We start from the raw sequence: 144,179 nt of genomic DNA on the forward strand, positions 1-144,179 counted from the left end.
TCGTGATATATAATTTATATACAATAAAATGCACAGAATTTCAATGTATAGTGAAAAGAGTTTTATGAATGTACATGTTCATATGAACACCCTCCAACTTTAAAAGATTGAAAATTTTAAAAAGATAGAATATCACTTGGATAAGAAAGTTCTTGTCTTTCCAAGCTACATTATTTAATGTGTAATTTAGAGTGCAAGTATTCTCTGTTTACAGATTAAGTAGAAGTCATGGAGTTCTGTTTCTGTTTTTGTTTTTTTGTTTAAGAATGTTTATTAAAGTTTTTTTTTTATTGGAGTATAGTTGATTTACAGTGTTGTTTTAGTTTTTGCTCTACAGCAAGGTGAATCAGTTATACATATACATATATCCACTCTTTTTTAGATTCTTTTCCCATATAGGTCATTACAGAGAATTGAGTAGAGTCCACTGTGAAATACAGTAGGTTCTTATTAGTTATCTATTTTATATATAGCAGTGTGTATATGTCAACCCCAACCTCCCAATTTATCCCCCCCTTCCCCCCTTGGTAGCCATAAGTTTGTTTTCAACATCTGTGACTGTATTTCTGTTTTGTAAATAAGTTCATTTGTACCATTTTTATAGATTCCACATATAAGCGATATCATGATATTTGTCTTTGTCTGTCTAACATATTTCACTCAGTATGGCAATCTCTAGGTGCATCCATGTTGCTGCAAATGGCATTATTTTGTTCTTTTTTGTGGCTAAGTAATATCGCACTGTATATATGTACCACACCTTCTTTATCCATTCCTCGGTTGGACATCTAGTTTGCTTCCATGTCCTGGCTATTGTAAATAGAGTTGAAATGACCATTGGGGTACATGTTTCTTTTCAAATTATGGTTTTCTCTGGATATATGCCCAGGAATGGGATTGCTGGATCATATGGTAGTTCTATTTTTAGGTTTTTAAGGAACCTCCATACTGTTCTCCATAGTGGCTGTACCAATTTACATTCCCACCAAAAGTGTAGGAGGGTTCCCTTTTCTCCACACCCTCTCCAGCACTTATCGTTTGTAGATTTTTTGATAGCGGCCATTCTGACCAGTGTGAGGTGATACCTCATTGTAGTTTTGATTTGTATTTCTCTAGTTAGTGTTTCTCTAATAGTAAAGATGTTAGAGCATCTTTTCATATGCCTCTTGGCCATCTCTATGTCTTCTTTGGAGAAATGTCTATTTAGATCTTCTGCCCGTTTTTAATTAGGTTGTTTGTTTATTTGATATTGAGCTGCATGAGCTGTTTGTATATTTTGGAGATTAATCCCTTGTCGGTCACTTCATTTGCAAATATTTTCTCCCATTCTGTGTGTTGACTTTTTGTTTTGTTTATGGTTTCCTTTGTCATGGAGATTTAAAGTATTTTTCTTTTTAGAACATTAAAGTATTTTTAAAAAGTAAATATGTATTAGAGCCTGGGGATAAAGGAGCTAAAATAATTTTAATTGTTTTCTTTCAAAAATATTCCAGAGATGAGTGTAATACTCTTTGATTTAGTTCATGTCTGTTTAAAGACAGATTTATCTTGTCCTTATTGCCATATTGACTGATCTAATCATTTTCAATTTATAAAAGAAATATTAGTATTATGCATAGAGTATCTCATTTTACTCTTTGGAAGATATTTCTTTACTGTTCTCATAAGAATAGTTTTTTCTTAAGTGTACGTTAGCGTAACGATAGTGTAGTGGTTTCAAACACAGGAGATTTCTAAGTACATATATGACGTTTACTTAAAATAATCTGATCAAATAAGATAATGATTTTACATGATTTTTTTGAAATATGTAACGACAGCATCTCTTATTCACTTACAGTGATCTAAGTGCCAGGCTTGTCTGCTAACCTTTTTTAACCACCGCGTGCAACAGGAACTTGTATTATTACTATTTTATAGATGAGTAAACTGAAGGTTAGCAAGACTAAGGAAATTACATTAGAGTACACGACAGGGAGGTTAATGGAGGATGTTGCCAAAAAGAATCCAAAATCTAGAGAGCCTGCAGTGCTTTGTTAAGGAATTTAGAATCACTATATAGTGCACTGGATTCCACTTAAGGTTTCTGAGTTGGGAAATCAAAAACAGAGTAGAGACCTTGGAAAATTAATCTGACAACATGGTTCTGTTTGAGCTCTCAAGCTTCCTCCCACTTGAGTTGACAGCAAGATTCCAAGATTTCTGGGTCAAGACTGTTTTAAATCATTTCAGCCTAACAAGGTTGGATTTTACACATTCTCTCCAAGGCTGGTTAGCCAGCACAACTATTTTGTACTGATTTATATATATTCAATTCTAGCCAGTCATAGGTGGGGAATCATAATAGCTACTATTTATTGAGCATCTGCTTTTACCAAACCTTACAGTTCAGAGAGTCAGAAATCACAGCTTAAGCAAAAAAAGTTCTTATTATTTGGTGTTTCTGTGACCCAGCCCAGTACTTGGCCCATGTTGATAATTTTAAGAAATGCCTTTCAGACTGAATAAAATATCTAAATGAGTATATATTAGTAAAGGACAAAAATGCTTTCTCTGTTTACTGAATTAAAGTTAAATAGTTTTATTTTCTACTCAACTGTTCTATTGTTTAAAAGAGTTTTGTAACTAGGTAATAACTATTCATCATCTAATAGTTGCTGTACTGCTCAATCATTTAAAGGTATTTATCGTATAAGTATTATGTGCCAAGTGCTCTGTCAGGCACAGCCCTTCCTCTTTGGAGCTTTCAGTCTAGAGATTCTGTAAGAGCTGATAACTAGTAGCAGATACAAGTGTATTACGTCTCCTTCCATTAATATTTCTATTCTGAATCTATTATTTCCTGCACTGGGAGAGGAAGAGGATGATCAGGTCACATTTTACCTTATCTACCTACCTACAAAATAAAGTCACACATTTTTTGTGTATGGATGGGCGTATGGCACTATGAAATATTTCAAGGTGTTCTTCAAGCAAAAGCTAATGAGGTTAATATGAGTCATTAGGTACAAACAAGGAGCCTAAAATGCTTTCCTGAGCACAAGCTATTGCTGTTCTTTTTGGCTCATAATCTCTGCTTTCTGGTATTGTTATTTATCTTTCCATTTAGGTCCTGTCTTCCCCCTTTGAGTAAAGTTGTTCAGTAACAGTAATGATCTCTTATACCTCATAATCGCTTCTTTCCTTAGCATGTCATCCATTCATTCAAAAGGATGTTTCTATATGCGAGGCATTGTGATAACTCTGGAAAATAGACAGGAACATGATATGGTTCCTGGCACCAAGAAGCTTAAAATCTGAAAGGGAATAAGAGAGTAACATGTGTAACAAAAGGCTGACACAAAATTAAGGAAAAGTAGAGATCAGTGTATTAATACCAAATGTCTCGAATATCAAGAAGACTTCACAACATAGGTATTTTTAAGCAGGATCTTTAAAGAGAGAAAAAATTATGCATATGAAAGTGGAAATAATACGTCCATATAAGAAGTTATGCATATGAGAGTGGAAATAAGATGTCCACCTAGACGAGTACATTTGCAATTTTGGACACTTTCAAAAATAAAGCATTATTAAACAGATGTTGTATTCATTTTTCCTTGGGAGTTTATGAGTCATAATGAATGGGTGAAGGAAGTCAATGGTGCAGGGTTAGGGAGAGTATTGTATGAAACCAATGCTTTTGAAATCTCAAATAGGCACCCAGGCAAGGTGTAGGGATGTCAGATTTTTCATTTGTCATTAGGTGACATAATACATAGTGAATTATCAAGCAAATAGTTGTCCTTTCTAACATTAAAGTTGTTCTTCTGTTCAATCATTCACCTGTTCGTTAATTGAAACAAATAGCCATTCCTAGCTATCTTGTGCCAGGAATTATGGGTATAAATATGTATCAAATAAAGTCCTTGACCTCAAAAAAAAATTCACAATATCCAGGAAGATGGACAAGTAAACACAGTTACAATATAGTATGATAAATGTTACAATCAAGAAAAATAAGAATGAAAAAAAAAAGGAAAAAAAGAAAAATAAGAATGTATCTTACTGGGTTTGGCATTCTTCTTCTTCTACAAGTCCTTACATGAAGAGTCATCTACAATCTTTCCTCAATAGACGAAGAAGGAAGTATAGTGTGGTCTAATGCTTATCAAAGCAAACATGTGTCAGGTTTTTTTGGGGGGAGGGTGGATGTTAATGAACTTCATTAAAGCTTAGTTTCTTCAGCTGTAAAAGAGAAATAGTAGCAACAGAAAAATCTAGTGTGGCTTGCCTCAGTGAGAATCCTGCGCACTGCAAGGAAGAGTAGCCCCTCCTCGCCCCAACTAGAGAAAGCCCTTGTGCAACAACGAAGACCCAATGCAGCCAAAAATAATAAATTAAAAATTAAAAAAAAAAGAAAGAGAGCAGCTTAAAAAAGAAAAGAAAAGAAAAATCTAGTGTGGCTTGCAAAACCAGCTGTTAGAGATTTCAAATTCTATTGGGCTAAATCCTGATAATTAAATGAAATAATTCTATAAAGCATTTAGCAAGTGCCTGCCATGTAGAATGTGCTCATAATATTAATCAGTCATTAATTACTCTTAAAGCTATGTTTTCCCCACTAAACTGTAAGCTTCATGAGGAGAGAACGAATCCTTTCAATAAGATTTGACAGATGTTCATTTGTTCTCTGATTTCTTCAAATGTAGCCCAGCTCACCATAAGGGTATTAATTAAATTGCTAGGTAGTTGTAATATTGTTCAAAACCCTTCTTATATTTAATAAATATAATTTCCCTCAATTATACTCGCATCTGACCTTCAGAACATCTTTATTAACAGATGGTACTTAATAATGTTATTAGATGATCCTATATTTTACAAATGAGAAGATACATTCAAGTAAACCAAAGATGTGACTCTCCAGGGTACAAGGCTTAGACAGGACCAGATCCAAAGCTTAAGTCCAAGTCTTCCGACTCCAAGCCCAGTGTTCCTCCCAATACAAGCAAAGAGCTTAGCAAATGCAGCCCATGCTTAAGGGAGGCAGTACAGTGGTTTAGAGTAAGGCACACTTTGGATTTTGTCTCAGCTTTGTGACTTTGAGTTTTTTATCTCATCGCATTAAATTTCAGTTTTCCTACATGTAAAATGGGAAGGGTGATGGTATCAACCACGAAGGGTACCGATGATTAAACGAGTTGATGTATATAAAGTGGCTCATTTAGAAAGTGCTCAGTAAGTATCATTCTTCCACCATTCCTGGTTAGATTTAACAATAGGAACATTAGGAGACATTTAATAAATATAAGCTATTGTTAGAAAGGGCTGAAGAAACTCCTTCCTTTCCTGTCCTAAGGTATCTAGTAGTTGTCTTGGTTCACTGTTAACATTTTAATTTTCCCCCATCTCTTCACTCAGCTCAGAAATTCTTTATCAAAGTACCCAACATTCTCTATGATGTAGCCCCGTGTCTCCTCGCTCTCTCCCTGTTCGCTCCCTTTCCCAAAGCAAACTGTCTGCCATTCCTTGACTATCCCTCTGGCTCCCAGACCCAAAGTTTCCTCTCATCTCCACTGGTTCAAACTCTGCTGGTACTTCAGGATTGTTTTAAATGCAATGCTTCCATAAAGCACTCCTAGCTAGAGGCCATGCATGCAGTCTCCCTTACAGATTATAAGAACATCGTTGATTTTATAAAGCATGTCGTTATTGTCCTCCTTTAGATATCATTGTTATATTTTTTTAAGAATTTATAACAGGGGTAGATTTATGTGTGATTGACTCTTCAGGTTAACTCAACAAAGACTGATTTCATACCCACAATGTAAGAGAGTGCCAAGGGCAGCTCTGATATAAAAAGACATGTACTCTCTGCCTTCAGCAAATTCCAATAATATTTCTTTAAAAATCGTTGTGCTATGTAAAGGGACGAATAATTCCCTAATAATTCATAAGTATAAATGATCTTCATTAGGAAAAAGAGCACAGTGGTAACTGGCATTGACACCAAAATTCACTCCCTGAATATCCAAAGCAGTGCCAGAACTGGACACCACCGTTTTCTACTTGATTTTACTCCTTTTAGGGCTATAATAGTATTTAATAGGATTTTGGATCTGAAAAAAGTTCTTCAGGAACAGTTTAGTCTACCAACCTGCCTGGAATATGCATTTTCGTAGACAGACAAAAGAGGATCGTTCTATTGAATTACGGGGTACTTAGTGTTCTCTTTGTGAATCGGATTGTGGTCTGGAAGTGGAGAAAGGAGAACAGTTTGTTCTTTGCTTCCTCCTTCCCTTTTTTCCTTCTTTTCCTTTTATTTTAAAATAAGGGCTAGAAATTTTCAAAGTAAACTTTTTTTTAAGCACCCCGCCGAAGGGGCCGGGTTTTCTTCTTCTGGGGACTGATGCTGCCTCTTGCTCTCCGGGATTGGTTGAGAGTAAACTAGAAATACTTTCAGGGGCGGAGAAACTGGGAGTGCCCTGGGAGTTCGAGTGGAATGGGCTGGGAGTGGACTCTAGGCTGCAGAACTGCTAAGAGCGGCCCTCGAAGGAGGAAGCCTTTGCCCCGCCACCCGCGAGGCAGCAGGGTGGCCACCGCAGAGGCACCGGTCCCCGGAGGCCCCGCCGGCCACACGCTGAGATGTGGAATCCCCTGCGCGAAACGGACTCGACCTTTGTCGCCTGGCGCCGCCCACGCTGGCTGTGCGCTGGGGCCCTGGTGCTGGCCGCCTGCCTCTTCGTCCTCGGCTTCCTCTTCGGTACGGGGGCCCTCGCCACGCACAACCCCGAGCCTACCCGGCTGTTCGGCGGTCCGCGGGACTCCCGGGCCAGCTGCTGCGTGGGGCCAGCTGCTGGTCTCCCGGGAGGTGGGGGAAAGTGGGGACGAGCACCCGCGAGTTAGGTGGGAGTTGCTGGGGGCGGTGCACAGCTGGGTCCTGGACGGGCTTCTGTAGGACAGTCACCCAGGGTAAGGAGTAGAACGGAGAGACTCAAACTGAAGTTGAGAAAGTTCCAACTGCTGAGGCCCTGCGAGCAATCGGTACGTTTTAGCAGGAGCGCCGGATCTCTGGGGGCATTTGCTAGGTCGTCCAAGGAGCTTTGCCAGAAACGACTCTTACCTGTTTGGGGTCTTTATCTAGTGCCTGTGCCTGGAGTAGGTAGAACTCAGGGCACTGCTGCGTGGGAGCCCTATTCTCTCATTCTTTGGTCCTTGGGAGTAAATAAAGAGGAACATTTAGGAGTTAACCGGCTGACATTGTCAGTGCTCTGAACAGATCCTTAATAGCAGTTCTTGAGCGTTTTCCCCTGTGTACTGATTTGCAGACTTAACCCAACTCTCCATGAAAACCAGGGGGCAGCACAGATTCGCTGAGACTCTTTTAAATTCTAATTTTAACTCTGCATCTTCTGTGTGGCCTTGAGCGAGTTACCGAGGTCTCTCTGAGCCACAGTTTGTCAACCTGTGTAAGAATACTATCTGTAACTTAGTGGGAATCGTAAACGAAATAGCATCTAAAGCTCCTGGCACAGTACTGGGGTATTGGCACTTTTTCAAAATTCTTTCCTTGTGAGGAGATGCTTCTAACTGGACATTAATGCACAGGACTAGCGTTAAGGTATAGCCTGGTAGTTCGGCCCTACTCTGAATTCTGGGTCCCCTTTCTGGGATTTAGAAGACCAGGGCATAGACCAACTAAGGTGGCTCAAATTCAGCCTCTTCTTGCTTGTTGTGTAACCTTTGAGCCACACTCTGCTCATAACTAGCATGTGGATATTAGGGTTATTGTGGGGCTTAGATAAGTGTGCTCGTTAAGGCCACACTTCTACTCGAGTTTCAGTTTTCTCAGCTGTACAACGTGGGCAACGGTAGCATGAGCATTAAGATCTTCTGCATCTTTTAAAAGCATTTTATTCGTCCCAGTATTGCCCTCAGCCCCATCCTTATATCCACTGCTCAATGGCTGTGGGTTCTTTATTAATATTTGTTAATTTTTTTCCTAGGATTCTCTGCTCCCTGCCTCCCACAGGCCTCCGTCCTCTTTATCCAGCTCATTTTTTAGATCTCGATTCAAGCATTCCATCCTCCGAGTGCCCTTATCCTACAGTCTAATCCAAGTCCCTTTATTTTACATACTGGTGGAACTGTATTTCCATTTGCTGCCAACCATTTATTTCAATAAGCATGTATATATGCATGTGTGTAACGTGTATGTGATTACTAACTGGAAAGCTCCATGAAAGCTAGCTGAATGATTTCGGTAACCATTTTATGCACAGATCATATCATTTATCTAAATAAACTATGTCACGAAGCCAACTACCAGGGCTAATGGCTCTACGCGATCTGGCTAACCATTGCTCTAGTCTCTGTGTTCACTGTGTGTCTTGCAGAGATGTTGGGTGAATTGGAGTTTCACTGTAGCTCTCTGAAGTTGAAGTTTTGAAGCCTACTTCAACTGCAAGCACAAAATATTTAAGCATATTTTGCTTTAGTTTCAGAACCAGAACAAATTACAAGTCTGAATTGCCTTCAACTCTTTGAGATAATTTATGTACTTGAAATATACTCATAATTAATTCATTACAAACATTTACTAAATGCTTATTCTGGGTCAGCAGAGGTGTCGTCACTGGGGATAGAAGCTTTAAGGAGAAAGAAGGTGGATCTCCTTTTTGCCTTCATTTTTCCCATCAGTTGAACCATCTTCAATTTTAGTGCTAATTTCATAAAACATTTATTAGAATAACAGCAATACTTATTGAAATTGGATTTAAAAATATGATGCAACTGATTTGTAATTAAGTCTGTCTGCATGATTTTTTTTCCAATGGAAGTAGGCAAGAGCAATGAAACTTCAGAAAATCTCAGTTAATGCCAGAGGACATTGATAATTTATGTTTTATATATGATAAATACAATAATAAGGAAAGATAGGCCCTGTCTATAAGCTCATATCTCATTCCTATATTTGTTTGTATTTTACAGGATGGTTGATAAAATCCTCCAGTGAAGCTACTAACATTCCACAGCATAATGTGAAGAAAGCATTTTTGGATGAGTTGAAAGCAGAGAACATGAAGACGTTCCTGTAGTAAGCATATACTTAAACGTTTACTATTCTGCTTAGAAGTTTTGATCCAATATTTCATAAACAGAAACTGACTTTTTAAAAAGGTTTTATTACTGAAGATCTTGTATCATGTTTCATCTGGAGAGGATTGTACCTTCAGCTGAACTTTATCATGATAGATGTTTTAAAGCAGGTGTCAGCAGACTTTTTCTGTAAAGGTCCAGCTTTTGTAGGCCAGCTGATCTCTGTCCCACCTACTCAGCTCTGCTATTGTAGCACCAAAAAAGTGATAGTAAATACGTAGTTGAATAAGTGTGACAGTTTCGATACAACTTTATTTGTAGGCAGTGAAATTTAAATTTCATATAAATGATATGTCACAAAATATTATTCCTCTTGATTTTTTTCACCTATTTAAAATGTGATAACCATTCTTAGCTTGTGGGCTGTACAAAGAAAGGAAGTGAGCTGGATTTGGTCAGTGAAACATAGTTTGTTGACTCCTGTTTCAGAGGAAGATAGTATATTTTAGTCAAAAGAATAAATTTTGGACTTCGAAGTCAGACATACGCAAGTTTAAATTCCATCTTCGCCCACTGATATTAAAGTAACTTTGAGTGAATACTTAACCTTCCTGAGCCATCATTTTCAACTCTATAAAATGGGGATAGTGATATTGCTCTGAGGAGCATGAAATTAGAGAGCATATGTGCGACCTAGTGTAAAAACCAGCTCCCTATTTCCTGAAATAGCTATCCCTGGTGTAGGGAAAAAGAGGTAAATGAGTAAATTTTAAAAAGTATTTGCAAGGCAACTAAAAATAAAACACTTTTATTGAATAATTGATTGGAATACTTAGCTTTTTCAAAGTGACATACTTGAAGTCCTGATAACGATTAAAGGACTCCTTAGTGAATACAAGTTATAATTTTATGTAAAAACAGTCAAGTAAATATATATATGTATAGATGTACATACACATAGTCATACAAACACATATGTCTATTTAATTATGATAGAATTAAAACTATGAATAAAATTTGCTAGGGCACCTATCATGTCTTTGGAAGGGCCATTTCAAGTGAGAGACCCAGAAGCTTAAATTTTGTGGAAATCCTTCTGTCTCTTGCACTTCTTTCACTATAATATGTATAATAGGTATAATAAAAGTGGAAGTCTGGCGAGATATAATCTTCACTCCTAGACAGGGGTGCGGCCTCTGCTTCATTTTTCCTTTTCTAACCTGTGAGATGGAGTGACTAGCAAGGAAATAAAATGAATGCCTGCCTCTAGCTCACTTTCTGGGCCGTCAGCTTCTTGCTTATTCTCCGTGGCCTTGACCAAGTTCCTCTAACTGTTTAGAACTTAAGGGTTTTCATCATTAACAAACAAAAGAAAGAGATTAACAGAACCCCCCACTCACCCCTCCAAGAACCACAGAACCTCCAGTAGCCTCCTGGACTCTCCAGAATTCCAATTTGCCATTTGTCCATCAGAGTGCTTTCAGTCTATTTAGACCCTTAGGTTAGGGGTCATTAAAGCCTCAGATCCTCTGTCTTGTTCCCCTTTCTAATCCTTTGCTTTACTACTAAAAATCCTCTACTACTTCTAAGTCACCTGACTCTCAATAGTGGCTGGGGGGAGGTTAAGTAGGGGCTGCCTTTTCAGTCTCCCTAGGGGTGCAAGGTTGTCCTATGTTTTCCCTCTTGTTTTGTAACATCTAGTTAAATTCTGAGATCTGTTCACTATTTTGCATGTCTTTAGAGGGAATTTCCTTCTCCACCCAGTTCTGAAAGACAAGATTATTGCAGAAGAGTGTCTTAGCTTTCACTGATCTACATTTGAATACCAGTTCCATCTTTCACTGGCTGTCTTTAAGTCATCTAACTTCTCCAAGCACTGTGCATTTGTAAGCCAGATGCAATGTATGAAAACAGGAATACCAATAGCTCCCTTTATTAATTGAGATAACATAATGATACTTGGAACATATATAAACTTTTCTAGCCAGACAGAGATGTATGAGCCTATTTGTTTTGTTAATACATGTTGTTGTCCATTTTGCATAATTTGTAAATTATTTTTCTTATTAGAAAATAGCTCGATATTCTAATAGAATCAAGACAGTGTGACACACTTCTCAATTGATGAAAAAAAAAAAGAAACGAACTTCTATTTCTTAGCAGTTGTCTAATTGAGCCTCAGATCTTTGTGAATTAGTGAGGTAGCACTATTCTCCCCATGTATGGATGAGAAATTGAAGACATGGCCAGGATTACACAACAAGTTAGTGGCAAAACCTGTAATACACTGATTTTGTAGCCAATTGATTTATTTATCCTTGGAAACAAATCTTTTCTCCTACTCATCATTTTCAGGATTAACTTTGCTCCAAATGAGTGGGTTCTAAACCTGATCATGGAACACCATTGCATCTTGGTGGGTAATGACAAAAGTTTTACCAGGAACTTCACTCATAATGTTACCTAACCAAACTTGGGTCTGCTAGCCTGCTGTGCAGCAAAGCCAGTCTACTGACACCAGGTTGAGGTGAAGGAGTCCAGCATTTACTGTAGGGTGTCAAATAGGGAGAACAGACAGCTTATGTTCAAAAGACCAGAAATCCCAGGTGGCTTTCAGGGGAGGGTTTTTTTTTTTTTTTAGCAACATATATAATTCCTTCTCTCCTTTATTTATTATTTATTATTATTATTTTTTTTTGCGGTACGTGGGACTCTCACCATTGTGGCCTCTCCCATTGCGGAGCACAGGCTCTGGACGCGCAGGCTCCGCGGCCATAGCTCAAGGGCCCAGCCGCTCCACGGCATGTGGGATCTTCCCGGACAGGGGCACAAACCCGTGTTCCCTGTATCGGCAGGCCGACTCTCAACCACTGTGCCACCAGAGAAGCCCCCACTTTGCTTTTCTAATGTATAACACCTCAAAATATTTTTTAATGTAAATCAGCCTTATTTGGTTGTTGATTTAAGATAAAGTCTGACTAAAAATTTCTAACCACTTTCCATTTTTTTTCAACAGTAATTTTACACGGATACCACATTTAGCTGGAACAGAACAGAACTTTCAGCTTGCAAAGCAAATTCAATCTCAGTGGAAAGAATTTGGCCTAGATTCTGTTGAATTATCCCATTATGATGTCCTGTTGTCCTATCCAAATAAGACTCATCCCAACTACATCTCAATAATTGATGAAGATGGAAATGAGGTAAAAAGAAAGAAAGAAGAAATAAGCCCCCCTGGTCTACTATTTCAAAATACCTTATGTGAAAGAATGCCCTCTACCATGTCCAAATACTGATAGAAATCAATATTGACACTTGTGAATGATGCCTTTTATAATCTTATTACTGGTGCCAACTCTTTCTTATGATGTTTGAATTTATGTGATGTTGGAAAGATTGTGAAAAATTGATGTTTGATGACACTTGCTATTTTCTATTTTTTAGTATTGTACACTAATATAAAATATGATATATCAGTAAACTTCTAAGCAACTAAATTGATACATTTTTGAAAGGTTTGGACTATAAAAGATCATGCACAGATTTGAAGATGCTAGAAAATTCAGAGAAGTGCTGTTTGAGCTAGCAGGTTTTTATTGGTACTTAATGATTAAATCTCATATGATCATGTGTTCAGCTCTGTGCCCAGAAGTTGGGTGTGGTCATTTGGAAGGAGGGGAATTTGGAGAGAAATACTATAGAATTATATCTACACTAAAGAATTTACAATCTTCTTTGCTAGTTAGGGAACTTGGGGAAGAAGATAATACAAGAAATTGAGGTATTTCTTATCACGATATATATTCAATATGAAAGCTCATCAAATATGACTCAATATTCATCCCTATTTGCCTTACAGCTACCATTTTAAAGTAGCCCCTTTTACTCTGGATAGCTTCTTTCAGTCCTTTGGTTAGCTGGGCCTTCTAAATTGCATATAGCTTCAGATATGTCCAGTTTGATCAGTCAACTAAAAATGTCCTGTGATTTAAGTATATATAAATTTTTAATCACCTCCCCTTATTGACTGATGAATCAGCCTCTTCTTAATGATTAATATGTTGTTTTACAGTCAGTGATGTAATCCCATGCTAAATTTCCTAATATGAGTTGAAAGTTTCCATATTCCCTATTTTCAATTATAGTAGTTAATACAGTTTAACTCTTAAAAATATTATCAAACTATTTCAAAATTTAAAAAATATTTTTAAGGTAGGTATGGGGAATACTGATATACTTCCTATGGTCCCATAACCTTTATTAAATAAGCAGGGGCATATCTATATAATTAAGTATTAAGGGGTCTTTAAATGTATATTTAAGAAGATTATTTAATCATGTAATAAAATATTGGTGATGTTAAAAAAATACACATACTTAAACCAAATTTGTTCTATCAAATTTGGCAATTGTGTGCAATGAGGAAAATAGCAAACTTTCAATTCTCTTCTTTTTTCCTTCCTCTTCACTTCCAATTTTGACTGTACCTTTGCTTTTATTTCATTTCATTGTTTCTTTTTGCTATTATAAGCACTTACGAAATTTCTAAAGCCTGTCAGTTAATATAAACCTATCTTGTAGACGTTTCATTTTGGAGATTTTCCTGAATGGTGTTAGCTACCAAAAGCTTATTAACTTTTTTGGAAGTTATATCATTAAATCATTTTTATTTTTACCCAAGTTTTACCTGCACATAAAGAATCACACAGTTCTCCAAAGGGCCCCTCTATATCCCCCTTCCCTGAGGCAATCACTGTTCAACACTGAGTTGATTGTTTTGGTATTTACTTCTGTTTCTTTAAATGACATGCTTGCATTGCTTGTGTTTCAGATTCAGGCATTATCTTTTGACCTTGTGACAGTTCAGCTCTATTCTCACCCCAACTACAAATGCTCTTTTACTGTGTCCCCATCTCCCAGTTTAATTATTGTGACTATTCATAGCCAAGCTATGTGGTAAACTGCAAACTTTTACTTTCCTGCACGACACAGAGGTGTTCCCCTTCCCACAGGCAACAAATATGATTAGCACTTTATAGATTCTGCAAGAAATATTTTTAATACTATATGCATTATTGTATCTTTGTTTATGTAAGGATAACGTGCCATATGGATTTAACTATATATATTGCCTTTTTTATGTCACAAAAAGTAAATAGAAATTTGTAAACCAAAATTATTTTAGTTATACTCAGAATACATAATGTGAGGCTATATTAGTGAATTTTGTATAGTGAGCAGTGCTCACTGGTGTATTGTCTACCTTTGATAAAGTCACCCAAAAGACTCTTTTCCATTACCTTAAGAAACTTTTCCTAGTTGTTGGAATAACTCATAAACTTGATGTAAAATCCACCTGCTCAGTGGTGTTGTAAAATTGAAGATTACCGTAAAGGCAAATCAAGTGAGACGAGCTTGAGTACTTCCTTGGCTGAAAGACTTGCTGATGGGATGACTTTTTCTCTAGATGGATTTTTATTGCACTTTAGTATAGTTTTTCTTATAATCTTTCCCAGTGATTCAGCTGCATTTGTACCCTATGTGGACCACAGAAAAATTATAGGAAAGATGGAAGATATGGGAATTTTTGAAGAGTAGTAGTTGATTTGGTTTCATTTTAGGTTCTATCAGCATCAGAAGTAGGCAACTGGTGCTCTAGTCAGTACAATATGATGTCAGCTCAGAGTCACTCCCCATCTCCCACAACCCTTTGCATTACTGCACGGACCAGGACTTATATTTTAACATGAAAAATGAGTGGTGATAGCAGGTGTCCTTGACTTGAACGTTTTTAATGTTTCACCTTAATTTTGATATTTATGTCAGGTTACGTTAATTCACTTCCTTTCCAAGTTTACTAAGACTTTTTGTCATGGATTTATGTTGAATTTTATCAGGACTTTTTTTCTTTTTTTTGGATATCTTTTGAGATGAGCGTATAATTTTTCTTTTTCACAATGATAATTATATTAAATGATATTCTAATATTAGACTAATCTCACAGTTTTGAAATTTGTAATATTAGTCAGTAGTAGAGTTTTCAACTCATATATCTATATATATTTAGTTTATATTCATAGCATGTTTGGCCTGTATTTCTGCAATTTGCTTATTGGGGCATAATTTCTAGATTAGACTTGCCTTATCAAATGAGCTGAGTTTTAATCTCTGAAAACGTTGTGTTATACTTAAACAATCTTTTACTTTAAATCTCAAAGTAAAACCAGTTGGTTTTGGTACTTTGTTTTGTGGGAGATTTTAAAGTACTGATTCAATTTTTTTTATTGTTATAGGACTATTTAGATTTTAAAAAATGCATCCTTATGTCAGTTTTAATAAATTTTTTAAAATGCATTTTTCCATTTCATCTAAGTTTTCAATTATTGGCATAGTTCTTCCTAGTATTTTCTTATTACCTTTTTGAATCTGTGTGACATCTATAGATATGACTTTTTTTCAACCCTTAATATTATTTATTTGTGCTTACCTTATATTTTTTTCTTATTGACATTGACAGAGATATGTCAATTTTACCTGTATTTTCAAAGAATAAACCTTCAGCTTTGGCAATCGTTTCTTGTATATATGTTTTATGTTTCATTAATTCTGTTCTTACTTAATATAATTTCCTCTTTTAGCTTCCTGGTGTCTATTTTGCTGTTCTTTGTAACATTTTCAGTTGAATACTTAATTTATTGATGTTCAAGCTTTCTTCTTTTCTAATATGAGTATTTAAAACCATAAATTTCCTTCTAAGAGCCACTTGAACTAGATCTCACAAGTTTGGAGAAGTGTTTTAGTTATCATTAATATCTTAATATTTTCTAATTTCTATGTTTTCATCTTTGAGCCTTGGAGCTATTTAGGGGTATTTTTTAAATTCCAAATTTAAAAGTTATTCCACTATCGGTTTGATCTGATTTTTTAACTTAACTACATTGTGATCAGATAATGTGGTTTGTATGACACTAGTCATTTGGCAATTGTTGAGGCTTCCTTTATAGCCTATTATGTGGTCAATTTTTATAAATGTTCTGTGTTTATTTGAAAAAATGTATTGAGTTGTTGAGTTTAATGATCTTATATTTGTTCATTAGTTCAAGTTTGTTAATTGTTTGGCTAAAATCGCCTTTATCCTTGATGTAGTCTTATTTTGTCTGCAATCTTTATTAATTGCTGGGAAAGGAATGTTAGATTATCTCACTATAGTGGTGGATTATTTTTATTTCCCTTTGGAATTCTGTCAGTTTCTTCTTCCTGTAGCTTGGCACTCTCTTTTAGAGGTAGTGGTTTGGAACCTAAAAAAAATTGATTCCTACTTAACAATGACAATGATACACTTGAAAGATTATATTATATTTGGTTCAAAGTGAATTTAACATTTAATTTGCTCCCAAGTAATTATCTTAGCATTTTTATAAGTGACTAAGAATATTGTACGCTGTTATTTTTATTTGGGAATTAAAGTTTTCCTTCTAAATCAAAAGCTAGTGCTTATACATCCTCTAAGGGTCTCTAAGTTTATTCATCTCATGAAATCCTCATAGCCTCTAGCACAGTGCTGGCTCTTTGATCTGTATCTTTAAAATACCAAAGGCTTCATTAACCATCTACTGACAGAAAGAGATAGTACACATTTCCTTGTTTGGTTATAGTAATGAAACTTTACCTGATTTGCCTCTGATTATTATATTTTGTTTCTCTAGATTTTCAACACATCATTATTTGAACCACCTCCTCCAGGATATGAAAATGTTTCAGATGTTGTTCCACCTTTTAGTGCCTTTTCTCCACATGGAATGCCAGAGGTAAAAATGCATGCAATAAAATAGAAATAACAAATAGAACTTCCTTATACATACAGGCAATAATTAAAGGGGTATTAAGGAGGTTTTTGATGTAATCCAAATTCACCTTTTTTAGTATTTAAGAAATAGAATTTCTTAGTAATAAAAAGGAATACATACTATTTTGTGTTCATAGTGTTTTTTAAGATAAAATTTACTACAATGAGATGGAGAAATCCAAAATGTACATTTATGGACTTTTGACAAATGCATACACCTGTGTAATGCAAACCCCATCGACATATAGAATACTACTATCACTTCAGAAAGTACTTTTGAGCCCCTTCTCAATCAACTCCACACACTCTCAAGGCAATCATTCTTCTGATTTTTTTTTTGCCACCTTTGATTAGTTTTGCGTATACTAGAAATTCATATAGATAGAATTGATAGCATGTAATCATTTGTGTCTATTTTCTTTCACTAAGCATAGGGTCTGTGAAATTCACATGTTTTGCATTTATCAGTAGATTTTTCCTTTTTATTGCCAAGTAATTTCCATTGTATGAAAATACTGCATATCTTACTACCACTGTATAACTTGGATTAATTTTCAAAGAACTTGAATGAGAATTTGAAATTGTTGCCATTTTCAATTGAAGAGTACGAATGTCCGTTTTAGAAAATGTTACGTGGTTTACTCAATAAAGCATTGTCGGGGCTTCCCTTGTGGCACAGTGGTTGAGAGTCTGCCTGCCGATGCAGGGGACACGGGTTCGTGCCCCAGTCCGGGAAGATCCCACATGCTGCGGAGCGGCTGGGCCTGCGAGCTATGGCCACTGAGCCTGCGTGTCCGGAGCCTGTGCTCTGCAACAGGAGAGGCCACAACAGTGAGAGGCCCGTGTACCGAAAAAAAAAGAATAAAGCAGTGTGTATAACTATCACTGAGATTTTACAGTAAATCCCCAGATTCTTGCATAGTACTTTGTTTTTTTATAAGAAAGTTAAATTTGAAAGAGTTGAATATAATTTATTAATGTCTTTTAAAATGTTATGTCTCCTACCATAATATTTAACATTAAGTAGCTTCAGTTTTGGACATACTGAGTTTGAGGTGCCTAGGATATATTCCAAGAAGTTGCTAATAGACAATTGGGCCTATTGAAGTGTCACTCAATAGGGAGATAAGGGCTTGACTGTCATCAGAAACATCCTAAGTAAAAAATTTACATTTAGAATTGAATTGACATTTAAAGTTCTATCTTCACCAATTAGTTAAAATTTATTGCAAGAACATAAGGATGATTTAATATTTGGCAATGCCATGTTTTTTAATAAGTAAAGTTAAAAAACACACTATTTTTATTATTTTCTAATGTTTTGAATATTTGATTATCTTATAATTTAAAAACTCTCACAAACTTAGAATAGAATATTTTCTATTGGTTGTATGAAATTTACTTCAAATGAGTAGTTAACATCATAGTTAAGGGAACAGTATTAGAAAAATTCTCCCTAAATATTTGCACATAAATAGAATGCTTATAATCACTATAATTATTTCATAATTGACATGACATAGAAATAAGGTATATAAAAATTGGGAATGAAGAGATAGTATATTTTACAACTCAGGTGTCCTGAGGTCACCTAGACTTATTCCTCAAGGTAAGGCACATTACCATCATGGGTCCATGTAAGATCCCTAATTTAATTTCTTTCCTTTCATCTCTCATCCCTATTTTCAATCTCATTCCTCTTCTCCACTCCACTACACCCTGCCACTGACTCTAATGTATTTATACTTTTAGAAGTGTATGTATTCTTACAAAAATATGGCCTTAATTTTGTGATTGGTGTATTTTAAATGTACGCAAATAATATTATACCTTAGGTCTTACTTGGTCTCTTACTGTTTTTCAATCAACTTTTTTTTTAATCTATTGCTTTATGTCAGAGTAGTTTGTTACTTTTCACTGTTGCATGTTATCCCATGTTATCATGCACACCACATGTAACTTATCCATTCTCTTAGTGGCATAAATTACCACAAACAGTGTTGGAGTGAATATGCTCACGTATGGGCTCTCTGTGTAAACTAAACCAGGTATGGGATTGCTGGTTTGTAGGGAATACTTCATTTCACACTGTCCAGAGTGTAGCAGTTTACTGCTCCCTCCAATACTGTATGAGTGTTCCTTTTTCCTCACATTTTCATCAATGGCTGAAGTTATGTAACTTTCTAAATTTTGCCCATCTAATTGTTTTGTTGTTGTTTTAATTTATTTTGATTCACATTTTTTATTACAAATAAGATTGTACATCTCCAAATATATTTATTAGCTATGCTGTGTTTTTGCTCTGTGAAATGATTAATTATAGTCTTCTTTTCCTGTTGAGTTTCTGGCCTTTTTCTTATTAACTTCAGAGGTTTCTTAAATATTTTAGTTATTCATCTCTTATTGGTTTAGATATTGCAAACAGCTTCTCCTAAGTTTTTACCTATATTTGTTCATGTTATTTATGTTGCTTTTTACTGAAAAGGATTCTTTAATTGTGATATTGTCCAGTGTTCTCTTTATGTTTTCACACTTTGGGTCTTCATTAATTTCCTCATTCATTATTTTTTTAAACATCTTTATTGAAGTATAATTGCTTTACAAGGTTGTGTTAGTTTCTGCTGTATAATAAAGTGAATCAGCTATATGTATACATATATCCCCATATCCCCTCCCTCTTGCACCTAACATAGGCAGAACACTCTATGACATAAATCACAGCAAGATCCTTTTTCACCCATATCCTAGAGAAATGGATATAAAGACAAAAATAAACAAATGAAAAAAATAAAAAAATAAACAAATGAGACCTAATGAAACTTAAAAGCTTTTGCACAGCAAAGGAAATTATAAACAATCATTTAAAACACAGATTATGATTCCCATCACCTGAGTTTTAGTAGGTCTTGGGTGAAGCCTGAGAGTTTGTTTCCAGCAAGTTGCTAGATATTGTTGATTCTGCTAGTTCAAGATCCATGGTTTGAGAACCACTGGTCTCACGTCCCAATTCTGTCTCTATTAACAAGAGCAGGAAGATGGAAGCTTAAAAGAAATGGAAAATTGTAGGCTAACAGTGCAAGATTGTATTTGTTCCCAGTTATAGAACAATGGTACAGTGTAAATTTTACAAGAAGGTCATTGTCTGAAAATAAATATTTTTTTCTAACTAGCAGTGACAACTTGCATTTGCAAAGTGCTGAGAGGGCCTATCTGTCCACGCTTGTTTTCGTTTTCAAAGTTTACTGTCATTTTCAAACTAATATCTTCTCCAATCCCTTCTCCATCATAATTTGCTTTGTGAGGAGTGCAGATTTACTAAAAGATAGCCACAATTTACAGACATTTAAAGAAGTAGTCTTCTCAAAGTTGGTGATATTAAATATGAATAAATTTCAAGTAGAACATTTACACTAAAACAAAATTCACTGAAACCAAATTGGTTAATGGCTTTGTATTCACAGTAGTATAAGAGTGAGCTCCAGAGAAGACTAACAGTTATAAATCAGACATACAGTGCTATCATCAACAGTGCATTAATATTGCATTGGTCTTAGGAGGAAAAGTAATAGCTAAAACTAATCCTTTTACTGAAGCAAAGATTCAGATGTCACCTTCTCAATAGACTTTCTCCCTTTTTTGAAAATTGCACCCAACTGAGTACAGTACAAATTCCCTGTTTGCCTACTGTATTTAAACCTTTTTTTTGAATTTTTCTACAGAACTCATCACCTTTTAATATAATATACAATTTACTTAGTTATTAATTTTATTGTTTATTATCTTATCTCTCTGCTTTCCACATGAATGTAAGTTTCTTCAAGGACAGGGATTTGCTGTATCCCTAATTCCTAGAATGATATGCCCTCAACTAGTTTGTGGAATGAATCCTAAAATCAGCTTGGAAACAACCTTATGTCAATATGTTATAAATTTGTTGTGCACATGTTATGAGATGTAGTTAAAGAGGAAAATAATAACCAAAATAAAATGATAGGATATCAGAAATCGTGTAGGATAGGGACTTCAAACTCTAGGGTATGTGAAGACTTTCCAAAGGCAGACATAGGATCGTTTTAAATAAATCAGTTGCATCATCAATTTCTCAGTGGACTCTTTCATGGAATTGAGAACTAGCCCGTGGTGAGGTCCCGCTAGTACTCTGTCTCCACCTCCCTATTTACAGTTATTTTTCTCTTATTTTATGAATGAGAGACATCACTCATTCATCCTAAAACAAGATGAAGAATATCTCTGAGTAGTAAAAAAAATCTCTGGGGCTCCAAACAAAGAGACAATAGTGAAAGATTCTAATAGCTGGGTAACAAAGATTTGGCAAGTCAAATGGTTTATAGTTGAACAAAATTAAAGATGAGCCTAATTGAGTTTCCAGCTGGTATCATTAGAATTAACTTGGATAAAAGATCAGTGTGAGATTTAGGAGCTGTAACTTGGAAAGAGTTTAAATAATATAGGGAAATTCCATTTTTTATCATCCCCATCCTGAGGTTTCTCAGAACTTGTCTAAAAACAAGAAATGTAAATAAAACAGAGTGAGTCCTGACTCATTCTGGAAGTAATTTATTCATCCGTAGATCCGTGACCTAATGTTTTAACATCCCATAGCACTAAAAGTTGTATTTCAAGTAAAATTTTATGCTTAGGTATGTATTATTTATAAAAGTTTGTAATGATGTTGTTAGGCTCAACTGATACTACTAATAATTATAATAGTAAATTACTCTTGAAGAATTTTCTTAACATGTACAGCTTGTCATAGGAAATAAATATTTTTAAGCACTATACACACACACACACACACACACACACACACATTCTTAATCAAGGCAAGTTTGGCAGTGATTAATAAAAGACTTGCAAATATACCCAGATTCTAGGTAACAGAAACTGAAATGGAATTTAGCATGCTAGATGGTTATTAAGGAATGTTCTCTTGGGATCAGTATCTGTAGCAGGGAGGAGAAGGAAGCTGGAGTAGGCAGAGGGAGAAGCTGCCCCTCAATGCTAGCTCAAGGACAGCCTCAGCTGACCCAATGGGCAGCTCTGGAGTCAGAATAGCCTTTCAGGATTGTCCTGGGCTGGACAAAGATGTCCAGGTATTCATATTCCCACATTGATCAGTCATTGAACATGTGCATCCTAAGAAGGGGCATGACCTTGAACAAGGTGGCTGTCTGTAGCTGATCGTAAGCAAGGGGCTGACTCCTGAAGGCTGCCTGCAGAAAGCCTGCCCTGCAGCAGGAGCAAGAACATCTTCAGTGAAGGGGAATCGACACCAACACACTGGTGTCCAGCACAAATACATTTTACTTTAGAGTAAAATGCTTTAGGGAAAGGGGCAAATACAACTTCAAGGAGAAAAAGCGATGATAAAATTCTGACTGAAGAGTGTGGTTTTAAAGTGGATGATATTGAATAAAAAATCATTACAATATTTAAATTCCTTTGGATATAAATAAAAAGTGAGGCAAGACTGCTTCTAAAAATGTTAATATTTGTAATGTGCTGGAAATTGCATTGTTCACCACAACTTAAAGACATGACAAAAAATTTCAGATGTCAACTTAAAAATAAAGGGGGGGGGGCTTCCCTGGTGGCGCAGTGGTTGAGAGTCTGCCTGCCGATGCAGGGGACATGGGTTCGTGCCCCGGTCCGGGAAGATCCCACATGCCGCGGAGCGGCTGGGCCCTTGAGCCATGGCCGCTGAGCCTGCGCGTCCGGAGCCCGTGCTCCACAACGGGAGAGGCCACAGCAGTGAGAGGCCCGCGTACCACAAAAAATAAACAAATAAAATAAAAAAATAAAGGGGGGGGACCTTCAAGATGGTGGAGGAGTAAGATGTGGAGATCACCTTTTTCCCCAAAAATACATCAGAAATACATCTACATATGGAACAACTCCTACAGAATACCTACTGAATGCTTGCAGAAGACCTGACTTCCCAAAAAGCAAGAAATTCCCCACATACCTGGGTAGGGCAAAAGAAAAAAGAAAAAAACAGACAAAAGAATAGGCATGGGACCTGCACCACTGGGAGGGAGCTGTGAAGGAGGAAAAGTTTCCACACACTAGGAAGCCCCTTCACTGGTGGAGACAGGGGGGTGGGCACGGGGCGGGAAGCTTCAGAGCCATGGAGGAGAGCGCAGCAACAGAGATGCAGAGGGCAAAGTGGAGAGATTCCTGAACAGAGGATCGGTGCCGACCAGCACTCACCAGGCCAAGAGGCCTGTCTGCTCACCTGCCAGGGCAGGTGGGGCTGGGAGCTGAGGCTCAGGCTTCGGAGGTCAGACCCCAGGGAGAGGACTGGGGTTGGCTGCATGAACACAGCCTGAAAGGGGCTAATGTGCCACAGCTAGCTGGGAGGGAGTCCAGGAAAATGTTTGGAACTGCCAAAGAGTCAAAAGACCTCAGGGTGTGTGAGGAGAGGGGATTCACAGCACCGCCTAAATGAGTTCCAGAGATGGGCACAAGCCTAGGACACCAGAGACAGGCATGAAATGCTAAGGCTGTTACTGCAGCCACCAAGAATCCTGTGTGTCATAAACAGAAATACAGATCAATGGAACAGGATAGAAAGCCCACAGATAAACCCATGCACATATGGACAACTTATCTTTGATAAAGGAGGCAAGAATATACAGTGGAGAAAAGACAGCCTCTTCAATAAGTGGTGCTGGGAAAACTGGACAGCTACATTTAAAAGAATGAAATTAGAACACTCCCTAACACCATACACAAAAATAAACTCAAAATGGATTAAAGAGCTAAATGTAAGGCCAGACATTATCAAACTCTTAGAGGAAAACATAGGCAGAACACTCTGTGACATAAGTCACAGCAAGATCCTTTTTGACCCACCTCCTAGAGAAATGGAAATAAAAACAAAAATAAACAAATGGGACCTAATGAAACTTCAAAGCTTTTGCACAGTAAAGGAAACCATAAACAAGACCAAAAGACAACCCTCAGAATGGGAAAAATATTTGCAAATGAAGCAACTGACAAAGGATTAATCTCCAAAATTTACAAGCAGCTCATGCAGCTCAGTAACAAAAAAAGAAAAACCCACTCCAAAAACGGGCAGAAGACCTAAGTAGACATTTCTTCAAAGAAGATATACAGATTGCCAACAAACACATGAAAGAATGCTCAACATCATTAATCATTAGAGAAATGCAAATCAAAACTACAATGAGATATCATCTCACACCAGTCAGAATGGCCATCAACAAAAAATCTAGAAACAATAAATGTTGGAGAGGGTGTGGAGAAAAGGGAACCCTCTTGCACTGTTGGTGGGAATGCAAATTGATACAGACACTATGGAGAACAGTATGGACGTTCCTTAAAAAACTAAAAATAGACCTACCATATGACACAGCAATCCAACTACTGGGCATATACCCTGAGAAAACCATAATTCAAAAACAGTCATGTACCAAAATGTTCATTGCAGCTCTATTTACAATATCCAGGACATGGAAGAAACCTAAGTGTCCATCAACAGTTGAATGGATAAAGAAGATGTGGCACATATATACGATGGAATATTACTCAGCCATAATAAGAAATGAAACTGAGTTATTTGTAGTGAGGTAGATGGACCTAGAGTCTGTCATACAGAGTGAAGTAAGTCAGAAAGAGAAAAACAAATACCGTATGCTAACACATATATATGGAATCTAAGAAAGAAAAAAAAAGGTCATGAAGAACCTAGGGGTAAGATGGGAATAAAGACACAGACCTACTAGAGGATGGACTTGAGGGTATGGGGAGGGAGAAGGGTAAGCTGTGACAAAGTGAGAGAGTGGCATGGACATATATACACTACCAAATGTAAAACAGATAGCTAGTGGGAAGCAGCCACATAGCACAGGGAGATCAGCTTGGTAGTTTGTGACCACCTCTAGGGATGGGATAGGGAGGGTGGGAGGGATGGAGATGCAAGAGGGAAGAGATATGGGAACATATGTATATGTATAACTGATTCACTTTGTTATCAAGCAGAAACTAACACACCATTGTAAAGCAATTATACTCCAATAAAGATGTTAAAAAAAAAAAAAAAGAATCCTGTGTGCAAGCACAGGTCACTATCCACACCTCCCCTCCCAGGAGCCAGTGCAGTCCGTCACTGCCAGGGTCCTGTGACCCAGGGACAACTTCCCCGGGAGAGCACACGATGCCCTCAAGCTGTTGCAATGTCATGCTGGCCTCTGCCATTGCAGGCTCACCCCACGTTCTGTACCCCTCTGGCCTGAGTGAGCCAGAGCCCCCAAATCAGCCGCTACTTTAACCCCCTCCTGTCTGGGTGAAGAACAGACACCAGAGGGTGACCTACATGCAGATGCGGGGTCAAAAGCAAAGCTGAATCCCAGGAGCTGTGTGAACAAAGAAGAGAAGGGGAAACCTCTCTGTGCAGCCTCAGGAGCAGTGGATTAAATCTCCACAATCAATTTGATGTGCCCTGCATCTGGGGAATAACTCAATAGACAATGAGTCATCCCAAAACTGAGGCAGTGGACTTTGGGAGCAACTGTAGACTTGGGGTTTGCTTTCTGCATCTAATTTGTTTCTAGTTTTATGTTTATCATAGTTTAGTATTTAGAGCTTATTATCATAAGTAGCTTTGTTTATTGATTTGGTTGCTCTCTTCCTTTTTAAAATATATATATATATTTTGTTTGTTTGTTTCTTTGTTTTCCTTTTTCTCTTTTTGTGAGTGTGTATCTGTATGCTTCTTTGTGTGATATTGTCTGTATAGGTTTGCTTTTACCATTTGTCCTAGTGTTCTGTCTGTCCATTTTTTTTTCTTTAGTATAGTTTTTAGCACTTGTTATCATTGATGGATGTGTTTATTGGTTTGGTTGCTCTTTTTTTAAATTACTTTTTAATTTTAATAATTAATTTTAATTTTTTATTTTAATAACTTTATTTTATTATTTTCTTTTCTGTTTTTCTTTCCTCCCCTTTCTTCTGAGCTGTGTCGCTGACAGTGTCTTGGTGCTCTGTCTAGGTGTTAGGCCTGAGCCTCTTGAGGTGGGAGAGCTGAATTCAGGACTTTGGCCCACCAGAGACCTCCCAGCCCCTTGTAATATTAATTGGCGAGAACTCTCCCAGAGATCTCCATCTCAACACTAGGGCCCAGCTCCACTCAACGACCAGCAAGCTCCATTGCTGGACACCCCATGCCAAACAACTAGCAAGACAGGATCACAACCCCATCCATTAACAGAGAGGCTGCCTAAAATCATACTAAGTTCACAGACACCCCAAAACACACCAACAGATGCGGTCCTGCCCACCAGAAAGACAAGATCCAGCCTCATCCACCAGAACACAGGCCGCAATTCCCTCCACCAGGAAGCCTACACAACCCACTGAACCAACATTACCCACTGGAGGCAGACACCAAAAACAATGGGAACTATGAACCTGCAGGCTGCAAAAAGGAGACCCTAAACACAGTAAGTTAAGCAAAATGAGAAAACAGGAAAATACACAGCAGATGAAGGGCAAGGTTAAAACCCACCAGGCCAAAAAATGAAGAGGAAATAGACAGTCTACCTGAAAAAGAATTCAGAGTAATGATAGTAAAGATGATCCAAAACCATGGAAATAGAATGGAGAAAATACAAGAAACGTTTAACAAGGACCTAAAAGAACTAAAGAGCAAACAATGATGAACAATACAATAAATGAAATTAAAAATTCTCTAGAGGAAACAATAGCAGAATAAATGAGGCTGAAGAATGGAAAAGTGACCTGGAAGATAAAATAGTGATAAAAACTACCACAGAGCAGAAAAAAGAAAAAAGGAAAAAAAAGAATTAAGGACAGTCTCAGAGACCTCTGGGACAGCATTAAACGCATGAACATTCAAATTATAGGGGTCCTAGAAGAAGAAGAGAAAAAGAAAGGGACTGCCAAAATATTAGATTATAGTTGAAGAGATTATAGTTGAAAACTTCCCTAATATGGGAAAGGAAATAGTCAATCAAGACCAGGAAGTGCAGAGAGCCCCATACAGTATAAATCCAAGGAGAAACATGCCAGGACACATATTAATCATACTATCAAAAATTAAATACAAAGAAAAAATACTAAAAGCACCAAGAGAAAAGCAACAAATATCATACAAGGGAATCCCCATAAGGTTAACAGCTGATTTTTCAGCAGAAATTCTGAAAGCCAGAAGGGACTGGAAGGACATATTGAAAGTGATGAAAGGGAAAAACATACAACCAAGATTACTCTACCCAACAAGGATCTCATTCAGATTTGACAGAGAAATTAAAACCTTTACAGACAACAAAAACCAAGAGAATTCAGCAACACCAAACCAGCTTTACAGCAAATGCTAAAGGAACTTCTCTAGGCAGAAATACAAGAGAAGGAAAAGACCTACAGTAATAAACATAAAACAATTAAGAAAATGGTAATACAAACATACATATTGATAATTACCTTAAATGTAAATGGACTAAATGCTCGAACCAAAACACATAGACTGGCTGAACGGGTACAAAAACAAGACGCATATATATGCTGTCTACAAGAGACCCACTTCAGACCTAGGCACACATACAGACTGAAAGTGAGGGGTTGGAAAAAGATATTCCATGCAAAAGGAAATCAAAAGAAAGCTGGATTTGCAGTTCTCATATCAGAAAAAAATAGACTTTAAAATAAAGACTGTTACAAGAGACAAAGAAGGACACTACATAATGACCAAGGGATCAATCCAAAAAGATATTACAATTGTAAATATTTATGCACCAAACATAGGAGCAGTTCAATACATAAGGCAAATGCTAACAGCCATAAAAGGGGAAATCAACAGTAACACAGTAATAGTAAGGGACTTTAACACCCCACGTTCACCAATGGACAGATCATCCAAAATGAAAATAAATAAGGAAACACAAACTTTAAATGACACATTAAACAAGATGGACTTAATTGATATTTATAGGACATTCCATCTGAAAACAATGGAATACACTTTCTTCTCAAGTGCTCATGGAACATTCTCCAGGGTAGATCACATCTTGGGTCACAAATCAAGCCTCAGTAAATTTAAGAAAATTGAAATCATATCAAGCATCTTTTCTGACCACAACGCTATGGTATTAGAAATAAAGTACAGGGAAAGAAATGTAAAAAGCACAAACACATGGAGGATAAACAATATGTTGCTAAATAACCAAGACATCACTGAAGAAATCAAAGAGGAAATAAAAAAACACCTAGAGGCAAATGACAATGAAAACACAATGATCCAAAATCTATGGGATGCAGCAAAAGCAGTTCTAAGAGGGAAGTTTATAGGAATACAATGCTACCTCAAGAAACAAGAAACATCTCAAATAAACAACCTAAACTTACACCTAAAGAAATTAGAGAAAGAACAAAAAAACCCCAGAGTTATCAGAAGGAAAGAAATCATAAAGATCAGATCAGAAATAAGTGAAAAAAAATGAAGGAAACAATAGCAAAGAGCAATAAAACTAAAAGCTGGTTCTTTGAGAAGACAAAAAAAATTGATGAACCATTAGCCAGACTCATCAGAAAAAAAAGGGAAAAGGCTCAAATCAATAGAATTAGAAATGAAAAGGAGAAGTAAGAACTGACACTGCAGAAATACAAAGGATCATGAGAGATTAGTACAAGCAACTCTGCCAATATAATGGACAACCTGGAAGAAATGGACAAATTGTTAGAAAAGCACAACCGTCTGAGACTGAACTAGGAAGAAACAGAAAATATCAACAGACCAATCACAAGCACTGAAATTGAAACTGATTAAAAATCTTCCAACAAACAAAAGCCCAGGACCAGATGGCTTCACAGGCAAATTCTATCAAACATTTAGAGAAGAGCTAATACCTATCCTTCTCAAACTCTTACATAATATAGCAAAGGGAGGAACACTCCCAAACTCATTCTATGAGGCCACAACCGCCTGATACAAAAACCAAAGATGTCACAAAAAAAGAAAAGTACAGGCCAATATCACTGATGTACATAGATGTAAACCTCCTCAACAAAATACTAGCAAACAGAATCTAACAGCACATTTAAAGGATCATACACCATGATCAAGTGGGATTTATCCCAGGAATGCAAGGATTCTTCAATGTATGCAAATCAATCAATGTGATAAACCGTATTAACAAATTGAAGGAGACAAACCATATGATCATCTTGATAGATGCAGAAAAAGCTTTGGAAAAAATTCAACACCCATTTATGAAAAAACCCCTCCAGAAAGTGGGCATAGAGAGAACTTATCTCAACATAATAAAGGCCATATATGACAAATCCACAGCCAACATTGTTCTCAATGTTGGTGAAAAACTGAAACCATTTCCACTAAGATCAGGAACAAGACAAGGTTGCCCTCTCTCACCACTATTATTCAACATAGTTTTGGAAGTTTTAGCCACAGCAACCATAGAAGAAAAAGAAATAAAACGAATCCAAATCAGAAAAGCAAAAGTAAAACTGTCACTGATTGCACATGACATGATACTATACATAGAGACTCCTAAAGATGCTACCAGATAACCAATAGAGCTAATCAATGAATTTGGTAAAGTAGCAGGATACAAAATTAATGCACAGAAATCTCTTGCATTCCTATACACTAATGATGAAAAATTTGAAAGAGAAATTAAGGAAACACTCCCATTTACCATTGCAACAAAAAGCATAAAATACCTAGGAATCAACCTACCTAAGGAGACAAAAGACCTGTATGCAGAAAACTATAAGACACTGATGAAAGAAGTTACAAATGACACAAACAGATGGAGAGGTATACCATGTTCTTGGATTGGAACAATCAACATTGTGAAAATGACTCTACTACCCAAAGCAATCTACAGATTCAATGCAATCCCTATCAAACTACCAATGGCATTTTTCATGGAACTAGAACACAAGATTTCACAATTTGTATGGAAACACAAAAGACCCCGAATAGCCAAAGCAATCTTGAGAAAGAAAAAGAGAGCTGGAGGAATCAGGCTCCCTGACTTCAGACTATACTACAAAGCTACAGTAATCAAGAGAGTATGGTACTGGAACAAAAATAGAAATATAGATCAATGGAGCAGGATAGAAAGCCCAGAGATAAACCCATGTATCTATGGTTACCTTATCTTTGATAAAGGAGGCAAGAATATACAATGGAGAAAAGACAGCCTCTTCAATAAGTGGTGCTGGGAAAACTGGACAGCCACATGTAAAAGAATGAAATTGGAAAACTCCCTAACACCATACACACAAAAAAACCCTCAAAATGGATTAAAGAACTGAATGTAAGGCCAGACAGTATAAAACTCTCAGAGGAAAACATAGGCAGAACACTCTATGATATAAATCACAGCAAGATCACAGCAAGATCCCTTTTGACCCACCTCCTAGAGAAAGGGAAATAAAAACAAAAATAAACAACTGGGACCTAATGAAGCTTAAAAGATTTTGCACAGCAAGGAAACCATAAACAAGACAAAAAGACAACCCTCAGAATGGGAGAAAATATTTGCAAATGAAGCAACTGACAAAGGATTAGTCTCCAAAATATAGAAGAAGCTCATGCAGCTCAATATCAAAATCAAGCAACCCAATCCAAAAATGGGTAAAAGACTAAACAGACATTTCTTCAGAGAGGATATACAGATTGCCCACAAAGACATGAAAGGATGCTCAACATCACTAATCATTAGAGAAATGCAAATCAAAAGTACAATTTGGTATTACCTCATACCAGTCAGAATGGCCATCATCAAAAAGTCTACAAACAATAAATGCTGGAGAGGGTGTAGAGGAAAGGGAACCCTCTTGCACTGTTGGTGGGAATGTAAATTGATACAGCCACTATGGAGGTTCCTTAAAAAATTTGAAAAGAACTACCATACATACGACCCAGCAATCCCACTACTGGGCATATATACCCTGAGAAAACCATAATTCAAAAATAGACATGTATCACAATGTTCACTGCAGCACTGTTTATAATAGCCAGGACATGGAAGCAAACTAAGTGTCCATCATAAGATGAATGGGTGAAGAAGATATGGCACATATATACAATATAATATTAGCCATAAAAAGAAATGAAATTGAGTTATTTGTAGTGAGGTGGATGGACCTAGAATCTGTCATACAGAGTGAAGTAAGTCAGAAAGAGAAAAACAAATACTGTATGCTAACACATATATATGGAATCTAAAAATTTTTTTTAAAAGTGGTTTTGAAGAACCTAGGGGTAGGACAGGAATAAAGACAAAGATGTAGAGAATGGACTTGAGGACACAGGAAGGAGGAAGGGTAACCTGGGACGACGTGAGAGAGTGGCATGGACATATATACACTACCAAAGGTAAAATAGATGGCTAGTGGGAAGCAGCCGCATAGCACAGGGAGATCAGCTCAGTGCTTTGTGACCACCTAGAGGGTTGGGATAGGGAGGGTGGGAGGGAGATGCAAGAGGGAGGGGATATGGGGATGTATGTATACCTATAGCTGATTCGCTTTGTTATACAGCAGAAACTAACACACCATTGTAAAGCAATTATACTCCAATAAAGATGTTTAAAAAAATCCAAAAAATAATAATAAAAAATAAAGGAGGGATACATTTCTCTTCAAAAATAATCTAGGGAGTAGGTGAGCAAAAAAAATGTGTGAAGAACACTGATCTAATCTAACAGGCCATTTTACAAATGATAATGTTGATACTCCGAGATGTTAGAATACTCTCACCTAATCCTGAAGCCAGACCTGTAAAGCAGTATTACCTGACATTTCTTTTTTACCTGGTGGTGTGAAGACCTATTGTGAATATACTTCAAAGAGAATACAGCTTTCATCTAGGGCTTTTTCACCTCGGATATCTGACCCCTGCCAAATTGCAGTGTGTATATTTATGTGCATTTTTCTGATGAACGCTTCTATAGTTTTATGGTCACTTTACAGGAGACATCAACATAAACAGAACTTAATAGTTAACTCATAAGTCTCTACCCAGGTAATTGCCTTCTTAATTCAAGTTCATTTCTCTGTTGAATCTCTTACCTGAGGCTCATGCTTTTCTGACCCTCTTGCATACTCTTGTCTCTTACCTCTTTCAAAGATGTGAAACAGTCTTCACGCAGAAAAACCTCTTTTATTAAATCTTACTTGTAGTAAGTCATCCGTGATCTCAACAGGGTGACCTAGTCTATGTTAACTACGCACGAACTGAAGACTTCTTTAAACTAGAGCGGGACATGAAAATTAATTGCTCTGGGAAGATTCTGATTGCCAGATATGGGAAAATTTTCAGAGGAAATAAGGTAAAAAAATAATTTTTTTTTCTTTTCCACAAAAATAAAAAGTTATATTGTATCTTACATGGGTAGAACCACATCCTTAAAACTTTTGGAGGACTGTGATCTTCTCATACTCTGTACCAGCCCATCTAATAGGGAAGATACATTTTCTAGCTTATATACAGGGGTTTTAAACTGGGTCATTTGAATTCGGCCAGGGTAGAAGTTCAGGGAAACAGAACAGGTTTTTTCCATACCTACACATTATGCCTGTGGTCTACAAAGAAGCATGCATTTGATTTGTTGTTAACCTTCAGTATCTTTGTTTTAAATGTTACCTTTGAAAATATTTACTAAATTAAATTTTAGTATTAATTCTTATTATAGGTAATGAGAGAAACCAATTTATACACAGCAGTTTTGAAAGTTACTATCACTTAATTTGGCTTGATTTGCTAATATTTTTTCCTCTTTTGTGGGAAGCTAAATTTCAGAAATAAAAGTAGACTGTGGAGTCTACTTGCTTATTGTGCTTCTAGACTAGAGGAAGGAAGTAGCACATACTCACTACCACTAATATGTACATTTTTAAAATCTGCTGGTCTGAGGGCTGATTCAGCCCTGGAAACTCATTTTTAGAGCTTGCAGTAGGAAAAAGAAAAAGCCAACTCTCTGTGAGATGTCCCTTGTTTTAAGTCTAAGGATAAAAGATTGAAGATAAGGTTTAGCTACTTATTTAAGCGTAATTTTGAGTTACCAACCTAAAATAAGAAAGGCTGTCTATTCCAGGTTAAAAATGCCCAGCTGGCTGGGGCCAAAGGGATCATTTTGTACTCAGATCCTGCTGATTACTTTGCTCCCGGGGTGGAGTCCTATCCAGGTGGTTGGAATCTTCCTGGAGGTGGTGTTCAGCGTGGAAATATCTTAAATCTTAATGGTGCAGGGGACCCTCTCACACCTGGCTACCCGGCAAATGGTGAGTGACCAGGCCTTAATCATCACAAAAACCTTAACATTGTAAAGTGATTTTACCAAAGGATTTCCTTTGACACATGGATAAAGTATGTCTTTTTCTCGTTCTCTTTGTATCTAAGAATAAAGGAATTTGAACTCAGAAAATTGTTGGTTCGGGTCCCTTATCCCTTATTTGGAATCCTTGGGTCTGATAGGTTTTGAAATGCAGACATTTTCAGATATTTAAAAGTAATATGGTGCATATACCATTTCTGGCATAACATTCACATAGGAGGCTGGAGCATAAAATGGGAAGCAAGCATGTAAATATTTTTGCAGTAAAATGTATGAATAATCATATTAAGCAGAGGAATGTAAATAATATAAATAGTCTGTCTGCTCAGGTCAGATCTTGCTTCCAAATTAGTTTACATCAGATCACGTTTTGTTGACAAGTAAATTCCCCCCAATTAATGGACTTCACAGTTTTTAAAATTTCTAGTTGTAGATAAGGGATAGTAGAACAAAAGAAGTTCTATAAATCCCTGAAATGACATTTAGAATTTAGAACCTAGAAAATGCTTATTGTATCATTGCTGTATAAAGATAATAGTGATCACTTTCAAGGAGTATTTCCTAAATGCTAGCTCTTACATGCATTAACAACCCTATAAGCTTCGTTGTGTTATTATCTCTACTTGACAGAGGAGGGAAGAGAGACTAGAAGTAAGCAAACTCTGCCCTAGACCATCACACCACTAAATGAGGAGTGGGGATTCAAATTCAGATGGTCTGGCTCCGGAGTCCACATGTTTGTCTTATGCTGAAATGCTCTGCTGTAAAACAGTAGATCATTAACAAAGGGAGCTAATTTATTTTGAATGTACTCAGCTAGTTGATGACATTTACAAAAATCTGTGATCACTTAATTTGTGTGGTTTAAAACTAACTATGGTGTGTACCTTGGATAAAATAGGTTACCAAGTATCCATGGCATTTCCATATTTATATTTCATCTGGTTTTTCTATCAAATTGTAAACTCCTTTAAAGTTTATGCATTTTTTCTTCGTAAATCTTCTTGGAATATAGTACATTATCATAGATTTTTTTTAAGCAATACATATTATCCTATAATAAAATCACATAAGTCTACCTGAACTTTACTTACTTAGCCTTTTTATTCCCAAGTTTTGAAAAATGCAACTTCTCCCAAGCTCTATTGGTTATATAAAGTTAAAATTGTACCTCCTGCTGATGCAGGGGACACAGGTTCGTGCCCCGGCCCGGGAAGATCCCACATGCCACGGAGTGGCTGGGCCCGTGAGCCATGGCCGCTGAGCCTGCGCATCCGGTGCCTGTTCTCCGCAATGGGAGAGGCCACAGCAGTGAGAGGCCCGCATACCACAAAAAAAACCCACAAAAAAATATGAACATAAAATAAGATTAACTGGACTATTTCTGTTTATTATCCTCAAATTTAAAAGATGACATTGTAGAAAGAAAAATCATGTTATCCCTGTGAGGCTTGCATTTGTTGAATTCCCTTTTGTGCCCTATTTTTTTTCTTTTCCTTTTAATTTTAGTTTTTATTATGGAATAGTTCTAACATACAAAAAAATAGAGAAAATTATCACCACTTTGTCAATCTTATTTTATCTCTTCATCTTTCCTTTTGCATTATTACCCTAAAGAATTTTAAAACAAATCCCATGCAACATATTATTATGTCATTTTACTATAAAAAGAATAGCTTTTATAATCCCCTAAAGCTCTTATAATTTAAAATTTTGAAGAAAAAAATGGAAAAATAGCTCTTATTTTTCTTAAATCTGAAGAAATGACAGAAAATGTGTTTTTATTTTGAGGTGGAGTTTACATGTAACAAAACACACAGGTCTTGAGTTAATTCAATAATTTTTAAAAATTGCATGTATCTATATCACTCAAAATAAGATATAGGACATTTCTATGACTCCAGAAAGTTCTCTGGTGCCCCTTTCTGGTCAATTTTTACCATATCCCCCTAGAAGCAACCACTTCCTGATATCTGTCATCATTGATTAGTTTGGTTTTGAGCTTCATATAAATGGAATCAGATAGTAACTATTCTTTTGTGTGTTGGTGGAAAATCAAATAACAGTCAAGCTAAGAAGAAAGAAAAGAGAATTTTATTTGAGTCAAACTGAGGATTATAACCCAGGGAACAGATTTGCAGAAGCTCTGAGAACTGTTCCATTGGTCAGGAGTTAGAGATGCAATTTTATTTTATTTTATTTTATTTTTGAGATACAATTTTATACATTTCTGAGACAAAGAATTTCTGTGTTATATTGACAGGTTAGCATTCTACATAAAGTTGATCAAAGATGTTTTGGTCAATACAGCTCCCTGTATGGGATGAAAAAGAAATTAAAATAACCTGAAAATTACAACATTGGTGTCTGAATAAAGCAACCATTTTTCTTAAAGGTTGATTACATCCTCCTGTTTGAGGAGGCCTGGTTAATGTACAATACAGGTGCACATTGCACATTGGGAAAGGCCTACCACAAAGCGGGCATATTATTTTTTTCCTTTCTTAGTTTGATTTTCCGGTCATAGAAAAATTTATGATTTTCCCTCATCATTTGCCTTGCTGCTCTCAGTCAGGACAACGATTAGAGATTAGTCGTGTTATTGTGTGTGTTAATAGTTTCTTCCCTTTACTTGCTGAGTAGAATTCTATTATGGGACTGTTCTACAAATTGCTTATTCATTCTGCTATTTACAAACAGCTGGACTGTGTCCCATATGGGCTACCTAGATTCAGCTGCTATGAGCAATTCTGTGCAGGTCTTTTTGTGGACATATGTTTCCATCTTTCTTGGGTAAATACCTAGGAGTGTAATTGTTCTGCCATAGGGCATAATTCTGTATAACATTACTTTTCAAAGAAGTTATTTAAAGTGACTCTCTAATTATACACTCTTACAAGAATGTATGAGAGTTTCAGTTGCTCCACATTATCGCTAACATTTGAAACTGTCTTTCTAATTGTAACAGTTCTAGCAGATGCAATTTAAGAATGTGTTTAATCTGATTTACAGAGAACATTTTGAAAGGGACTCCATTTTTATTAGAAGTATGTTCAACTTTTTTTCAGAATATGCTTATAGACGTGAAATCGCAGAGGCTGTTGGTCTTCCAAGTATTCCTGTTCATCCAATTGGATACTATGATGCACAGAAGCTCCTAGAGTAAGTTTGTAAGAAACAAACAGATGGCTATTTGGGTAATTCTCTTTACTGGCAATCTTCAACTTTCATGCTTTTATCTCCATTATTTGATACTGAAGTTTTCTGTGCTCAATTTTTACCATACCCCCCTAGAAACAACCACTTTCTGATATCTGTAATCATTGATTAGTTTGGTTTTGAACTTGATATAAATGGAATCAGATAGTGTCTATTCTTTTGTGTGTTGGCAGAAAATCAAATAAGCATACAATTTTATCACCATTTTATAGAACAGTGGTTCTAACCTGGGATTTGCTTTAAATACTGGTATCCAGTGTGTGACAGCCATGAAAGTGAGTCTTTCAGATCATCAACTGTGGGGAGTGTCATTGATAAGGTGCTCCACTGTGTTTTGAAATCCATCACCCTGTTTGTATCAAGGCCATGTTTCCCATAGATGCTCCCAGTCAGTAACTAAATGCAGCAAGGGTACTAAATGAGGCCCATTACTGGGAGGCATGGGACTCCTCTTTTGGGAGACTCTGGCTCAGGACTCCCTGACAGCCTTGCTATCAAGGGATTCTGCCACCAGCACTCTTCTTTCTTCGTTTTCTCTTTTACCCCATTTCTGACCTGCATTGCAGTCTGATGGCTTTCTCAGCCTCTCTTAGCTCCCTTGCTATTTCCTTCACACATCTTTCCTGTAATAAATCTCTTACTTATTGAAACCTCTTATTGTCTACTTCTTGGTGGACCTGGAATAATGCCCTTTGAAAGCATCTTCCATTGATTTTCATCTTTATCCATTCCACTTCTTCCTCGGCTTTCACTATTGAAGGTTCTCCAAAGTTGTTATTGTTTAACCTGACATTGGAGCTCTTTCCTCTTTCCTGTCCTGCTTTCCCCCATCTGCATGTCCCTTCGTCTCCATTATCCTTGAGGAGGGGAGAGAGCACTGACTTCTCTGAAAGTAGAATCACTGGAGACCAAAGCGTCCGGCCAGTTAGTCCCTTTTCTTCTTTGAGTTTAAGGCATTCTTAATCATTTTATTCTAGAATGTATAAGAAAACTTATTTATGACCTAGTTCAGTGCCCTCATTTTTACAGGTGAGGAGGCTGTCATCAGAGAATTGGAGGTGTCTGTCCAATTTAAGGGCAGATTAAGGAATAGCAAGCACCCTGGTCTTTTTTTCTTTTGAGCTCTTAGCTTTACCACATGGGTTAAGATTCAGGATGGGGCACAACTTTTGAGGGCACCACGGACTATGTGTTTGTGTAAATATAAAGTCTAAATATTCATTATATTTAAAAGATGAACGTGATTGTAGCTTTACCTGTGATAGTGGAAAATTGTAAACAATACAAATCTTCAATAATTGATAAGTAGTTAAATATATTACTGTCTATGACAGTACATGAAGCCATTAAAATATATGTTGTACAAGAGTATTTAACAATGTGGGTACATGCTTATGCTATACTATTAAATAGAAAAAGTAGATTTCAAATATATATATATATATATATATAAAATAATCCCTAAATTATAAGTTTTAAAAAGTGAACCTGTATTATCTTTGTAGTTAGAAAAAGAGTGCATGGAAGGAAAGAAGGAAGGATTATACAGAATTGGACGTGAGGTTTATTTAACCATGTCTACCATTTGACTGCTCTGGTAAACTAGTTGAATTTGGCTATGCCCTAACTGGGTAGTAGAATTATTAATACTTGATCAAAAAAATTACCAAATGTAAGTCAGCTTTAGTAAGTCATTTTGTAAATGCAATCATCATTAAATAACATAAATTCTATGGAAGTATATTTTGCATTCAAAACACCATGATTAAAAATGAATTTTGGTAGTACAGAAATGTATTAAAAATGTATTTGGAAGGAGAAGATGATCTGTGTATACTAAAAGCAATAAGATAATTTCTGTTTTACCATCCATACCTTCTAAGGTATAGTGAAATGTTCTAGACTGGAATTTAGTCATAAAACATTTTAAGAACATGTAATTTGTTTATGAATTTAATTGGGAGTATTTACTCCCTCTGCATAATTATCTAGGGAGTGTGCTACGTATCCATTATAGTCAGTTCTCATATTCCCACAAATGGTTAGCAGTGTAACATTATGTATTAATTAGACTAGACAGTATTTTACAAATTGGATATATCATAAAATGAAAGTTTCTTAACAAGTATTTGAGAAGAAGAGGAGAGACATAAAGTTATATAATGGCCCAGGTATGCCGAGAACTTTAATAAAAAGTTGATGAAATGTGAATTATAGAAAAAAGAAAATTGTGTTTACCTAGGTGGGAGAAAAGGGGAACAGGGTGTATGTTCTTTCTTATTCTTTTTTGCATCTGTACTGAAGGGAATGTGGTTACATGGTTTCTTTTTGTCTCTCTGAGTAACTATCAGGATTATAATGACAACAACGACAATAATAATAAAGACAATGATAATAACATCTAACATGCATAGAGTGCTAATTATATTTTAGCACTTACTTTTTGCTAAATGATTACATACTGTTTATCAATTAGCCCATAAAACAACTACATGAGTTAGTATTGTGATAACTAATTTTACAAATAAAGAAATCAAATTTCAGAGAGTATGTGATAGATCTGGGACCCAAATTCATGTCTGATGTAAAAGACAGCTTTGTTGAGCATCACTTATTCTCTATTCAACAGCACAAGCATTTAGGAGGCATCTCTTTGTCAAGGCACTGTCTCATTCTTGTGTCTCTGCTCAGAAGACCTTTAATGGCTTCCTACAGCCTGTCCACTCGAGGTACACTTATGGAATGGCCTCTTTTTGTCAAGCACTGTCATAAAAGTATGACTTATATATAGACTTTTTCTCAGGGCCTTCAAAATATAGTATAGAAGCTCACAGCTACATAGAGGCTACATGACAAACCACGAAATTCTAGCACATCATTTTCTGCCCATCTAGCTTGGTCCTAATTTTTAAGAATTAAACTCATTATTTTGAGATAATTGTGATTCACATGCAACTGTAAGTAGTACTAAAGAGTCCCTCTAGGCCATTTATCCAGCATTCCCCAATGGTAACATCTTGCAAAGTATAGTACAATATCACAACCAAGATACTGATATATTTCTTTTTATACTCATGACACAAAACATTTCCATCATCACCAGGATCCCTCATGTGGCCCTTTTAGCCACACCCACTCCTTTCCTGTCCCCCTCCATCCATACCCTCTGACCTTAACTCCTAGCAACTACTAATCTGTTCACCATTTCTATAATTTCATCATCTCAAGAATGTTATATAAATGTATATCCTCGTGGGATTTTTCTTCACTCAGCATAATTCTCTGGAGATTTGTTCAGGTTGTTGTATATATAGTTATTTTTCTTTTTAATACTGAGGAGCATTCCATTGTATTTGGCATCACAGTTTGTTTCACCATTCAAAGAACAACTAGTTTGTAGCTATTATGAATAAAGCTGCTACAGATAATCATGTACAGATTTGTGTGTCAACGTAAGTTTTCATTTCTCTGGAGTGCAATTGCCGGGTCATATGATAATAGCATGTTTACTTTTTTAAGAATCTGACAAACCTTTTCCATAGTGGTTGTATCCTTTTACATCCTACCAGCAATATAAAAAAAATACAGTTCTTCCAATCCTTTTATAAGCACTTGTATTCTGACGTCACAAAATATTTCAGGTTTGTCTTGTATTTTCTTTCAATATTTCTAGTTTTCTGATAATTTTCATCATGAATGGATGTTGAATTTTCCCCAGTCTTTTATTGTTGCTGTGGTTGTTTGTTTTCTGCATCAATTTTTCTGATCATGTGGTTTTTCTTTAGCCTGTTAATGTGGTATATTACACTTTTTGATTTTTGTATGTGGTATCAGTCTTGCATTCATGGAATAAATCTCACTCGGTCATGGTGTATAAGCCTTTCAAAATGCTGTTGAATTTGGTTTTCTAGTATTTTATTAATGATTTTTGTGTCAATATTCATATTTATCTTTAGTTTCCCTGTGATTTCTTTATCTGATTTTGGTGTCATGGTAATGTTTGTCGCATAGGGTAACTTTAGAAATGTTCCTTCTGTTTTTCTAAAGAGCATGTGAAGGATTGGTGTTTATTCTTTACTGATTGCTAGCATTCAGCAGTGAAGCCATATGGGCTTCTCTTTCAGAGAAGTTTTTTTTGTTTTGTTTTGTTTTTTTGTGGTAGGCGGGCCTCTCACTGTTGTGGCCTCTCCCGTTGTGGAGCACAGGCTCCGGACGCGCAGGCTCAGCAGCCATGGCTCACTGCTGAATGGCTCACTACCTGTGGGATCTTCCCGGACTGGGGCACGAACCCGTGTCCCCTGCATCGGCAGGCAGACTCTCAACCACTGCGCCACCAGGGAAACCCTCTGAGAAGTTTTGATTACTTGTTATAGCCTACTTACATTTTCTCTTTCTTCAGTTTTGGTAGTTTATATCTTTCCAGGAATTCATTTCATTGAGGTTAATTTGTTGGTATATAACTGTTTATAGTGTTCCCTTATAATCCTTTTTATTTCTGTAAAGTCAATAGTAGTATCCCTCTTTTGTTCCTGATTTTCAGTCTTCTCCCCTTTTTTTCTTGGTCAGTCTAGCTAATGATTTGTCAATTTTGTTGATCTTTTCAAAGAACCAACTTTTGCTTTCATTCATTTTTCTTTATCTTTTTTTCTAGATTCTATTTTGTTATTTTTGCTCCAGTCTTTATTATTGCCTTTCTTATGCTTATATGAATTTAGCTTTCTTTTCATTGTTGAGTTTCTTTGGGTGGAAGATTAGTTTATTGATTTGATAGCTTTCTACTTTTTTAATATAGGTGTTTACAGCTATATATTTCCTTCTAAACACTGTTTTAACTGCATCTCATAACTTTTGGTGTCTTATGTCTTCATATTTATTCATCTCAAAGTTTTTTTGTGTGTGTGTGGTACACGGGCCTCTCACTGTGTGGCCTCTCCCGTTGCGGAGCACAGGCTCTGGATGTGCAGGCTCAGTGGCCATGGCTCACGGGCCCAGCCACTCCGCGGCATGTGGGATCTTCCCAGACTGGGGCATGAACCTGTGTCCCCTGCATCGGCAGGCGGACTCTCAACCACTGCGCCACCAGCGAAGCCCCCATCTCAAAGTATTTTCTATTTACTCTTGTGATTTTTTTCTATGAGCCATTGGTTATTTAGGGTCAGTTGTTTAATTTTCATATATTTGCAAATTTTCCCAATTTTTTTCTGTTATTTTTTTTCCTCAGAAGTTTATTTTAGTTGCCTAGCAACACATTATCATAAATTACTCTCAAATTAATTATTTGACTTCAGTGCAGAATCATTTATTAATGATGGTGGCAGTCAGCATCCATACATGGTTATTCTTAGAACACTGCTGTCTTTTCTTCTTTGTCTCTCTTTTTTTTTAAATTGGAGTATAATTGCTTTACAATGTTGTGTTAGTTTCTGCTGTACAGCAAAGTGAATCAGCTATATGTATATGTATATCCCCATATCCCTTCCCTCTTGGACCTCCCTCCCACCATCCCCCCATCCCCACCCATCTAGGTCATCACAGAGCACTGAGCTGAGCTTCCTGTGCTGTACAGCAGGTTCCCACTAGCAGTCTATTTTACACATTGTACTGTATATATGTCAATCCTAATCTCCCAGTTCATCCCACCCTCCCCTTCCCCCAATGTGTCCACCGCCAATTCTCTATGTCACCCTCTCTATTGCTGCCCTGCAAATGGGTTCATTGGTACCATTTTTCTGGATTCCACATATATGCATTAATATATGATATTTGTCTTTCTCTTTCTGACTTACTTCACTCTGTATGACAGACTCTAGGTCCATGCACATCTCTACAAATGACCCATTTTCATTCCTTTTTACAGCTGAGTAATATTCCATTGTATATATGTACCACATCTTCTTTATCCATTCATCTGTTGATAGACATTTAGGTTGCTTCCATGTCCTGGCAGTTGTAAATAGTGCTGCAATAAACATTGGGGTGTTTCCCTGGTGGCGCAGTGGTTAAGAGTCCGCCTACTGATGCAGGGGACACCGGTTCATGCCCTGGTCCGGGAAGATCCCACACGCCGTGGAGCGGCTGGGCCCGTGAGCCATGGCCACTGAGCCTGCACATCCGGAGCCTGTGCTCCACAACGGGAGAGGCCACAACAATGAGAGGCCCACATACCACAAAAAAAAAAAAGAAAAGAAAAGAAAAAAAGAATAAACATTGGGGTGTATGTGTTTTTTGGAATTATGGTTTTCTCAGCGTATGTGTCTAGTAGTGGGATTGCTGGGTCATATGGTAGTTCTAATTTTAGTTTTTTAAGGAACCTCCATACTGTTCTCCATAGTGGCTGTATCAATTTACATTCCCACCAGCAGTGCAAGAGGGTTCCCTTTTCTCCACACCCTCTTCAGCATTTATCATTTGTAGACTTTTCGATGATGGCCATTCTGACAAGTGTGAGGTGATATCTCATTGTAGTTTTGATTTGCATTTCTCTAATGATTAGTGATGTTGAGAGTCTTTTCATGTGTTTGTTGGCAATCTGTATATCTTCTTTGGAGAAATGTCTACTTAGGTCTTCCGTGCATTTTTGGATTGGGTTGTTTGTTTTTTTGAAATTGAGCTGCGTGAGCTGTTTGTATATTTTGGAGATTAATCCTTTGTCAGTTGCTTCATTTGCAAATATTTTCTCCGATTCTGAGGGTTGTCTTTTGGTCTTGTTTATGATTTCCTTTGCTGTGCAAAAGCTTTTAAGTGCAATTCGGTCCCATTTGTTTATTTTTGTTTTTATTTTCATTACTCTAGGAAGTGGGTGCTGTGATTTATGTTTTTCCTGTGTTTTCCCCTGAGAGTTTTATAGTGTCCTGTCTTACACTTAGGTCTTTAATTCATTTTGAGTTTATTTTTGTGTATGGTGTTAAGGAGTGTTCTAATTTCATTCTTTTACATGTGGCTGTCCAGTTTTCCCAGCACCACTTATTGAAGAGAGTGTCTTTTCTCCATAGTGCATTCTTGCCTCCTTTGTTATAGATTAGATGACCATAAGTACATGGGTTTATCTCTGGGCTTTCTTTCCTGTTCCATTGATCTATATTTCTGTTTTTGGGCTAGTACCTTACCGTCCTGATTACTGTAGCTTTGTAGTATAGTCTGAAGTCAGGGAACCTGATTCCTCCAGCTCCGTTTTTCTTTCTCAAGATTTCTTTGGCTATTCGGAGTCTTTTGTGTTTTCATACAAACTGTAAAATTTTTTGTTCTAATTCTTTGAAAAATGCCATTGGTAATTTGATAGTGATTGCAATGAATCTGTAGATTGCTTTGGGTAGTATAGTCATTTTCACAATATTTATTCTTCTAATCTAAGAACATGGTATATCTCTCATCTGTTTGTGTCATCTTTGATTTCTTTCGTCAGTGTTTTATAGTTTTCTGAGTACCGGTCGTTTGCCTCCTTAGCTAGGTTTATTCCTAAGTATTTTATTATTTTTGATGCAATAGTAAATGGGATTGTTTCCTTAATTTCTCTTTCTGATCTTTCATTGTTAGTGTATAGGAATGCAAGAGATTTCTGTGCATTAATTTTGTATTGTGCAACTTTACCAAATTCATTGATGAGCTCTAGTAGTTTTCTGGTGGCATCTTTAGGATTTTCTATGTATAGTATCACGTCGTCTGCAAACAGTGACAGTTTTGCTTCTTCTTTTCCAATTTGTATTCCTTTTATTTCTTTTTCTTCTCTGATTGCCATAGCTAGGACTTCCAAAACTATGTTGAATAATAGTGGTGAGAGTGGACATCCTTATTTTGTTCCTGATCTTAGAGGCAATGCTTTCAGTTTTTTACCATTGAGAATGATGTTTGCTGTGAGTTTGTCATATATGGCCTTTATTATGTTGAGGTAGTTTCCCTCTATGCCTACTTTCTGGCGAGTTTTTAGTATAAATCGGTGTTGAATTTTGTCCAAAGGTTTTTCTGCATCTATTGAGAAGATCATATGGTTTTTATTCTTTAATTTGTTAATATGGTGTATCATATTGCTTGATTTGCATATATTGAAGAATCCTTGCTTACTAAATTCTTTATACTATAGTTGGGTTAGTAAAATGTTTGTATGATTAATAAAGAGATGATATGATTTCAGCCTTTTAAATTTATTGAGTTTTTTTATAGCCTAATATATGGTCTATCCTGAAAATTGTCCTAGGTGCACTTGAATATGTATACGTATTCAAGTATGTATTATTTTTATACTTATTATTATTGTATTATATTATATATAATATATATTATATATATTATATATTATATTTATTATATGTTATATATAATATATATTATATTATATTATATATTATATATTATATAATATTATATATTATATTATATGTATTATATTGTATTATTATTATACGTATTCAAGTATGTATTATTTTCCTGTATTATTTCCTGTATTATTTCCTGTATTATTTTCCTGTATTATTTCCTGTATTATTATCCTGTATCCTGTAATTATTATCCTGTATTATTCAAGTATGTATTATTTTCCTGTATTATCAAGGCTTTTGTTGGGTAACATGTTTCATATGAGCCACTTGGCCTTTTTGGCTTGCCAGCTTCTTCAGCTCTATGTCTGAGATATGAGAGCCCATATGAAAACCCAAGGAACTCACCACTTTGTCATTTCTTGCACCCTGAGGTCCTGAGCTAGTTTCTTTTCTTTTCTCCACCTTTCAGAGTCTTATGTTTCTTTTTTATGTATTTATAGTCCAGGGAATTTAATTGTACTCATCAGGGTGAATAGAGTAAAGTGCATCTTCTCAGAAGCAAATTCTCACTACTTTTCAAGCTTCTCTGTTATGGCATCCTTATCATCTTATACCCCAGCCAGATTAATCACCATGCCTTACTTTTGCTCTGACTCTTTGGCCTTCGTGCCTGTTTACATCATACATTGTACCTGGAATGCTCTTTACCTCCATCTTCCCTGCCCTCATCTTACTCATTCTTTAAAAATCCAGATAAGTGAAACCTCCTGTAGAAAGAAAATTATTTCTGATCCCGCAAGGGGAATCAAGCTCTGTTTTGTTCTTCAGAACTTTATCTATCATATATCATGCTCTGCTTTATATCTATCTTTTTCTGGCTTATAAACTCTTTGGTAGAATGACCATGTCTTGTACATATTTGTATTCCTTAGTGAGTACAATACAGTACCTTGAGCATTATAGAGAATAAATCTTTGCTAAATGGACAAATAAAGTTTAATATGCTACACAATATAGATTTTTAAATTCAGTGTTGTTTATAGATACTTATTGAGCATCTATCAAATCCTTTCAAAGACATTTCCAATATTATATTTTCTGAAATTTCTATGATTTGAAATTTAAATATTCAACCTTTTAATTTTCACAGAATTTATTTTTTATTTATAGAGTGAAAGGACCTAAAGAAAATTATATCCCTGATTAATTATCCCAGTGAAATTTAGTGACTAAAACCTCTGTTCTCCATAGATGTGCGATATTTTCTTGTCCTTGTGGGGGCACTGTAATCTTGGCTTTATATTTTATTATTTTCTGGAAATATGGACTCTTCATTACCTTCCTTATAATATGTAATTGACTTCCTGATGAATTTGCACCTTGTTTTCCATATTTTTAATTTGAAAAGGAAATACATTTACACAGTTCAAAATTCAAAGGGGTATACAATAAAAAGTTTCCCTCCTACCCATTTCCATCCCAAAGGCAATCAATATTATTAGTCTGCAATATAGTACTATAAAAATATTTTATGTATAATCAAGTATATGTATATTCTTCACTTGGCTTCTACCATTTTTTGTATACATAATACTCTGCTATTTTGACTATTCATTATGATATTTAACAATGTATAATGCCCCTTCATTTTACTTGATGCTTTTCATGTGAAATTTTATTGTATATAGATAAATAAATTATATAGTATATTACATGAAATTATCTTTATTAAACAAACTCCCTCATGAGATAGGAAAATAAAAGAGTAAATATTTACTCTCTGATAGAGCATTTTAAAACAAAATATTATTTATACTTAGTTTTCCATGAGAAGATAATCATATTTATGTAGTTTTGCACATATAATATATTCTAGGTCAAGTTGAGCTGTTCACATTACCTCAAATTAGTAGGCAGGGAATAAGTACCTGTGTGCAGGCACAGAAAAAAGGAGGAAACTACAGAAAATGTTTCACTGTAAATCATAGGGTGCATGCAGGTGTGTGGACCAGAGATTGAGGCATAAAAGACAGACTGATGTTTTTCACTCTCTTAAGTTTGTCTGGAGCCATCTTCTTCTATCTGCTTCTAGGTAGCAAAAGTACATTTGGTTTCCATGCCCAAATCAAGAATAAGTCAATCCATGCTCTTAAACAGTAAAGGAAGATATGCTGAAATGAAACAGGAAGAACCTCACCATTCCACAGATATTATCATATTATTTTTCTCAATCACCTGTTGAGAGATAACCACGGCTAGTGGCATATATGGGCTGGTCCACCTGAATCTTTCCACCCTTTTGAATTAAAAAAATAAATAGTGTATAAAGCTTTGAGGGGCTGTTGGTTGAAGTGACATCCCTTCCTTTGCCCTTCCTCCCTCCCTAATAGATGAGTGCAAAAGTACTTTGTAAAGGATGACCATACATGTATTTGGGAATGTATTTATCAGTGGGAGAAATAACATAATGGGAAATTCCAAAGAGTTTGACACGTGCTGTTTCTTCAGAGCATGTTCTTGAGAGCACTTTTCACATGATTTGCTGTTGGAAACTGGTAACACAGAGTCCAAATTCTTACCAAGTGTTTGAATCTCGATTGTACCACTAATCAGTGGCTTGACTTTGGGCATGTTACCTAATCTCTCTAAGCCTCACCCTCCTTATCTTTGAAGTGGGGAGTAATAGCAGAACCACCTCATAAGAGGTGTATTGAGTTAAATGGCATATCCCTATGCAAAGCACTTTGTACTACCATGACTCATAGAAGCTATTATGAGCAGGCACTCAAGAAAACAAGTTCAAGGACATTTTAACTTATAACTTCAAAGGTTTCCTTCAGCTAATAATATTTTTTGTGTTCAACAGAAAAATGGGTGCATCAGCACCACCAGATCACAGCTGGAAAGGAAGCCTCCACGTGCCCTACAATGTTGGACCTGGATTTACTGGAAACTTCTCTACCAAGTTAAGAGACTCTTTTTATAATAACTCTCTTTAGGGGGAGGAAAGCTTTTTCAAAAAGCAATTACAGAGGATGACTGAAAAGTAAAATCTACTACCAGCAGGAGGCATAACAACAGGTTGAAAAGGGGAATACACATATATCCTCACAATTGGACAATTGGTCAATGCAATTATTGCCTGTGTGCCTTTAGAAATATTCAAAACAATGTCAGATTTAAAAATTGTGGGTGGCAAGCTGTTAACCAGTATTTTTAGTCTGTGTCCTTTATTTTTGCATTAGAAAAGTCAAGATGCACATCCATTCCAACAATAAAGTGAAAAGAATTTACAATGTGATTGGAACTCTCAGAGGGGCAGTGGAGCCAGGTAAATTGATCATTTGTTCAGCAAATATCGATCGGGCAATTTTTCGGTGCCAGGTACTGCTCTGAGCTCTGGGGAATGTAAGGTGAACAAAGCAAAACAACTCTTTGTCCTAATGGAACTCACATAAACACAAAATAGATCAATAGGAGGTAATTTTACATTGTGATGCATGTTGTGAAGAAAGTAAATGTTGGGACTAGATTGGTCAGATGACTGAGGTTGTTGATAGACTATGCATGCTTCAATTAAAGGACCAAGAGAGGAAGATCAAGGAGAGATGGTTTACAGTTGTTTAATCTGAGCTTTCTGGATTTCCTTGCCGCATATTTTACCTGGAGAAATATCTTCATTACAACGATAAGTAACACTCTTAGAAAATTAAGATAACCGGAAGTTAACGAATCCTTTACATGGTTTTTTTTTTACACTGAAATGGGTGGAATATATAGACACGTGATTTCCATATGATTTCAGATAACCTGCTCAATGATACATTTGAAAATAATCTTACTTTATTATGTTTGATTCCTTAGGAACTATGTGGTTATATTTCCTACCCAAACAGACAGAATTAAACTGAATATCTCTTGTACAAGCAGCCAGGACCTTCTTTCAGGGATAAAGAATATTGATGTGCTTCCAATGAGCACTAAACAATGTACCACTGGCTATTTGTTGAATCTCACCGAGTACATATTTTGTGCCAGCTCTGTGCTAGGCTTTGGGGATGGAGGGATTTTTTAAAAAGACACAAACCAGAGACAAGAAGACCCCTACATTTAAGTGTGGTAAATGCTTTTTTTAAAAAATACTTTTACTTTTTTTTGCACGCAGGCTTTTCTCTAGTTGAGGCGAGCGGGGGCTACCCTTTGTTGTGGTGTGCGGGCTTCTCATTGCAGCGGCTTCTCTTGTTGTGGAGCACAGGCTCTAGGCACTTGGGCTCAGCAGTTGTGGCTCACGGGCTCTAGAGCACAGGCTCAGTAGTTGTGGCACATGGGCTTAGTTGCCCTGTGGCATGTGGGGTCTTCCCGGACCAGGGCTTGGACCTGTGTCCCCTGCATTGGCAGGCAGATTCTTAACCACTGTGCCACCAGGGAAGCCCCATGGTAAATGCTTTATCAATATGAAAAGACTGCCCAGAAAGCTGGATAGGGGTGCAATTCCCTCTCCCTGCAGAAAATAGAAACAGATCATAGAGAGGTAGAATCTTTGAGCTGTACGTTAAAAACTAAGTAGAAGGATTAGGAAGTGGAGAAATCATTATTTGGCCACTGTGTTCTCTTACTCTGAAAATACTGGAAGCATAGTGTAAATAGGTAAGAGAGAAGTAACAGAATTATATAAAGAAGTGGATAAGGATACTTTTATACTCACTTATCATTACTTATATACTTATAATTACTGTAATTAATTGAAGTATACATTTGCTTATCACATTCATATTTTCTTCATACATCAAATTCAGAGCAAAGTGATACATTTACAAAAGTCTTCAGGAACCTTTGCTATCTTAACTTGAGTCCTGAGTGCTCTGTGTTTAGATGCTATTGAGTCATTTGCAATTTCCTCTATTCTTGACCTGGAATGGCAAGTGATTTTGCAATGATGCTTTCTAGACAGATACGTCATTCTTGGAGGTCACCGTGACTCTTGGGTATTTGGTGGCATTGACCCTCAGAGTGGAGCAGCTGTTGTTCAGGAAATTGTCAGGAGTTTTGGAAAGCTGAAAAAAGAAGGTAATGTAAGCAAAAAGTATAAAGACCATTTTTTCTGAATCTCAGTTTGGTCCTCGGTAAAGTGAGGTTTGTGTGAAACACAACAGAGAGGTTGCATGCAAATTATATCATCTTAGTAGCATAGAGCACTTAGCAGTGCTTAATAGCAGAGAGTAGCTTTCAATAACTAGCAGCTATATTACTTATGTTGTTAATGATATTGTTTATTCATTTTTATATGTTCATTTTTAATAATTCATTTATTTATATAATAAAGTTCATATTATCTATATTTATATATTAAATTATAATCTGAAATAAAGGAATTATACTATTAGTGGTTTCTCTGGCAACAAAGAAGATGGAGATGGGTTTCTTTACTGGAGAGTAGACAGCAGATTTAGGTCATAAGCCAAAGCGTCCTGGTCTGAGAAATGTGAGCTTCTTGGGATCTTCCAGCCTCAGGCCTCAGGTCAAGTACACCAACTGACTGAGGGGATGAAAAGCTAATTCAAAAAAATACTGGTCTTCCTGCTGAATAGGGTGCTGTCAAAAGTTTGATATCTGTATTCTCACACCCCCAGCTTTGATTTCTCTCAGAATTGAAGATTATACTACTAGCACATTTACTTCAGTCATTTTAGAATCTTCATATGAAAAAAAAAATAAAATTGAGTTCAAATGGTTAGCTTTTAAAGTAAACATTACATACTGAGAACAGAAGGTCTACTTTGTTTACTGACCCTGCAAACAAGGTGTCTACGGGCTGTAAATGTAATCCATATATATTTTTTTTAGCAACAATGAATGTGGTAAAAATATGTTACATTTGCCTGGTACCTACTCTCTCAGAGAAACAGTGTTATCACGTGTTATCTATTTTGAACTCATAGGAGGAGGGATATGTTTAGTTATTTCTCTTTTCATTTTACAAATAAGTTAACTGAGGTTTCCAGAATCAAGTAATTGACCCAACGTTTTGTAGCTGGTGTGTGGCAGAATCAGAGAACTAGGGTTAAAATTCAGATTTCTGTCTCCCAGTCCACTAAACAGTGATGTCACTCTTTGAAATCAAATGTAAAGGTGCTCTATTCTTTTTTCCACACAGCTATCTTATTTTTTAAGAAAATAGGACTACAGAGACCTGAATTTACATAGTTTGTGAATTAGGTTGTGTTTCATAGTATTACAAAAAGTTTCATGATTTTGCCAGAAGATTCCCTCGGTAAATACAAAACATCACTATGACAATTACGAAGTATGCCCAAAGACTGCAATGATGGGGAATAATAATTAATAGGAGATTTGAATAATGCTATTAATATACTTAACAAAAATGAAGCTCTGGACTCAACAGCTAGAGGGATATATATCCTTCAGCACAAATGAAAAATGTACTCAAACAATAACAACTTACATGCCTGGAGCACTTGTTCAGTGCTATATTTATAAATATTATTCCATTTAATCCTCCTAACAATCAAGGAGAGTTATCTTTACTCTGCTCTCCCTGGTATACAGGTGAAGAAACAAGAGGCCTAACAAGTTTGAATAACATTCCCTTGGTCATACTGCTAGTAAGTGAAAGAACCAGGGCTTGAAATAAGATCTTTCTTTAACTTCAAGATCAGTATTTATGACTCCACGCCATATGGCCGTCCTAATGAATGCTGCACTTCTCAGCAGCAGCAGACACTAGTGCTGAGAACGGAGCTTCTGTTGACTAATTCTGGCAGAGAATGGAGTGAAATCACACAACCAGCTGACAATGAACAATTGTTTGTGTGATGCCAACACAGCATGGAAGAGTTGTAAAGGATTTTCTCTCAGTTCTATTGTCTCAGAGCACAGACCACATCCAGCACTTTCTTCTTTCACTCTAGGCAGCTGCAGACCACAGATGGCTTCCTAGCGTAGGCAATTATTATAAACCATTAGAATATTTTATGATCTCACAGGATTTTTACCATGTCTGCATTTCCCGCTTTTTCAATACAGATGTGCTCTTTTGTATTGACAGATTAGCTTTAAAATCTTTCAAAAGGAAATTAAGTAAAGATTGTCACCATAATTCACCCTTCCTAAACAACCAATGAATTTTTGCTGTTGTTACTCTGCTGGGCGTGGTGATGTCTTGGCAATATTATGCATTTTCCCAGCTTTTATAATTATGCACATATATTTCAGGATGGAGGCCTAGAAGAACAATTTTGTTTGCAAGCTGGGATGCAGAAGAATTTGGTCTTCTTGGTTCCACTGAGTGGGCAGAGGTTAGTTGATAATTCGATATAACATACATTTTCATAATAATAAAGCAGTTAGTATTTAATTCACAAGAATGTAAGAATAACTGGTCAATCCAGCCAGAAAACATTCAAACTTTTTTCCAGAAAGTCTGAAGCAACATATTCTTGTTCAAAAATCAACGATAAAATTTTTTTCATCACTTGAGAGCTAAGATTTGTTTGAACTTTTTTTTTTTTTTTTTGCGGTACTCGGGCCTCTCACTGTTGTGGCCTCTCCCGTTGCGGAGCACAGGCTCCGGATGCGCAGGCTCAGTGGCCATGGCTCACGGGCCCAGCCGCTCCGCGGCATGTGGGATCTTCCTGGACCGGGGCACGAACCCGTGTCCCTTGCATCGGCAGGCGGACTCTCAACCACTGCGCCACCAGGGAAGCCCTGTTTGAACTTTTAAAGCCACTTAATGTCAGTTGTGGAAATAATTTGATCTTCGTTGTCTGGGAGTGTGATAGTAGCTAAGTAAATTCACTAGAAACTGGACATCATAATAAGATACAATGTTTTAACTTTTTCAAATTAACTCCTAAAGCTAATTACATTTAAATATTCCTTGAGCTTGTACTGTCTTCCTCATATCGTAATGACCTACTCTAAATCATGCTAAAAGTGAAGTGGAATGCCCCACCACAGAATATTTACTAGGCTCCTTGGAAAGTAATTTTACCTGCATGCATTGTTGGCTTTGTGTAATAGAAGTGTTACTTGTAAACATATGCAAAATTAACATTCCATTAACTTCTAGTCATGCTATAAATATTTACTTGGCTCCTATTATCTAAGAACTATGAGAAGCCCTGTAAACTTCAATTTTCTCTGGGGTAGAAAAAAAAGTAGTGCTCCTGTAGGCAAAGATTTATGCTGGCATCAAGAAGAGCCTAAATATTCTGAGGGTGTGATTTGCCTCTTTCGTCCTATTTTCATCACCTAGAGCTGTATGTTTTTTCACTTTATTTCTTACAGTCAGGACACTTAGAAAATTGCTTGTTTTGGAGATTCATAATCCACTTATATCAACAAAATCCTGCTATACTTTGTCAGTGTTTTAAAGCTGAGAAAAATGTTTTAAAGTTTTGACCAGTAGGTGGTGTCATAACACAGGAGAACTTAATTTGACGGATTAAACCATAGTGTGGTTAAGAAATCAACCTCTGGGCTTCCCTGGTGGCACAGTGGTTAAGAATTCATCTGCCAATGGAAGGAACACGGGTTCTGATCCCTGGTCCAGGAAGATCCCACATGACGTGGAGCAACGAAGCCCATGCACCACAACTACTACGCCCACGTGCCACAGTTACTGAAGCCTGCCCTGCCGCAACGAAGAGCAGCCTGCTGCAACTAGAGAAAGGCTTCGCACAGCAACTAGAGAAAGCCTGCGCACACCAACTACCCAATAGAAACAAAGAAATAAACTCCTTTTCCACTCACTGTATTATGAATGTGGATAGTCTCATCTCAAATTTTAGTCTTAAAATTGTTTTGCTTGTTATTTCTTACCAATGATCTTTACTGAAATTCTTTCAAACATATGCTTGAAAATCTTACATGTCAAATTTGGGGTGAACTTGGGCCAACTTAATTCAGAAACCTCCATACAGTAAATGTAGATGTGCGTTTTTTTAGAAAGGGGTTATGGCTATTTGTTTGTTTATTTATTTATTTACTATTATAGGAGAATTCCAGACTCCTTCAAGTGCGTGGTGTGGCCTATATTAATGCTGATTCTTCTATAGAAGGTGAATATTATTGGTTTCATAGGAAAATATATGGTCTTGGTAGTAACAGCAGTTTAGTTTGTAAGTTATGCACTAACTAGGAATGCAAATCCATTAACAAGGGGTGAGGGAATTTGCTGCTGGTTTGTCATGCTCATGGCAGCTGTGAGCTCTAGGGTGCTGATTTGGGCTCTCGAAACAACACTCTATGATTTGTTTGTTTCATCTGGCAGATTACCTTATCTATGGTAGGAATTCAGTGAATATCTGTTAAATGAATAAGTCAGTTATGGAACTAAAGATTTCTATGATTTTAGAATGGGGTAGCAAAAAGGTATGATTTAACTACTGTCATCATAATATCATGCATACAAATTTTGAAAACAAATGCTGATTTCCCAGATTTCATCTTTCACCAAGAATTTTTTCTTCTTAAATATTTTTTCCTTCAATTCAGCAAATATTTACTAAGCACCTCTCTATGCAGTGTACTTTCCAGGATTTCAAAGGAATTAGGGGTTAGTAAAGAACAGTCTAGTACTCAAGAATTTAAGACTCAGTATAGATGATAAAATAAATTAGTCTAGGATTCTAATATATGCAGGTACTCTCAGAAGGATATTATCGGACTGATCTTGGAGTTCAGAAGAGAGAATGATAGCAACGTCAGGAAAGGCTTGGGAAATGAGATAGGCATCGAAGACAGGCCTTTTAGAATGGATTTGCTTTGATAAACAGATTCAAACTAAGGGACAATCTCAAGTCGATTTTCAAGAAGCTGAAACAGTCCAGTTTCACTCACTATACTGTAGCCCCGCACGAATCTTTCTGTCCCTTGACCACATGCAACTTCTCAGCCGTTGCAACTGCCGTTCTCTGTACTGAGATTGCTGTTCGACACACCATCTGTTTAATTCTTATTCTTACAGTCTCCCCAGGAGTGTTATTTTTTTCTGGGAAGCCATCTTTGTAGCACTCATCACTGCTGTTATTAAGTAATTATTTGTTTTACAAACCCTCTCCCTTTCTAGACTATATTTTTCTGCCAGGAACAGGCAGGATCATGCTTCTTCATTCCTGGATTCTTAATGTCTTATTAAATAAATGGTGTTTGCATGGGTGCAACAAATGAATGAATAAATGAATGAAGGGTGGACTTATAGAATATTTTCTTTAGTGTATTAGTAAATCTGCCATGTCAAAAATAGTTGGAGCATTGCATATTGATGGAGACACATTGGCATTTACATTTTCTTTTTTGTCCACGTATCTGAGCTGCACTGTCCCCTAAGTTAGTTCGTGCGTTTCAGTTATCTTTTCTTCCTTCCTCTAACTTTCCTTAGTTAGTGGCTCAGGGCTTGGCCTTATTCCCAGCACTGCTACTTTCTATTATAGTTATGTGACCTCAGGCTGTTACTTTCTCACCTCTCAACAGAGTTACTAAGAGCACATATCTCAAAGGCTCTTGTAAGGGCAAAAGAAGTTAATATTTGCAAAACTCCCAGACTTGTGCCTTGCACAGGGTAAATGTTCAAAAATGTTAGCTTGGATTATTATTAGCTTTATTTATTTATTTACTGGCCGTGCCACACAGCTTGTGGGATCTTAGTTCCCCGACCAGGGACTGAACCCCGGGCCCCCCGCAGTGAGAACACAGAGCCCTAACCACTGGACCACCAGAGAATTCCTTTATTACCCTTATTTAAACACACATATGAAGATGAGACACCTTTGCCACACAGAATAAGTATACCAAACATATATTCTTCAAAAGTAGAATAATGTTCTCTCTATTGCTAGTTTGTTTTTTTTTTAAGACTTGATTTTAATGCATATTTTTAATCTTTGATTTTGCTGCTTACATCATTCCCTGGTTTAAAATGCTGCATTGTCTCCCCAGCATTTTCAGGATCAGGAGCAAATAACACACTCATTACTCTGTGATTGGAATACAGCTGGTCTCACTTTGTTTTATATTTAAAATTGTATTAACTGTTCATTTTTCAAGTACTAAAATAAGTCATCTATTAACTTTCTAATGTTAAAATGCAAAATTTACAAAGAAAAGAACTTCTACTGAAACCATTCTCAAATAACCCTCTCTTCAAAGGAACTACTGTCCTCAGTTTGAGGTATTTCCATCATGTTGACATTCATATGCAGAATTTAGCTCACACAAAGTACCAACCAATATTTAAATATAAACATTTATTTAACACAATATTCCTGTGAGGTGAGTACTTTTATTATCTCTCTTGTATAGAACATTTGCTTGGGTGGAGTAGGTGAAGATGTGGAGAGGTGAACTGAGGTTGTTTCATGTGTGGCACCAAGGGTCATGGTGAGGATGAATTTTATTGAGTGATGAGTTGGAGAGTTTTGATCAGACTTAGGTTTTATTTATTCATTTATTTTTGGCCACATGTGTTGTGGAATCTTAGTTCCCTGACCAAGGGTCAAACCCATGCCCTGTGCGTGGAAGCACATAGTCCTAACCACTGGACCACCAGGGAATTCCCCAGACTTAGGTTATAAAGGGATCATTCTGGCTAAGGAGTTAGGAATGGTCTTTGAATGGAAGAATAAAATAAAGAAATGAAATAGAAAACAAACTATCTTCTTGTCTTTCAGGAAACTACACTCTGAGAGTTGATTGTACCCCACTTATGTACAGCTTGGTATACAACCTAACAAAGGAGGTAAAAATAATTACATGGAATTTTAAGTTCTACAAATGATGTTTTCTTGAGGTGGCATTATTATGTTAAACATCTGTGTTGTTTTATAACTTTTGCCCATTTCTCCCATACCAATCTGAGGCAGTCTATGGAGAGCATTGCATCTACCATCTCCATTTGAAACTGAGAAAACTGAGCCCAAAAAGCATTAGCCACTAGAGTCACACAACTTGTTCAAGTAGCTGAACCAGGACTTGGTCCTGCGGTTTAACTCCTCAATTTTAAAACTGGTTTTTACTCTTTAATATAATGATACCAATTAACTTAGGACTCTGGAAGAGTTGACATTTCTAACCGATTGAGAAAGAGAATGTGTAAAAAACCAGGTGCTGACTCTTGGGACAGAGACTGGGTAAGACCATGTACCCAATTCCTGATTTCCTGCTGTGGGCTTCAGTCCACTGAGCTAAAGTTATCGTAATTCTGACAGCAGCACAACATACTGAATCTGGCGGAGAGGTGGTGCCTGAATATCTATAGGACCAATAGGCAACTCTTCATTTTAATTCTCCTGCCCCATAAAGCCACTGTTCCTAAAGGTAGGCATAAGGAATGTTTTGCATGGCAGATTTTTGCTGTTACTGCTAATTACCTGATTTGAACTGGAAAGGATAAAAAGACTTGCTTACTTAACAGAATTACCAATTGAAATGTAATTACCAGGAAAGACAATTATTTCCCTCAGATAGGGATTTTAAATAGGTCCTAAACATATTGTTAAGATTTGGTTTCCCAAGCATGGAATTTAATTTATTAACATCTCCAGTAGGAATAGAAAAGTTTAATTTGGCACTAATCTATTCATATTGTTACTTAAGATCTCTGTCAGGTGCCTGCAGTTTTACAATTCCCATGAAGTGTATACAAAATTAAATATCTGAAACATTGTGTCTCAGAGAATTTCCACCATTTATGTAATTTGAGGTCAATGCTAAGGAAGCTTGGCAGTTATATTTGTTTACCAGGTGGATTGGTGGCACCCTGTGACAAATGCAAAAACACTACTTTCTAGGTCAAGTTTGCAATTATATGATGCTTGACAGTTGTGGATTTTTAAAATTCTATTTTTGTTTGGGGAAGGTGATTCACGGTATTTCAAATTTTAGTGATAAACTGTGACTTTAGTAATATATTTCTAAATACATTATTTCAAATTCATATTACTTAAAATAAATGGAGTGGTGCTGTCCCTTGTATCAAAGTTTTGTGTAAATTTGTAAGCTTGAGTAAAATTATTTTGTTGCTTTATGTATTGATACTTTATAACTTAAGATGCTGACATAACTTCTCTCTCCCCAAGTTTATATAAATTTATCTGTGTTCCCATAGACCTTTGCATATCCGTCTATTATAGCACCTAGCACATGAATTCCACATTTTCATTTATAGTTCCCACTAGTAGATGGTGTGTAATTTGTATTATTAAACTTTGTATGGCTGATATCCACAAAAAGTCTTCCACAGAATAGGTAGTCTATAAAATCTTTTGAGTTGAAACTGTTAAAAAATAGAGCATAGGACTTTTATTAAATAAAAAATAAAAACTTTTTATACCATATATTATTCAGTTACAGTTTAGTGAGAATTAGTTACAGTTTAGTGTGCTAAACGTTTTGGCATAACATTTAATGCTCTGAGTTTAGCATTCAATAGTAGGGCATATTGTACTCCCTTAGAATTCTCATCTGTAAAATCTGAAAATGTATTGAAAGCCCTGTGCTTAACACAATTACAATAAATACTCAACTAATTAAATAAGATATTAGTGCATTTGTTTTGTTATGTATTATTTAATGACTTTGACAAACTTGTTGGCACAAAGCAATATTTAAAAAAAAACAAAAAACAAAAAAAACAAACCTTCCCTTAACCAGCTTGCTTCTTTTCATTTTTTTTTTATAAAAGGAGGATGAATGTGTTTTTAAGAGTAGCCTCCCTTAATTTGGAAAAATAGACCAAAAAAAAAAAAAATCTTACAGTGTGACTATTCGTCTGAATACAATGGCTTGGTAATAATTTGGTATAGCTTTCTTTTCTATACATTCCATGTATTTTTTTTTATAATAGGTGCATTATATATAATAACATGAGCATTTTCCCATATTGTCAGAAACTCATTGTTGTAGTTCTTAATGACTGCTAATGTATGAATTGCATTCCTTATTTTCCTGAATATAATTTGGCTACTCATTCCCTGGTTAATAGATGTTTAGGTTTTAAAACATCTGATTTATAAGTATTCTCTCTCTCTCTCTCTCTCTTTTTTTTTTTTCCTTTTAACTTGTGTAGCTCCAAAGTCCTGATGAAGGTTTTGAAGGCAAATCCCTTTTTGAGAGCTGGAATGAAAAAAGCCCTTCACCCGAATTCAGTGGCTTGCCCAGGTAAACAAAGAAAACTCTTTACTAAATTCAGTATGGAATTGTGTTGAAAATAAAAGGGTAGTTTCTTTCAACAAATAATAAAAATTTAATTTAAAATTCTCTAATATCTGTTAAAGAAAAAGTGATGCTTAGATTTACAAATAAAATTGTTACCCAAAAACTGGGTCTGCCTCCTGGTGGATTTCAGCCAAATGGCACAACCAACCCAAAGAGCAGTAGAAGGAAGGATGTATTACTTGCAGCAAGTAAGGAGAGTACCGGGGATCTTTGCCAAAGCAGTGTCTCCCTGGACAGCAAAATGGGGGAAGTTTCAAGTTAAGGGTACATACATATTCAATGAGGGGGTTTGAGCAGAGGAGAATTCAGTATAGAATTGGGGCAAAGTTTGACAGAGTCCAAACTTTAGTTGATTGAGTTCAGAAAGGGTCAACATCATCATTCCTTAGGTTTCAGCTGATCTGGAGGTTGAGTGCTCAAGGGGATCCAAATTCTGCAAAACAGCTCAAAAATGTTCTTCAGGCTAATCTTTACCATTGTAACAGAACTGGGAGTCTTTACAACTGATTTATTATCTTTGCTATTGTTATTGCTCTTGCCTGATAAGTCATTTATTCCTAAATTCTCTTGCTGCCTTAAGATCATTAATTACTGAGACCTGTTCAAGGATAAGCATTGTGGTCAGGTCTTTACCACAAAATGGCTTCGGCCAAAAATGAGTTGTCTTATGTCAAGAAAGCCATGCCTAGTTCTCTTTCTCCAGCGACCCCCTACCCTATCTGCTTACAAAATATTGCTGTGTGTTTTGAAATTAAATCTGTAGGCCATCAAAATATGGTTCGCTTTTGAATAGGTAATATATACACATGGCACCTAAGTCTGTCCTCTCATCACTGTATAAATATTCTTTTTTCTGAACATTATACAGTTAACAAGTGTTTTGTTAACTGCATAATGTTCTAAGAAGAATATAGGTATCATTTCAGGTTTAGCTGTGTCTTCACAAGCACAGGAAGAGGAATAAATATCTCAGTAAAGATTAAAGATAACAGTATAAAAATTTAAATTTTTAAGGATGGGAATTAAATCTGAGTTATCTGAAAATTTTCTGATTCTTTTAACTTTATCATGTACAACAAATATAGGTAATAAAAAAAGATAGTGAAGGAAAATATTTTCCAACTTCAATAATCTTTTTCTTAAAAAGCAACATACAATTGTGATATTGTGATTCATAATAATGGTTCATAATGATTCATAATGATGCATACTTGGTCCTCCTGATCTCTTACAGAGCTCCTAAACCCCTGGAATTTTCTAAGTGATGAGAGGGACAAAGGTGTCTTTTGTTACGTTAATGAGGTGATATTACCCCACTTAAGGTGGGGGCTGGCTGCCAGGAGAACCAACCAAGTGACTTGAGGGTTGGAACTTTCAGTCTGACCCTCAACCTCCCAGGAAGGGAGCGAGCCTGGAGGTTGACTCAGTCACCAGTGTCCAGTGACTTAATTGATCATGACTATGGAATGAGGCTTTCATAAAACCCCAAAAGGGTTGGGTTTGGGGAGCTTCTTGGTTGGTGAACACGTGGAGGTGCTGGAAGAGTCCGGCGAGCCCGGACAAGGCATCGAAGTTCTGACCCCTTTCCCATACCTCGCCCTATGCATCTCTTCCATCTGGTTGTTCTTGAGTTATAACCTTTCATAATAAATTGATGATCTAGTAAGTATATGTTTCTCTGGGCTCTACGAGCAGCTCTAGCAAACCCAAGGAGGGGCTCGTGGGAGCCTCCCATCTACAGCCAGTTGGTCAGAAGCACTGGTGGTGGTTGTGTGTTGGGGGGGACAGTCTCTTGGGACTGAGCCCTTAATGTGTGGGACCTGACCCTATCTCTGGGTGGACAATGTCAGAATTGAGTTGAATTGTAGAATACCCAGCTGATGGCCTGGAGAATCGCTTGTTGTTGATGTGGGGAACTGCCCCCCCGACAACACACACACAAACAGGTTGGAATTGGATCCAGAAACCCAAAAGAACAGTGGTCACCTCTCCCTAAAACAGTCTTATGGAAGTAGATATTTTGTGATCAGAATTGACATTCCCCCCTCACTTTTTGGGTTTTTTTTGCTGCTTATATCTAAAATATATCCAATACAGTGTATCTAAAAATTATATTTATAGTATTGAGTGGAGATTAGTTTAATTAATATTGATCTGTACTCAGTGAAGAAGTTACTCAAATAATCCTGTATTTTATCCCTAAAAGGATTAGCAAATTAGGATCTGGTAATGATTTTGAAGTGTTCTTCCAAAGACTTGGAATTGCTTCAGGCAGAGCACGGTACACTAAAGATTGGGTAAGTCTATCAGTGAGTTCTTCATGGTTAGTTATGAATATGTTTTAGCTAAACAAATAATTCTGGATCAAAAAAAGCGACTTAAGCACCGTGCTTCTTCCATCTCTGATTATGTTCATCAAATTGAAATTCTTTCAGTATTTTAATTGGTTTCTTCTGATACCAATCTGCATGTTTGTAAATAATATGCTTCTGCTGCTATTTCTTTCTTTTTCAGTTTTAGGTATTTATCCATTTACTTCTTACTAGGAAAGCTAGGCATTCAGTTCTCTTATATCACTTCTTCTGCCAGCTCCCAAATACTATCCCTCGTCGCATTTTTTCAATATATAGTTGTGCTACCCTTATTGATTAGAAGACATTTTTTTCCTCTGTGTATCCATACTTAACTCACCTCAAACTCTTAGTATATTCAAACACATCAGGTGAACTGGCAGACTCCATTTTTCCCATTGGGGCTCTTCTGCTCCTCTGAGTTCTCTGGTTATTCTTTCTGCCTGTGGCACAGCTCTTGGCTGTGAAATTTTCCTTCACTAAGAAATCTGAGAGTATCTTCATTTCACTCGTATTTTGGATTTTCTGTTTCCCAGATTTTTCTTCCTTTTTCTTATTTACTCTCCACGTTTTTGGGAGCACATCCTTCAGGCACTTCTTGAAAAGGGTGAATGACAGCTAAACCTTGCATGTCTGTTATACTATACAAAATTCTTCAATAATTTGACTGGGCACAAAATTTTGCTTGAAAATTCTGTAACCTTAGAATTTTGAACTCATTGCTTCATTGCCTGTTGAGAGATATTGTTTGTTCCTTGATCTCTTTCTTTTCTATTTAATTTATTTATTTACTTGGTTATACCAGGTCTTAGTTGCAGCATGCACATGGGATCTAGTTCCCTGACGAGGGATCAAACCCCGGTCCCCCTGCATTGGGAGTGCAGAGTCTTATACACTGTGCCACCAGGGAAGTCCCTTGTTCCTTGATCTCTTGCCTCTGTTTGTTTGTTTTTTTTAATAAATTTATTTATTATTTTTGGCTGCATTGGGTCTCTGTTGCTGTGTGCGGGCTTTCTCTAGTTGTGGTGAGCGGGGGCTACTCTTCGTTGTGGTGCGCCGGCTTCTCATTGCCGTGGCTTCTCTTGTTGTGGAGCACGGGCTCTAGGCATGCAGGCTTCAGTAGTTGTGGCTCGGGGGCTCTAGAGCACTGGCTCCATAGTTGTGGCGCACGGGCTTAGTTGATCCATGGCATGTGGCATCTTCCCAGACCAGGGATCGAACTTGTGTCCCCTGCATTGGCAGGCAGATTCTTAACCACTGTGCCACCAGGGAAGTCCTGCCTCTGGTTTTTTTTAAAGGAAGATTTTAGTATCTTCTCTTTATGACTGTGTTGCCCTTGGTGTACATGTGTATTATGCCATTTTTTAATATGCTGAGCTGGGAACAAAGTGGACTCTTAGTTCTGGAAACCTATGTATTGTAGGTGGAGGAAATGTTTTTTTCTTTGATTATTCCCTCTTTCCTCTTTCTCAAACCATTATTAATTTGTTTAGCATCTGTAGCATTATTTTCCAATGTCTTTATCTGTTCTTTTGTGTTCTTATCTGTGTCTTTTTCTACATTCTGGGATATTTTTCTCAACTCTGCCATTCATTCATTCTTTTTTATTGTTTCCCTCCATTCCCGTAGTACCTCCTTACTGTGGGTTGATTTTATTTTAGTTTGTGTGCTTGGTCTGTATCTTTCAAGTTAAAGACTTTCTTCAAATGCCTGGCCCTCTTTGGCAATGTATCTTATTTGGGAGTGAGACCATAAAAAGCTGATTGAAGCCCTGTATGCAGGGGCGGTGTTTGTTGTAGGGGGGGCCTCACAAGAGAGGGATTGAGAATGTGTGTTCTTGTTGCTTCATTGGGAGCCAACTAACGCAGAGAATCTATAGGTCTTTTGTCTTGGGCTAGTTATTCTCCCCAGACAGAAAATCTTTATAATCTCTTACCATTGGGGTTGGTGATGAGGGTAGATGTTAATATTATCTACATTTTACTTATTAGAAGACTACAGCAAAGAAAGGTTAATAACTTTTGGGTTAATAACCTCCCAGAGTTATTTGGTAATAAGCCATGAAGCCTGGATTCAAACTCTGGCAGGCTAATTCCAGAGTCCTACTCTCAACACACCACTATATAAAGTGTTCTGTTATATCAGTAAAAAAAAAAAAAACTGAATAAGCATCTAAACGATGGGCAAAAGACATAAATCAGCAACTCAGAATTTGAAAAGTTGTTCTCTCTTGCCTTTTGTGTATGTTCTTGTTTTTTTATGCCCATCTGAGCATTACTTCTTCACTTACTGAGATTTTGGATCTACTGCTGAAACCCTCACTGTTCACTCTTCACTTGTCAGCACACTGCTCGTCAGAAAGTTATTCATGGAATTTCAGTCATTAAACGATTTGCAGCATTGCCCTATATAATATTGTATCATGCTTATTTCCTTGCTTCTAATGATTCTCTGTCTACTTAAATTGTTTTCACCCAAATGCAACATTATCTTGTCTTTATTTCAGAAATATTTCTATTACATCTCCTGTTTTCTTAAAGGCAAGAATGTTAGGTTTTTTCCAAGGTAATTTTCATAGCATTGTTTATGTTATATACACATACTTTTTAACTGGTGAAAACCTGGGGTGGGTTTTAATATTATATTAACCCTTTAGTAAGTGGCTTATTGAGGTACTTAAATACTTTCCTTTATTCATTGCTGACAGAAACAGTCTTACTAATATTAACAGTATCTATGATACTATGCATTTTATGTGTTATCTCACGAGAGATATATTTTGTTTTTTGGGTTTTTTTGTAGGCAACAAACAAATTCAGCAGCTATCCATTGTATCACAGTGTCTATGAAACATACGAATTAGTGGAAAAGTTTTATGATCCAGCTTTTAAGTATCACCTTGCTGTGGCCCAGGTTCGAGGAGGACTCGTCTTCGAACTAGCCAATTCCATAGTGCTCCCTTTTGACTGTCGAGATTATGCTGTCGTTTTAAGAAAGTATGCTGATAAAATCTACAATATTTCAATGAAACATCCACAAGAAATGAAAACATACAATGTGTCATTTGGTATGATACCCTTCATTTTTCAAAATTCACAGTCTGTATGTTTCTATTAATCTCTAAAATGTAATGATCTACCTTAGGCCCATTTATTACTTACTGCTATTCCATATGATCAAATATTTTATGCATATAAATGTATCTTCCATTTCATTGATGCCTGTCTTGCAATATACAAAATATAAATACCTTGCTAAATACAAAAGAAAACAACCTTCTATATTGTTCCCTTTGCTTAAACTATAGAACAATGCCATTAGGTCCTCATTTCTATTTCAGAATCACTATTTTCTGCAGTGAAGAATTTTACAGAAATTGCTTCTAACTTCAGTGAGAGACTCCAAGACTTGGACAAAAACAAGTACGTTGTATATATATAGATATAAGTTTTGCATGTAATAGATATAATGAAAAAGATATACTAGCTGATATCTTTGTTGTTGAAGTATCTTTGGGAAGTTTTTTTCTGCTTTCTTTCTCTTCATTCTAACAGGCTATACAGGGCTGCCATATCTCTCAAAGAGATATTTTTGACATTCTGAGGGCATATGTGCTGTTGAGAAATGCTGGTACCTTCTTTACTACCAACTGAGTGGTAGTTACAAAATTTCCACCTTAACATTGAAGGCCTTCCACTGTGTGTCCCCATCTTTTTCCAGTTTTATCTCCTGTTCTTTCAACATCTGTAAATCATACTTCAACCAAGCTCTCCTATTCCCAAAACACACCTTCTTCCTCCCTTTTCTTAATGTCATTACCCAAAGAGTTCCTAATCTCCACTTCCACCTGGAAAAATTCTCTATATCCAGACTAGCAAATAAGGTAAAGCCATTAGTTTTTTTTAGATGTTAAGCATTTGGGATTAATTCTTGTAGAATCACAAAAGTAAAACATAACATGAACAAAATTTTAAGACTGGAGAAAAAGAGAATGTTAGGGACAATTTTTTAAAGGTAGAATTTTGAGAGTGAATATCTACTATATATTATAAATATTGTGATGATACAAATATCAAATCCTTAGAGACTGATGCAGGAATACATAGAAAGACAAAGAGCAGACAGAACAAAAAATAGACCAGTGATATATAAGGATGTATTTGTAATGAAGAATACATTAAAGTCAAATGAGAAAGAAAGGTATTCAACAATAATATTGTATAAGCTCTTTCAGGAATTGATAAAAAAGTGAATTCAAAATCTCACTTCACATTCTATGCAAAAATAAACAACAGGGATAGAAGAAATTTTTAGTAAAAATTGAAATATCTTGGAAGTGAGATTCCAAGTTTAGAAATAACAATGCAATCAGATTTGAGAATATTAAAATGGTTAATAATATGGAAACTGATACTCCAAATCAAAGATAAAAGACTGGAAAAACTCTTTTCCAGAAAATACGGACAGGAGGGTAACATAGATATAATAAAAATACTTTTTTTTGACAATTGATAAGAAAATCAAAAGAACAAAGTTGGAAATATTGGCACTAGACAAGAGAAATCATTCAAAAAGAAGATACCACCTGTGCAGAAACAGATTAAAAAAATTCAAATTTACTAATAATTCAAAAATACAAATGAAAATAATGTCATACTATTTTCATACCAAATGAGTAGCAATTTAAAACTTGTTTGTACACATTGCTATAGTCAGTACACTGAACAGATGCTCTCATGTTTTTCTGATAGCATTGTGAATTGCTTTAAACTATTAAAAATCATAAATACATATTGTTAAAGTTTCTAGGGCCATGACAGGGTTCTTACACTTTGCCGTAATATTTCTATTTCTTGAATTTTTTTCTTCAGGAAAGAGTCTCAAATTTGAGGGAATAAAATGGCTTCTCAGAGAAAGTTACAAATTATAATACCAGATAATTCAAAACAGCCTTAATACCTATGAGGACAGAAATTACTAAACAATCAGATGTCCACCCATTTAAACATTTTGTAAAGATTAACACTGACGGTTATAAAGGAAGTATAATAAGATATTTGTAATAAAATGTTAAGCAAACAAAAAGGTCATAAGATTGTACATATACAATATTTTATCGAATATAGAGAAAATCTTACAGAAAACCAATTAGTATGATAATCGTGTTATCCTTGGGTGAATAGGAAGATTTTTTTTCTTATATTTTACAATTCTTTCCAAATTTTTTATGTGAGTAAAAAATCAACAATTATAAATAAATTTTAGAGAAATGCCAAACACCATATAGTCTATTAAGCTGATTTTCTATCATTAAATAAATGACGTTTCTTCCTTGTGGAGAACTGCTGTTGGCATGGTATGGTAATCCAGGACACTGAGCTTTCACTTCCTTGAGTATTTCTGTATTTGTCTTACCATCTCTAAATGATAATTAAGGTACAGATTGTGTCTCTATATTATGTTTACATATCCTGAAACACCTGGAGCCATGCTTTGTACATAATATGAGTAAATGCTGGCTAAAGTAAATTAAAGTGGATGTTGAATTTCTCAACCAAAACTTTGAAATGTGAGGAAGAGACACTTCTTGAATCCTGCTTTTCTTAAATCAATCCCTTAACCCATCAAAGGATACAGAGTGTTGACCCCCTGGTACTTTTATGCTCACATAGTATTCAACCTCAAGACCTACCTCCTCCAACCCTAGGGAGGCCAGCCTGCTTCTGGTGGAAATAGATCCTGTTTACGTACGTCTGGTGCTGTGAGCATTTACCTCCCAGGGATATTTCAGATTGAACCCTGCTCTGTACAAGGAACATCCAAATGGGGTGTGTGCGTAACCACATGAATTTTTGTGTTTGTAGCAATGCTTTATGAATTTGGTTCGGAAACCTGTAGCGTCTTATTGAAATTATGGTTCGTTCAGTTGCCGCCTTTGTTAGTTTATGTGAACTGCTCACAGGTAAAGTGTATGCCCAGTTTACCTTTATACTATCGCAAAACCTGAGTTCTTGATGCTAAATAAATGAATGTTGAAAATAGCTCAAATCCAATCTGTGGGGCCTTTAATTAGTCTGTCTTCCTGTTGTCAACACAGTGCAGTTGAAGGAATAGTACTGAGCTACTTATTCACTCTAAAATTTTCTAGTTGTGAACCTGGGCAAGTCATTTATCTACTGAATCTGAGTATCTCATCTGTGGAACGGGGCTATTATCCTGCATAACTTGGAGGACTGCTCTGAAGATTAAAAAGAACAAATTTTATAAACATTCAGAATAGTAATGAGCACATTGTTTTATTATTAAATCTAAAAAATAACAAAACTAAGATAATTTTTATATAAAGTAATTTATGATTCCTTATGGTAATGGTTATTTCTCATTATGACAGACTTAATAGGTTGAATTTAATAACGTTGTTGCCCTACTCCAGGCTTGCTGGTAAATTTTCAGTTGTATTGAGTCATTTTTATTATAGTAACGCTGTCCCGCACACTTTGGAATGTGAGCTCTGTGAAAGCCAGAAGTGTCTGATACATAACAGGCATTCAAATATTGTTGAAAGGGTGAAATAAGCACCACCCCTTTTGTTCATGATAGGTTTATCTTTAAAAAAAATAATAAAAATATTATTAGCTGTCATTTGGTAAATATGTATAATTCCCCAGGTACCCTACTAAACATTAATAGACTATTCCATTTCAATATTGAAATGACTTCTATGAACAGATTTTTATGAGACTTAAGATGAAAAAAGTCTTGCCTGTATTTGAATACCTAGGTTTATCAATTAATTATTTCAATATAAATAAAAATTACTATATATTTTTTCCATGGGCACATTGAACTTTTTCGGTCCTTTTATAAGCCTCAGCAGAGTAGTATTTGGTAGGATTTTAAAAAATGTAACTATGCATGCTACTGTTCTTGATTTGCATGTTATAGGAAGTGAAAATATATTAGCTGTGTTTAGTTTTGTTTTGAGTTTTTAGTTTGCTGAGTAGTGCACACATTTTCATGAAGCTACAACTGTATTCCTTTCCTTTTCCAGCCCAATATTATTAAGAATTATGAATGATCAACTGATGTTTTTGGAACGAGCATTTATTGATCCTTTAGGATTACCAGACAGGCCTTTCTATAGGTAAGGGTAAAAATATGACTCTTTATTTTAATATATTTTTTTCTTATTTTTTGCCCTGTGGGAAAAATATAGTTGATTTCTTGCAAGCATATAAAAAATTTCAAAATATATGTAGTAAATGATAAATATATTATTTATTTATATAATGTAATATGATTACTACAGATCTTTATTTTATTATCTTTTTTGTTTCTATGTATAAAAGAGTATATGTTCATTGCAGGAAATTTAGAAAACCCAGGAAGTCAGAAGTAGAAAATAAAAATCTCCCCAACTCTACTTATCAGATATAAAATCATGTTTGTCCTTTGGTATACATAATTTTAGCCCCTCTCTTATTTTATTTTGAATTTATGTGTATTTATGCATATACATAAGGCATAATAAATTATATATTTATTTACTCTATCTCTTAATGTCGACATTTAGTTTTTTACTAATTTTTGACAATTATAATTATTTCTGATAAACACCAACTGTCCCCAGGTTGATCTTACTAAGTATTCAGAAAGAATTAGATTATTGACCAGCCAGAAACGACCTCATCTTTCTGTTTAGGGATTATCTATGAAAGAATTGGAATTGGACATAAGGGCATCATCCAAACAGGGTGAATGGATCCCCCTTAGTGGCATAATCATGCTCCTTTCCTTCTTTACCTCTTTACTGTGGAACTTGTCCTTCTCTTCCAGGGCTGTTACATGCACTGGCTGAGCTCCTTCAGTAAAAACATCACCTTGTTCCTAGGTCATGTTGAATGTTATAAAACTGTTTTTAATGATTCTTCATGCTTGACGCTAGGTATTATAACATGACTTCTTTTTTAAATAGGAGGAAAACACAATGATAGGTTGTCTGGTCACAAATGAAACCCTATAATCACAGTTGTGCTACATTTCAGAGGATAGAGTGGTATTTTGAAGTCATCACGTCTTGCAGTGTGCCTTGAGAGTGATCACTTCATCTCCCAGACCTCAATTTCCTCCTCTTTGAAATTATAATCTCAACTCTGTAGAGTTTACTTTCAAGGATTAGAAAAATAATAGGTAAATAATTTAATGCCAAGCGTGATCCATAGTAGGTGCCAAGCTGTTGTTGCTATCATTGTCATCATTTTTGTTGCTCTGAGCCACTTTAAGTCATCTGTCTAAAGTCAAAATATAATTAATTGCCACATATTTCATAGACTAGTCTTTGGAGATTGAACTTGTAAATTTAGTTGACAAGTAGCAATTAGAATTATACAATCCATGAATTGTAGAATGTCCCTGTTTTTTCCCTTGTATATATAATTCGAGCAACTGATAGCAAACTATTTTTATCAACAGGCATGTCATCTATGCTCCAAGCAGCCACAACAAGTATATGGGGGAGTCATTCCCAGGGATCTTCGATGCTCTGTTTGATATTGAAAGCAAGGTGGATCCTTCCAAGGCCTGGGAAGAAGTGAAGAGACACATTTCTATTGCAGCCTTCACCGTGCAGGCTGCAGCAGGGACTCTGAGAGAAGTAGCCTAAGAAGTTTCTTTGGGGAACACGTTGAATTGGTACGATGTATCACTCAGAAAGAATCATGTTGGATGTACTGATAAACTGAAAAATAAAGTTATGTACATATATATACATATATAGATACAGATAGATACATATATCCACCTTGGCATTCTTTTTTCTTCTCCATATAGATCGAATAAGAAAGATGGATGATTTTTATTCTGTAATTATAGAAAGCTATTCTGAAGTTGGACTAAGTGTTGAAATTAAGAACAGAGTAAAATTTTAATACACTCATGTGGCATTATCAGAGAGTCATGTCTAATTCAGCACTTACAAAACTACTCCTGTCACTGCACGTGTAGAAAGCATCAGTCTGTTATTTGTTGTGTATTTTTAGAATTTTATAAATAAAATTGTACCATGTATATTTTTCTAGGACTTGATTTTTTCACTCACTTTTGACATTTCATCCATGTATTATTGTGGCTGTAGGTCATTAGAGTCCACTGACACAGAGCATTCCCTTGCATTGATATAACACTTAGGCATTAGCATTCAGTCAAGACAGAGAAACCACACAGAAACATAAACAGAGAAAGTTAACGTAAAGAATGATTAATTACAATAACATTGGCGCAATGAAGTATTGTCTAGTAAAAGATAAAAAGAAGTTTAAAGAATATAAGAATTACAGGTACTTCCCTGGTGGTCCAGTGGCTAAGACTCCGCACTCCCAATGCAGGGGGCCCGGGTTCGACCCCTGGTCAGGGAACTAGACCCCACGTGCCGCAACTAAGAGCCCGCATGTCACAAGGAAGGTCCTGAGTGCCTCAACTAAGACCTGGCACAGCCAAATAAATAAATAATTATTTTTTAAAAAAAACAGAATATAAGCATTACAGGTATATGGAGCAATCACTGTCCCTTGGATTGAGGACTGCAGGAACATGTAGATGTTTCCTTAAAAATAAATTAGGCCATTGTGTAAATCCAATCAAAATGATTTGAGCTTGTGTTTACACCTAAGATAACCTAATCTTCTCAAACGTACAATATCCTAAGAAAAGTCTAGTCTTTGGAAATTCTACAAAAGGCCTAAAGAATACAATTCACAGTATCCAGAAAATAAGGAACTTCACTGGTGGACATTAAGATGCCAAGTACAGTTGCTAATTAGTCCTCTCTTTTTTTTTTGTTTTTGCTGTACGCGGGCCTCTCACCGTTGTGGCCTCTCCCGTTGCGGAGCACAGGCTCCGGACGCGCAGGCTCAGCGGCCATGGCTCACGGACCCAGCTGCTTCGCGGCATGTGGGATCTTCCCGGACCGGGGCACGAACCCGCGTCCCCTGCATCGGCAGGCAGACTCTCAACCACTGCGCCACCAGGGAAGCCCATTTAGTCCTCTCTTACAAAGCAAACAGACTGGCTGATTTTGACAACTTTTCCTCTAAAATTATCATGAGACTGTTTATAATGCTCATCTATTGCTATGGAATTTGGAGATAGTGGGTTCCAATCCACCCTCTTTTCCTAAGACTGCTTGAAATTGTTCTGTCACCTGAGGATTTGAAAACAATGTGTCTCCCATGTAATAGGTGGTTTGTCTAATTCCATAATGCCTAATAGGGTAGCCACATGTAGATATCAAGCTCTTGAAATGTGACTAGTTTGAATTAAGCTGTGCTGTCAGTATGAAATGCATGCTGGACATCAAAAACTTAGTATAGAAAAAAGAATGTAAAATAGCTCATTAATATTTTCAATATTATTTATATTTTTAATGATAACTTTTAAATATATTTAAGTATATTATTGAAATTCATTTCAAATGTTTTTAATTACCTTTTATGATGTGGACACTAAGAAGTTTAAAAATACATATACAGTTCAGATTATATCTCTATAAAAATTTTATTATTTTTTTTCCTTTAAATCTTTTTTGCATTAAGCATTTCAGTTGTATTTTATTAAATCTTGTGATTAATTTAAGCATGTTTTGAAAAATTGTTTTGTGTTTGCCTTATCTTTCTAACTATACAGTAAGTTTTCTGGGGGAGAAGGCTCAGCTATCTTGTTTTGGTTCACCTACCATACCTGAAAGGCAAAGGTAAGTGTTTCATATAGACTGGATGATTGTATTGAATCAATTGAGAACACAGGTAGTGAAATGCAATACTTTATATATCTTTAACACCTTTAGTTTATAGACGTATCTTTAAATAAATTTCACCTTTAGTTTATAGACGTATCTTTAAATAAATTTCAAATTTAAATAAATATTTAAACTTGTTGATTGACAACTCAGAGTTATATGTAAATCAAAAACTCTGGGGAAAAAAAAGAGCAAAAATATTATGGTCTCCTCTCAGAAACACAAATAGGGCACCCTTAGTCCAGTTTAGAAGAGATTATTGCATTTATTCATTTTATAAGAGACAATTTGTTACCTGGAGTTGATTCACATTATAACTTGTGGTCTTGGAGAGTGACCTGTGCTTGCACACAGGCTTCTTGGTGGCGGCAGCAGCAGCCTTAGCGTCTCATGCCCGTCTCTGGGGTCCCCGCTGTTAGCCGAGGCTCTCGCCAGTCTCTGGAGCTCCTTTAAGCAGTGCTCTTAATCCCCTCTCCTCGCGCACCAGGAAACAAAGAGGGAAGAAAAAGTCTCTTGCCTCTTCGTCAGGTCCAGTCTTTTTCCCGGACTCCCTCTCTCCCTGAGCTCCAACCGAAGCCCGAGCCTCAGCTCCCAGCCCTGCCCGTCCCCGCGTGTGAGCAGACAAGCCTCTCTGGCTGGTGAGTGCTGGTCGGCACCGATCCTCTGTGCGGAAATCTCTCCGCTTTGCCCTCCGCACCCCTGTTGCTGAGCTCTCCTCCGAGGCTCTGAAGCTTCCCCTCTCCGTCACCCGCAGTCTCCGCCTGCGAAGGGGCTTCCTAGTGTGTGGAAACCTTTCTTCCTTCACAGCTCCCTCCCACTGGTGCAGGTCCCGTCCCTATTCTTTTGTCTCTGTTTTTTCTTTTTTCTTTTGCCCTACCCAGGTACTTGGGGAGTTTCTTGCCTTTTGGGAGGTCTGAGGTCTGCCAGTGATCAGTGGGTGTTCTATAGGAGCAGTTCCATGTGTAGATGTACTTCTGATGTATCTGTGGGGAGGAAGGTGATCTCCACGTCTTACTCTTCTGCCATCTTCCTCCTCTAATGAGAAGATAAACAAAATTGATAAACCATTAGCCAGATTCATCAAGAAAAAGAGGGAGAGGACTCAAATCAATAAAATTAGAAATAAAAAAGGAGAAGTTACAACAGATACCGCAGAAATACAAAGCATCCTAAGAGACTACTACAAGCAACTTTATGCCAATAAAAGGGACAACCTGGAAGAAATGGACACATTTTTAGAAAGGTATAACCTTCCAAGACTGAAACAGGAGGAAATAGAAAATATGAGCAGAAAAATCACAAGTAATGATATTAAAACTGTGATTAAAAATCTTCCAACAAACAGAAGTCCAGGACCAGATGGCTTCACAGGTGAACTCAATCTAACATTTAGAGAAGAGCAAACACCTATCCTTCTCAAACTCTTCCAAAAAATTGCATAGGAAGGAACACTCCCAAACTCATTCTATGAGGCTACCATCACTGTGATAGCAAAACCAAAGATACTACAAAAAAAGAAAACTACAGACCAATATCACTGATGAATATAGATGCAAAAATCCTCAACAAAATACTAGCAAGCAGAATCCAACAGCACATTAAAGGGATCATACACCATGATCAAATGGGATTTATCCCAGGGATGCAAGGATTATTCAATATATGCAAATCAATCAACATGATACACCATATTAACAAATTGAAGAATAAAAACCATGATCATCTCAATAGAAGCAGAAAAAGCTTTCAACAAAATTCAACACCCATTTATGATACAAACTCTCCAGAAAGTGGGTATAAAGGGAAGCTACCTCAACATAATAAAGGCCAAATATGACAAACCCACAGCAAACATCATTCTCAATCATGAAAAATTGAAAGCATTTCCTCTAAGATCGGGAGCAAGACAAGGATGTCTACTCTTGCCACTATTATTCAACATAGTTTTGGAAGTTTTAGCCACAGCAATCAGAGAAGAAAAAGAAATAAAAGGGTACAACTTGGAAAAGAAGTAAAACTGTCACTGTTTGCAGACGATATGATACTATATGTAGAGAATCCTAAAGATGCCACGAGAAAACTACTAGAGCTAATCAATGAATTTGGTAAAGTAGCAGGATACAAAATTAAGGCACAGAAATCTCTTTCATTCCTATACACTAATTATGAGAAATCTGAAAGAGAAATTAAGGAAACACTCCCATTTACCATTGCAACAAAAAAATAAAATATCTAGGAATAAACCTACCTAGAGAGAAAAAAGACCTGTCTGCAGAAAACTATAAGACACTGATGAAAGAAATCAAAAATGATACAAACAGATGGAGAGAGAGGTATACCATGTTCTTGGATTGGAAGAATCAATATTGTGAAAATGACTATACTACCCAAAGCAATCTATAGATTCAATGCCATCCCTATCAAATTACCAATGGCATTTTTACAGAACTAGAACAAAAAATTTTAAAATTTGTATGGAGACACAAAAGATCCCATATAGCGAAATCGGTCTTGAGGGAAAAAAACAGAGCTGGAGGAATCAGACTCCCTGACTTCAGACTATACTACACAGCTACAGTAATCAAGACAATATGATACTGGCACAAAAACAGAAATATAGATCCATGGAATAGGGTAGAAGGCCCAGAGATAAACCCACGCACCTATGGTCAACTCATCTATGACAAAGGAGGGAAGGATATACAATGGAGAAAAGACAGCCTCTTCAATAAGTGGTGCTGGGAAAACTGGACAGCTACATGTAGGAGAATGAAATTAGGACACTTCCTAACACCATACACAAAAATAAACTCAAAATGGATTAGAGACCTAAATGTAAGACTGGATACTCTAAAGCTCTTAGAGGAAAACATAGGATGAACACTTTTTGACATCAATCACAGCAAGATCCTTTTTGATCCATCTCCTAGAGTAATGGAAATAAAAACAAAAATAAGCAAATGTGACCTAATGAAACTTAAAAGCTTTTGCACAGCAAAGGAAACTATAAACAAGACGAAAAGACAACCCTCAGAATGGGAGAAAATATTTGCAAACAAATCAATGGACAAAGGATTAATCTCCAAAATATATAAACAGCTCATGCAGCTCAATATTAAAGAAAAAAGCAACCCAATCCAAAAATGGGCAGAAGACCTAAATAGACATTTCTCCAAAGAAGACATACAGGTGACCAAGAAGCAAATGAAAAGCTGCTCAGCATCACTAATTATTAGAGAAATGCAAATCGAAACTACAATGAGGTATCATGTCACACCAGTTAGAATGGGCATCATCAGAAAATCTACAAACAAATGCTGGAGAGGGTGTGGAGAAAAGGGAGCCCCCTTGCACTGTTGGTGGGAATGTAAATTGATACAGTCACTATGGAGAGCAGTATGGAGGTTCCTTAAAAAACTAAAAATAGAATTACCATGTGACCCAGCAATCCCACTACTGGGCTTATACCCAGAGAAAACCATAATTCAAAAAGACACATGCACCCCTATGTTCATTGCAGCACTATTTACAATAGCCAGGTCATGGAATGCCCATTGACAGACGAATGGATAAATAAGATGGGGTACATATATACAATGGAAAATACTACAATGGAAAAAGGAACTAAATTGGGTCATTTGTAGAGACGTGTATGGACCTAGAGACTGTCATACAGAGTGAAGTAAGTCAGAAAGAGAAAAATATCATACATTAATGTATATACATGGAATCTAGAAAAATGGTATAGATGAACTGGTTTGCAAGGCAGAAATAGAGATGCAGACGTAGAGAACAAACGTATGGACACAAAGGGGGGAAAGTGGCTGGGGGGTGTGGGTGGGGGTGTGATGAATTGGGAGATTGGGATTGACATGTGTACACTGATGTGTATAAAATGGATGACTAATAAGAACCTGCTGTTTAAAAAAATAAATTAAATAAAATTCAAAAACAATTGATCTTCTTTATATTTTCACTTTCAAAATTTCTAGCAAGGTCAATTTATATATATATATATATTTTTTTTTTTGCAGTGTGCGTGCCTCTCACTGTTGTGGCCTCTCCCGTTGTGGAGCACAGGCTCCCGACGCACAGGCTCAGCGGCCATGGCTCACGGGCCTAGCCGCTCCGTGGCATGTGAGATCTTCCTGGACCGGGGCACGAACCCGTGTCCCCTGCGTCAGCAGGCGGACTCTCAACCACTGTGCCACCAGGGAAGCTCCCATATTTTTTTATAAGTAGTGCTTCAATTAACAAACAATAGATAATTTAGTGAAATAACATGTACGTAAGCATTGGTAATTTGATAAACTGTGATAGGTGTCAGCAAAATACAGGTAGTATGGCACTTCTGTTAATAATATTCTACAGTATGTACAACATAGTAACTACAGATAATAATACTATAATGCATATTTAAAAGTTGTTAGGAGAGTAGATCTTAAAAGTTCTCATAACAAAAGAAATAATTTTTAACTACGTGTTGTGATGAATGTTAACTAATATGGTGATCATTTCACAATATATGCAAATAGCAAATCATTATGTTATATACGTGAAAGTTATATGAGGTTATATGTCAATTATACCTCAATAAAAACCAGTCGTCTTTATGCATTGTATTAAATATAATTACTCACATAATTATGGTATAAATAATTACTATATTATATTCATATTAATATAAACATATACATTGATGTATATTATTATGTATGTATATATAACATATATAAAGTATTTTGTTTAAAAGTTTTCACCAATTTTTTTTTTACATTTACCCCAAAAGAAGTCTATATTCTTTTAGGCTCTCAACCCCCTAAGATTGGGTTTTCCATATACCGAAAACCCAATCAACCATTTTCACACCTTTCTGAGTAAACTTATCAGTATTTTCCACTTCCCTTTGAAGCTGTTATCCAATCTCAAGAAGTGGGTGTGGCCTCAGGAGAGTCTAATCCTTTAAAAGGCAACTTTGTCCAGGGGTGACTGCTTCTCTCAGGGGGACTGAGGGAAAGTGCAGCTACCAGGTGTTGGACAGTTCTTGTTGACCCTGATATCCACAGATTTCCAGGACGTGCAGCCTTCCAGAAGTAAGACCACTCACAGTGGACTCTGGTAAGTAAGGAACTGATTGTAAATATCTTCATGCCTATTTTCTCTCATCCAAATCCTTTCCATTTACTTATTAGCCTGCTTGGGTTTTGTCCAAGCAAACAAGTAGTTGTCTTAGTTTTTTTTAAATGACCTTAATATTTAAAATATCTGTAACTAGAGCAATTGTAATATATTGATATTTGTAATATTAACATATGTAATCATTTTTATTCCATTACCTTACATGTTATTAGATGTTTTTAGGTCTTAAATGAGATTTCTACAGACATATGTATTTATGAAACACATAGAATACCTAAAATGTTCAACATAATGTATACGTTTCATAGCCTTTATATAGATGAACCTAAGAGTTAAATGTGTTGAATGAATTAGAATATCTTCTTGTAAAGTTCATATGCACTATATATATTTTTTTATTTAAACATCTTTATTGGAGTATAATTGCTTTACAATGGTGTGTTAGTTTCTGCTGTATAACAAAGTGAGTCAGCTATATATATACATATATCCCCATATCTCCTCCCTCTTGCGTCTCCCTCCCACCCTTCCTACCCCACCCCTCTAGGTGGTCACAAAGCACCGAGCTGATAAACCTGTACCATGTGGCTGCTTCCCACTAGCTATATCAGTTTTACATTTGGTAGTGTATATATGTCCATGCCAGAATAAAGGCGCTGTATTTTTAAAGCCTTCAGTTTGCAGTGTAGATTTGAAAAGTGTTCAGGATAGATCCAATGAACTGATAGGGACTCCCAAGAAGTGGCATTGGTCAAATAGGGAAATATCAGAAACAAAGAGAACATGATGTTGCTTCCATTAACTACACCTTTGGAATTGCTCGTGTAGAGAGAAAATCCTCATGTATGTTCAAATTTTTTCTTTGGTTTTGAAAAACAGCTGATTAATTTTCACTGATTACTGTTGTAGCTTGGACATTCACTAGTTCAAAATGTGAAGTGCTCTGATGATCTGAACTGACTCCAGGAAAAATTGTTTTGCTGAACTAGAAATAACATAATTTTTTCCTTTTTTGTCTTGAAAGGAGGAGTTTTGCTATTTAAGTTGGAAGCAAACACTGAAATGTTTATAGTTTTAAGATGCCGATTTTGGTGGCCGGGCGCGGAGGTGATTCCACGCTCAGGAGAGCGCGGCGGCAGGGGTGGCGTTGGCCGCGTTCCTGTGCACCGGTGTGACTCGCAGAGGGAGGAGGCGGTGGAGGAAGAGGTGGCGGCGGTGGCGGTGGTCGTAACGGTGGCGGAGGAGGCGGGTACGAATCAGCTGCGGGCGGAGACATGGCCAACATCGCGGTGCAGCGAATCAAGCGGGAGTTCAAGGAGGTGCTGAAGAGCGAGGAGACGAGCAAAAATCAAATTAAAGTAGATCTTGTAGATGAGAATTTTACAGAATTAAGAGGAGAAATAGCAGGACCTCCAGACACACCATATGAAGGAGGAAGATATCAACTAGAGATTAAAATACCAGAAACATATCCATTTAATCCCCCTAAGGTCCGGTTTATCACGAAAATATGGCATCCTAATATTAGTTCCGTCACAGGGGCTATTTGTTTGGATATCCTGAAAGATCAGTGGGCAGCAGCAATGACTCTCCGCACGGTATTATTGTCATTGCAAGCACTACTGGCAGCTGCAGAACCAGATGATCCACAAGATGCAGTAGTAGCAGATCAGTACAAACAAAATCCCGAAATGTTCAAACAGACAGCTCGACTTTGGGCACATGTGTATGCTGGAGCACCAGTTTCTAGTCCAGAATACACCAAAAAAATAGAAAACCTATGTGCTATGGGCTTTGATAGGAATGCAGTAATAGTGGCCTTGTCTTCAAAATCTTGGGCTGTAGAGACTGCAACAGAATTGCTTCTGAGTAACTGAGACGTAGAGCTGCTGATATAGTCAAGCTTGCCCCTTCTTGAGGAGCATCAACATCTGTTATTTTTAGGATTCTGCGTAGATTTCTTTTAAACTGGCATTCTTGCCTAATGATGTTATCTAGGCACCATTGGAGACTGAAAAAAATCTCTGCTCTGTAAATAAAGCTAATTAAACGTCTCTGTAAATTTGAAAAGGGGAAATACTTTAATTTTTTTCTTACTTAATAGTGTAAAAATTCTTTGAGCTAAGCTAAAACCATGGAAAAAACATGCTACTTTAGTGTTTAGCAGTGTACCAAGACTAGCAAGAGTTTGCTTCAGGATTTTGTTGAATAATTAAGATAATATTTTGAGTGTGTCAGGGCCATTCAAATCGTTGGTGTTGCATCACAGCTACCTTAACTGTTTTTAACATGGATCCTCTGTGCCTGTGAATTTACTTGCATGCTTGTACTTGACTTCTTAGGATGGGTAGCTGAAAAGACCACCATTTTAAGCATTTGAGAATTCTTAAATATGAGATTATTCAGAATTGAAGATGGTGACCTATTCAGAGCCTTTTTGTCCTCGTCAGCAGACTGGGACACCATATCTGTTTTTCCCCTCTTACCACACACAGCTAATATTCTAATAGTAAATTTCTCTCTTTGGTGGGGAAATGTGCTGAGGGACAGTATCCCTTGCTCCATTTTTAGGTTGTCCATTTGGAATGTTTTGTCACAATTCTTCACTCTTAGAACTTTCATATATAAGTAATAATGTAAAAACGGAGCTGCCAGTTTCGTTTCTCTTGCAAAAACAGTAAAAACTTGATGTTGCAGTATTCCCAGATTTAATGAAAGAACCCAGCTTAATTTTTCAGTGAATTTAACATCTTTCTATTTTTAAACTGATGAATTTTTTCTTTGACAAGTTGCAAGGGTGAAATCAACTGTTAGCAGTTTTTTAAGCCTAATTTTGGCTTTATAAGAGGTTGCTTTATCAGATCCTTTAAAGGCACTCTTGTGTGCATTTCCCCCAATTGACACATGAAAGCTGTGTTGGTGTTTTACTGTACATACTTCAGATGCACATAGGAATAGAAGTGTGTTATAAATCTAGCTTTCTTTATGATGTTTCTGATAATATGAGAATTGAAAACTTTACCTTCTCTTGTACATAGTCAGACTTTCTATACGTATTAAACTTACATTTCATTCTAAGTTCAAAAGTTTGAAAATTATTAGTTTTGCAAGCTCAAACACTAATGTGACCATTTTATGAAGGGTGAAATGGATTTGTGTAGGCTGTTCTATACATAGAAACACAGTTATTATTACATATTCAGGACCAATGCAAAAATAACAAAAATGTAATGGAATCAGAGTGAATTAAAGTAAGGCTGTATACTGAAAGTCATATTATAAAAGGTTTGCTTTCTTCAAGTGTTACTTATCCTAAATTATAATGGTTAAGTGTTTGGAAAATAGTTTTGAACCATAAATTCAGCATAATTTCATTTGACTTCTCAATAATCTTAGAAGCAATAAAAGAACCATTATTAAATATAAAAAAAATGCCAAAGGTAAAGCCAGCATTGATTATATTAAGTTTAAATTATTCAAAACAATTTTATTTGTCTTTAGAAAAGCACATCTGTCAGTTCAGAGACAGGAGACATAGAGAACATTAGCATAGAGACAAAGTGTGTGCAAATACGTGTTGCAGTCATGGAGTCATGGAGAGAGAGAGAGACAGACAGATTGAGATTATATGTGTGCTTCTGTACCAATCAGCTAATAAAAGTAACTCTGGAGTTACCATTTCCCCGCTGGTCTAAGCTTTAAGCACATCCATGTAATTTAGGTATGACCGAGAACACGGTTTATTTTAAACAAAAAAGTTGCTAGGGACTCTCTTATCTAATTTTATCATTTGTATCAGCATGAACCTCTCTGTATTCACCATTTCTAGGTTTGTGCTGAGGGTAAGCATATAGGTAAATTAGATAGAGTTCAAACAGACAGGACTTTGTCCAAAGGCTTTACTTTCCCTTATCAGGGCAGAAGAAAGACTTTCTCTCTTATCCTCTCTATTTCTGTCTTGAATTTTCAGAAACATGGATTCAGACACATTGCAAGCCTTCCAGAATGAACTAACCTGCTCCATCTGTATGAACTACTTCATAGACCCCGTCACCATAGACTGTGGGCACAGCTTTTGCCGTCCCTGCCTGTACCTCTGCTGGGAGGAAGACCAGACTCCAAAGAGCTGCCCTGAGTGCAGGGGACTATCAGAGAAGCCAGATTTCAAAACCAATATTGTACTCAAGAGGCTGGCTTCCCTCGCCAGACAGGACGCAGCTAAACAAACCAACAGCTTGGAGGGACAGATCTGCTTGACACACAAAGAAGCCAAAGGACTCTTCTGTGAGGTTGACAAGACCCTGCTCTGTGGCCCCTGCTCTGAGTCCCCAGAGCATGCAGCTCACAGCCACAGTCCAATACAATGGGCTGCTGAGGAATACCGGGTAGGTGATGCTTCTAAGGCAATTAGGAACCTACAGGCTCCTAAATCAGAGAGAAAGATGAAGATAATAATGAAGTTGATGGGGATGGAGATGGTTGAGGTGGAGAGTTTTCAGTGTAGGTCATGTAAGTGTATCATTTTAATGTTGTTGCCCAATTGTCCAAACATGTGGAACTGCTGTATCCTGGGGCATATGGTAGCACAAGGCACACTGGCTTCTGACGTGAGCTTGACGCATTCTTAGTCAAGTTATATAAAAATCTGAGTCTCAATTTCTTAGGAAATGAGAAATTTCATTTCTCTCATGGAAATGAGAGATTCCATTATCTATAAAGTTTCCTCAATTCTTTCTTTCTTTTTTAAATTTTTAATTAATTAATTTATTTTTGGCTGCATTGGGTCTTTGTTGCTGCGTGTAGGCTTTCTCTAGTTGTAGCGAGCGGGAGCTACTCTTTGCTGTGGTGCACAGGCTTCTCATTGCAGTAGCTTTTCTTGTTGCGGAGCACGGGCTCTAGGCACTCAGGCTTCAGTACTTGTGGCACGCGAGCTCACTAGTTGTGGCTCATGGGGTCTAGAGCACAGGCTCACTAGAGCACACAGACTTAGTTGCTCTGCAGCATTTGGGATCTTCCAGGACCAGAGCTCAAACCTGTGTCCCCTACATTGGCAGGCAGATTCTTAACTACTGCGCCAAAGGGAAGTCCCCCCACCCCAATTCTTCATTATATGTTTCTGTCACTTTGATATTCATTCAACATATTAGAATCAAATTAGATTAATGTGGAAAAATCTGACCACATCATTCAAACTCAAGATTTCTATTTTCTAAACCAGCGGTCCCCATCCTTTTTGGCACCAGCGACCAGTTTCGTGGAAGACAATTTTTCCATGAATGGGGGCAGGGAGAGGTTGGGGGGATGGTTCCGGTGGTAATGCGAGCCATGGGGAGCCATGGGGAGCCATGAGGAGTGGCAGATGAAGTTTCACTTGCTCGCCCCCCTCTCACCTCCTGCTGTGCGGCCCCGTTCCTAACAGGCTGTGGACTGGTAGTGGTCTTCGGCCCAGTGGGTTGGGGACCCCTGCTCTAAATGACTGCCTTTGCTCATACATAAGGGGATGGAATTTATGGTATTATCTGTGTCACTAAAGCTCATGGTTATTTGCAGGAGAAACTTCTGAAGAGAATGGACTCTTTAAGGAAAATGACACAAGAAATGCAAAACAGTCTGAATCAAGAAGCTAACAAAACTCAGTTGTTAGAGGTAAGAATTAAGATATTCTATTTGTTTGCATGGAGACAGATATAATCCTGGCTTAGACTTTTAGCAAAATTCAAATTACCAGGTAAAGGATAGTGGTCTTTTCCTTGGAAAGAGTAGTGGTTTCAAATGACCTATCATCAGTAATCACAATTATAACAGACCAATACAAACTAGTTCAAAGAGTGCTAGTATACGGGAAAACCAAGGCATGAGACATATTCCTAGGCCACATTTTGAAGATTTGAAGAAACCTTCTCAGACATGGAGTATAAGACAACGTTGTGCTAAGTTTGTCTGTGAAGGTGAGGAGAGGAATACAGCAGTACCTAGAGGAGAATTAGTGCATATTTTTAAAGCTGTACAGTATGGGCTTTACCTAATAAAAGAATATTTAGAAAAATCAGGGAAAGGAACAAGAAAAAACAAGATTTGGGTAAGAGAGGAAATAATTGATGGAGTAAGAACCCTGAAGAATCCTCCTAGGGAGAAAAACTGGAACCCCCTCAGATGGCTTGATTTAAACAGGAAAAGAGGTGCGAAACTTAGAGAAAGGGTGGACAGGAAGGACTCTTTGAGGTGTGGGGTAGAAAGTTTGTCAAGAGCTTTCCCGATGACAGTAAGGAAATAATGTTTGACGTTTTCTGTTGAGAATGAGGATGAGTGATTCTTTGAATCCACTATCTCTGCAGAACTATGCGGCTGTAAGGAAGGTGATGATCAAAGTTCAGTATCGGATGATCCACCTGTTTCTCCAGGAGCAGGAGCAACTCCATCTGGGGGCGCTGGAGGAAGAAGTGAAGGAGACTCTCCAGCAACTCAGGGAGAGTGAATTCAGAATGACTCAACAGAAAGAAAGTCTGAAAGAAATGTACAGAGAGATGACTGAGATGTGCCACAAGCCTGACTTGGACCTGCTCCAGGTGAGAAGGGAGGTTCCATCCTCAGAGACAGAAGTACTATTCTGGGCACCGTTGCCATGACATTGAAATGTTACCTGCATATACTCTTATCTCAGCTAAGGGATGATGCTCCTTGACTCCCATTATCTTACTTGTCCAATCCCTTATTTCTCATAGCCTGGTAATCTTTGGGAGGTTTTTTTTTAATCCTTTCACTAGCTAACATAGGACAAAATTTTTTCAGTGTGATCAGGAGTACTATCCAGACAGATTATCCAAAATCAGCAAAATTCTGTGACCAGGGGAAAGTTAATTTTCTTGGAGTAATTCTCAATACGTTGTCACTCTCTATTATCCCACACTTACTGAAGACATTGAGGTTTTGCCCATTGTCTAGGTAAAATTTTTAGAACTGGTAGTCAATTTCAATGCACTCTATAATTCATTTTATATGGTTCCTTGTTTTGCTTTAATTGTCATCATAAATGGTGAGGTCTCTCCTTGGGAATAGGACTGAGAAATGACTGACATTGGAAATCTGATGTTGTTGCATCATTACACAGACTCTTCCTGGCCTCCTTCCTTCCTTCCTTAATGTGCCCTGAGGAAGCTCATCATGTTTCAGTTTAAGTTCTGTTATTAAGATAGCCTCTGATTGTTCCTTAGAGGAGAATGAGAAAAACAATACCTTATTGAACAAACAAGAATAGTAAAGAAGATGCAAAAGGACAGAACTCTCATGATTAACATGATTTTTTTTTTCATTGCAGGCCTCGGGAAATGTATTGGAAATGTGAGTGTACGCTAATGACTTTTGATTTCTGGAAAAGTTGTTGTCTTTTTGATGAAGTGGTTGGATAGTTCCTTGGTGCCACGGGGAATTGTTTTCAGGCCATCCCCAAAATCTAAATCCCGGGATGCACTATCCCTTATAGAAAATGCCATAGTATTTGCAGATAACTTAAAAGCATGCTCCCATACACTTTAGTCATTACTAGACTACTTATAACACCTAATAAAATGTAAATTAAATGCTATGTAAATAGTTCCCATGTATGTGGCATTTTCAAGTTCCACTTTTTGGAACTTCCAGGGATTTTTTTTTTTCTGAATATTTTCCATTTAGAACCAGGGAGGAAGAATGTAGGGGAGGGATGGATTTAGAATTTGGGATTGACATGTACACACTGCTATATTTAAAATAAATAACACACAGTGGTTATCTCAAGCCATAGAGAAGAAGATCAGGATTAAAAATGGTGGTCAGGGCTTCCCTGGTGGCGCAGTGGTTTACAGTCCGCCTGCCGATTCAGGGGACACGGGTTCGTGCCCCGGTCCGGGAAGATCCCACATGCCGCGGAGCGGCTGGGCCCATGAGCCATGGCCACCGAGCCTGCGCGTCCGGAGCCTGTGCTCCGCGACGGGAGAAGCCACAACAGTGCGAGGCCCGCGTACCGCAAAAAAAAAAAAAAAAATGGTGGTCAAGGGAGACTTTAGCTTTACCTATAATGTTCAAACATTTTGAAAAGAATTTATCTATGTATTATTCTATAAGTAAAATAAATTTAACAAAAAAATAGATAACAAACAAGGACCTAGTGTAAACTAACTAACTAAATAAATAAATAAAATAAAACAGAAATTACAGATTCAACCCATGGTTGAATCCATACATGCAGAGCCCTCGCACATGGATGATGAACAGTATATCTTTTGATCTATTAACATCGTCTTTTTGGCTATTTTCTGTTTTATTTCAAAAGGATTCTAGAGGCCTTCTGATCCTTGGTCTGAGAAGTTTCTTTTTCATTTGGCTGAATTCAAATATACCTGAAAACTTTCTGACATTCTGGGCTTTGTTCCACCCACTCACCCCATCCTCTCCAGACTCACCACAGTAAAAATTAGGGAAGGGATTTTTCTAAGATATCACAGAGGAAGCACCTACACTAGTGAGTTGGAAGGTGAAAAAGGCAGGAAAGGGGCAAATTCCCTAATAGGAAGAGGGGCTGTGATTTTGTTCCTAGGAGTAGCACTGAATCAGCCTGTTCCATTACAGCAAACCCCCTTGTAGGTAGGACCTCAGAGCTAATGGCTTCCTGGTGCCCACTGGAAAGTTAGACCTTCAGGACCAAGGCAGCCAGGCTAGAATTGGATTCCCTTGCTGGGCTGATAAGAGCAAACACGTCGGGCTCAGTGAACTCTTCCTTTTAGACACTGAACTTATCCTTGATGACTACTTGCTGACTGCAGTCCCAAAGGCTTTGCCTGAATTTTTTGCTCTCTGTAAAATGCCCAGGATCTTTGCATCACCTGAGTTGGAATAGAGGAAGTGAATGAAGTTCAATAAGTTGAAAACTGGAGTAAAGTCTGAGAAGAATGGGGGAGTTGAAATTTGATGTAATTTATATTTAGAAAAAAGTATGGTAACTTTTTATATTCCCAAGTGTGTAGAATATAATGTATATCCAATTAACCAAAAATAGGAGAATTCTGACAAAATATCCTGGATTAAAAACTGCTTTTTTGTAATGGTCCTGTGATTAGCCTTTGACCTTGAAATGTAACTGACGTCATTTGTTACAGGACTGATTTCATACAGATGCAAAAGCCTCAGCCAGTGAACCCAGAGCTCACTTCCTGGCCTGTCACTGGAATCCTAGACATGCTGAACAACTTCAGAGGTAAGAGTCAACCTTCAGTGAACAGGACTACGTTTCATTAGAACTTCTTGGGAAGGAGCCTTCTTTTATTGTTATTTTATTTTTTCTGACATGAAGGTAGTACATAACTTCCCAAAGTTGTTACATTTTTCCTGCCTGTATAGTCGTATTACAAAGATCAAGGCTGAACTTTGCAACCTATAGTTTACCGAAAACGCAAAGCTAGAGATATATATTCAGTTACATATGACATAGGCAGAGCAAGAGGAGAGCAACCAGCTTGCTCATGTGGTTATAAAGAGATAGAATATTTACTTTTGTGAGTAACCATCAATATTGTGTTTATTCAGTCTATTTCACTCTTAAAAAGTTAAATATGGCATTGCTGGTTTTTAATTTGTTCTGTATTACCAGCTCATTTATTATGCATTGTACAAAAATATTTATTATTTCTAAAATCAGCAAGAATTGACAGAAAAGACTAAAATTAGCTTAGGCAGGATAATTGTAATGCTATTAGATCAATTTCAAAACAACTGAAAGGCAAGGGATATTTGAACATGGTTAGCCAGAACATCCTTTTAGAAGCTTCCAGAACATCCTTTTAGAAGCTTCCAAACTATTCATTGATGGATTTCTATCAAAATTTTGACCTTTGAAAATGTAGTAAGTAGAGACCATAGCCCAATAAATACCCACATGATAGCAAGTGCTATCTACATGCTAGATCATGTTAAAGACAAAGGACACAAGAAAAGTTTTCTAAATGAAAGAAAAAGGATAATGTTTTTGGTGAGTCCTGAAATAAACTATCAAGACATTGACATTAAATCAGACTTCACAGAGTTCATATCTCCCTTTTTTTTTCTTTTTCTGTATGATTTGAAGTCTTTCTGTGTGCTGGTGAGATAGTAATGACTCTTACTCTTCATAGAAGAGCTAGTCTGAACTCCCTTTGCTGTCTTTGTTTCGTATTTCCTTGGAGGGGGGGAAATGAAAAGACTCATTGGGTAGAGAGCCTCTGCCTCTCAGGCCGTGGAAATCTCATTTGCTGACCTGATTTTTGCTCTTTCTGCAGTGGATAATGTTCTGAGTCAGAAAATGACCATTCACAATGTGAGCCTTTCTGAGGATGGTACAAGTGTGATGTTTGGAGGTGACCATCACGACGTGTCTAGACAGCCCCAGATTGTGGAGAGATTTGTGGCCTGGGGAGCTGTGGCCTTCACCTCTGGGAGGCATTACTGGGAGGTGGATGTGGCACACTCCTCGAACTGGATTCTGGGAGTCTGTAAAAATATCTTCACGAGTGATACTGATATCATTATTGATTCTGAAGAAGCATTTTTGCTATCTTCTATGAAAGTGAACAATCATTATATTCTGTCCACGAACTCCCCACCCTTAATTCAGTATGTGCAAAGGCCTCTGGGTAGGATTGGAGTGTTTCTGGATTATGGCAATGGAACTGTGAGCTTCTATGATGTTTGCAGAGGTTCCCTCATATATAGTTTCCTTCCTTTCTCCTTCTTCTCCCCTCTGACGCCTTTCCTTTGCCTTAGGTCTCCATGAATAATCAAGTTCCATGACCATTTAATTGATGAAATTCTTGCCTGAACAAATTGCTTTCCTAAACCTCACGTGAGGCCACAGGATGATATCTGACTATCTCTGAGCACATTGTAATTTAATGGAACACACGACTATATGTTTATAAAATGGCATAACCATGTTGAATGTATAAATTTGTTAATTAAATTTTCTTGTAATAAAAATTTATTATGAACTATTTCACAATCAGTTGCTTTTCTTCTGTCATAAATAATAGTTTTATTAAAATAAAAGTTACATACCGTAAAGGTCACCCCATTTAAACTATATAATTCAGTGACTTTTAGTAATATTCAAAAAGTGAAACCATAACTATCTAATTCTAGGACATATCCATCACCCCCAAAATAAACCAATGACCATTAACATTTACTCCCCATTCCCCCTCCCCCTCCCAAGTCACCCCCTAATCCAGTTTTATTCTTCATGGATTTTTCTATTATATGGTTTCAAATAAATTGGATCACACAATGTGTGGCTTTTTATATCTGTTTACTGTCACTTAATGCTTTCAAGATTCATCTACATTGTAAGCAGTGTGCTTTACTTGCGTATCTGAACCAGATTGGGGTGAAAGCATGAGGTAATATATATATCAGGTTAGTAAACAAAAGGAATGGTGCTTAGTTTTCTCTTCAAAGCTGACCTAGTTGGTAAGAACCAAGTGTTTGACAGACTTTATCATTTCTCTAAATCCTAGTCATTAAGCACATCTCAGCTCAACATTTTTCCCAGCAAGTTTTTCGTGACTACACAGACCAGTGTAGTTCCTCTCATTACACACTCTCTGAGCATATACCATCTCATCATAATATTCAACAAACCTTCCTCAAGTTAGCACTTTTACTACTTGACAGACAATTCTGAGACAGTAGGGACAGTATATTATTTACTACTATATTCCTACTATCCAATGCAGACTTATAACATAATACATAGAAGTATAGGATGAATCAATGAACAAATACCTGAATGAAAGAATTAATATAAACAAATATTATTCCAGCATTGATAAAGTTTTCCAAAATGTAGCTAACATAATAGACATAAAATGCTAACTGATAATGTCAACAAAAGAGAGGTAATTGATTTGCAGCTTTACAGCCTAAGAAAATTCCATTATTTTGAGGTTTAAAATAACTACTGCATAATTTTTTTTATAGTGTTGATTTTGAGATTTCCCTAAGACGATCAGTACAATCTACTGGAAGATGAAGACCCTACATAAAGTGATATGGAAACAGAAAACGGGACTTCACATGATGGTGACTGTCAGAATTTAAACTGACATATAAAATACTACGTAGCATAAGGTGGTATAATTTCCTTAGCAGTGGGAAGGCCAAAACCAATTTAAATTTGAAGAATAATTCAGATTACAGAATTCTGTAATATAATGTGATACCTAAAAAATATTGTAATTGTTCTATAATGTTCATTATACCCTGGTCATTTGAAAGCAGAAACAGTATGGTTCCCTAGAAAGCATTCATTCCCAGGCACATCTCCACAAGAATATATCAAACGATAATTTGTTCAAGTTCAATCTATAATATCCAATTCACAAAAACTCAAGAGCTGGATGTATTTTGTTTTCTTTTTACAGAGTACAAGAAGGAGCTTCTTGGTTTGTCTCATTTTAATCTGCAGATCCTTCACTGTATCTTCAGTCCTACAATTCAAAGGAAGTATTCAGTGCACTATGGAGTGAAAGTCCTTTCCTTTTAGCCATTTCTCTTTTCATTTTGATCTTTTTCCTCCATTTTCTTTGATTATATCTCTTATTCTAAGCCTCTTGATTGAATGACTCATTTTTTTGTTAAGTTCCATTTGTGGTAAGCCCTGTAAAATTGGGTGGAATGAAGGCTGGAGAGGCAAGGGGAATTTTAAAGAGTACAGATGATGCATCTGAAAACAAAACATAAATTTCAAATTAGAATTTGGGAAGGTTTTCATTTTATTTTTAAGGGTCAATTAAATTATAGAATTGACTTATAACAGACGAGGTGTGATTATCTCATTCATGGCATAGAAGGAAAGTTCCTTTCCTTCCCCTTCTCTGCAGAAACATGGCATCACTCACACTACAGAACCTCAAGAAATAATTCACCAGCTGAGTCTTGAGTGTGAGGAAGTTGGAGCTCTTGTGGTGGTGCTTGCAGAACTGGGACCTTGTAAGCAGCCCCAAATCCTAGAAATGGTGTTGCCCAATGGCCAACACCATTGGTCCAAAGACGACATTGTGAAGTTCCTGGAAGAAATGGAGAATAATCCCCTGTTCAATGACAGCCATGCATTCAAAACAACTCAGTCACTGATGGACTGGGAAAAAGTAGATTTTTAAGATATTTCTGGAGAAATGTGTAAACTCCAATGGTTAGAAACATTTTATAACTTAAGAAACTGTTGCACCTTAAAAGAATTAGCCCTGGGGGCTTCCCTGGTGGCACAGTGGTTGAGAGTCCGCCTGCCGATGCAGGGGACACGGGTTCGTGCCCCGGTCCGGGAAGATCCCACATGCCGCGGAGCGGCTGGGCCCGTGAGCCATGGCCGCTGAGCCTGCGCGTCCGGAGCCTGTGCTCCGCAACGGGAGAGGCCAGAACTGTGAGAGGCCCGCGTACCGCAAAAAAAAAAAAAAAAAAAAAAAGAATTAGTCCTGGTAGTTAAGTAACACGTTAAAAATCCTCACAAAAGCAAAACACCCCCCCCCGCACACACCCAGAAGAAACATTCTGATTTACCCAAGAAGCCCCTAACAACTTACCCCCACTTTTTAAAGGAGATGTATCCCTAGTACTCCTCAAAACACCCCAAACTGTGTACCAGGCGAAAGACAAGGAGTTCCCAGAGAACATGAAGCTGAAACATATTCAAGATTTCCAGGAGAAACAGGAGTGCGAGGAGAAAATGGCTCAGTTCAGGGAACACCACTCTGAACTAGTCCAATATTCCAAGAAATCGGATGTCCCCTAAAGAATCTAAATCAAAGGCCAAAAGAAGTTTCAGGAAAATGTGCAAGAAGTGAAGTCTCCCCCAGAAAACTATTTTTCCATGAGGATTAGATTCCATGGAGAGACTGAACAACCTCCAAGGACACCTATCAGATGTTCCACCAGGATTCACGGTCAAGTCAGGAGTTGCAAGATATGCCCCTGAGGGATCACATGGTGGAGATCCCGGCAAGGCATCCTGAAGAATCAGAAGGAGAACTATAAGAAACAGGCTGAGGAGGTGCAGAAATAATACAAGGTGGACCTGGATCATGGGCTCAAGAGTCTGTTTCCTGAGGAATATGCTGCTATGGGGACTCTAGATCTGCCTGTCTGATCTTGGGTTTCAGGGATCCCTTTATGATCATGTTCTTACGTCTAGTATAGGTTGTCTCTCTGTATGCAGCATATATTTTTTACAACTGATGAACCCACAGTGACGCATCATTGTCACCCAAGTCCATAGTTTTCACTATTTGTACATGAAAATATTTTTATTTTAACACATAAAGATCATTGAATTAGATAAATAGTTGGATAGATAGACAGATAGATGGCTATTGCACACTCAAACACATTTTTATGTTTTACTTTATTAAAACAAATATTTATTAAAGCTGATTTTGAGTTTTCATTGAAAAAACAGGCAGGTAAGTAGTGCACAAGGCATTTGGTATTCAAAAAATAATACATTTATTTCCCATAGAGTCCACCATATGCAATTTCATGCACAGGTACGCTCTGTAAATATATGCTTTTAATCTCTTAAAGTTACTGGAGATTTATCAATTTTATATGCCTTCTAGATGACTAACATGTTGAATTTATTTGGAAAATCCTTTAGCAGTTTGTGTTATTTGCTTCCTTCCTTGACTTTAAATTTGCAAAATTAGGTCTAAGAGTTCATTCCTTTTACCTGAAAATCAGTAGATTTTCCCATAAGTCATTTTTGCCCTCAAGTGCTAGTAAGGCTTATAAGCCAGAATAGATAGTGAGCTATCCAGTCAAGTGGGGCTCTTCTTGTGAATTTAACACATGCATTTTCTAATTCATTCAGTACCTAATGTTTTCTAAACCATGCCTTTTTGCATGGGATACAGAGATGAAAGTTACAGTTCTTAACTTTAGCATATCATTCTAACACTGAAGAATAACCAGTGAATGTAATCCGTAATAGAAAGCATTATTTGGTCAGAAAAGTACAAATACTGGAATTGGGCAAATATGGATTAAAATTGTGAATTAGCTATTACAATAGATGACATTGGCTAAAATAATTAACTCATTGCTTATCTGTTTCCTCACATATACGTTCATGAAATGAGAATAAGTATAAGTGAAGATTAAATTTAATGCCTATAACTGGCTCACAGTAGATTCATAGAAAATGTTAGGTTAATCCATTGGAGCTGCTATAAAAAAATATCATAAACTGGACAAACAACAGAAATTTATTTCTCACTATTCTGGAGGCTGGAAGTCTCAGATCAGGGTGCCAAGGTGGTTGGCTGATGGCTCTGTTTCGGGGGCAGACTTCTTGTGTCCTCACTTGCCAGAAGGCACTCAGGATCTCTCGGGAGCCTCTTTTATAAGGCACTAATCCCATTCATGAGGGCTCCACTCTCACGACTTAAGCGCCTCTCAAAGAGCTCACCTCCTACTGCCATCACATCGGGCATTAGGGTTCAATATATGAATTTGGAGGTGACACAGACATTAAGATCATAGCACTTAGCTTCCTTTATTTCATCCATCTACCATACTTATCTTTTACTGAATTCCAACAAGAAACCATTAATACATAATAGATAGCAAAATAAATTACGTTAAAAAATTAAATACACTTAATGAAATTATTCTACAATATATATATGTCATGATGACCTATAATCTTGCTAGAATGTGGTTCCAACTCTGGCCCAAAGCATCATTCTAGAAATTTTTAAAATAGTCCTGTTGCTATATAGATATATTTACACAAAATAATAGTAGGAGATCCATGGTGCAATGGAAATTGCTAGAAGTGCAGCACATTTTTTGAAATGTAAACATTTTCTGAAAGGAAATTATTCCACAATTTGCCCTTGAATAAATAGAGATTAAGTAGGAAAAGGGGTAATGGAAGTGATGTTCAGATAGAGGAAACAGCATGTTCAAAAATTCAAAGTGAAGGAGAGCATGATGCCTTGGAGAACTACTTCCACAATTCCTTTGTCCTAATTCTCTCTTATATACAACTTATGGAAACTACTAAAAACACTGCGATCCAGGTTGGAGGCACTCTTCATTTTTTTATACAGTGCATTTCTCCAAACTACACTTGGGAATTCTGGCAATATAAAAGAAGTGCAATGTACCTTAGGAATATTTCCAAAACTCTAAATAAAACAGAAGAAAAACTAGGATACAATATCAAAATTCGTGAACCTTTTCTACAACAAAACTGTCTGGAAGTCCCAAAATTTGGACAGATGGAGACAAATCAGGGATATCTAAGATTCATGGGGTATCAGAATCTGTTTAGAAGGAAACAGAAGGAAAGGACAGGATATCTGATAAATTTCAGAACCCCAAGAGTTAGCAATAGGGATTCATTGAAAGCTGGCAGGTTCCTTAAAGAACAACCGATGAACCTGAGTAGGGTGAGTGCGTTCAGGCTGAACTATGCAAGGAATCCACAATAACATGTGAAGGGGCTGGTACCCTCCAGTCCCTACAACTCTCAGACATAACCAACTAAAGCTCCCTTCCAGGACCAGGCTTCATACTGAGAAAAAAGTACTGGGAGTAAAATACGTACAAAGCAAGACTTAGGCGGCAGGAGCAAAGAAGGAGAACGTCTCAAGAAAAGAAGTGGGAAGAGAAGCAGAACCAGGAGATGGCAAAAAGTTGAGTTCATATTACTGAACACCTTACGAAAACAACCGAGTCCTCTAGACTTATGAAGTGAAGAAAGCTACCTTGACCTACCTTCACCTTATAAAAGTCCAAGAAGACTAATTGCATATAAATACCATCAATAGAGCACGTTTTTCACTTCATATTTAGGAAGAATCCAGAGGGAAGAAAATACCTTTCCTAATATAATATAACTTGGTATGGCTGTTCATGAAGTGGCCTTTAGAGAGACAGTTGCCAGAAGAGCCCTGATGCCAGAGCTACATTAAGATCGCAGCCTTGCGCTCCCATCTTGGGAGAACATGACCCTGAGAGGCCCTCTCTGCTCCTTTGCCCCAGAAACTCACAGACGCACAGCTTCATCTCCCTGGATCTATCTCTACCACTGTGCCTAGCCACCTCTAGCTGTTCCTGAAGGCCAGTTCTGCAGTGTTTTATGATCTCTCTTTCACACACCTTCTCTAGTTCCTCAAGTTTCCCCCCCTAAGGAGCCATCTGTAAGTCATTTTGTCCTGGTTTAACAATAATGGACTTTTCTAAGAACTCACTACAGAAAACACAACATGATTATACTTTAATACACAACCAAAATACAAAACACCATAGTAAATTGATGGCAATAAAATATGGTATTTGATTTGCATTGCATCACAAATGGTTAACATTCTTACTCATAAATGAGTTCTTAGAAACCAGTAGTGAAGACGTTATATATACCAAGGGAAATTTAAAAAAAAAAACAAAAGAAGAAGAAAACTAAACAACACAAGTAACTAGTAAGGATTAAACATATATGAAGATGACTGAGCTGAACAAGAATAAAAGCAAGTTCTTTGTAATACCATATTACAAAAGATTAAACATGTAATATTTGTACAGTTTTAGGAAAGATACCCACATAAACACTGGGGGACAAGATTGATAAGCTCCTGTCTATATAGTAGGGGTGTCTATGTTATCTATTATTAATGAAATTTTGTGCACATCCTTTTGAGTGTATTGATAAACAAATTAATATGCAAGCCATGTTTTGGTGGTCTGTATACTAGCTACAAATTTCCTATACAGTAAACATGGTTTACATATAAATTGTAAATTTATCCAACTAATTTGTTGAAATAATTCAAATAAATTAGAACTGCTAGGACTAAGAATAAAAGGTTTTTAAGTTGAGGATTAAAAGCGGACTTCCCTGGCGGTCCAGTGCAGGGGCCATGGGTTCTATTACTGAGCCCACATGCCACACGGTGCGGCCAAAAATTGAAAAAAAAAAAAAAAAAGAGCAGACTTTATAACAGCATTTAATTTTTTCTTTTTGAAGGCAAGCTACAACATTGTATTTCTGTAATGATTAAAAATTTAAAGATGATGCATTTGAAAAAAGATGAAGTGGATATATAGTTGTTCATAGTGGTAAAACTAGAGGTGAATTCTCTCACATTTTGTGTCATGTTTTCATGTATTATCAAGGAATACATTCATATTATGAGATGCATATATCTTTAGGTTCAAAATAATTTGATACAGATGTCATAAAAAACAACTGCTGAATGAAAGAAAAGACGTAGGGAAAATTCCCTTCCATTCCTCTAAGCTCACTGGTTGGTTAGCAGATGTGTGTTCAATGTGTGGACTGCTTTATGTACAGAATGTCTAGTCAAACAAATGCCCCATGTGCCCCGGTGTCTTCGCAGACACAGGCCAGAAAAGAACCGTGAAGCTTTTCCCTTAGACGAGCACTTATTTTCCTTCACACACTAAGTGTTCATCCAAGAGCAGTGGATGTGCTAGAGCCTAGCACAAGACAAGAATTCAATCTAAAAACTTCTAGAAAGGTAACCAAAATATTTCTAGCTTTAATTGTTCTTCACAAAACTAACGACACTGAAATATTTTCCTCTTAGGAAACAACTATCAGTATCAAATTAGTTGTTATGCCTGACATACGGAACTAGTTATCACTTAAAATAGTATTTTATCCTTATTACATCATTATTTATAAGGGCTCTTAGGTCTGAACACTAATTGAATCTGCTTTCAGCACTTTGTTGTAGAGTTTTGGAACCAGTTCCTTTAGAATGCGTACTTAAAATAATATTTTATCCTTAATACGTCATTATTTATAAGGGCCCTTAGAAAACTCTGACAAGGCCATCATCAAGCTGGAGCGCATTCCTAAGCATGGTTTCTAGTCTTCTCTTAATTTTCCTCTGATCTTCAGGAGCACAGCCAATTACTATGGACTGAAACTTCTGATCCCCCAGCCCAGGAGGCGCCTCTGAGGGGCATGCGCTGTACATCGACGCTAGGTGACTCTGCGTTTCCCAAATCATCCAGAAGCCTGCTGACCACCTCGCTGATGATCCTGGGGCATGCTTGAGGGGCTCCTGCTGCTGGGGGTTTCTAATTGTTTCCATTGAAACTTCAACGGTCCCATCAAACGGTTTGCAGTCAGATTTAATTCTTCTCTTTCCCCGTCGCTGATCTGCGCGTGCCCTGGCTGTTCTGGACGCTGTGCATCATCTCAGAAGGAAATCTTTCTTCTGCTCAACTGCAGCAACAGCTTCTCTCAAAGCTTCCACCCTGCGCTCCAGCTGGTCCAGGCTCTCCAGAAGGCGGCTGGAGCGGTCAACCCATGAACGAGGAGCAGCAGAAGCGACCCTCGTTGGCCTTGGTGCTGATGCTCGCCTGAGCCATCTCGGCCGCAGGAGCCGCCGCCACCTTGCGGCGCTCGCCTCCCTCTGACGCGCCGCCCGCGGCCCCCGGGCTGGGGCCGGGGCCGGGGCCGGGGCCGGGGCACCAGGTGCCTGTGCATGAGACACTCGCTGGCCCCGGGCTCGGACGGGCTCCGAGGGGCTCGGACGGCTTCGGACGGGCTCGAATGGTCTCAGAAGGGCGATGGCTGGCGAGAGGAAGCCCAGCGATTTCCCAGTGCGGGCGCGGATGGGAGGCCTCCCGTGGCGCCTGGGCTCACTCTGCCCGGGAACACCGCCTCCCCCAGTTTCATAAATATGATGCAACTTCAGGCCTTTTCCCCTTTCTTAAAAGCAGACGTAGATATTTGTTCTATGAAGCTACATTAGGGGTAATATGTTTTAATATACAGTTTAATTTGTTAAATAATGCGTGTCAGATAATTCTGAATAAAATTAAAACCAAAAACCCAGAAGGATTTTTTTCTTCCTGTGAAAATGGAACTTGATTCTAAAAGATATATAAAAATTCAAAGTGTTGAAAATATTCCAATTAATCTTGAAAAACACATGTTGAAGGACTTGTTCTCAAGATATCAACTTATTTTAAGAACTTGAGTCCTATTGTAGTGTGTATGTTTTCTAGACCAGTGCGTCTCTAAATTAAAGTACATTTAGGTCACCTGCGTGTCTTGTCAAAATGCAAATGCTGATTAAGTATATCTAAAATAAAGCCTAAACTGCTCTCAGGTGATACTGATGCTGCTGATCTTTGATCAAACTTTAAATAAGATTACAGACTAGTGGTTTGCAGCTCTAGCTGCATATTCACCTGGGTAGCTCTTAAGTACACCAATACGTAGCATCAAACCAATTAAATTAGAATCTCTGGGATTGTGCTCCAATCATTGGCATGTTGAAAACTCCCAAGTGATTCTAATGTGCAGTCAATATGTTGGAAACCTAAGAGATCCAATGTATAGAAGGAAGCAGACATCTGGAGGTTTAAAAACTGTGAGTGGTATCATTGTCTCTAGCCTCCTCTTGAGAACCTCTAACAAATATTAAAGTTGGGCCAGAGGTAGAGATCATACAAAAATGAGCCTGAAAATACCCAATATAGAGGATATTGCCAGGTATTTGTATACAATCTGAGTCATAGAGCATGGGGTCAGTTTCCTCAGACCATTATTAAGAATATATTGTAACAAATAGGGCTTCCCTGGTGGCACAGTGGCTGAGAGTCCGCCTGCCGATGCAGGAGACACGCGTTCGTGCCCCGGTCTGGGAAGATCCCACATGCCGCGGAGCAGCTGAGCCCGTGAGCCATGGCCGCTGAGCCTGCGCGTCTGGAGCCTGTTGCTCCGCAACGGGAGAGGCCACAACAGTGAGAGGCCCGCGTACCGCAAAAAAAAAAGAATATATTGTAACAAATAAATGGAAAGGTTTCCTGTGTTCATAGGTTAGAAGAATTAATACTGTTTAAATGGCAATACTACAGAAAGCCATCTGTAGATTCAATGCAATCTCTATGAAGAGTCCAATGGCATTTTTTTTACATAAGAAGAAAAAACAATCATAAAATTTATATGACACCACAAAAGACCCTGAAAGAAGACCAGTGACTCTCTTAACCACTGGCCATTTACCAATGCCTTCATCTGTAGGCATATGGACGCACTACAGTAGCGCTGGGAGAGCACAGTACCACAGGCCTCCCTTGGGGATTGCCTGCTTCTTTGTGATGTTGGCGATCTCTGCTGATGTGGTTGTTTCCTGGTCTCTATGCACTTGGTCTGCATGTGTTTCCTTAGTGTTGTCTTCCCTTGAAGGGAGGCAAGCTTCAAAAGCTAGATCAAGTAGGTTTAGCTGCCACTCTAACGAGTCTGAATTTTGTTTTTAAGTTTAATGAGAAAGCTTTGAAGGATTTTTAATAATAACATGATCTGATTGCTACTTTATGAAGAAAACTACTGAGTCAATGATTATGGGTATGGGAGCAACAGTGGAGGAAGAGCCCCGCTAGGGATCTGTTGCAGAAGTCTAGATGAGAGAGGGCTGTGGCTAGGATTAGATGAATACTGGTGGAGCAGCTGGATTCATGACGTATATTGATTGCAGAGCCAATAGAACTTACTGATGGATCGTATACAAGGTGTGAAAGAAAAGGAAGAGTGAAGGGCCAGAGGTGCGCCAAAACTCTACAAGACAGCTGTGAAAACCATTGCAGAAGGTCGGAGAATATCTTGGTGCTCAACTGGGGACGATGATGTGAGTAAGAAGCAGATGATATAATCAGAGGGTAGTAACTTCAAAAGAGAACACCCAGTGATTTATGATGTCAGAGCAAAGGTCCATCCTTCCTCTCTGACCCCATGAGTCCCTATGTGAATCAATCATTCCTACTTCCCCATGAAGTGGGTTTTTCTCTGGTTTTAGGACAAGGGGTATCATCAAGTAAAAACAGGTGTCAGGTAAGATGGAATAGAGAAAGGTCTGTCAGAAGGAAGATCAAAAATCTGGAGAGATTTATTCATAATCTAATGATAGGGAAAGTACACAGGGACTGAGGATGTAAATGAGGATAGAGGATGAGAGTGTTGGAAGAAACAGCATGAGTGGTGCCCTGATCCTAGCACTATTATGTACAAGCTATCATGGAAAATAGGCTGAAGATACATGTTAATTATAAGGGATGAGAAATACTGACTAGGAAAACATGGTTTAAAGGCCAAATAAATATAACTTACCAGCGCCAAGGTACCACCTGGAATGTTAGCATCATGGTACACACACCCTGTATTGATAGGAGGACATGGGTGGCAGCCCTCTCTCTGTTTTACACTTTAACTTGGTGGATCTTTTCTAATTTCTACATTTACTGTTGAGTAGAATAATTGTGACATCAGGAGGAAATCATCCAATCACGGTTTTCTGCTTTTCTTTTAGAATTTCTTCTCACTTACTTTTATTAGTCTTTTACACTTTTCACACTATACTCCTGTCTCACTTGTCACCTGCTTTATGTGTTATGGTTTATTGTACAATATACTAACATTCTCACATCTTAAGTTTGAAACTAATTTTGGGCAGTTTTTGGACCCAGGACTTTAGAAATACTCAATTGGAATATATTTTTTGTCATGAATCTCAGCCATCATGACAGTAACTTTTCACTTTTTTGGAAAGAGAATGTTGCTATCTGGATGACCAGAACATCCTGTCACCTTGTGACATCATTAATGGCATCATGTTTATATCTGTACAGTGAGCATCTAGGTGATTCCTCATTTATGAGAGATAAGGCAACATCTTCAGCCAAAACATGAAATTTGACACTAAACATTATTTCTTCTCTATTGAATCTTAATTATTGGTATGTTTATTAAGAAATTTACATATACTGCTTTGTTAGTACATATGTGGTACTTTGTTTTCAAACCTTGCTGTGACCCATTTGAAGGGATTTTGACTTTGAAGTTACAAGATTGCCTCTTCTAGGATGTTAGAAGGGGTGGGGGAAGATTATATAGGAACAATTTAATTTTATGAATGGAGAAGATAATGAGTTCTGTCTTGCTAGAGGCTCTGAATAATGTGCAGATCAAATGTGTTAATAGTTTTACTGAGAGACTGATTTTCCAGTACTAAAAGTCTCATATATTTTTTAGCTTTGAAGGAAAGACTGAAAGGGGTTGGCATAAATCAACAATGTTGCTTTGTTAAGTGTGCTTTGTAAGATACAAATATCCTCTAAGATGCTAATAATTAGATAGCAGCCTTCTGCTTTAAGCTTAATTAAGAAGAAGAGATATTGAATTTGTATCCATATATTTTTTTAAAAAGTCCAAAGACTTGCTAAACCAGCTAACTGGACTTTTTACAATGGATTGGCAAGATCAAGATTGCAGATGTCACCTATTAAGGCAGTGACACGCTTCACATTTAAGGTAATACTGCTCCTTTTTAGAACTTCTTACATTTAATTACATATTCAATATTTGCCTTCTTATTGTATTGTAGGCTTCCTAAAGGCAAGGGTCATATCATCAGAATTTTTTACGATGTCTGGAATGCTATAGCCACTCAATAAATACTGAAAAAATGAATAATTTAATTTGGGAAGATTAATCAGGTTGGGAAGCTGTGCTAATGAATAAAATGATTTTTCTATTAGTCAACATTTACTAGCTATAAAAATTGAGATGAGTAAGAAAAAACAAATTTCACAAATAACTTAGTCCTTCTTTTAAAGCATGAGAAAATCAAACATTATTAACATGTATACATGAGAGAGACCCAGAAAACTTGAGTAACTCCCAACAATAGCTAAAACTCTCAGGGTTTGGGACTTCAAAGGCGAGGAAGGCATTTCACATGGAAATGGAAAAGCAAATGTTCGGTTAAAAAAAAAAAAAAGTTTGCTGGGCCAGGCAGAGACAATGGAACACTGAGAGGAATTTTAACAGACTATTCCTGGTTCTTCCCTGTCTGCCACACCTGGTTCATCCTATAGTTATCAATGGTGATAGCTCCATTCCTGCCACTGGTCCTCTATCTACATTCTTTTCGGCAGTTAGGGGGAAGGTAAAAGTTTATTCCTGAGTCTTTGAGGCCTTGGCTGTACACATACCAAAGAGACATTTTGGGGTGGCAAATTTTGCTCTCCTACAGTCCTGACTTTGAAATTTCTTTTAAGAAGTTTCACATTCCAGAAATTGAGTCAATAGATTGCTTCATCTCACTGAGCCAATTTCTTAGTTCTGACAGTAGGTCATGTCAGTTACTCATTTCAGGAGGCAGTGATGCAAGTAGGCTCTCAAAGTTAGGCCTATAGGGTGCAAGCAGTCAGGTATTTAATAAGATGCATTTCTGTGGAGACAAAAGTAAAACAAAGTTTAATGATTGGAACAAATATAAACTCAGCAACTGAGTCCTGAGAGTTTCCATTTGAGAAGATTTCTAGATCTGAAGGTTGAAGCATCTTTTGCAGTTAGAAATGTCTCTGATGATGTCATTAGGTGTTCATGTAAACTTTCTGAGTGGCTTACAAAGCAACAGGTACAGAGATTGCCTAAGCATGGGCTATTGTGGTGGTCTCTCTTACATTTATATCAAGCTGTTCAGCTTCAGATAGCAGGGCTTCAGGGAAAGGGCAGCTTTAGTTCTCAATGATTCCAAGTCAAAAGTGGGAGAAAAATTGGAAATGTTAGTTTGAAGAATTGTAGTCAAATATTTGAAGAAACTAGAAGAATTCATGATCCATTTTGGTTTTCAGGTGGACAACCAAAATCTCAAGGATGATTAATAGAACTAGAATCTAATATTAAAAACAGTGTATTATAGTTTCTACTGAAAAAGAAATTTTTTCTCTCTATAGTCACCTTCATTTTTATCAAAGAAAGCCAAATTAAAATTAATTCATTTGCAAAATAAGATGAGTTACATGAAATTTGGCCTGAATATTTACATAAGTCTGGCAAGGATAGCAATTGAGCACATAGGCTCTTTTTTTTTTTTTTTTTTTCACATAGGCTCTTTTAAATCCTCTTTGCTGAAACTTTTCATAAGGAATCTCCAGACTGAATTTTTAATAGCCTCTTGAAGTCAGCCAGCCAAGCCAAGAACTTGCCATCAGACTCACCTGTAATACCTATAGATTTGGGTTAATTCTCTTCTTGAGGTCCCCCAAATATCCTGAGGTTCTTATATCTGCCAGGAAGTGACCTTACTTTCTCACCTGGTAAGGCTTCTGGGAACTTTGCAAGCAAGGTACCAGGCTGATTTTCCAAAGGGCTTTATGTCTCCATAAAGTCAATCTTAGTTCCCTAAAACTGTCTGGTCATGTCTGATTGGATGCATATTCTAAAATGTGACATTCTAGTCAAAGCCTTGTAATATAATTAATTTTTCCAGTTGTGCCCTCTTAAAAGGAGAACAGATTATTAGTGGATTTATGTAAGTAACTATTGCCATAAAAACACAAATACTTACTAAGAGTTTTCAAATTCTGGAGGGATCGGGGGGGAGAACAAGTATAAATGTTTCAATTCTGCTTACAAAGGTATAATTTACCAAATTGCTATATTTCATTACATAAGAGGAAATGTTTCCTCATATATGAAAATGAAAGATTAAAAAGTCAGTAATATTTCAAACAAAAAGTCATAAAAATTATAGTCATATTCATCAGTTCATTCAATCATGAATGTGATTGATTCTTGCTGAGCTTGATCTTTTGTTAGCAGTTTTAGGAAGCCATTAGATTTTTAGAGTTCTGTACTTTGTTACCCAATTCAGTAGTATAGTCTGAAGTTTATTAGAAACCTGTATTTCTTCTATTGTACATTACTTCTACAGAAGTGCTAAGGGAAAAACCATCAAATACATCTATCAACAATTACAGTGCAAGAAAAAGAAATTAGACCCTTCCAGCAACTTGATAGGAACAAAGAAAAGTGTCTTTACTAAGATTATCAGGGCCTCAGACAATGCAGCGAAGATTGGGGGTATAACCAGACATGTACTATCCAGTTCATATTCCACTCAGCAGCCATCTTTGCTCTGACTGCAAACTGCTTTTGGTTGGATAGGAGGAATCCCATCAGGAACTGCTAAAGATTTCCTTCAGGGTAAAATGGATGGATGGAGTCATCCTATTTAAGAGGACCACCATTTGTAAACCTTTAAATCACTTTCAGAAAGAAATACTGGGGGAAATGTGATAGGAGGGGGGAGGGCAGGGAAGATGACATTTGTTGAAAACCTACCATCAAGTTATGTTGCAAGGCACTTTCAGTGGTTAATTGTATCAATTTGAACCTACAACATTGTAGTGAGGTAGGCAAAAACCCCAATCACAGAGGAAGAAACTTGAGAATTACAGAAATTTGGAGACTTGTTCAGGTAAGGGAGAACCAAAGAACACAATCCCATCAGTTTCGATGTTATATGTTGTTGAGAAACTAACGTGTTATCAGGGAGCAGCCAGGACCAGAAATGTTTCCCAAATGTGCCAAGTTAGAAATTAGAATCCGACAGCAGAGTGATCAACAGTGAAGGAAAAGCAGTAGTTAAATGCACTTGGCTGCCAACATTCAGCAGCTCCTGGAAAGAGGCTGGTAAGCAGAGTTCTTCAGGGAACAAGCAGGGACATTTTCAGTAGTCCCCCGGAACGCAGACTTGTCCAGGATCAACAGAATGGACGTTGTCTTCTAACAAGCAGAATGTCTCCTCTCCCTGCACGGCTTCCTCTCTCCCATCGAAGTGCCCGGGTGCTCCAGGGGCCAGGAGTTTGCTGCCAGTTTCTATTCGCCTCTGGACCCACCTGTGGGGCGGAGGCGGGGCTTTGCGCAAGGCTGCAGCAGGTGAGGTTGGCAGCAACCTGGCCGTTCTTTGGATCCCCTGGGCGCGCTCTAGTTCGCCAGCATTCCCGAGGCTCGCTCGGCCAGCAGGCTCTTCTCTCTCAGTCCTGCGGAAGCCATGGCCAAGTCCAGGGTCTTCCGTAGCTTTGGATGTGCTTGGCTACAGCGCTGGCATATTTCCTGGGTGGATTTATGCTGGGTATGTACACCGACGCCTTCCCCGGATCCCAGATCTTCCGCTCCTCCCTGCAGCCTCCAACGGGAAAAGCGGGAGAGTTTGGGGCTGGAGGGCTGTGCTGTGCTGTGGGCGCCGGGCCGACTGAGCTCCTGGACCTGGCGAGCTCCGCTAATTTCAGCAGAACTGGAAACCGGATGGAATGCATTTCGGCCTTCCTAATACAGTGTGACTGAAATTCAAATTTATTAAATGCTCACAGAGTTCAGGGTACTGTGAAGGGCTGTTAGAAAGACAATTTAGAAAAAGATGATTTCACTTACAAGCACCATTAAGGTGTCAAAACTTGCAACGAATATGGGCAGTGCTGCAAAAACTGCCCTTCCCTCGTCATTTATTAAACAAATGTCTGTGGAAGTCTCCCTGTGTGTCAGGCACTGTGCTATGAACTAAACCCCCAGGGCAGAACAAGAAAGATAGAGGCCGTACCTTGATACATAACAGGTGGGAAAATGAAAAGACTATCCCTCATCTAAAACTCGTTTAACCAACTCAAAATTATATATCAGAATTTGAAGATTTTCTGCATTTATAGGAATTTTTTTGTTGTTGTTATGCTCACCATGATCTATTTCTTGGATAAAGGCTTTTTTTTTTTTTTTGGCTTCTAGTTTTTATAAAAGTCAAAAGCAATTATGTGTGTATGTAGTATGCATATGTGTATGTATTCTCCACCTACCACCCGTCCCATCTCAGGCTGGCTTAGGAAGCCTCTCAAAGAAACAGCCACTTCAATGGACGCTCACCAAAATGTAAGGTGGAAACTGGTATCTGGGATGAAAGCTGAAAATATTAAGTCATTTCTTCAGTAAATTTGTTTCGCACATTTGATCCTCAAAATAAAGTGTTTAAAATATTGCAGGGTGAAAGTGGGCATAGAGGGAACCTACCTCAATATAATAAAGGCCATATATGACAAACCCACAGCAAACATTATTCTCAATGGTGAAAAACTGAAAGCATTTCCTCTAACATCAGGAACAAGAAAAGGGTGTCCACTTTCACTACTATTATTCAACATAGTCTTAGAAGTCCTAGCCACATCAATCAGAGAAGAAAAAGAAATAAAAGGTATCCAAACTGGAAAAGAAGTAAAACTGTCACTGTTTGTAGATGACATGATAATATATATAGAAAATCCTAAAGATGCCACCAGAAGCCTACTAGAGCTAATCAATGAATTTAGTAAGGTTGCAGAATACAAAATTAATAAACAGAAATTTCTTGCATTCCTATACATTAATGATGAAAAATCTGAAAGAGAAATTAAGGAAACACTCCCATTTACCCTTACAGCAAAAACAATAAAATAGCTGGGAATAAACCTACTTAAGGAGGCAAAAGACATGTACTCAGAAAACTATAAAACACTGATGAAAAAAATCAAAGATGATACAAACAGATGGAGAGATATAACATGTTCTTGGATTGCAGAATAAGTATTGTGAAAATGACCATCCTACCTAAAACAATCTACAGATTCAATGCAATCCCCATCAAATTACCACTGGCATTTTTCACAGAATTAGAACAAAAAATTTTACATTTTGTATGGAAACACAAAAGACCCTGAATAGCCAAAGCAATCTTGAGAAAGAAGCACAGAGCTGGAGGAATCAGGCTCCCTGCCTTCAAATGATACTACACAGCTACAGTAATCAAGATAGTATGGTTACTGGCACAAAAACAGAAATATAGATCAATGGTGCAAGATAGAAAGCCCAGAGACAAACCCATGAACCTATGGCCACCTAATCTATGACAAAGGAGGCAAGAATATACAATGGAGAAAAGAGAGTCTCTTCAATAAGTGGTGGTGGGAAAACTGGACAGCTACATGTAAATCTACAAACAACAAATGCTGGAGAGGGTGTGGAGAAACGGTAACCCTGTTGCACTGTTGGTGGGAATGTAAATTGATACAGCCACCATGGAGAACAGTATTGAGGTTCCTTAAAGAACTAAAAATAGAATTACCATATGATCCAGCAATCCCACTACTGGGCATACACCCAGAGAAAACCATAATTCAAAAAGACACATGCACCCCAATGTTCATTGCAGCACTATTTACAATAGCCAGGTCATGGAAGCAACCTAAATGCCCATCGACAGACAAATGGATAAAGAAGTTGTGATACATATATGCAATGGAATATTACTCAGCCATGAAAAGGAAAGAAATTGGGTTATTCGTAGTGACGTGGATGGATCTAGAGACTATCATACAGAATGAAGTAAGTCAGAAAGAGTAAAACAAATATTGTGTATTAACGCATATATGTGGAACCTAGAAAATGGTACAAATGAACAAGTTTGCAGAGCAGAAATTGAGACACAGATGTAGAGTACAATCCTATGGACACCAAGGGGGGAAAGCGGTCGGGGGTGGGGGTGATGAACCGGGTGATTGGGTTTGACATGTATACACTGATGAAGGAAGGCAATGAAAGGGCACAGGGAGAAGAGCCCTTCCATTTGATGAAGATGCCATGGCCCTTTTTTTTTTTTTTGCGGTACGCGGGCCTCTCACTGTTGTGGCCTCTCCCGCTGCGGAACACAGACTCCGGATGCGCAGGCTCAGCGGCCATGGCTCACGGGCCCAGCCGCTCCGCGGCATGTGGGATCCTCCGGGACCGGGGCATGAACCCGTGTCCCCTGCATCGGCAGGCGGACTCTCAACCACTGCGCCACCAGGGAAGCCCAGATGCCATGGCCTTTTGCTGGGAAGTTCTTTGTTCAGGTTGTGAAAAAAGCTCAGCTGGAATCTGAGCCAGAGGATTCCCCTGAGGTAGATGAGCTGCAGCCACTGTCCTCAGACACAATCTTCATCTTCACCTACTGCTGTGGGCTGAGGAGTTGCTGCCTTTCTCCTCTTGTTCATCTTCCTTATTTTCCTCTGATCTCCCTGAGGCAGGAAAATATTCTCCAATCATATCTGATAATTCTGTCTCTGGAGCCTGAAGCCCCTGGCCCAGTCCAAGCCCTCCCTGCAGATTCCCTGATGATGGGGACTGCAGATCCATCCTCCTAATCTTGGGATTAGGGCCTCCCATCATGTTCATGTTCTTACGCTTCAAATAGGTTGTCTCTCTGTAATAAGCATGTTCTTCAGGAGACAGACTCTTGAGTCAGAGATCAAGGTCCACCTTGTACTGTTTCTGCAGTTCCTCAGCCTCCTTCTTATAATGCTCCTTCTGGTTCTGTGGGACACGCTGCCAGCATCTACTAATCTCTACCATGTGCTCCCTCAGGGCAACCCTTTCAGCTCCCTACTCAACCACAAATCCTGGTGGAACTTGTGATAGCCATTCATAGGTGGCTTCTTGGGCTTTTCATGAATAAACTGTTTTTTGGGGGAGACCACTTTTTGCACATTTCCCTGAAACTTCTTTGGCACTTTGATTTGGCTTCCTTTGGGGACATCAGATTTCGTGGAGCTCTGGACCAGATCAGGGTGCTGTTCTCTGAACAGAGTCATTTTCTCCTTAAACTTCTGTTTCTCCTTCTAGAAATCTTGACTATATTTCAGCTTCAGCTGCTCTGGAAGTTTCTTGTATTCCTCAGACAGAACCTTGGTCAGCTCCTGGTTGCTCAGCTTAGGGTGTTTTTGGGTGTACTGGAGTCGCATCTTTTTGAAAAAGCAGAGGTAAGCTGTCAAGGGCTTCTTGGGTAAATCAGGATGCTTCTTGTGTTTTCTGCATTTGTAAGGATTGTCAACATTTTCCTTTGCTTCCAGGACTAATTCCTTCAAAGTGCGAAACTTTCTAAAGTTATAAGAAATTTCTAACCATTTGAGTTTGCACATTTCCCCAGGAAAATCTTTAAAAGCTACTTTTTCCCAGTCCATCAGTGACTGGGTTGTTTTGAACATGTGCCTGTCATTGGATGGAATGTTATTCACCATATATTCCAATAACTTCACAATATCTTCTTTGGACCTGTCATCCTGGCCTTAAGGCAACACCATTTCTTGTTCTTTGGGATACTTATATCATCCCAGCAGTTCAAACACCTCAGCAAATCTCCAGCTTCTTCACTCTCAAGATTCAGCTGGTGAGTTATTTCTGGAAGTCCTGCAGTGTGTGTGATTTCTATGTTTCTGAAGAGAAAGAAAAAGAAAGGTTCTCTCCTATGTGATACACAAGAAAAGCACACCCTACCTGGGATATGTCCCTTCTATCATTTAATTTACCTTTAAAAATGTAAATGAAAACAGGCCCAAATTCTGAGTTGAGGTTCATGTTGAGCATTAAGAGCTCCTTTCGTACAATTAAAAATCCTTAGGCCCCGTTCCAACATGCCTTCCAATCAACCTCACCACAGCTTGTTTTAACTACAAATGAACAAAACTAAAGACTGGCTACTGGCTACTCACTCAAGGGGCATAGGATAAGAGAAAACGAAGGGAACTTTAAAAATTAAAATGTCTGAAAAGGAAAGGGCTTTAAAATAGCAATGAGATACCACAACACATGTATAAGAATGGTCAAATTCCCAAAACAAGGACATCACTGAATACTGAGAGGATGTGGAGAATCAGGAACTTTGATTCATGGCTGATGGGAATGCAAACTAGTACAGGCATTCTGAAAGACAATAAGGCAGTTTGTTACAAAACTAAATATCCTCTTACCATGTAATTCGGTAATCATGCTCCTTTGTATTTGCCCTAATCAGTTGAAAACCTGTATTCATTAAAAAACAAAAAAAAAACCTGCACAGCGATGTTTATAGCAGCTTTGCTCATTATTGTCAAAACTTGAAAGCAACCAAGATGTCCTTAGGTAGGTGAATGGAAAAAGAAATTCTGGTACATCCAGACAATGGAATAGTATTCAGTGCTAAAAAGAAATGAGCCATGAAGCCATCAAGACACATGACATATACTTGAATGCATATCCCTAAGTGAAAGAAGCTAATCTGAAAAGTCTACATGCTTCATGAGCCCTACTATAGGACATTCTGGAAAAAGTAAAAATATGACGACAGTAAAATAATCAGTGGTTGCAAAGGGTTGAGGCTGGGGGTACTAATGAATAGGTGATCACAAGAGGTTTCTAGGGCAGTGTAACTCTTCTGTATATTATAAAGGTGGATACATGATTCCACATGTTCACTATACATCAGTCAAAACCTACAGAATATACAACACCAAGAGTGAACACTAACGTAAAACCATGGACTTTGGGTGATAACGAAGTGCCGGTATAGGTTCTTCAATTGGAATAAATACACCACTGGTACAGTGTATGATGATGCGGGATACTGTGTGTGTGTTTATTTGGAGGAGGCAGGAGGTATATGGGAACTCTCTGTACGTTCTACTCAATTTTACTGTGAGTCTAATCTTCTCTAAAACAGTAACACTCCATAGGATTCCAGAGCATAGCTACCTTCTAAGAAGGGTCCTGATGGCCATGGACTGAATGTGCAACTGAGGAGCTAGAAATAGAAATGAGACAAGCCTAGGAGACCCTCCAGACTTGCATCCTGCTCTGAGCACTTCATGGATCAGTCATGAACACTTGAACCTTAGGTTAATGACTGATTTATAGACTAATGGACTCTGTCCATTAGAATAAATGCATTCTATTGAGCCATATTTTTTGCCTTTAAATGGAAAGGATTTAGTGAAAATTATGTAATATTTAGAGTATTTATTTTCTTAACTTTATCAGTCTTTAAGCCATAGTGAAAGCGTTACCTTCTTCAGAAAACTCCCCACAAAATACCTGGTACTTACTAGAATTTAAACAAGTGGAAGAACTGTAACAGCATACAATTTTCTCATATCCATTTATCCAAATAGTTGGATAGAAAAGACAATCTTTTCTAACATCACATCTGTGGTACATAATAAGATCTTGCCCCAAACACCTTGAACAATCTCTTAGGATATTCCTCTAGTGTAAAACTAAGCCTTCTCAGATATATGCTAACTAAGAAAAAAGGTGGAAAATTATATAAAATCACTTTTACAAATGAAAAGTGGAATATTTGAAATCTGAATCTGGAGAGGAAAAATGGTTTTCTTTCCAATTATTGTAAAAGATAAGATAATGTATTTAAAACAATGAAGATTGAAATACAGTTCTGCTGTAGTTTTTGTGTGTGGCACTTTTACGAGCCAGGCATTTTTCCAAATAGCTTACATTTATTATTATCCCAGGACTTAGATGAGGAAACTAAAAACATTAAGAGAGTTTATTTACTTACCTAAATTATGAAAAAGGTAAAAATAAAAAACTAAAAGTAAAGATTTTAAGAAGAGCTTTTCAGTTTTAAAAATAGATTCCATTCATTGGAAAAGTGGGAAACAATTTATCACAGATAGCTCAATCGTTTAATGAACGATTTCATTAAATCGTTCATTAGTTAGGGGATACTAACAATATTTTTAGGCTGGTGAGTGGAACCTACAAGGAGTTGAGGTTCCCAAAGGCTTGTAACAGTGGGAAACTGAACCTGAAAGGGACAGACAGCTTCTAGATGAAATTCAGGGATTACTAATATGTTTGTATATCTTGAGAAGAGGTTTCAGTTCAGAGTTTCAAGTTGAGTGTGTGATAGGTTTAGAGAAAGCCACAGAAAATAAACTTGTAAACTGCAGAATGAAGATGTTATAAGAAACAGGAATTGTACTCACAATACAGCTCTTGGCTGAGCTACATCTTTTTTTAACAAAAGAGAATAACTGATATAATTAATCTAACGAACATATCGTGGAAGTACGATAGGGAGGTGAAAGGAAGAGAAGTGTAAAGATGTATGTAAGGGTCAAGGAGCTAAAGACCTAGATATCTCATTTCTGGTAACATCAGTAGACATTGTTTATATTAATGTATATTAAATACAATCATATACAATAAGACAGGTACTCTGTTTTGGTAGAGATATAAAGATGACGAAAACGTATCTCTCAATGGAAGCTCACAGATACGAACAAATAAGATATCAATAGAAGACTGCCATTATGGAGAAATGTGCAGGTACTTTAGGAGCTGGCAGGGGAAGCACTTCTTTGCATTTTGTCTCCTGCACTCATACACAAAAATAGTCTTCTTACCACCCATTGATAGAGCAACTTGAGAAAAAAAAATGACACTACACACACAGTATACCTACACTAAACAAAATTATTGTTCAATATTCTATTCTATTAAAAACTCATTCCCATCTATCACTAATAAAAATAATTCATTAGCAGTGTATTAGTCTCTTTTTAACTACAACCTTCAGTTTTGAGAATTCAAACAATTGAATTTTCTCTTCTTGTTGACATTGACACCCGTGAACTTAAGTGACCTTAATGTAAAGAGAATCCATTTCTTAGACTAGCAGATCAATATATTGCCAATCATATCAGATTGACTATCCTATCACAAGTGTTTTCCCATTTGGAAATATGAAAATTCCAAGTTAAAATAAAAACCAGTGCCATCTGATATACTGTGCTTTCAAATAAATGACAGAAATTAATCAAAACTCCCACTTCTACATCAGAGCAAGTGCAGAAGTTCCTCTGCTTTCTGGTATTCAGTGTGTCACCAGTGTTACATTTTCGCAGCCATCACCAGTTGCTGGATTGTCATGGGGCACTTTAAAGACTGAAGCTGCAAACTTTCCTGAAGAAGCATTACTCTTCACCTTCTACAACGCAGGTTCCCAACCAAGTTTTAGGTATCATGCCAAATGGAAAACTACCTGTCTAGGATTTCCTCTCCAGAAACCCACATCTTACTTTTACACCATAGAAATCATAAATTAGCAGAAACATGTGTATTCCTTTATAAATTTCAAACATTTGTAGGTATTATAATTCTATGGCTCCAGAGTAAACTGAAAGTAATTACATAGTTTTTATTAACTAGGAATATTTCATACACCTGAGAAATTCTTAAGTCTGCTGTTAAATTTAAAAAAATTTTTTTATTTTTAAGGGAAAGAAATATGAATTCCTCTACTCAGAAAATTTTACTCACAAGAAGACTGTAGAATGGGTCTCATCAATGCTGGTAGGAAAATCCATCCAATCAGGTCAGGGGTTCTATGTTCTCTTGGATGGGTCAGCAGCTGTAACTTTCAGAGTTTTCCATAGTCCAGCCAACTCCAAATGACTCTGAACAGAAGAAACATTGCAGGTTAGTCCTTGAATGGAAAATAGAGGCTACAGCCCTGAATTCTACCTCTTTTCCTTTCTCACCTTGACTCTATGGAAACTGTCACTTGCAAAAACACTGCTCAAAAAATAATTGAGAATTATGGGTACTACTTATGCAACTATTTTATCTTGTGCTTTTTGGTTGGTGCTAAGGGGAAATAGACTTCTGCCTATCCCCTTCTGAAATATAGAATAGGTTTTGGGTTAAATTTGTATTTCCATAATTTCATCCACAGAATTAAATTACATATATTATAAGTGGATTACAGTAACCATAGAGTAGGATCATTCATCTTTAAATTTCTATTATAGAATTAATATTTAAAAGGCATCCATTTTTTTGAGATATATCACAAAATATTATCAGTCAAATCAAATATCATGGGCAATAGTTAAACCTTTTCATATTTTCTTCCTTCATTATACACACACACACACACACAACTCACTGTCATATATATATGCACTCATGTATGCCAATTAAATATTGTAGAGGAGAACTTTTAATTCAGTTTCATCCAGATGCTTCTGCTTTCCTTGGTGCTAATACTGAGAAAATGATATTTTTCAACACAAAGAAAAATCATTAGTTGGGTATAATATTCACTGATGGGGTAAGTTTTGTGGTGTGTCTGTCTTATCCTTCCTAGCAAATGATTTCTTTCTGTCATTACCTCCAATACTTGGGGGAAAATGTTGACTCTTCCTTTGTATGTTGGTCTGTTATGAATTAGGGGACCCATTGTTAGTATTGCTAGTATTTAATTTTTAAGGACCAGCCTTAGTGCACTGGACACAGAAGACATTGGATGTCAGAACTGGTGCTTATCTTGAGAACTCTCCAGGTTCTGCTGTTTCTTTGCTGTTTGTTTCACTTTATGCCACAGCAGTTCCTACAGGACAATACAAAGTGCAGACATATAATTGTTCCTTCAGTTACCCAAATATTAATGGGAGTCACTCTGCTTCTTAAGAAATAGAAATATTTGGCTCAAAATGCTCCACGCAGATAATGTTCAAAGTCCTCCCTAACATTTCCGCTAAATCTGTGGGACTCATCTTTTCTTAGATAGAATCAGAATCTGTTCAGGCTCTGGAACCTATCATAGACCTAAGTTAGCCACAACTGTTCAGAATTCTCCTAGATTCAGATAAATAATAACTCCCTTTCTTTGATTTCAATATTTAAAAATCACAAAAAAATCTTCTAAGCACATAAAATTAAAAGTATTACCTATTAAAATTTTTATATTGTCCCATTATAGCTTTTCCAGATTCTTGGTACTCACCGCCTTCCCCCATGGTCCTTGGCTCTCCTCTCTTCAAATGTCCCCTCTGCTCTTTCCACAAACACAGATCCCCACTCTTTTTATTTCTAGGCAGTTATTGTTATCCTTATATCATAGGCACTGACTCATAGTCACGATTTAGGCACTGAAACATAGTATGAAATATTACACACAGAAGACAATCCCATATGAGATTTTAGGCATGTCTTTTTTTCTGCAGAAAGAATTGATTCTCAAATTTGATGGGACTAAGCTGGACGCAAGTCATCCCTGAGATCTTCACTGAGAGGATTTAGCTGTGGGTGTATCATCCCATGAGGATCTACTCGCAAACCATCACAACAGAAAAGAGAAAATGCCAGGCAAGTGCAACGTGAAAGCCTGCTCCTGAAGTGACATCCTCGATAGATATCACAAAAGAGAAACAGGGGCATAGAGCAGAACTGAGAGGAAAAGCAGACCCAGCTGTGGAGATTCAGAGACTCAGGTCTGAATCAGGCTTCCACCTATCACACACACAAAATTCATGATAGGAAAAACACTGATTTATGTGGATATTTTGCAGATACTCAATTATGTTATATAAACCCTTCCAGAATTTGCCTTTTTCGTTAGAGAAATATGTCATGAAGTACTTTCATATCAGTACATGCAAAGATTGTATCCTTTTCATCTTCTATTTAATATTACACTGTGTGGATTTAACAGTTCATATGGAGATTCAATTATTCATGTGTTTATCTTTTTAGTAAACTTTTAAATTTTACTCTGGATTATTTTTAGAATTGCAAAAAAGTTGAAAAAAAGATACAGAGATTTATCATATACACCCTCACATAGTTTCTTTTTCCCCTAAAATTATCATCTTTTATTTTATGCAACATTTGTCAAAACTAGGAAATCAATATTGACTACTATTATCTCCAGATTTTTTAATTCCAAACTTTATTTAGATTGCACCAGCTTTCATATTAACGTCTTTTTCCCATTCCAGGATCCCATCCAGGATGGTCCTTTGTGCTCATTCCTCCTCTGGTTTGTGACAGTTTCTTTTCTTGATTTTCATGACCTTCACAGTTTTAAAATATACTGGCCAGGCCTTTTGTAAAATGATGCTCAGTGCTGGGTTTTCTCATAATTAGACTGGGGTTATGTTTCGAGAGGAGCAACACAAAGGTAAAACATTCTTCTCATCACATCCTATCAGAATTAAGAGGTATCCACCTGACATGACTGTTGATGTTAAGCATGATTACTTGGTTAAGGTCGTATTTGGAAGGTTTCTTTCCTATAACGTTGATTTTTTTCCTCTTTTATTACTCTGTTTTATGGAATTGAGTCACTAAGTCCTTCCTATCCTTAAAAGAGAGGTAGATTATGCTTTGCTTTCTGGGGCATGCATATATTAATTGGAATTCTTTTCATAAAATATTGTTGACAAAATTTTATACGATTTCTTGCGTTGCGGAGCACAGGCTCCGGACGCGCAGGCTCAGCGGCCATGGCTCCTGGGTCCAGCCGCTCCACGGCACATGGGATATTCCCGGACCGGGGCACCAACCCGCGTCCCCTGCATCGGCAGGCGGACTCTCAACCACTGCGCCACCAGGGAAGCCCATATATACTGTGCTTTTTAACAGTAAATAAAAATCATTAAATGAAAAAGTCTTTATGCAACTTAACTAAGAAAAAAGAGTGAAGGCACAAATTATTAACATCAGAAATGAAAGAGGAGACATTATGACAGATACTATGGACATTAAAAGGATAAACAGGAATGTTTTGAACAACTCTATGCAGATTTGGTATCCTGGAGAGAAAGTAAATTTCTTAAAAGAACCAATTTATCAAAATCCAAATAAGAAAAAAGAGACCATTTGAATAGTCCTACATCTATTAAGGAATTTGAGTCAAGGTTTAGAAACCTTCCAAAATAGAAATCACAAGGCTCAGATGGATCCACTGGTGAAATCTACCAAATTTTAATGAAGAAGCAATTCTCTGCTGCCTCTTCCAGAAGATAGAAGCAGAGGGAATATGTCCTAACTCGTTGTATGAAGCCAGCATTCAGTACCCAAAGACCAAAAACAGAAAAAAAGATCACAAGAAATGAAAAGAACATATCAATAAATTTCATAAGCATAGACACAAAATTCCTCAGCAAAACATTATAAGATAGAATCCAACAATGTATAAAAGAAATTCTACACCAGGACCAAGTGGGCTTTATCCCAGATATGCAAAGCTGGCTCAACATTCACAACAATTAATGTAACATATCACGTCAATAGTACAATGAAGAAAAAAATGATATGATTGTATCAACAGATGCAACAAAAGCATTTGACAAAATTCAGTACTCATTTATGGTAAAAAAAAAAAACAAAACCTCTGCAAACAAGAAATAGAAAGAAACATCCTCAACTTGATACAGACCATCTACAAAAACGTACAGCTAACATTATACTTAATTGTGAGAAACCAGAAGACTTCTGGTAAGATCAGGAAAAAAGCAAATGTGTTTTCTCTCACCACTCCTTTTCAACATTGTATATGAAGTTGTATCTAATGAAATAAGGTGCGAAAAGTTTCTTCTGCTTTGGTTCTTCTGGAGCCAGGAGCTAAAGCCCCAACATACCGAGGGAGAGAAGGTTGACGTGCCCAGCTGTTTGCTCCTGGCCCCTCACCTCTGCAGCAACAGCCAAGCAACATGGACTTCAGTCAACAGTGGAGCTGCTAATAGAGCTGCTATGTGGGAGTGTTTATGTGCAGGAGCAGCGGTTACAGAGAGAAAGATTTGGCTGAAATTCTACTCTCCCCTCACCAAGGGCTTCGGTCCTTTCTCTAAGCCTACGGCCAGTGTTTCCCATGTCACCTAGGAATCCATTCTCCTCCACCCTGATAGGTGTGATGGCCCTGGCCTGCCTGCTGAGCTTCTGGTCACTATAACTCCATCCTCCAAAGCCTCTGTTTTATAAGGACACTCTTCTCAAATTTGTCCCAGAGCTTCGAAAAGGCAGATGCCTCACAGGCGGTGCTGCCCTGGCTAAGAGTCCTGAGGAGCTGGCTGGAGACCTGCAAACCCTGTTCCTTCCCTGGCTCTGAGCTCTGTTCATCCCACCACAATTCTCATTCAGTGGGAGGCTGAGGAAACCTGTTCACAGTCCCGCATCCATCCAGTCACAGCAAGACCATCCCACTCTGAATCAGGAGAGTCCACTGGCAACTATCAAAATCTTATCTCGGGCTTCCCTGGTGGCGCAGTGATTGAGAGTCCGCCTGCGAATGCAGGGGACACGGGTTCGTGCCCCGGTCCGGGAAGATTCCACATGCCGCGGAGTGGCTGGGCCCGTGAACCATGGCTGCTGAGCCTGCGCGTCCGGAGTCTGTGCTCCGCAACGGGAGAGGCCACAGCAGTGAGAGGCCCGCGTACCGCAAAAAAAAAAAAAGCTTATATCCACATATCCTTTTAACTCAGCAACATCATCTTGAGCATTCTTTCCAATAGAAATTCTCACAAACAAGGATATATGTACAAAAGCATGTATTATGCTGCATTTTCAATAGCTAAATCAATAGAAATCAGTCAAAATTTCTGAAATGCTGGATATCGCTGAACAAAATATACTACATATTATTAACCTGTTACGTCAGTGACAATAGCTGGTAATTACTGACTTAGTCTATGATCTCTTGTATGTTTTCAACCACTGGATTTTTATTAATATTCTAAAAGAGCTGAGTCCACATGACAACAAAAACACACTGCAAAACAATTCACAATACTGAATGATATAAAATTAAAAATAGAAATTCACTGATGTCAGTCAAGCTCACAGACAGTAAACTTAGAAGCCAAAATGTTAGTTTCTTTCCTTTGCAATCAGAAATGTGTAGTAATATGATCAACGTATTGAGTTCCAGAATGTATCAATATATCTAGGACATTCATTCTGTGGGTGGTCTTGAATAATAAACTTAAAATAGACCAAGGAGACTTATTTTTATGTTTGATAACTTTTGCAGCATATAACCTCATGATGGCTTCTTGACATGCCAACTTGGCCGGGCTAGACTACAAAGGGGGAAGTGAGGGCAGCAGCATGTTTTAGCATGCACACACCTCTGATTATTCAATCAGGCACTAAACTAATCCAAGTGATACCATGAAGCACTTTTGCAGACACAAGTCAAGTCTTTTATCGTGATTTTAAACTAGAGAGCTTACACTTATGTGTCTTCCTAGCTGCTGCTTGAGGGGCAGGCTCCTAATTAAACACACACTTACAGGCCCAGTGTCATCCTCTCCAGGGAACTCTGGGCTAGTGCTGTCTTCAACCTCTTCCACTGAGGAGATCCAGAGTGTCAGTGCCTCCTGAAGAGGAAACTGTACATTTGCATCTGGTGCTCTGATTTTAGTGACTGATGTAATATATAAAATACAGAAAAAGAGAAATAAAATAAAATCACTTTCATGTCAGCATTCCCAAAACCACTTTATGACTAATTGGGAACACAAATTATTATTGTAGTAATTAACCTATATTGCCATACTTCACTTAGAAAAGAAGGGTGCTAGGGAAATTGGTTAAGAATTGAAAAATAATGACCTTGGGAATGCTTGTAACAATTGTGGTCCCCCATGAGAGAGAGGTTGTGCTTTTGCAGTTCAAGATCATTTTTAAATCATGTTCATAAACATTTAGGAGCATCAACCACTGGAAACATATATATATGGTACCTGTATCTTAGAAGACTTCAAGACAGGGTCATGATTCTCACTCCTTCCAAAAACTCTGCATTCTCAAGTTGATTGTTCAGTGAGAAATATATCAGGAAAGGAAGGTAAGGGTATGTGTTATTTCTTCAAAATGTTTCTTTGTCCTAGTTTTCCCACTGTGGTCACTGTTGTTTCTGTTTTGTTCCAAAGCAGCCTATAAATGACATTGCCCCAAAGGGGTCTCTGTGCTGCGGACTTTCTCTACTATCCCCCTTGAGCTGGGTTGGGGAGCACCAGGCAGAGACTCTCCTGTCCTGTTGTTGCTGGGAGACACTGGGGGGCTTGATCAGATTTCCAAGTTTTCCAAGACATTGGCTAAACTCTCTAAGTGATGAAATAATCTTTCCAACTTCTTTGGTAAGTTAAAAATAAAAATCCATGATATCTAGAAACACATATGAAGGCCCACTTGAGGGTGGCTTTGTGGTATAATCAGTGGTTCTTGGTGAGAAGATGTTTGCAGAGATGGGTTTATGAAGATTATCCAAGGTGTTAAAGCAGTCTTGTCCTAGGTTTCAGGAAATCTCATCATCCATATTAACCCTATTAGAAGACTGGTGAAATGCAATCACTTGGAAAAAGCGGGTGGGGTTCAGAGCTCAAAGCAAGGACACTAAAGGAGCCAAACTCATTCTTCTCCAGAACTGAGAGCCAGTGTTTGGAGCTCACCTGGCTCTGGAGACTTCTGAGAGCTACCACCACCACCCTTGGAAGCCTTGATCCCCGAGCGGACATTGTCTTATTACTTCTCCAGCGAGGATTGTTTCTACAGCACTTTCAGTGAGTATACAATTCACCATAGAGCAGTTCATGGGACTCTCCTGAGGGGAAAAAAACACAATTTCCTAATGTTAACAGAAAATTGAGGCTGTTTCATTGAAATAATCTTGTGTGCCAACTTAGTGAAATGACTGTATTTCTGTATTGCCATCTTGTCTTGGCATACATGTTGGAATTAATATGGTGATTAGTTTTAGTTATCTGATTTTGTTCATCTCTTAGTTATTCCTATGCATTACAAGACTCAGAAAGTGGCTATCTGATATCTTATCTGTTTGTGTTTGATGTAGAGCCTAAAAATAATTTTTAGGACTATATGACTTCATGTGCAGTACCTATTACAGTCTACTTTAAAAGTGGAGTGTGCCTGTATACACAGCAGACATAATATTCTACACAACAGAACTAGGTAATGCATGCAATAATTTGGGAGAAAATATTGTTTTAAAGTGAAGCAAACTTTGTCTCTTCAGATATGTGGGTTATTCTGACTGAAATTTTAAAGAAACTAAGACATGACTGGGCAAGAGAAAAGTGACACTTGCGTACATGCAGAAATATAAGAAAGTTGAGGAACCTCTTTACTTAACTAGTACAGACACTAGGACCCAATAATTTAGCAAAATCAGTTTTAAAAAGCATGATTTGTTTTTGGCGCTGATTATTACCATTACATGCAAACTGCATCTTCCCACAAGGTGAAAGGGGTGCTTGATAACAGTTTTAAAGACTGGGAAGATATAACCATTCTCTTTCATTTCTGGTTTGATGGATGAGTGTGCTACAGATAAGACAGGAAGGCAAACTCAACCAATTAGTATATCCATGTAAGTTGCTTCTGGTTAGAATACGATCCAATCTGACAATGTTTAGGGTCCTCTTCATTATCTCTGAATTATTCAGAAACTGTTTTGCAAAGAAAAACAATGTTTGTGGATCTAGATTCAGAAAGAGATAAAAAAGGACATCCAAAGAAAAATGCCTGACAATTATACGAAATAATAAAAATACAAGCTTAGTCAAGTATGCGGCGCTAAATCAATGACTGGCATTGAGCATCATGATTGATTGTTTAGGGCAATCAGGACCCACCACACAGAGCTATAAATTAGGTCAAACTCCTGAGGCTCATGTTATCTACAGGAAAATAAGATCTCAACAAACCTGAGGTTCTCCTTTAGGTAGGGAAAGGAGGGCAAGAAGTTGTGCTGGTTTGGCAGCTGAGAAAATTTTCTGCAGCTCTTGAGAGTTCTCTTTGTGTCTCAGTTTTCCATCTCTGTCAAATGAAAAATCCTTCCTAAAGCAGTGTATTGTTCAGTGACAATCTGAGTCTGATATTCCTTTTGGGCCTTTTTTGTCTTTGGGGTAGAGGAATACACTCCTGATTTCCTTCCCTCAGAAAAATGGGCTCAGACATCCCAGAAGCCTTCCAGAAAGAGCTCACGTGCCTCGTGTGCCTGAATTACCTTCTAGACCCAGTCACCATAGGCTGTGGACACAGCTTCTGTAGGTCCTGTCTTTGTCATCTCTGGGAGCAAGTTGAAGACCCTGCCAGTTGCCCAGTGTGCAGGCAACGATCAGAGCAGACAAACCTCAAAACCAATTTTCTTCTGAAGAATCTGGTGTCCATTGCCAGAAAAGCAAATCTCGGGCAATTCCTGAACTCTGAGGGACATATGTGTGGGACCCATAAGGAGACAAAGAAGATCTTCTGTGAAGCCAACAAGAGCTTGCTCTGTTTGGTCTGCTCTCAAGGTCAGGAGCACAGGGCTCACAGACACCGTTCCACGGAAGAGGCTGCTGAGGAATGCTGGGTGAGTGATGTCTGTGCGAGCACGTAGAGAGCTGGAGGATGGTACAGCCAAGAGATTAAAAGGATATTACAATCAGGACTTCCTTGGTGGCACAGTGGTTAAGACTCCATGCTCCCAATGAAGGGGGCCCAGCATCGATCCCTGGTCAGGGAAATAGGTCCCACATGCATGCCCCAAATAAGAGTGCGCATGCTACAACTAAGGACCCAGCGAGCCACAACTAAGAACTGTCACAACGAAATAAGTAAATTAAGTATTTTTTAAAAAAGGATATTATGATCATAATGATGATTAAACCCTCTCTTTCCTGAGTGCCAGGTACAGTCCGAGTTAGCAGTGACAGAGCTATGAAGAAAATCCTGCAGCATACCTGCCTTTATGGAACTTGTATCCAATGGCTGGGTGATAAAGTTAATTGAAATTATTTGGGTGATACATTATTATGCTCAAGGCTCTATAAAGCCTTCATTTTGAGAAAGAGTCTTTGGCTCTAAAATCTACAAGTGCAAAAAGTCTTTTCCATTGGATACAGGTTTCCTGACTCTGGACAAAGAAGGAAGATGCAGTACATTGGAATTAGCAGGCAGCAAGCATCACTACATCCAAATTCTGATGCAAGATGCCAAACTACCTGAAAATTAGCCATGCTCAAGAAAATCCTGTTCCTTTCCCGAGATCTAAGATTCCCTGGTGGTGTGTGGTTCTCTAGTGTGGAATCTTCTAAAACTGATCCATAGTGAGGAAGAATAGGGGAATGTGGTGATCTGTTCTGGTCCTTCTAGTCTTCCTCTAGGTCCTGTACCTGACCTTGTTCCCACCTCAGGATCTCCACCCACCCCACCTTATTTACCCTTCAAGTCTGTCTTCAAATGCCACTCCCTTACACTAGCCTAAGTTTATACTTCATTTTATCTTCCTTTAATATACTCCCTTTTTTCCCCTTTCATACACTGACCCAAATTTTAACTACAATTCCTGTAGCATTTATTCAGTTCCTTGCTCCCTGACTATAGCCTTCATAAGGGTAGGAATGATGTCTGTCTTGTTCATGGCTACTCCTCGGTACCTAAAACAAGTGTTAATAAATAAGCAACAAAATAATCAAGGAATGTATTCAGATGTATAATTCACAGTATTGAAAATATGTTTACAGATTGAAAGGCAGAAAGTCTTAAATCACAGTGACAAAATTCCAAGTAAAAATATTGTTTGCTAGTAGATATGAATTTAATCATCTAGAGTGATTGCAGGGAATCCCATATAAATCTTAGACCGACAACATTTTATTTTCATTCTTAGCTTTCCATTTATTCCTGCCTGTTCTCTCCTGTTACTGGCTAATTAAAAGTCTTACTATTCATCTATATTAAGATTTTCTAGTTCAGGGCTTCTTCAACATCACAGCAATTGACAGTTGGGACTGTTTTTTTCTTTCTTGTAGGTCTGCCTTGTAGGATGTTTAGCAGAATCCTTGGTCTCTACCCATGAAATATCAATGGTAACTTCCAATTGTGACAACCAAAAATTTTTCCACATATCAACAATTGCCCTCGGAAAGAAAAAATCTCCCCCATTTCAATCCACTGCACTAGTTGATGGAAAAAAGTAGATGAGACATTGATAATGATGAAATAATATTTGTATTTTTAGGTATGACAAGAAAATTTAAACATAAAATTCTCTTCCTATGTTTGTTTGGGCCTCCTCTCTCCCTCCCTCATGTGCAGTGTGCATCTGCATTCCACACTAACTAGGCCTCCTCAAACATGGGGGTGCCCACTCGAGCATAAAGATCATTTTCTTCCCTTTCTTCTAATGTTGGCAATGTAACTTCTTGAAGAAGAACATTCTTTCTCAACTCTGTAAGGGATCATAACGACTTGCTGCTAACTTTGTATGAGTTACCTGGACTGTATATCTTTGGTGAACTTTATATAAAATAACAATATGTCATTTTGATGTATGATCCCTTTGTCATGAAAAGTTATGTGACTGTTCCTTCCATTTCTAACAGGTGGAATAGTTCTCAGAGCCCCTGAGGGTCTGTCTCCTGGGTTATACTCCTCAGTTTGGCTTGAGTAAAATGCTCTTTTTTTCCCTTACCTTGACTGTTAATTGAATTTTCATTGACAATAAGATCCATAAAATTGTTTATATAGATATGCTAACTGATTCCTAAAATTGTATATAAAATCTAGAGCATGTAATGCAGTAACACAGAGGATACTGGAAAACTTGCTTATAAGAATATAAACATATAAACAAATAAATAATAATATGGAAGAGAAATAAAAAAAAATACAGTTATACACTCCAGCCATACATTTCCTAAAAAAAGACACACTTTTTGATATATACAGAATTACAGATTTGCGCTCAAGGCTAGGATGTTGAGGGGAACAATAGACTCTATGGTATGTTTTTACCTGGTTGATGAAGAACAATGTTACTACAGAATTGTTGAGAAATGATGTCAGATTAGTCTGAACATTTACTGAGGCAATGGTTCCTTCACTCCATATGAGAAGCTTCCCTGGACTCTAATTCTCTAGAAACTGTGCTGATCTTCCAAGCACAAGACTCTACAAATCAGACAAATTTTTCTTCATCATCCTTTTTTGATTTTTACAGCCTGCTTCCTTTCAGTAAATGTGATTTTTCTACTTAAAAGGATTATGTTAATGCAGGTTAGTTGTGGATGTTTCCCAGGTATCTTGGAAATGAACCATCGGTGAGGGGAGAAACTCACATAGGAAGAATTCCTCGTGGCTGCAGATAAAGTAACACAGAGTGAATGATGCTTTTCCTAAAATGGGATTGAAGGAAACAATTGCTACTAATCTCCTTTCCACACAGCAGCAAGTCTCTCTTCTTCCAATGTGTTGTAGATTTTCTTCCTATCTTTTCAAAAAAAGGTACTTCCTTATAATTTTCTCTAGTAAGAAAACAATAAATTTAAGCCCTTCCCTTTAAAACAGTGGCATGCTTGTACAATTCAGAGCCCCCCGAAGTCTGAAAGTTTTCATGCTCTAAAAGACAAATGTTTTAGGTGAACAGAAATTAAATCCTATAAAAAAGATAGAAAATTAAGACATAAAATGTTTAAAAAATATAATAAAATATCAAAGAGATATGAGGAAATTTGACCAAAATCACACATCAGGAGTTGAGCTGGGGACGAAAATCATATTTTCTGCATTTTTCATTATCTAATAACAGGAACTATATTTAACATAATCTTGAATCCTTAGTCACTAGCAAGGAATCAAAGGAATGCCGACAGGAGGAGAACCTGGGCAGTCATCTCCGCTAATTCTTAGTATCTTTAGCTGCAGTGATAAAGGTCAACTATATGGTGCTGGTAAAATCGAGCTCACATGGTAAGCACTCAGTTTATGCTTTCAAAGTACCATTTATTTCCTTTATTTTGCCATTATTCCTCTCATTTTCCTTAATGTTTCTTTAAAATTATAGCTTTCCCAGGAATTTATCATGGGCCGTGTTCTCTTCTCACTTTATACATTCTCTGTTTTACATGTTTATCTCCCTGTTTAAACTACACATATGCTGAATTTTCTGTATCCGTTTTTTTATTTCTATCGATAATCTTCTCTGAAGAATTTTTTTTTTTTGAAGAATCTTCTTTTGAAAAATCTCTGACACAAAAAAAGAAAAAAAAGTGACCAGCTAAATAAATAACCTCTTCTGGGGATGAGAAGACTCACATGATGGGTTTAACTGGCAATGTTCCCAGTGGTCTCACCTTGATTTCATTACTCAATTGTAAATATGACCCAGATGGCATTAATTCTAATAAAGGTCATCAAAATTGAAAGATGTAGAAACGTCTTTAGAATAAGAAATTCTTGATATTATAACTAAGAAAATGTATCCAGTACACATTTTCCTCACCTTCCAATCAAAGACAAGTCCAAAGGCCCATAGTAGCTAATTCTGCCGGTATGTACAACTAAATGCAAACTAAATAAGAAGAATATTAGCTATAAAACTTTCTTTGAAAAGGGGCAAAATTAAGCTTATGAAATTCAAGGTGTAATGACTGTTGCTCACTGAAATTTGAGTGTCAACAGAAAGCACTCAGGAATTTTAGGTGGAAATGGAAAGAAGTGATGAGTTGAAGCAAATAAAGTAAAATTATACAATCTGAGATCACCTGGAGAGATGCAGTTTGTCAAAAGAAGCTGATAAAGAAATTTGTTAGTTAATGAAGGGCTACATGAAACAGGGGACAAGAGTAGAGAGAATCAATTCTGACTTAGTCTTCTATTTCAGAGATTCAAAGATAAGTAGATATTCCTTGTCCATGACCCTTAGGAGCCAGATGCTGAAAAGGTGAACACTCGACATCTTGACGATGGTGAAAAGCACAGTTTACTCTTCTGGAGAACTCATTCCTGGTTCTAACCCAGAACACTATGACATCGTTCTTGTTGAAGATCAGTTTATTTTCATGGAACATAACCTCATGTATATTTCTTCTGCTGTTCCTGTCTTTGATTTTTTGTCTTCTAAACCAAGCCAAAACAAACAAAGAAAAGCTTTTAATGTGCATCCAGCACTTCCAGATAAGTTTTGAAGCTTGGTGTGTCATGTGCCTAATCTTGACCCAATAGGGTGGAACACAACTGCTTTGGAACACAGTACATTATTTTCTTACACTTAGATCCCCTTGCTCAAGATATTTTCTCAGGACGGCTAAGAGATGGCATCAATAAGCTCTTTTTTGTGCACTTAGAAAAAAGCCAGTTATTGAAGATATCAATCTTCCTCTTGATTACCTGTTATATATGAACGGACACGTGAAAGAAAAACAGCCTCTGGGGACTTCCCTGGCGGTCCTCTTCCACTTCAGTGTTCCATCCTTGGTCAGGGTACTAAGATCCCGCATGCCACTCAGGGCAGCCCCCGCTAAAAAAAAGAAAGAAAAAAGAAAACCAGCCTCTGAGTCACAGTCTTTGTTAGAGCAAATCAGCCTGTCCCCTAACTCATTTGAGAGATTTTCACTTGCTCTGAGTATCTGAAAGAAGTGAACTCTCAGTTTCATGGAATTTAGCACATTATAGTTTATGCAATGTTTTCACATTTCAGTCATCATTTATCCCATGACCATACACCAAGGTATTTTCTTTGTTTTTCTTTCTTGGTTTCTTTCTTTTCTTTGTTTCCTTCTTTATTCAGTTTCTTTTTCTTCTTTCTTACAGGGTATATTTATCATTCTATTTCTAGAAATGTGAATTCTCAATCATGTGTATTGATTGCACTCTTTCCAGTGCAAACCTGTTTTGTTTTTGTCAGTGCATGATGTTTATATCACCTAATGCTAAGTGATTTTATATATATGTCTATTTAAATCCTGTCTCATGAAAGACAAATATCATATGATACCGCACATATGTGGAATCTAAAAAAAGTTACAAATGAACTTATCTACAGAACAGAAATAGAGTTACAGATGTAGAAAACAAACTTATGGTTACCAGGGGGTAAGTGTGGGGGAGGGATAAATTGGGAGATTGGGATTGACATATACACACTACTATATATAACACAGATAACTAATAAGGGCCTACTGTGCAGCACGGGGAACTCTACTCAATACTCTGTAATGGCCTATATGGGAAAAGAATCTAAAAAAGAGTGGATATAAGTATATGCATATCTGATTCACTTTGCTGTACACCTGAAACTAACACAACATTGTAAATCAACTATACTCCTATAAAAATTTTAAAAATAAAAATAAATCAATAAAAGTAAATCCTGACTGTCTCATTCTAAGTCTTGTTTTCTGTTTCCCATCACTAGGAATATTTATCTTCCACTAATATATATTTGCCAGCCTGAGGAAATCTCAAAATCCAACCTATAGAATAAAATTACAGTATAGTCATTTCAAATCTCAAAATAAATAGAATTTCCTCGGCCTACGAATCTGGAAATCAGTTTATTTCTTACATTTTGTTGACATTATGATTTATTATTTTCAGTCCTATTATGTTACCTGTATTTTGGAAAACTTTGTCAATGCCAGAAAAATATTGTTTATATTTGCTCTTTCATTTATTTATCCATTCATTCACCACATTTTTATAGTATTCTACGTTTTAAGCATGTGTAAGATAGTGGGAATATAGTAATTAAAAAAATACTGTCCTTACTTTCTTAGTATTTTCAGTCTCGTAGTATCCAAGCATCTAAGCATCCACCAATTTGATGAGAGAAATGGAGAGAAACATATGGTATCCTGGGCACATACTTGGCCTTCAATAGACAATGGAGGTCAACTAAATTACTTAATTCAGTAAGGGGACATAGCAGGAATGGGATGAAACCTAGAAGCAGTGGCCTTATATTCTGATAGAATTCTCATTCTTATTCAGCACATTTCAACATAAGTACACTTTAAAAAATAAGGTTAAATTGGATATTTAGCAAAGTTTACAGTGACCAGTATCCTACTCTCAGACAGCAAAATCTGCTTCTCAGGTGGTAGGACAAAGATTTAAGCACCAATGCTACCTAGCCCTCTCTCTGAGAGTCATGAAAATTATTGATTTTAATGAGTCAGGATCCCAGTACATGAAAGTTAGAGAGCTTTAATAGACACACTACTGTCAATGCCAATCCGGCAACACAGGCAGGACGGGGCCACATTTTCAACTCAAAAAGAATAATGCATATGTGTGCCAGGTGAAATTAGATGTATAATCAAAGAAATATTGTGCCAGACCATGCTATATATAGGTATATATGGAACTCTGTTTAATCAATAACATATTATCTATCAATATATCAAGTTCTGAGTAATCTAATTTTAAAAACTGTGGAATGGTGAATGTACATAAAGAAACGGAGGAACATTCTAGGTTTAAATCTGGACAATGGTTCTCAAACTTGACTGCACGTTAGAATCACCTGGGGAGTTTCTAAAACTCCCCAATTTTAGGCTATGCCCCGGAACATTACATCAGAACTTCTCTGATGGGACAGAGGCATCGCCGTTTTCCAAAACTCCTCAGATGATTCCAACGCTCCGGCAAGTTTGAGAATCAGTGGTTTAAAATTCTTCACACATCCCCTACTCACCTCAAGGTGGAAGATTTGAATGATCAGGCATCAGCACTTACCATTTGTTTTTTTCTTCCCTTTGCTCTACCTCAGTGATGATCAGGCTTTATGTGCCCCGGGAATTACTTCATAGCATAGCAGACTCAAGTCATAGTTAATTCATCACGTATCTTGTTAATGGGTGTGTGGGGAGGAAAAATTTTTATTTCTTCTCTTCTAGATTCTTTGGCTGCTCTAATAATTAAATGGACATATGGCAGATCAACTGGAGAAAAACAAATTTAATTCGTATGTATGGGAGCTCACAGAAAAATGAGACTCCGAGAAGTGACCGAAGTAGCCAGCTTTTATACCTTTTAGACAAAGAAAAAATGCATTTGTGAAAAATTGACAAAACAAAGAAGTTTTGTCTTAGGGTATTAAATTAGTAAACTAACAAAGTTTGTTTATGCAGCCTTCTTAGCTTTCAGTTTCCTATCTTTGGTGATTAGAATATCTCTCTACATTCTGTTAACAGGAGGATACCTTTTGTATGGGAGATTTATTTCCTGCTTTCAGGGGGACAATGAAGGTTAAGAGTGTCCTTCTTGGTTGGCTCTTAAGTATAACCAATATGTCAAAGTGGCACATTTTGGGGTGGCCTGCACTGAACCACATCAAGTGATAAGTTCAGATGTAGTAGGAACACATCCTATTACCACCATATGCAAAATTTTAGATATTCACTTCCTGAAAATTATGAATTCACTACCCTCTAATCTTAAATGATCACACTTAAAATTATGAAGAGCTGAGTAAAAAGCATCAGAAGCTCTGGTTAATGTGTAATGCAGATGCACACCGCACATTGTGGAGAGAGGAGGCCTAAAGAGACACTGAAAGGGAAATTTATGTTTAATTTCTCTTGTCCTGCCTTAAAATGTAAATTTTATTTCATCAGTAGTTACAGAGGACAAAAGCAATTTTCAAAGAAGCTGGACGGGGAGCAGGCACTAGGATGGGAAGAGGTGGGTGTCAAAGGAAAGCTTCACTTGACGACTTGTACCGGGCACCCCCAGCTGGTTACTCTGACTGTCATACTTTACCAAGATTTTTTAAAATACAAAATATTTTTTAAAAAATAAAAATATTTATGAGGTCAGAGCAAGAGTACAAATTGAGGTCCACATACCACATGTCAAATATTTAAAATGTGTAACTACGGCTAGAAAACTGCTAATAAATATTCTTATCCTCACACTTTGGCAAATATTTAACTTCATAGAGACATGGAAGGCTGGTTGATATTTATAGTTGTTGGACCTTGTCATGGTGCTGACATGGTTCACCTAGGAGAAGAGTAATCCAGGGAGAAAAAGCTCAGCAGCCCCCGGTTCAGGTGGGGAATTTGGGAGTTCCTGATAGGAGAAATTCTAGGAGGTAAAAAAATGTGCAGACTCGTCTACCTGTAGGATTGGATTGGGTGTATCTGGAGAACACCAGAGAAATGCTCTACTGCCCAGGACACAGGCAACTCTTCCACCCATCACTGCTTTTTTTCTCTGAATTTAAGAAGGGAGGACTTCCTTGGTGGTCCAGTGGCCAAGACTCCATGCTCCCAATGCAGGGTCCCCAGGTTTGATCCCTGGTCAGGGAACTAGATCTCACATGCTGCAACTAAGACCCGGCGCAGCAAATAAATAAATAAATAAATAAATAAACATATTAAAAAAAAAAAGAGGGAAGAATGTTCTGTTCAGCGACCTTGACAGAAAAAGTGCTCTGCCCCCATTCCCACAACTACTAGGCTCTCACGTCCCTTCCTTCCGAATTCCCATAGTCCACACCTTCCGCATTTTACTGACTCCATGCAGTGATGTTGGAGGGCCAGGAGAACTGGGGGACTTGCTGCTTCCAAAAGGTAACAATCCATTTTGCCCACACTCTGCCCCATGAAAAGGAACCTGCTCAGCTGGGTCTCCTCCTGATGAGGCCCTGTCCTATGGCCCCAGAACCAAAAGGCACCTCCTGCCCTATCCCTTAATAGCTAAACCCAGGGAAACTTCCAGACCTCAAAGGAAGCAGAGGAATGGTGACCTCTTAGGGGAATCATGCATATGCACAAAGTGGGACATCCTGGAAAATGGGGCTCCCTCCCTCCATCTCTCATCCAGCTCAGACTGTTGCTGGACCCAAGGGTTTCTGCATAGCCAAGGCAGTGCTCTAAGAACGCTGCACCAAGCTCTGAGCTGATTCTTCAGAATCCACAGTTTGGCTTTCCGTGACTGCACGAAGAATATTTGGAACCACTGGTAACTAGGATGGAGGTTGGCTCAAGGTGGCAAATAACTCCCCCCATAAACAGAGAACTAAATGGACTGAGACATAAATCGATATAAACTCCACACTTGAGTGCAACTCCTCTTCCCTTCCCTTGGCCCAGAGGGTCGCTGAACTGGGGCATCTCATCCTTTCTCTACTGTTCCCCCTTAGCTGGCATAAGGAGCGCCAGGCAGAGAATCTCCAGTTCTGCTCTCGCTGGGAGGCCTTGGGGGGCTTGATATGGAGTGTGAGGGACAGGAGAAATCTCCATTCTGGTGGCCAAAAGTGCTGTTACGTTAAAGTCTTACACTGAAATACAAAAATAAATCAATCAATAAAGCGCATCCTCCAATACAGAATATAAACAAACCTCAGGTAAAACATTTCCGAATTTTCCAACAGGTTTTCTAAAGTCACTAACTGATGAAACAATGTGTTCTAGCTTTTTTGTAAGTTGTAAAAGTCCTTGATGTCCAGAAATTTAGATATACAGGTGGCATTCATGGGTGGGTTTGTTGTAAAATCTGTGTCTCTTGATGAGATGATGTTTGTGGAGCTGTGTTCATGAAGATTAGCCAGGGTGTTAAATAGATCTTTCCCTCTGATTTTAAGAGATCTAATTACCCATATTAACACCCATCCAAAGACCTCTGAAATGCACTCACTTGAAAGAAGTGCGTGTGGTCTTCAAGGACTCAATATAAGGAGATTCAAGGAGCCAAATTCATTCTTCTCCAGAACAGAGTGATGGTGTTTGGAGCTCACCGACTACAGTGACTTCTGAAAGCTTCCATTACCAAACTTGGAAGCCTTGATCTTGGGCTGACTTCACATTATTACTTCCCCAGCAGGCATTGATAAGACTATATATATATATTCCTTAGGTAAATACACAGTTTACATAAGAGGAGTCCATGCTACTTTCCCAAAACAAACAATAATATAATAATCTTAATTTATCAGCAAACTGCGGTAGTTTGTATGCAATGCTCTCATTTGTCAAATTTTAAAAATTACTACATTCTTTCAACCATTTTTATGAATTATTTTGCCATCTTGTCTTGCTATATATTTTTGGAATAATTTGATGATTAATTTTAGGTCTATTATCTATGAATTCCTTGGTTTTTTATGTAGATTATAAGGACTCAGAAAGTAGTTTCCAGGGATCAGGTAATTTTTTACTTAGTGTAGATCCTAAGAATGGGTTAGGAGCATCTTGTTCTACTCATATAAATGTATTACAAGTGGTAATATGTGTGTACGTTAGAGAATATTTGGCAAAAGATAAGTAGATAATGCAGTAAATTATCTGAGAAAAAAATTGTTTTTGAGTGTTGGTAAATGACTCTTCAGAAACCTCTGACAGAGCAAGCAATAATGAATGTGTCTACAGAAAAATGACATTTGTAACTGTGCATAAGTATCAGAAATTAGAGTGACCATTCATGTGGTATAGAAATTCAGATCAAATAAATATTTTTTACAAAATAAAAGTTTAAAAGCATTATTTGTTTTCTGGTGTTGATTATCATTACATGAGAGTTACATCATTTCACAATGGGAAGGGGTTCTTGATAATAGTTCCAAAGAACTTAGAATAATCCCTTCTCCTTAACTTTTTGTTTTTAAATACAAGGATGTCAATAATAAAGGTAGGATGACAAATTTTAAAACTTACTATACTCATATAAGAAGACTGAAATCCGACCCACTTTTATAAAGATTAATCCTATTAACTCATATATTCAGAAATTGATTTTTAATGGTGATTTCTGTTTGAGATAAAGGATATCAAAGGAGAATATTTAGTTTGTGACTGTGTCTTGTATATGCACATTTTCATGCATTTTAATCAGTGAGTTGCAATAAAGGCATTTTCTAGATCATGCGTGAGGGACAGACAAAGTGGCATTGTGTACATTTCTTCATTTTTACAATCGTGTTTTTTTAAAAATTTTTATTATCTCTTATAAGGATGTTGTTTTATTAGCCATTACATCCCCAAGCTGATAGATTGTTCCTTGAACTGTAAATTTACCAGAAAATGCTTGTGGACTCAATTAACATAGTTACTTAGAGAACATGTTGCTTGCATTTTGTCTCAGCTTGGAAACTTATGACTTGTGGATTTTAATTTGGTCAAAAGTGTGATTTCTGGCTCCCACATTTACCAGCAGGGTAATTTTGAACAAGAAATCCTGATAGAATGGTTGTGACACTTAAATGAAATAATGAAAGTAGAAAAGTTTAATTAACTACCCTTTGTTAAGTCAATCACTGGCTGGTACTATTACTGATTGATTTTTCAGACCAATTAGGACACACCGCCTGGAGCTATAAACTGAATGAAACTCCAGATGTCCAAGCTATTTGGAAGAAACTAACACCACAACAAAACTGATTTTCTTATATGCAGAAGGAAAACTGTTGGAGAGGTGGATGACTCTTGGTTAGGAAACCTTTATAGGAATTTAAAAACTGATTTTGACTGGAATATTCTTTTCTCCCCCAGAGACGATTTCCTTCAGTAAAGAAATAAGCAATCACAATATCTAGCTATTTGACAATGTGAGAAGTTTGACGTGTAGACATGACCATCAAGATGCATCTTTGAATTCTGAAGAATCTAAATGTTTTTTGGTATGGTCCACTGTATTGTGAAAGAATTATTATTATTTTTTACTTGAAGTATAGGTGATTTACAATGTCAGTATTAGTTTCAGGTGTACAGCAAAGTGATTCAGCCATATATATATAAAAAATATATATATATAACTTTTCATATTCTTTTTCCTTATAGGTTATTACAAAATATTCGGTATGGCTCCGCGTGCTATAAGGACCTAAATATTTTAATGTATGTGAAACATCATAAAACATCACTGATGTGCTCCCCGAGGAGCGGCGGGGATGCACAGAGGCGCAGGAGGAGAAACTGGCGGGGAAGAGGAGGGGAGTCGCCGCTTCCCAAACACTCTTCGGGGGGCTGTGCGCGACGCCCGCCGCCGGGAGTCCGGACCCGGCTGCCCTCGGCCCCTTCCCTCCGGCGCCTGCAGCCCGGGAACAAAGTTGCCAAGAAACAACGCGCCGAGGGCTCAGCTGGGCGGCGCTCTGGCCTCTCTGCGCGCGCCGCTTGGGGGAGGCGGCGGCGCGGCCCGAGGGGAGGCAGCAGCAGTTGGAGGGCTTGGCCGAACGCAGTAGACGTAGCCTCGGCGCGGCGGGAACGGCGGCCGAAGCGACCCGACTTCGCGGCGCCCGCACCTGAGCCGGTCCTCAGACGGCAGCCGCGGTGCCCGAGTGCTTCCCCGGGGGCCCCGGGCGGCGGCGCGAGCCCCGGAGAGGAGGGGGCGGTCCTGCGCGCTGAGGAGCGGGAGGCTGGTGCCCTCCACCCCGCCAGCCTACCTTCTCACCGAACTCTCTAAAAATAACTCCGGCCCGCTGGGGCCGGGAGGACCTGCAGCCGCAGTCCCCGAGAGCAGCCGGGGAGGCGTGTAGAGCCAGGGTCCGGAGGGAGCCTTCCCGGCCGCGCGGAGCGAAGTTGGCGGAGGAAGCAGGAGCTTCCGGCCGCCGGCCGCCGGCCGCCGCGCGACCCTCGCCCCGCCGAGCCGCTGCCGCTGAGGTTTGGCTGGTTGGGCCGAGGCGGGCGGGCGGAGCGCGCAGGCGGGAGGCGGCGGCCGAGGGCGCACAGACACCCTGGCCCGGGCCGCGGGGGCAGATGGTGTCCTATGTGGATAACAGCTTCCACCGGGCGGTGATGAAGAACCCAGCTGAGAGGACCCCCCCCCAGTTGCTGACTGGATAATGACGCATTCTCGTAAGCGTTGGGATGGTGACGACGGGGGATCCTGCTGCCAACCGTCTTCAGAAAAATAAGCCCTCCTGATCCTTGGGACCATCAGACACTTAGGATCTAACGCTTGAAAGAGTTGCTTCGCATGTTAGGTATTGGATGCCATTTGTTCAAATCCAAATGCTCTCCTCTGCCGCTGTTATTGTTTAATGAGGGGAGAAGAGAATAAAATAGACTCTTCCACTGGCTGCCTTGGGACAAGGCCCAGGAATGGCACCTGGTACCGTTATTTTTTATTTTTTTTCTGATGGAGCCGTCATATCTGGGAATCGTAGATAGATTGCACATATTTATCAAACGTGTGAAAGATGGATGATAATTTTACAAGGAAAATTCATTTCACAGTGTCTCCAGAAAGTTCCTATTCTAAAGGGTTGCTTTATCAAAAACAAGGAATATCCTGCTTTGGTTGTGTTGCACTGCCTCTCATGTGCCTTCTGTGTCTGTTTGTTTTACAGATGTCAATCAGTCAGTTTTCTGCGTTTGAAAATGCACGTTCCACGGCTTCCCTGGTGGTGCAGTGGTTGGGAATCCGCCTGCCAGTTAAGGGGACATGGGTTCGATCCCTGGTCTGGGAAGATCCCACATGCCACGGAGCAACTAAGCCTGTGCACCACAACTACTGAGCCTGCACTCTAGAGCCCGCGAGCCACAGCTACTAAGCCCACGTGCCACAACTACCGAAGCCTGTGTGCCTAGAGCTCATGCTCTGCAACAAGAGAAGCCACTGCGATAAGCCCACGCACCACAATGAAGAGTAGCTTCCCTGCTCGCCACAACTATAGAATGACCATGCGCAGCAACAAAGACCCAATGCAACCGAAAATAAATACATTTAAAAAAAAAAGATATTTTTAGGCTGTACGAAGATGGGCAATTAAAAGAAAAAATCTTACTGGAATGCATAATGCTGGAAGCACACTGTGAACTTGCTACTATAGCTTTTTATGGTCTGTGGTGAAGAGAAAGAAGTGGTGGAAAATGCAGGCTCTTTTGCCCATACAGCTACAGTGCCTTAGGAGGGGTGCAAGATGGCCACTATGCAGTGTCCTTAGTTTGCAGGGCCCAGAAGATGAAGCAACAAGGTACACGGCTGGTGTCCAGGGGCCCAGGCAGCCCCACGTTTGGACCATTCCCTGCCATCAGAAGCAAGCAGTGTCCATACCATCCAAGCCAAGGCAGAAGCCAAAGGCCAATCAAAGTTCAGCAGCGAAATGAGAATACCTGAGAGGTACAACATTCTATGGCAGCTGTCCTTGTGGGAAGGTCCACTTCAGAGGCTGTTAGGAGCCCTGGTTGTCATGGTAGGAGAAAGCATATGGCAACTTGAGAAATGTGTTCTTTCTAGGAGATAAAGCATCTCCACTGAGGACAGGCCCAGCCCAGATTGTTGCTTGGCTGGGAGCTTCTGTGGTTTCTGGGGTGGAGGGTCAGATAAAGTCACATTTAGCAAATTCTTCAGTAGTCATGGGCTCACAGATTGAATACCATGCATTGGCGAGGAATTCCTTGCAGGACTCAAGACATGCAGGTGCCTCTAGCTTTAGCCCCAGGGGATCACAGTCAAGGGTGTGCGGGAGACTGGTCTCTGCGGCTGGGACAAGACTCTTAGATGGGTAAGACTGGTCCCAACTTAAATCCTCACAGAAGCTCACGGGGGCCCTGCAGTTCCCAGCATCGTCCCTGGGAAACACTCTCACAGTCCCAGGGACGTAGGGAGGAATCAAAGGGAGGCTGTCAAGGACAATGGATGTAATACCCTCCAGAGATGGCAGGCATGGGCCAGGGTGCATCGGATTTTCGGGATCCAATGGAGGATCCAAGTGTTGAAGATCAGGGGCACAACAGCACCCGGAAGGCTTAGAAGGATGCTGCAGTCATGGGCTCAGCAATGCAGGGCTGTCCATCAAGGGATCGCCAGCAAACGGGAGCTGAGCTTCAAAGTCCAGAGATGGGTGCATTGTGTCTAAGGAGAGGCGCCTCTTAGTCCGGGCCCGGACAGTCGGATCCTGAGTCCCCTCTTCCCGAGGATGACGACGAGGACTGTATCGTCCATGTAGGTGGAGATCCGCAGCAGATGGACCTGCGGTCAGCGGCGGAGTCAGGCCGGGCTCCGCGGACCTGTAGGCAGCCGCAGCCCCATAATGGGCAGCAGAGCAAGAACCCCAGGCCGGTGAGGGGGGCAGGGACGCAGGATCCACAGGGGCTCGACAGCGGGTCCCATGGCAGGTGGCCACGGGCGGACAGCGGTGCGAGGTGCTGCGGAATGGACAGTGCCTCCGGCGGAGCGCGGGTCCCCCAGGAGCGCGGACCTCCCTCCAGGCATTCAGGAACTGGCTGCTGGGCTCCGTGGGCTGCGTGTGGTCCACCATGGTCTGGTCCTGCTACAGCTCGTAGCGCTCCAGTTGCAGGATGTGCACGAAGGCGTCCATGGAGAAGGCGACCCAGGCCTCCCCGCAGCTTCACTGCGATGCCACTTTGCCATAATCAATCCAGCACGGGGAGGTGAAATTGATGGCTTCTGCACAGTTGAAACCATGGTTGAAGCCAGAGTGGTAGCCATAGGGAAACGTCACTATGAACTCTCCAGCCTCCTGAGTGACCCGACCGAAGGGGATGCCATTGTCCTTGAGGACCGTGGGCGAGATGAGAGCCACCTTGTGCCGCAGGAAGGCCTTACAGCCCCGCGAGCTGCCCGGGAAAAGCTCCCTGGCCAGGCGTTCCAGGCACCGGCCGTGCTCCGGGGGCACTGCGTACCAAGTCTTGGGCTCCCCGAAGTGCAGGTAGTTGATGCTGTAAAGGTCCATGTCCTCCGTGTGCCAGGCGAAGGCGGTCTTCCACATGCCAAAGTAAAGGTAGGGGGTGTTGACGCCCTCGATGACCACTCCGCACTCCTGTTCCAGCAGGTCCTGAATGGTTCCCAGATGTCCAGTGTTCCACTGCTTTGTGTTTTCATTGAATAAGGAGCCACTGACGTCCGCACCATATACTGGTGAACCATAGGGGCGTGTTTTCCAATATTTTCGCTCCAGATCCTCAAAATCAGAGTAGAATGGAGTCTGGTGTGTTTCACTGTTTGTTAAGCGGCGATACTCGCTCACGGTCATGGCTTTCTTCTTTTTGTGGTGCTGAGTAAACACACCTGCGTGCCCAGAAATCACCTGCTGGAGGGGAGCGGCTATTAAGATGTCATCAATGTCATCATAGGTCTCTCTGGCTTTCCAGTCCTGGGGTGGAATTATCTTAGCCAGGCCTGCTTGGATTCCATATAAGCAATGTATTTATTGAAATCATTAAACTGTTCTTTGGTTGGATGAAATACCATTATGGTACAACTTGGGTTCTGGGCCCAGTTGGACTTAGACTTCATAGCAGACTTCATAGCTTTCATTAATAAGCAAGAAACTCCCAAGTTTTTATTTATGTTCTGGATAGGTGAGGATGCTGGAAAACACTACTTTTTCAAAAATGGGTTGGACTATATCAGCAGGAACCCCCAGTAGACTTTAGTGCAATGAGTTGATAATATTTCTTAGGCTTGCTGATTCTGCAGGGGACTCCACACTGGGCAGAAGCCTTGCTCAGGATTGATGCTGGCTGAGCCTGCAAGTCTGTGATGTCCTTGGTTGGCACTTGGCTCTGGCCTCTTGAGGTCTAGTGAGTGACCACCCAGGCCTGGGTGGGTATCCCAAATGTAGTGTCTTCAGGGCAGTATTGGAAACAAAAGCTAAGAAAAAATACAATAGAGACAGGTTGAAAACTAATGTTTGGAGATAGTGACTAGGGAACTACAAATAAAACACCACCATGGAATATAATTGCATATTCAAAGAAAGGCTAAAATTTCATAAGATTGACAGTACAAGAAATGGTGTTGTTGTGAAGAGTGGAAATTCCTGTACTCTGGTAAGGAGAATGGAAATCATTACATTCACTTTGAAAAACTATTTGGACAGTATCCACTAAAATTGAACTTACCCATATGCTATGATTCATGCCTAGGATATGTGTATGTCTGTGCAATGAAAGTCAATTCCAAGAATGTTCAGAACAACATTATTTCAGTAGCCAAACACTGGAAACAACTCAAATGCCAGTCAACATTAGAATGGTTAAGTACACTGTAGTATATTCATACAATGGAATACAATACAGCAATGAAGATAAACAAGAACTACACGAAAATATAAGAATAATTCTATAAACAGAATACTGAGCAAAATTATCCAGACCCAAAAGAATACCTATTCTTTGCTTCCATTTATATAAAGAGAAAAAGGAGGCAACGTAATCTATGTTAGAAGTCAGAGCAGTGGTTACCTTTGTGAGAGAGAGGTTGTGAGTGGGGATGTGAGGAAGTCTCTAGAATAATGTGAATATTCTGTCCTGAAGCCAGGTGCTGGTTACACAGCCATCAGAATGGCTCACTGTCATAAATCATCAAGTTATGATGATTTTTACAAATTTCTGTGAAATAATTTTTTTAAATTTATTTAAATATTTAAATAAATTTTAAAATATAGTTTAGGAACCTCCATACTGTTCTCCATATTTTAAAATTTATTTAAATTATTGAAAAGCATTTTATTCATTTAAGCATTCATTTAAGCATTCATTTAAATTAATGAAAAGCATTAAAGGAGACAGATATCTTTCATTGTACCAAAAGGAAAAGGAAGGGTGATTGAAAATATATGAACTAAACATTCAATTGAAGAAGCTACAAAATAGAAGAAGAGAAAGAAGGGGTAGGAGTAAAAAATAACAAAGAATAAAGACAAAGTTAATGAAAGAAAACACATACAACACCAAACACTGATGACCAGAATTATTCTTGGAAGAAATTAAGGATAGCAATAAAACATGGGCATAACTGAGCCTAAGAAAGAAGGGGAAAATAAACCACTAGGAATGAAATAGTGCACAAAAGAATTTTTAAAATCTCAAAAGAGAATCTTAGGAGAAACGTGACAGCAAGATTTTCAAAAGAGAAAAGAATAATTTTCTGGAGAGGAAACATATCCAAAATGAATCCAAGAAACACCACAAATATTGAATAATACCCCAGTATAAGAAGCTGTTTGAAAGTATGACCCCTGAAAGTCCAGGAGATACATCATTTTATATATGAATCTAGAAAAGTTGCAAGAAATAGTTAACTCCTATTGTGCAAATTGTCTCAGAGTATAGAAAAAGTTGGAAAGCTACTCAGATGAGGCTATTCTTATCTCTGATAGCAAAACGAAAAAAGGACAATAAAAAAATAAAGCTACAGGCCATCTTTGTTTATAAGCATAGATGAAAACATAAAATGGAATGTTATCCAACGAAATACAGCAATATAATAAAAGAATAATACATAATGACCAAATAGAAAGGAAGGATGATTCAACATTGGAAAATTTAATGATATAATTCAGAATATTAACAAAGTAAATGAAAACTACCATCATCTTATAGGTACCAAAAAAGCATTTGATGCAATGCAAAATCCATTCATGATTTTACAATTCTTGCTTGCAAAGCATCAAGAGAAACTTGTTTTGTAAGATAAAGAATTTCAAGGTAAAAAATAGCAAGGATCATTCTTAACAGTGAAACAAAAGTAACATTTTCATTAAAGTTAGGAAAAAGAGATGCATCCATATGAAAAGCTTCTCAACATCACTAATTATTAGAAAAATGCAAATCAAAACTACAATGAGGTATCACCTCACACCAGTTAGAATGGGCATCATCAGAAAATCTACAAACAAATGCTAGAGAGGGTGTGGAGAAAAGGGAACCCTCTTGCGCTGTTGGTGGGAATGTAAGTTGATAGAGCCACTATGGAGAACAGTATGGAGGTTCCTTAAAAACTAAAAATAGAATTACTATATGATCCAGCAATCCCACGACTGAGCATATACCCAGAGAAAACCATAATTCTAAAAGACCCATGCACCCCAATGTTCACTGCAACACTATTTACAATAACCAGGTCATGGAAGCAACCTAAATGCCCATTGACAGACGAATGGATAAAGAAATCATGGTACATATAAACAATGGAATATTAGTGAGCCATAAAAAAGACCGAAATTGCGTCATTTGTTGAGACGTGGGTGGATCTAGAGACTGTCATACAGAGTGAAGTTATTTGAAAGAGAAAAACAAATATCATATATTAACACATGTATGAGGAACCTAGAAAAATGGTGCAGATGAACCGCTTTGCAGGGCAGAAGTTCAGACACAGATGTAGAGAACAAATGTATGGACGCCAAGTGGGGAAAACTGCGGTGGGGTGGGGATGGTGGTGTGCTGAATTGGGTGATTGGGATTGACATGTATACACTGATGTGTATAAAATTGATGACTAATAACCTGCAGTATAAAAAAGAACATAAAAACAGCTAATACTAAACTTTCTTTAGGTTATTTGTATGGAAATACATTAAAATAAATGTTTCAGACATTACACGAAACTTCTAAATATCTTATATGTTCTGGTATAATGTTATTAAGTCATAATAGTAGTTATTACTTTAAAATGTATATCTCAGAAATAACTAAATTTCCTTGTCAATTGCATTATTATGAACTTTCATCAAATCTTTAACCGTGGTCATTTTTAAGTCTTTTGTCATTTACAGAGAGTACTGCGTGTACTGTGATGCTTTTGCAGAAATGTTCCTATAAAAGGGTTTCATCTTCAAGGAATTGATGGAAAAGACTCTGACAAGTACAGGTTTTTGGTAACTGACTACTGTGGAACTGAACGAATAAGCATTTTCAGAACTCTAATGGCAAACTGATGAATTCATAAAAGTGCCTTACAAAACATCAAGAAGAATAAAAAATTAGTTACATGTGAATGAGAGAACTGATGAGGATGATTATAATTTTTGTGACTTTCTGTTTGAAAAAAAAAAAATCCCACAAGGACTCAGAGGCAAAAAATATACAAGTCAATTTTCACTGCAAAGTAAAGGAGCTGTTACAGCGGAAGATTACTGGACTGAATGTCACTATTATGACATAGTACGAGTGTGTTTCATGTTTGGTAATTGCAATCATTGTTGGTCTTCTTGTGATCATCCATTTACAATGCTTTCTGTCAGTTTATTTATCTCTTGTAAATATAAACTACAGTGTGTGTGTGTGAAAACAAAAACATATTGAAAACAATGTCAAAAATAAATTTCACTATGTATACTCCATGTTCAACTTGAACTCTATGGAGCATATGTAATAGTAATAATTTTAGGACAGAAAATATGTGTACAAATAAAAAAAGAAAAAACAAACAAAGCAAACTATCTCATTAACCCAATTTCAGGTGCTCCCTTAATACTGTTTCCTAATCCTCTTAAGCCCCCCTCATTTCCACCGTTCAAATATTCTTTCAGTTTCCCCTGTCTTCAAACTTCAAGCACACCTATTCCACCCCTCTTAGAATCCTTTGAATGTCCTAAAAGTCCCTAAGTGATCTTGCCCACCATCACCCCTTGATCTCACCCCTTTCTACCCTGCTCCTTGCTCTCTCATTCCAAACACATTCCTGGCTGTGTCTCAAAAATGGCCGGTATACTCTTGTCTGATGGTCTTTGCACCCAGGCATCTCTCAAGCCTCAGCCCAAACATCAACTTCTCAGTGAAGTCTCCTCTGATCTTCTTGCTTTGGATAAAAGAAGAGACAATTTTCCTTCCAAGAAAACAGGTACTCTCTCAAGAAAAGATTTCCAAATGAAACTTGAACTGATGGGCAGTACCCATGTATCTCCTCCAGATTCTACTCAAATCAGCCCCACCCTAACTGCATCATTCCTTATTCCACACAATTGAATGCAATCAGCTCTTCCAACTGTCTAGTAAAAGGCCTCATTTTAAATGTTATCAGCCCACAAAAATAGGTATTTTGCCTGAAATTTTTCCTTTAAGATTTCTTACAAGAAAATATATGGCATCTAAAGGTTATACAAATTTCAGGGTCCTTTTAGGTACAGAGGGATTTCCCTGGGAAAGCTGCCAGAATGGGCGGAGCTAGCACAGTGGTCAGGGCATTAAACACCACTAGTATATGGTCAGCACAAGAACCAGGGAGAGGAGAAGAAAACCATGCTAAAGAAATCGGTGAGGAAGAGCTCAACTGCCTTTAGAGAACAAAGGCATTGAACCTTCCTCACCCTGTAGTCTCCCCAATAAGGCTAAGAAAGATCAGCTGGCCTGCCATTGTTCCAAGTAATAGAAACTCCCCACATCTCCTATGGTCTGCAAGAGGTGCCAGAGGTCCCTATATGTTATCTGGGGTCCATTCAAGACAAGAAGAAGCTGGGGTTGGGGCCCAATCCTCTAATACCCCTCTCTCCAAAGAGGTCACCACTATTTGGCTTAAACATAAAACCTTTATCCTTTGCGTCTGGGATCAGGGACAAAAAATATAACCAAGGAAGGGCTTGCTCTATGTGACCCCTGCTGGTAGCTTTTGAAGAGTGCATCAAACGAATGTTTGCTGCAGACCGGAATACTGATGGCAGGGGCCCTTTGAGTGAGCAGTAGTAGCTCTTTGTACCTCTGCCCTGGAGCCTCATGCACCATGGAATATGCAGAAGATAGGTAATGGAGGATCAATGCACTCTTCTCCTTTTCCAATTTTAATGTCAAAGGATAAAAGAAACAATCTCGAGGTCTCTATAGAATGTATTGGTAATAAATGGTGGGGAGGGGAAGTGGTTGACAATCTAGCACATCCCTGAGGGAGTGTGACAAATGCAGTTAACTTAGCCTCTAAAAATTGGGTGGAAGTCAAATAATATCTCTCTTCCTATTCCAGAAACACCTGAGGAGCACTCAAGGGTCTTGGGGATAGATTGTTATGAAGGAGAAGCATTGTTCAAAAATGACCCTATATTTTCATCCTAGGATGCCTGAACAGTAGGCTAGCCTAGACTCCTTCCATGACTGGACGGCTATAGCATCCAAAAGGGCCCTAGGTCCCCAGGTGCCTCCTAACGTACAGGGCTGCTGGCTTTCCCAGACAGCTCCTGTAAATGGCTGGCATGATATCTAGGCAGCTTAATTCCCCAAGCAGTCTGAAGGTCCCTTTCCTAATAACGTGGCTGTCATCAAAGCTCTATATGAAGGAAGAGCAATGGGGAAGGGGCCTCCACTACAACAAAGCCCTCCTCAACATGGGATGCCTCTCCGTGTAGATGCTGAAGAAATGCAGAGCCTATGTGTGCCTTGGTCTTGATGTGTTTCCTGAACTCATATTGTATGACTTTGTGGAATTTTCCTCCATGCAGAAGGGGACTCAAAAGATGGGAAGAAAGCAAATAGTAAGGTTTCATCAGGGTTAGGGTTTTCCAGCCATGTGTATCTCAAGGAGAGAGGAACAAGTGTCTTGATGGATTGGATGGAGGGATAAGAGAGTGATTCAAATGATGGGCCAGTAAATTTATCCTGGGTAAAAAAGGAAATGAGAACATGAGGGCAATGATGGAGAATGAAACAGTGTTTGATTCACGGGCTGAATATCTCCATTAGGTCAAATACTTCTATTAGAACACTCGAAAATGTAAGCTAGAAAGAGAATGGAATGCTTGAAACATAGGTGGTCCTATCATTATTCCCATTTTATGGAGGAAGAAACTGAGGTGTAGAAAAATTTATATTTAAGTTAATACTTTGTATTCTCAATCCCTAGAGTTATTTTTGTACTTGACTTATCTTCCATATAAAACTACTTTGAGAGCATTGTCTAGGCCTTTTTCATCAACATATTTTCCAAGGGATCTTGGTACTTCATGTAGTGCACACTCCAAAAATGTTTATTAAAAAAATAAG

At 37.9% G+C, this 144,179-nt stretch overlaps 3 protein-coding genes and 4 pseudogenes across 3 annotated transcripts; 4 read left to right on the forward strand and 3 right to left on the reverse strand.

The window, feature by feature from the left end:
- The first annotated feature begins 6,373 nt into the window (after nucleotides 1-6,373).
- Nucleotides 6,374-70,194, forward strand: FOLH1 (folate hydrolase 1). The gene is made up of 19 exons (XM_089915463.1): nucleotides 6,374-6,745; nucleotides 8,974-9,079; nucleotides 12,098-12,284; nucleotides 16,788-16,889; nucleotides 32,164-32,289; nucleotides 33,037-33,241; nucleotides 36,363-36,456; nucleotides 47,632-47,730; nucleotides 48,011-48,096; nucleotides 49,713-49,832; nucleotides 51,999-52,081; nucleotides 53,782-53,845; nucleotides 56,456-56,523; nucleotides 58,852-58,943; nucleotides 61,207-61,297; nucleotides 64,154-64,418; nucleotides 64,692-64,773; nucleotides 68,403-68,495; nucleotides 69,824-70,194. Exons 1-19 carry the CDS (start codon nucleotides 6,628-6,630, stop codon nucleotides 70,011-70,013), a joined length of 2,271 nt encoding a protein of 756 aa, XP_089771589.1. The 5' UTR covers nucleotides 6,374-6,627; the 3' UTR covers nucleotides 70,014-70,194.
- An 8,252-nt stretch (nucleotides 70,195-78,446) lies between these two features.
- Nucleotides 78,447-80,714, forward strand: LOC111170976 (ubiquitin-conjugating enzyme E2 K pseudogene; annotated as a pseudogene).
- Nucleotides 80,715-80,842: 128 nt separating this feature from the next.
- On the forward strand, nucleotides 80,843-88,429 carry LOC111170974 (tripartite motif-containing protein 64-like). Its single transcript, XM_089915879.1, has 6 exons — nucleotides 80,843-81,667; nucleotides 82,833-82,928; nucleotides 83,618-83,905; nucleotides 84,598-84,620; nucleotides 86,390-86,511; nucleotides 87,569-88,429. The coding sequence occupies exons 1-6, from the start codon at nucleotides 81,257-81,259 to the stop codon at nucleotides 88,060-88,062; spliced, it is 1,434 nt and encodes a 477-aa protein (XP_089772005.1). The 5' UTR covers nucleotides 80,843-81,256; the 3' UTR covers nucleotides 88,063-88,429.
- Nucleotides 88,430-89,152: 723 nt separating this feature from the next.
- On the forward strand, nucleotides 89,153-92,218 carry LOC149748781 (putative upstream-binding factor 1-like protein 6; annotated as a pseudogene).
- Nucleotides 92,219-95,844: 3,626 nt separating this feature from the next.
- Nucleotides 95,845-96,686, reverse strand: LOC111170978 (BAG family molecular chaperone regulator 2 pseudogene; annotated as a pseudogene).
- A 10,100-nt stretch (nucleotides 96,687-106,786) lies between these two features.
- On the reverse strand, nucleotides 106,787-108,251 carry LOC111170977 (upstream binding transcription factor like 1). The gene is given in 3 exon segments (XM_030761442.2): nucleotides 106,787-107,118; nucleotides 107,121-107,534; nucleotides 107,537-108,251. Coding segments are annotated over 3 exon segments (1,209 nt in total). The 3' UTR covers nucleotides 106,787-107,038.
- A 27,530-nt stretch (nucleotides 108,252-135,781) lies between these two features.
- On the reverse strand, nucleotides 135,782-138,530 carry LOC111171148 (lysine-specific demethylase 4D-like; annotated as a pseudogene).
- Between the last annotated feature and the right edge of the window lie 5,649 nt (nucleotides 138,531-144,179).

Source organism: Delphinapterus leucas, chromosome 7, assembly GCF_059928025.1.
Source record: "Delphinapterus leucas isolate spDelLeu-1000000601 "Yukka" chromosome 7, BTC_Dleu_Yukka2, whole genome shotgun sequence".
NCBI classification, from domain to species: domain Eukaryota; kingdom Metazoa; phylum Chordata; class Mammalia; order Artiodactyla; family Monodontidae; genus Delphinapterus; species Delphinapterus leucas.

Bases quoted from the DNA above. Each gene is read 5' to 3' on its own strand.
- FOLH1 (XM_089915463.1), top strand. From the start codon at position 6,628: ATGTGGAATCCCCTGCGCGAAACGGACTCGACCTTTGTCGCCTGGCGC. The intron at 16,890-32,163 runs GTAAAAATGCAT...TGATCTCAACAG, and splicing joins CTCCACATGGAATGCCAGAG to GGTGACCTAGTCTATGTTAA. The intron at 47,731-48,010 runs GTTAAGAGACTC...TTTTTGCATTAG, and splicing joins ACTGGAAACTTCTCTACCAA to AAAAGTCAAGATGCACATCC.
- LOC111170974 (XM_089915879.1), top strand. From the start codon at position 81,257: ATGGATTCAGACACATTGCAAGCCTTCCAGAATGAACTAACCTGCTCC. The intron at 83,906-84,597 runs TGACATTGAAAT...TTTTCATTGCAG, and splicing joins TATTCTGGGCACCGTTGCCA to GCCTCGGGAAATGTATTGGA. The intron at 84,621-86,389 runs GTGAGTGTACGC...TTGACCTTGAAA, and splicing joins TCGGGAAATGTATTGGAAAT to TGTAACTGACGTCATTTGTT.